The sequence below is a fragment of the Hippoglossus hippoglossus genome, chromosome 6 (assembly GCF_009819705.1).
Source record: "Hippoglossus hippoglossus isolate fHipHip1 chromosome 6, fHipHip1.pri, whole genome shotgun sequence".
Taxonomy (NCBI): Eukaryota; Metazoa; Chordata; class Actinopteri; order Pleuronectiformes; family Pleuronectidae; genus Hippoglossus; species Hippoglossus hippoglossus.
Genome location: NC_047156.1, coordinates 17,188,421 through 17,299,574, shown reverse-complemented (window position 1 = coordinate 17,299,574; position 111,154 = coordinate 17,188,421). Strand labels below are relative to the sequence as shown.

General features: G+C 42.0%; 7 protein-coding genes across 13 annotated transcripts; 4 read left to right on the top strand and 3 right to left on the bottom strand.

Annotated features, from left to right (window-relative positions):
- The first annotated feature begins 18,972 nt into the window (after positions 1 to 18,972).
- Positions 18,973 to 54,104, top strand: LOC117763332 (potassium voltage-gated channel subfamily D member 2-like). Of its 3 annotated transcripts, XM_034588359.1 has the most exons (7): positions 18,981 to 19,413; positions 19,697 to 20,883; positions 47,663 to 47,825; positions 48,281 to 48,379; positions 49,300 to 49,398; positions 50,400 to 50,620; positions 51,848 to 54,104. In XM_034588359.1, exons 2-7 carry the CDS (start codon positions 19,772 to 19,774, stop codon positions 52,023 to 52,025), a joined length of 1,872 nt encoding a protein of 623 aa, XP_034444250.1. In that variant the 5' UTR covers positions 18,981 to 19,413; positions 19,697 to 19,771; the 3' UTR covers positions 52,026 to 54,104. The 3 variants fall into 3 exon arrangements, with proteins under 3 accessions (XP_034444253.1, XP_034444250.1, XP_034444252.1); XM_034588362.1 differs by lacking the exons at positions 50,400 to 50,620; positions 51,848 to 54,104 and adding an exon at positions 49,992 to 50,370 and having other exon boundaries at positions 18,973 to 19,413; XM_034588361.1 differs by lacking the exon at positions 48,281 to 48,379 and having other exon boundaries at positions 18,984 to 19,413.
- Positions 53,865 to 55,823, bottom strand: LOC117763217 (dopamine D2-like receptor). Its single transcript, XM_034588178.1, has 2 exons — positions 54,282 to 55,823; positions 53,865 to 54,056 (listed from the first exon to the last, which is right to left on the bottom strand). The coding sequence occupies exons 1-2, from the start codon at positions 55,821 to 55,823 to the stop codon at positions 53,886 to 53,888; spliced, it is 1,713 nt and encodes a 570-aa protein (XP_034444069.1). The 3' UTR covers positions 53,865 to 53,885.
- Positions 55,824 to 58,578: 2,755 nt separating this feature from the next.
- Positions 58,579 to 61,297, bottom strand: parietopsin. The gene is made up of 4 exons (XM_034588374.1): positions 60,335 to 61,297; positions 59,441 to 59,769; positions 59,031 to 59,276; positions 58,579 to 58,877 (listed from the first exon to the last, which is right to left on the bottom strand). The coding sequence occupies exons 1-4, from the start codon at positions 60,684 to 60,686 to the stop codon at positions 58,722 to 58,724; spliced, it is 1,083 nt and encodes a 360-aa protein (XP_034444265.1). The 5' UTR covers positions 60,687 to 61,297; the 3' UTR covers positions 58,579 to 58,721.
- Positions 61,298 to 61,612: 315 nt separating this feature from the next.
- nt5dc3 (5'-nucleotidase domain containing 3) lies at positions 61,613 to 71,912 on the bottom strand. 5 transcript variants are annotated; one of them, XR_004614139.1, is made up of 15 exons: positions 71,615 to 71,912; positions 70,444 to 70,628; positions 70,239 to 70,313; positions 70,085 to 70,140; positions 69,754 to 69,844; positions 69,535 to 69,672; positions 68,715 to 68,775; positions 68,448 to 68,550; positions 65,593 to 65,694; positions 65,272 to 65,353; positions 65,064 to 65,150; positions 63,025 to 63,165; positions 62,873 to 62,937; positions 62,482 to 62,770; positions 61,613 to 62,446 (listed from the first exon to the last, which is right to left on the bottom strand). XR_004614139.1 is itself a non-coding variant. In XM_034588367.1 (14 exons), exons 1-14 carry the CDS (start codon positions 71,910 to 71,912, stop codon positions 62,551 to 62,553), a joined length of 1,704 nt encoding a protein of 567 aa, XP_034444258.1. In that variant the 3' UTR covers positions 61,613 to 62,550. The 5 variants fall into 5 exon arrangements, 1 of the variants encoding a protein (XP_034444258.1); XR_004614138.1 differs by having other exon boundaries at positions 61,613 to 62,440; XR_004614141.1 differs by having other exon boundaries at positions 61,613 to 62,396; positions 62,483 to 62,770.
- A 2,467-nt stretch (positions 71,913 to 74,379) lies between these two features.
- Positions 74,380 to 81,093, top strand: hsp90b1 (heat shock protein 90, beta (grp94), member 1). The gene is given in 19 exon segments (XM_034589197.1): positions 74,380 to 74,523; positions 75,046 to 75,148; positions 75,462 to 75,603; positions 75,708 to 75,824; positions 75,917 to 76,248; positions 76,524 to 76,635; positions 76,746 to 76,874; positions 76,989 to 77,105; positions 77,214 to 77,351; positions 77,655 to 77,704; positions 77,706 to 77,730; positions 77,842 to 77,907; positions 78,142 to 78,411; positions 78,511 to 78,756; positions 78,888 to 79,024; positions 79,157 to 79,235; positions 79,464 to 79,619; positions 79,864 to 79,962; positions 80,058 to 81,093. Coding segments are annotated over 19 exon segments (2,394 nt in total). The 5' UTR covers positions 74,380 to 74,474; the 3' UTR covers positions 80,085 to 81,093.
- Positions 81,094 to 84,308: 3,215 nt separating this feature from the next.
- Positions 84,309 to 92,233, top strand: LOC117763790 (cAMP-dependent protein kinase type II-beta regulatory subunit). Its single transcript, XM_034589200.1, has 11 exons — positions 84,309 to 84,917; positions 85,929 to 85,964; positions 87,667 to 87,722; positions 87,867 to 87,950; positions 88,173 to 88,279; positions 88,436 to 88,589; positions 90,021 to 90,122; positions 90,208 to 90,282; positions 90,381 to 90,449; positions 90,542 to 90,677; positions 90,784 to 92,233. The coding sequence occupies exons 1-11, from the start codon at positions 84,644 to 84,646 to the stop codon at positions 90,915 to 90,917; spliced, it is 1,227 nt and encodes a 408-aa protein (XP_034445091.1). The 5' UTR covers positions 84,309 to 84,643; the 3' UTR covers positions 90,918 to 92,233.
- A 1,774-nt stretch (positions 92,234 to 94,007) lies between these two features.
- On the top strand, positions 94,008 to 102,861 carry hbp1 (HMG-box transcription factor 1). Its single transcript, XM_034589198.1, has 11 exons — positions 94,008 to 94,102; positions 95,813 to 95,991; positions 96,101 to 96,281; positions 96,699 to 96,819; positions 96,974 to 97,088; positions 97,648 to 97,766; positions 98,147 to 98,303; positions 98,390 to 98,534; positions 99,432 to 99,719; positions 101,357 to 101,498; positions 101,595 to 102,861. The coding sequence occupies exons 2-11, from the start codon at positions 95,838 to 95,840 to the stop codon at positions 101,610 to 101,612; spliced, it is 1,440 nt and encodes a 479-aa protein (XP_034445089.1). The 5' UTR covers positions 94,008 to 94,102; positions 95,813 to 95,837; the 3' UTR covers positions 101,613 to 102,861.
- Positions 102,862 to 111,154: the final 8,293 nt, after the last annotated feature.

Genomic DNA, 111,154 nt, shown 5'->3' with positions numbered 1-111,154 from the left:
GATTAACTACATCATCCTCAACACAAGGGAGCCTGCAGAGCGTAGAAACCAGAGGCATCAGCTTCCTTTTGTGTGTGTAATTAATCCTGTTGGATCAGAGATGGAACACAAGTGGTTTCTGTTGTGGCAGCGTCATGGGGGGGGCAGGCCCTGCTGATGCACACATCAACCAGAAAGAAGGGAGGTTCTGCTTGTGCTGCCTTGCTTGTATGTGTGTGTAATCACTCGTGTCTCCGCCATGGCCTGTGTGTGTGTGTGTGTGTGTGTTCTGCCTGTCCTCTGCGTGGTCTGCAGGCCTCGGTCCCTCAGTGAGTCAACCACCCAGCCTCCACTCGCTGACACACACACACACACTAGTCAGCACCAGTACCATTCTTCACAGAGAGGAGCCTATAATTAGGTGCTAATTTTCTCTGGTTCCACTGTGACATGATGCTAGGGGCCATGGCGAGGCAAGACAGAGCGAGTGGGTGCGTTTGATTAACAGTGGCGAGAGCTCGACTCCGGACCATCTGGACAAGTGGCTGCCACACTGAAGTTGGGACCAGTGCAGGGCCCACCCACGTCAGTCTGTCCTCCCCGTCCTGCTCCTCCGGACCAGGACCCAGGCGTCTGTCCACCAAAACATGTTTATCTCAAGTGGTTGCCAAGTGAATCACAGAGATGCGGCTCCTTGCTATGCAGACAGCAGCGATCAAGCAAAAAGAAAGCGAGGGGGCGATGCACAATTGTGGTGATGGTGGTGATGGGGGGTGTGGATTAGAGGAAGAGAATGGGATTTAAAGATCCAGATGGAAGAAAGGGAGACAGACAGGAGCACAGACGCACAAAAAACACAGGAACAGACAAGCGTTTGAGACAACTTGAAAAAACAAACACAAACACACACATATACACACAGACACACACACGCTGCATATGAATCAATAGGTGCTCCAGATTCATTTAGGACATGCTAATGCAGTGTATTGCTTAACCTTCAAAGCCATCATAAATGTTGGACTTAGTGCAACGGGTGATGTGTTATTAATTCTCTTCTAAAGGGGGATCAATGAGGGGGTGTGGTTGCCACGGAGATGCTTCTCTCTTACATCTCTCTCATCCCTATCCTTTTTCTCACTCTCTCTCCCACACGTACACACACGTACACACACGCACACACACACACGTACACACACACACACACACACACACACATACTCTTCCTGTCAGAAATCTGGATTATTTTGAGGGTAAAATTTTGTAAAGGAATGCCCACAGAAGCTTTTGAAGTTAGTGCTCTCAGGGCAAAAATCTCATTCTCTGGCTCGGCCCTACATGCTGACTGCTGTTCCCTCTCGCTCTCTCTCCCTCAATCTGATCCAGCCTCTCACTCCCTCCCCCTCCCTCTCTTCCTCCACCCCTTCCCCCAATTTAATTTTTCCCTCCCTCTCTCTAAATTCCAATCAATCTAAGCCTCTGCAGATCCAGTGGTTTATTTCTCGTCTCACTTCTTCCCGTCACTGGGAGCCTTGTCCGTGGGGCCTGCTTCTTCTACCTCTGACCTTTATTTATCAGCGCGGCCACTCTCTCTCTCCAGCTCAGATGGAAATCTGTATAGATTGTGTCACAAGACATCTTGAGGCAGATGAAAAAAAAAAAAACCGGAGAAATCTTCCATGGCTGAGCGAACAGACAAACAAACAGCTAAACTAATGTTTGCACAAACAAATGGCTGCCTGGTTGGATTAATGAATGGACATGTAGAGTGAGCGGAGGGAGGGGATTGTTGTAGGAATTCATCCATTCGGTTTTCATCCAAGCCCCAAGGCCCTGGTATGTAATTGCTTCATGCATAGTTGATACACTGCATAATCAACCAAATACACTGGATTTCTCTGGGCTGCACTCACATTTGCAGGCCATCGATGAAGTTCAGATTCAATGGGAGGCGCCTTATAATGGAAAGACTAGTTTGTATCTGAGTGCTCATCCCTCTCCTCGCAGATACACACAGGAGGAGTGAAAGGTATGCAGCCCGGTGGTTGAATTGGGACCATGGTGTGTTTTATTCATATAGAACAAAAATGAAATATTCATACCGGAGTGTAGTTGTTATGCTTTCCTCTGTGTCTCCTACTTCTCATGTACACACATCCTGATTAAAAAATGGACGGACTTCCCTTCACATAGGAGCGTAAAAACAGTGCAATTGCATGGAGCGAGTTCCCACGGGGCGTCAGCAGATTGTGCAGCATGCAAATGCATGAAGCATGAAGCTGGTCCTGTATACCTACCTTCATCTCACTGCAGGAAATCTGAACATGCTGCACCATATAAAAGTATAGATTTCTGTTGACGGAAGCCTCAGACAAGAGATGCATGCCAAAGACCTCCACCCACCTCAGGATATCATTTTCACACACGCACACACACACAAGAGCACACACGATTTCTTCCATAGAAATATATAGGAGACAAATAAGCTTGACTAGTCATTCATGCTCACAGGCTCACACACCCAGGCTGCACCCTGCAGGAAAAGTAACAGCATGGTGGCTTCATGAGGTGAATGAACAGCAACAGCCCGAGGCAGGAGAAATGATAGGAAGGTAAGCCCTCCTTTTGTATGAGGAAGGTGTGCTCACACTTCCCTTTTGTGGAGCAGCAGGGACATGTCAGGGGCAAAGTCCCCATGTCTCCATCTCTAATTGGAGCGTATCCCTCTGCCCTGTCCCCATCGCACTACGGTGGAGGCAGGATGCTGTGCTAATGGTTAGTCCCCCTGCGGAGTGCATGTCCTTGTTGTGCCGGCTTGACTGTGGCCCACACTGAGGTTGGACTGAAGATTAGAGGCAAATCAGAAAATTTGTTTGTCCTCTCCAAGTGGGGCTGCAAAATTCAAGGAGAGAGACCAACCGTGGCTGTGATGGAGTGGATTGGATCGGTGCGACAGATGTGTGTTAGTGTGACTGATGTGTTCTGGGTGGGCAGGCTGCGCTGGGTCACCAACACCTGGAGAACCGACACAAGCACCAACCATAGGAATGCCTGTGTGTTAACTGACGCCGCCTTTTTTTCAATCAGTGTCCGAAAAGGGCGAGCAGCCGAGTCAAAGGCCACTTGGTGCGATGCGACTTTGGTGAAGATTTAGAAGAAGATAACAATGTTGTAATTACCTGGGCTAAATTGGAACTGTGGCTGCTCAATGGGCTGTAAACAAGGTTACTCTAGTCCCCTTGGGGTAATTGTTTCAAAAGCCTGCAACAGTCTGGTCCAGTGATGGCAAAATTTGAAAGGGGTGGTATCCTGTAATTTCTCAGACCGCTGAAGCATGCCCTGTGTGTAGGCTGAAACTCGGGCTGATTTGAAATGGAAGCATAACTTTTTGTTCCATTTTACTCTAAGTATTAAAGTCCCTGGTCTCAGTCAGCTTTTAACCCGGAGATGATAGGGTCCTGTGGGTCAATGGGCACCACCCGCATTGCTTTTTACATTTCAGCGAGTATGTCAATTCCTATTACAGCAAATTTCCTCAGCCGCGGCCACAGTGCTCCCGTAGAAATCATGTTGTATTAGAATATGTACACAGGTGGTTAAATCTATCTTCTGCTGGGAGGAAATAGCACGACTGAACAGAAATACATGCCCACTTGCAGATGGGCTCTCTGTTTAACAGTGGCATAATGGAATTCCGAGCACACTCGCAGAAATTCACTAATTCATCACAACATCTGGCCAAGCTAAATAATGCTGCGGCCCTTGAGCTTTGAAAGGGCGACATGTCTGCAAATATTAGAGCAGATTGACTGTTTACAGCCTAAACAAGCGGTTGACTTAATTGTTGAATCTTAATAGCAGCAGGCTGCGGCACCGCATGGTGTGATGTCGTGTCCGTCCTGCAGGCATGACCACAGGAAAGCTGCAAACAGACGAGTTATTCCTCTGATCTCGGTAGCCTACTCCTCAGCCCGCATCACACAGTGTAGCTGAAATTCACAGCCACGACCTCGCCGCTGTGATCCACCTCTGATTTCCAATCCTTCTCAGCATTTTGTCCTTTGTATCTCACTGACTGAGGCACGGCTCGATTTAATGCATGCATCTCAGGGAGAACCCCAGCTTGTTTTTATCAAAGTTTGATTATAACACAGTCGCCCCCCCCTTTGAATCTCGCAGCTGAACACTGGGCTGCGTGTGAGATTGAGAGATGAGAGGAATCACAATAAATGTGCCGCTGCAAACTGATGCGGGGAACGTCTTTTTCCACTGTTGCATGAGCAAATGTACTGTACTGCAATGCTGCTGTGTGCACAAACCACAAGGAGTACATACATTAAAACACCCACACACATGGACACACACGCATACATGCACAACACACCCACACAAGTTGTTTCATCACGATTGCTTCGAAATGCATGCGTTGCAGGTACTCTGTCTTCTCGACGTGCTCCCAGCCGTGATTAATAATGTGCTGCTTACATTATTTAGAATCTCTAAACTAGATGCCTCTTTATTAACATGCATTTTACATTATCATATAGGCTCAGGCCACATTAGTGTCATGTAGGCACATCATGGGCCCCCATGAATTTAATCAAGCATGTTGTCTTTGGTGTGTACAGGGGTGTGCTGCCGGCTGCTCATGAGGACATCATGCCCCACGAATGTCATTAAAATTTTACATACATCGGCCGTCTCACGTCGGGGGGTATATATATTCGACTTTAGAGGGAGGACAAATCTGTCGACAGAAATGATCATGACAGTGATTATCGCAGGAAATCAATCTGAGATAATTTAATGAAAGTAAGCGCTGCTCCATATCCAGGATACTGCAGCTGCTGCATTGATTATCACATGGTGACATTTACATAGAAGATGTGAAATGATGATGAGATTTCTTTTAACCGTATAAGGCACACAGGCCTTTTTTCGTTAGTCAATTCACAGTTTTTCATTTTGCTTGATTGCTGTCATTGCTTAAGAACGTCTTTATTGCTGTGTTTATGGACCTTGCTGATGTAAGCATTCAACCCTAACTTTGACCTTCAACCTCATCCATCAGTAAACACTGATTACATTGATTCAGCTGCGGTTTACAGCATCAAACGGCCTGTCGATCAATGTGGACGTCTTAAGAGGTTTCTATTCAGTGTTATATGATCAAAGCACTCCATTATATTTCTTGATAAGTTTGGATTATGGTGCATTTCTTTAAACCTGCAGTAATTAACAATAGGTCATTCGACTACAGTCGAACTGGAACAGCTTAGACAGACGAGAAAGAGAATCTGACTCTGCACTACCTCTATGTTATATGGACTGTTTTTACCCTCCAGCTCAGTTCATTGCTTGGATTTTATGGCCCCTGCTACTTGCTATCTGCCTTGCACCAAACAACAGGCCCATGCGGTGTGTGAATACGTAAATGCTAAAAATGTTCACCACATCTACTTTGTAAGGTGATAATAAGTAAAGGTTCTGTAAACAAATTGTTCTGCTGCCCCCAAATGCACCGAAAAGCATATTTAATCATACAGTTGCCAGTACATCCTGTTCATCCTTTTATAGTATCCAAACTTTGTAAGCAATGATGACACAAATAGACTAGAAAGGAAAGGGTGCATACATCCAACAGTCCCCTCCTGAAACCACACAAAAATTCACTAGATCCAGATTCTCATTTGGATCTGCACCAAATTGTACAGACTCATACGTTCTCATCAAGATCCATTAGTTATTCTCTGAGAAATCATATCTCACAGGGTTAGAGAAAGTACAAATATATTCCTGGATCCATCACCTGATCCAAAGCCACACCAAAATGAAATGTGTTTCTTTTCCCTGACCCAGGAGACATCTTTCCAACAAGTTTCACGATAATCTGTCCTCTAGTTTTTGTGTAATCCTGCTAAGAAACAAACAACAAACGACAACACAACCTCCTTGGCTGAGATAATAAGTAACGTGATGTGGATCAACCTTACACTTCATTTAACAGCATCAGAAGCCTCGTTGTCATGTGCACGTGTAACGCCTCTCTTCCACTCACCAACATTTAGAGGAACATTCACTTTGACTTGACAGAGCAGGGGTGAGGGAGAGCTTACAATTATGCTATTATTCCCAGTGTGTCCTGTGAGACTAAATACTTCAAATCCATTAGAAAAAAAAACGTGAATTAATCTGGTTCATTTGAAAGGGATAATAAACCCTGTGTAATAAGCATTATATGGACGTGAGTGGCAGCTCCTCTCGTGGCCTCTAGGTGCAAATTAGAGAAGGAAAGAGAGAGAGAGAGACATGTGTGTGTGTGTGTGTGTGTGTGTGTGTGTGTGTGTGTGTGTGTGTGTGTGTGTGTGTGTGTGTGTGTGTGTGTGTGTGTGTGTGTGTGTGTGTTGATGTGTACGCTCATTTGTGCATGTGTTGTCTGTTTATGTGTTCATGGATTTGTCACTCGAATGGGGGGGGGTAGATTGGAGATGTGTGTGTGTGAGTGTGTGTGCGTGTGTGTGAGATGATGTGTACGCTCATTTGTGCATGTGTTGTCTGTTTATGTGTATATGGATTTGTCACTCGAGTGGGTTGGGGGATGGATTGGAGATATGTGTGTGTGTGTGTGTGTGTGTGTGTGTGTGTGTGTGTGTGTGTGTGTGTGTGTGTGTGTGTGTGTGTGTGTGCGTGCGTGCGTGTGTGTGTGTATGTGTGTGTTCAATTTCCCCTGTTGTGATCCAGTCCCAGCTGTGTCTCATTAACCGCTGTCATTTTAATCCTCTTAGTCAAATCCCATAATTTCGTCCATCAACAAAAACATAAGCAACAGGGCAGCGATTAGGCTACCCTGTTCCAGCCATTCAAAATGGAGAAAGTCTAGATAGAGTTCAGTCACATCCGGCCCTGTGTTATGTAAAGCAATCAGGGGCCTTCCATTAAAATTGTCATCGACCGTACTTTGGTGCAAAACCACTGTTAATCTGGTTTGGACTGCGCAGAGTTCCAGGAGCTGAAAGGATTTGTTGATTGTTGCTTTACTCCCGCTCATCTGCAGCCTCTCTGGGGACGACGAGCGGTTTTTCGTTGTGTTGCGGAAAAAACTCTGGATTCCTGCAGTCAAATTCCAGTTTACCCTTGTGGATTTATTTGAAAATGTATGACTGATTCAGTCTCCCTGTGGCCCCGCCGTCCTCTCCCTGCCATCATGAAAGCTATTTTCTTCTCCTTCGCCGCAGTGACAGCTGGTGTGCGCTCCTCACCAGCAACACTTCAGCTCCGACCAGCTCTATGTATAGATCGCCTTCATTGAAAAAGCCTATTTCGGGGGCTCTTGCAGCTATGAATATAAGTGCAACATTCTGCCATGCTTTATCTCCAATGCAATCGCCTCTTCCCCTTCCAAATGAGTCCAATAATGCTGCAATGCGCAAGCTCTGCTGGGTACATAAAATCCAACTTCCTTTGTGAGGAGAAACTCCACATGATTGTCCAAATGTCAAGCTGTCCCCCGAGAGGCATTGTAATGTACACACAGCTCGTGGTTGGTTTTAATTGTGACATTTATGAGATGTGGGAGAGCAACGTTTGTGCTCCCTCTCTCCTGAGACAAAGCTACCCAGAGGATTTCTTTTTTTTCCCCACCAGAGTGAATTGTCCATTAATTGACGGTACGACTGGTGAATCGATCTGTCAGGTGGTATTTTCCCGAGCTGCAAATGAGTTTTCCTGGAAGTTGTTAGAGTAGCTATATGAGAGGGTTTGCAGCGTGTCTCTGTGCGGTGTATATGGTAATGCCCCACTGTGTTGCCATAGCTTCCCATGATGCCCATAAGTCCAAATCAACACATTGCAATTACCATCTATTCCTTAGTGTTGCGGCTGCCTGTAGAGTTAGGACAAGCTTCACTGCTTTATTCTCCCGTATGTCATTCCGGGCTGAAAAACAAGATTAAATTGGTTCTGCTCAACTATTTGCTGTCAGCTAAAAGTAGATGGTTCAGCCTCAGAGAAAAAAAGGTATCCTGTGAATCTGCGACCAAACACTCAGTCAAACAGACAATGGAGGCAAGCTCACACTCCAAGAAATTCGAAGGCAGATTCAGAAATGCCCCCGCGCACACGCTCATAATGCATGATGACACACACCCGCTAAACGCGCAAGCAGTAAAACACGCGGACCACACAGTCAAACATTAGTGGCGTGTCAGAAGTCTGTCATTTCTTGTTTGGAAGATGTGAAGGCGTAGGCCGGTTTTGTGACCTTTGTTGTGACTGCGAGGCGTGTTTCTCCCTCTTTGGAGAAGATGATTAATTTCTGTTATTTACATTACTGCCCTGAAGGCTCCTCAACAGGCTTCACACATTTGTCATTTCCACTGCACTGTTTTTCAAATGGAAATTAAATAGAACGCACAGCCTCCTGGGTCCACCTCGCCAAGACTCTTTAAAGCAGAGAAGGCGCGCAGGAAAAAAAACAAAACGTATTTGCTCATAATAAAAAAAAAGCCATGTCAACATGGCACTGCAGCAGTCACACAGTGCAGAGTCTTTTGGCTCCAGTAAACAATATAATCTTGGGGGCTATGAGATGCTACACTCTAACCATTCCCACACTGCTCCTGCTTAATTAGAGCTCTGATTGGATGGGCACAGTCCATAAAACAGCCATAACACTGGTTCAGTCCAGCTGCAGATCTGTACGGCTTTTTTAACATTGGTTTATAGCCGTCGGAAACCATGACATCCCCAGATGTCTGTCTGCGTATGCCTCCCCTAACACACACACACACACACACACACACACACACACACACACACACACACACACACACACACACACACACACACACACACACACACACACACACACACACACACACACACAACTTGGTGAAGAAAAGCCTCACGAATTTATGTTCACCCTGTTCTCACTTCCTCTTCCTCTCCTCTCTTCCAGCAGTTCAGGGCTGATTTCTCTCACCTCCTGGGAGTGTGGCAGCAGAGTAAAAGAAGTGAGAGGAGGAAACAGGGAGTTAAAGGGAAAGTGAGAAAAGACCTGAAGGTGTCCTGAGAGCGGTTTTCACTTTATGGAAAACGCTGCGACTAATCCTCTGAGTGTCACTGCACTCGCCGCATCCCAAATAAGAACTTTTCTTTGTGCGGTTAAGTACAGACAATTCCCTGCTTCCCAAGACGTGACTGTCTCCGTCCCTCCCCCCCTCTCCTCCCTTCCTCCCTTCATTGCTCACACAGCCTCGGAGAAACAAACAAAAAAACACTAACAATCAACCGTGCGCCTTGTTTTTTCATGACCATCATTAGCTTCCACCAACACAATTAGACTTTTTTATGCCGTTAAAAGAAAAACAGAAACAAAGTAGCTGTTCTCATTATTAGGGTCCGCTGAGTTTCACCGCAAACGGTCTGATTGGAAAACTGAAGCCTCTTATGAGCCGTAAATGAGTTACGGTCATTTATGCTAATCGAAGCTACATGCCACACATGCCTCGTCCTATGTCGAACAAACACTTTATATCCCAATGAGAGGCGCGGGCGTTTGCTCCCTGGGGTTGTATTACTACAGCTGGCCTGCAGCTATGATCATAACTTAACATCCCCCATAATGGGCTTGGCCTTCTAAGTAAGCTGACCTGTTAGACCTGGGACTGCTTGACGGTGGTAATTACACACGTGAGTCATTCAAATGAGCATGATTAGCCGGTAACAAGCTGGAAGAGTGAAAGGAGGTGATTAGACGACTGCGTGCTGATTCATCTTCCAGTGGGGGAAAAAGCAAACCCAAACCACTGCAGGTGAATATTTGTGTTGCTTTATGCAGTAATAGCCCTGACGATGTTTATACTCGTGGTGGTGAGCCCAACTATAATGAGAATCTTAAATTGTAATAAAATGTGGTTTTACTACTCTAATTCAGACAGAAGGCACACCACGCCACAGTGAAAATGGAAGTACTTTTATACTGTCGTGTCTGCTCAGGCACATCAGAAAGTCGTATTCTATTTAATATTAGCGGTTCAGTTTGGGTCGCTTACCTAGTGTTTATTTCAGTCTCTTGTTTAATTTAACCACACACTTGTGTTGTCAGCGTAGCCCCTGAGCTACGCTCAAAGCCACAGCGTTGCCCTCTGGCTTTTTTTCTCCCTTTGTAGATAAAGAAACCCATGGCTTAGCATATCAAAATGTTGCACTTTAATGTGGCAGGTTTATTTATAGAGCGGAGGATTTATAATTATTTTAGCATCACAAGACACACTGGATTGTGTCATTCTAAAGCTTGTATGCTCTACCTGCCGTCATAACATCTGACAAGCGACTCCAGGCACTTTGCTGTGCGGTGTGAGCCAGAGTCCAATTCTGACAGTGTGTTTTTGTGAGATTTCAATCACGCCCGCTGTCCAAACCTTTTCCATTTAGATATTCATGAGTGTAAACATATACCTTAGCAATCACTTACACAGCAACTGTGGACGCACAGCTCTTTGATTAGCCACCAAACATACATCAAAACGTTTAACAGCGTTCCTCTGATAGTTTTCTCTCTCTCACCCTCTCCCTCTTTTTCTGCAAGTAAGTCTGACTCCAGACCTGCTGGATCCTGGATCTGACTTACTCAGCAATTATTATTATTATTATTATTATTATTATTATTATAACTACTATTAACTGGTGCTGCTATCATTAATAACATCTCCTAGCGCAGTGCCAGTTCTAAACCTGCCTGTTTGGAATGGGCTGTGCTCTGGAGCTAGTTCAGAATTTTTCCTTGTCATCAGTGAGTCCTCCTCAAACAGTTTCAGTACAATAAAAAGTGACGGTATACTTTTTACTGTTTGTGTGCTGGAGGTTGTTTGCAGAGCTTTTTATAAACAGTCTTTGGTGCAGAGTGAAGTTTGTGATCATTCTACCTGGTTTATCTGCGATGATTTTATCGATTTTATAGTCAATGTTTTTCGTAAAAAACTCCTTCATGTAACTGAATGTGCTTCATTGCTTGTGGCCTATAAGTTTGAATTATTGAGTCAACTCGTGTTGTTTTTTTTTCCAACAATCGACCCAATCTCTCTGGAAACTGGACACATGACACTGTGAGTGTTCCGGGTGACCGTTCTGCAGTTGACATGGAGTGAATAACAGAGTGTGACTTTATTGTGCGTTGCCTATTTTGCAGGCCGCTCACAAACGCACACACCCATGCCCCAACACACATTTCATAATGATCTTTCACTCAACTTGAAAAACTTGCGGAGCGGCAAGACAGTTCCAGCAGCCAGCGCTATTAATAACATGTTAATGATGTATATCTGCTTTGAAATTCTAATATTTTTGTAGGGGCTCAATTTGAAATCCATCACTGGTGTATGTGTGTGTGTGTGTTGGGGTGGGGGAGGTGGGGGTTGGGGAGGTGGGCTCGTTATTAGTATGTAGCTGAGGAATTATCGGAACAAGGCCCTTCGCTGCCTGTCTGTCATTACAACACTGTCAGATGTGCTTTGGCTGGGGGGGCTGTTAAAGGGAGCACAGGGACTTATCTTCTCAGCTGTAAAATGATTTTCTGTCTCTTCAAGAGATACTGGGAGTGTGTATGTGTGTGTGTGTGTGGGGGGGGTGGGTATCAGTGATCTGAGAGTAATTAAGATAGGGGCTCACATCACACAAGGGCTTTGCACGTGGGAGACGAGCAGATAAAATTGAACGTGAAATAGTTGAGTTTAAAAGGAGGACTTTGATTAATTACAAAACTCTCAAAGGGCCGTCCACCCCCTCTTAAATTGAACCGCCGTCCAATAGCAGCTGCTCCAGAGCTGATGACCTCGACACCTTTCCTTTATCTTTAATAGGCAGGTTATCTCGTTATTCATTGCAGCTCACCCATTCATTTGCTATATAGCTCTTTCTGCAGGCCTGAAATATGTCATTATCTCTGTATCAAGCTGTTCCGTGTAAAGATTTCCTTTAGAGGGTAAGACAATCGCCTGCTCAGTGGCACTTCAATAGAGTTTATGACACATAGACTGCACATCTGCACTGGTCTCATCGTTTTGAATGGAGACTCTTGTTTCTGGAGATGCTGATTGCAAGTTTGCCTCATTAATAACTTTGCTCCCTTGCTCAGAAACCCTGACCCTAACCCACATATGTTCATTAGATATAATCCCGCAGCCTGAAGTGATTAAATCACAATGACTGGAAATGAGGAAACAACTTGCCTCGCCCCAAGTGAAGTAACCAAATCTGCCTAAACCTGCAGCTCCACAGAAACTTAATTAGAGGTAAATTACAATTCACCATTAAATGGGGTTGCTCTGTGCCGGACTAGGCTATTTCTACCTATTTCTGAGTAGTTGCCAGGCAACCAGCAGAGAGCCCTGGAAGGAACTGCTCAACGCCATAAATGATCGGTAACTCCAAAGCAATCGTAATAATTGCCATTTTCATGATTTGGATTAAACGGAAAGGTTTAAAATCTTGATTATGGCGTTTAGAGGTGCTCGTAGGTGGTTTGTGAACTTTGGAAAGAGTCAAGCTGTGTCCCTCTGTCACCTGCTTCTTTTCCAAAGCTAAGTGGAAGCTGCTGTAGCCTTGTCCTAAAAGGTGTATATTTATTTAGAGCTTTTCCAGTCTTGATGACCAGTCAAAGGGCTTCACAGGACAGATTTGTCCATTCACCCACACATTCATACAGTGCATCTATCTTCTCCCATCAGGGGCAATTTGGGCTTCAGTATCTTGCCCAAGGACACGTCAGCATGTGGAATGGGGGGGAGACTATGATCGAACCACCAACCGTGTTTTCAGTGGACGACCCTCTCCACCCCCAGAGCTGTGCCAAACATATTAAATGTGAGAATAGTATTTATTTTCTTATCTAAATCTCTGCCAGAGAGCAAATATGTGTATTTTCCAAAGTTTTGAGCTATTAATTTACTCGTCAGTGGCAGAAACATCAGCCTCGCTCTGTGTGATGCCCTGTGCATTCATTTGTCAAATTTGGGATTGTTTGGGTTCAATTCCCACAGAAATAATTGCATCTCGTTAAAAATCTGGTGATCACAACAAGAGCAGGAGGAAGTAAAAAACATGTTGTGAAAAGCAACTCGGGCTGGGATTTCTTAGGAATTGATTGTCATGGGAATTTGCTATCATCACCTCAGTGCCCCTGCTATTCCCTGCGTCAGTGGTTTGTGTGCTTTTTTTAGTAAAGTGCAAATGTTTTTACAAAAGCCGCTCAAAGGAGCTTTAGATTTATGCGCCGATGCTTATCACAGTTTACTGATATGATGTATTTAGTCTTCCTCCAAGCTGTGATGCTTATGATTGATAAAACTTTCAAAGGGATTAAATTGATTTGCCTCCTCCCAGCAAGGTTAATAGGCCACACTTATTTACAGCCCGCCAAAGTGTTCCGTTTGCGTTTCAACCCTTATCTCCCTGTTCCTGTGGACTATATCACTAGATATCTGCTTCAATGACAAATCTCTGTTCACTGGCTGTTCCCCTGAATACTATTCACAGCTGAGTGACAAGTCTTTCCTTGTGGGACTGAGAAGAAAAAACACAGAGGCCACGAGACAGAGAGCAGAAGAGAAAGAAATTTTGCAGCACAAATAAAGGGGAGGTGGAAGAGCCTTGTGCAGAGCCTCCTTTCATGATGATATTTCACCCTGAACAAACAAGCTGAGCCTCACAGAGAGAGGGGAGCATCGATCTACCCGGCTCCAATCATAATACATCCACTTTTACCCAAGTTTACTTTCTGGCATTCCATCAGGACTTTATAAATTATTTTGGGTGACAAATCGATCTGTTGCTTTGCTCCCCCGTTCTCTGCTGAGTGAAGGTAAACTTGATAGTGAGCACAGTGTGTGTCTATATATGTAAATGTGTGTCTGCATGTTTGTGTGTCGTCTGCTATGGAGGCATCATCTGCCATCTGGCCTCAAAGTACAGGGGCCACATGGTGGGGAAGCAAATGTCACCGGTCAGGCCGGCCAATGCCAAGTTCTGACAAATGACGTCAGGAAAAGCCCACACCGCCACTGCCCAAACAAACAACCCTGCCACCCAGTCCCATCCCCTCCTGACCCTTTCCCTCAGTCGCTTGCTTGTGCGGATGGTGATAGTAATCTAGGAATTAAATCTTATCCTTCGGTGACAGTCCCGGTGGGCAAGAGATGAATGACTAAATACAAGTAGAATTTATATGTAGGGATTAGCAACAAATTTAGGAAGTGTGGAGAAAACACTGAAAGCCTGAACTTGTGGATATTTATCACCACCAGTCAGATGATATAAAAGAAACAGACAACAGAAAAGATCCACGTCTGAGCCGGCCGTATTAAAGCAAGTGACATTTAAGTATCAATCAGCTGAAATGGCATAAATTTCTGAAAACGATCCCCTGAAACAGTGCTGCCAAACAAATATGATTTCAATGCCGCAGCAGATTAGATCATATTTTTCCTGTCTTGGATGCAGTCCCATGTGCCCCGGCTATAACGGTCAAGCAAATTTATGCACACCAATGATGAGCAATGAACTCTGAATGTGGTGGTTAATGTCTGCTCTGATCCTGAGCTGAACAAGACTGCTAACCTCTATCTTTCTCTCAGCCATTACTCCGCCGCACCAAGGCAGCTGCAACATGAAGGTTTCAACTCGGGGAAAAAAATAGAAGAAGAAAAAAAGCTTCATTTCAATTTGCTGCTGCGGCTGTACAGACAGTGTGAACCCGTTAACAACCTTGTGTTCAGATGTATACATAGCATCTGCTCTGCACCTCTGCAGCGAGCTTTGTGTTCAACAGATGAGGCGGGTAAACAGCGCAATGTCCTTGGAAAACAATTACTATTTCAATGAGGGTTTGCCAAGCGGGCATCACGCTGTCTTTGGTTTTTAATTACACACCGTGAGATAAACACACATCTGTATTTTTCTCTGCTGCAAGGCTGAGAGAAATACTACAAGGTTGAGCTGACAAGGCGAAGTATTGGAAGGCATGATTCAGTTTAGTTCCATGGCCTTGCTTTACATTATCCAGCTGATGTGCCCTTGTGCAGCGGTAGTTAATCGTGCAGCGGTGGTGCACTGGACTGGAGGAGCTCCGGGCACATGCTGCAATCTATGCGCGGTAGCTATAGGCAGAGGCTCTCGCAGTGACAGACACCTCCCTTTCTCTGCTAATCCCTTCCACACCTCCTCACAAGATGACAAAAGCTACTCACCCTATAGACACAGTGAGAAGGAGCTTGGTGAAAAACAATTAAAAAACGTGCCAGTGGGCGGAACACTTGTCCTTATCTTATTGTCTCCCATCCAGAATGTACTGTACTGTATGGATTCAATGAGTCAGATCATTTAACAACAAATTTGTGTTTGCCAGCTGCAACTGCATTAGTCACATATGCTACAACATATTTGGATGTCTCTCGTGGCAGTGAGGTTACAGACATGAATGTGCTTCAAGTGCTAAAATATACAGGTGGCATTACAAGTGCTGTGAACCATACACAGCCATATGTTCTATTTGTAGATTTCTGACAACAGGCAGTTGTAAAATTATAGATCACACTGACAGGGATAAGACTATAGTCACACAGTCCTCGAGCACCAACATCAGCCGGCAACCCCCCCCTCCCTGCATTACATCGCACACAGACATGAACACGTATAAATAGCTTCTCAAACGAGCGCGTCCTTTTGTACACACACACATGCACACGGACACAAACACACCAGCTGCCACATGCAATAAAGAACCAAGAAGACCTACTCTATTTTACACATCCACGGGGGGTCAATAACTCATTAGTGCTGAGGAAAAGGCAGAGGCGGCTGAGGGAGATGACGTGGTGGGAGATGGGCTGTGCCGCTGTGGGCCGTTCACCTGAGGATGTAAGCATGTCATTGTGTCCAGAGGTCATGAGCACGATTCATGACTTCATTAGAAGCATGTCATAAAACATGCCACGGTGTTTCCAGCCTTGAAATAGGCTACTATACGTGTAATTTGCCGGTTTTATTCGTCTCTAACCTTTTTTTTTTTTTTCTTTCTCTGATTTTTTACTGCTCATCCTATTGGATTTTTATTTATTATCCTTTTATCACTTGTCATGATCTTTGCATCTCGTTGAAATGCTCCATAAAAGTAAAGTTTATTATAAGGTTAAACTAGACCCCTGTTCCACTTCAACCACAGTGCAGAACAGTGGTCTATATGATTTTCTTTAAAAGGCATTGTAAGCATTGAGGCAAATATTTGCACTGTGGATGATTTGTTCTGCCCACTTGGTATTTCTGGTTTAAATTTAGAAAATCACTTTAACGGTTTCAAATATTTTGAGTTTCCCTATCAATGACCCGCATTAAATGGCTGCCCCCCCTTTACTTCTTCCTTAACAAGGCATGGCAAGTCTCTAGTGAAGGGGACTCATCTGTTAAATCATCTCAGTCACTGAGCAGACTAAATATAGAAATACAGAAAACAGGCTGTGGTGTGGGCGACATCAGGGTACGATTGTGGACAGACTGTTATAGTCAAAGGATCAAATGGGAAAAAAGAGATGGCTGTGTGTGTGTGTGTGTGTGTGTGTGTGAGAGAGAGCGAGAGCGAGAGCGCGCGCGAGAGAGAGAGCGAGAGCCAACATGAATGTCTTTGTTGGTTTATCAGAGTGACAGTGTGTGTGTTGGTTTTGCGTCCCTGCGTCACAACACAGAGCCCATTTAAGGATCTGTTTTCAAAATATATCCTGTTGCACAACCTAATCCCAAAGGCTTTGGCGACACTTTAAGTTCAAAATGTCAGCAGGCTCCATGTAACTGGAAGGGACAAGGGCCTGATCATGTTTTATTACGACTGCGAGACACGGAAAACCTTAATGTTAATGAGATTCATGCAACATCCAAACCTGTGACTTCCGTCTTTGAACTGATGTCCACGGGAAAAAAAACAACCAAGGATGAGTTGTTCAACCTTGTTAAGGACACATGCTAATTACTTGATGCAAAAAGTAAATCCATAAACACACAGACGATGTAATTAAATCTTCTGCACGGCTCTGCGTCAACATCAATCATCTGAAATGACCTTGGAACTTCTTGAAATATAGACAGTGTTCATAAAGTATTTCAGCATCTTGGATTATGTGTTTCTGACAGAGACAAACACCACAAAGCAATACCAGGAAGAATGACCAGTCTTTAATAAACCACATTTATCCTACACTTACATATTAATCAAATGCCCATTAAGGTCTATTTTAAGGGGATATAACACTGAATTTGACCCTGCATGGTCTTTGCCTTTGTTTTATGCCGATTCAGTGTTATATCCCCTTAAAATAGACTTATAGAACATTTGGTTCATATTTAAGTGAAGGACAGACGTAGTTAATCACAGTGTTAGGGTTAGTTGGTCTAAACAACACAGGATAGACAAAGGCAAATGGATATATAAGGAATTATAGATTAAAAAACCCTAATTTAATTTTGTCACATTGAATGTACAAAGCAAATATTACCAATAATTCCGAAGATTTTTCCAAATTGCTTTGCATAAATGAAATGATATTTAAATGACAAATAACCCCTGTGACTACCTTTTAAATAAAAACACTGTGGCTATCTGTGCTCTGACAAGCTTGCAGCTAGTCTGGCGTCGAGCTCAGCTGGGACGCCTGCGTTTGGTGCCATTTGGCAACCACTGGAATATTTAAATGCCCTAATGAATACATAGCCCCTGGGCCTGACTGCTCAAACTGAACACTGAGTGTGCTCTGACATGCTCAGCATACACTAATGGGACTTCTGACAGTCCTGTGCATTCATCCTACAAAAAACTCGGCGTTGCGCCAGAGGGGACCAGAGTTCTGGGTGCGAGTGTAGTGCACTGGCTGGGGATCCGGAAGCCAAAAGGCCACAGGTCTGGCTTGTGCAAAATCTGACGTGTCCATCAGCGGCCACTTATACTGTCGAGCTGTCCTTGAGCGAGACACCGATCCCCCTTCCTACTCACTTGTTGCAAATTACAGTACTTTGGATAAGCGCAACAGCTGCAGTAAATTTCCCGAAAGGGAGTGAGTCTGGGTTAATGGTCAGAGAGGCCATCTATTTCGCAGAAGCTCAGCAGCTGTATGTGCTGATACTGACTGAGGCGCCCGTGAAGCCCCGTGGCTGCATGAGAGCTCGGGTGCTGTCCGTGGTGCTGAAAAACAAGGGAATTCAAATGTGTGGGAACGTGCTCCGCGTGTCCCTGATGCGTGGATCCGCAGCCAAATATGGTGCCGCGGCGCGACACATGCTTTCACGGCGGACGCAGCTGTCTCGGGTCCCGCGGGAGACGCCAGCGTTGCGATATGGAACAACAAGAGACATTTCATTGATTATGGTTATTTTGGAAAATGTCAGTAGAGCGGTGCAGTCAGATAGTGTTGACCTTTGAGGCTGTGTAAGAGAGTGATGCAATTGGAAAGAACAATATCGATCAAGATTTGTTGCAGATCTGAAATCCTTACATTTATTTCTCCCACAGAAAAAAAAAAAAAAAAAAAATCTTATATTGCAATCAATACATGTTGCAGCATTTTAACACATAAATCAAACAAGGGCACCACTCTCAACTCTGCACACCGAGTGGACCACACGTGTTATTTCTCCTTTCAGGGACCACAGAGAAACTTCAATGCACTTCATGCGTTATTGTGTCAATGCGGACAAAAAAACAAACAAATTACGACCCCCACATGAAACAAGCCCCCCTATAGTTCGCGCCTTCATATTAACGACGTTAAGTGGAATAGTGAGGGTCCGTGGTGCGCAACGCAAACGCAAACCGTAACTCGGGGCTTTTTGCGAAGCCGCCTATTGACATTACTCTACCATTACGCATTGATTAGTTCCCCCACGGTGAAGCAGCAGAGGAATTTCTGGGTGCAGATATAGGACCACTCCTCTCTCTCGCTCTCTCTCTCTCTCTCTCTCTCGCTCTCTCTCTCTCTACTGCATATGATTTTCTCTCCTCTCTCCACAGCCTGGCTGATGCTTGGTGCTGAAAAAGAGGGGGGAGGGTGGTCTTGCAGTCGACGAGAGGAACAGGAGTTTATTGAGGAGTATAGCTGCAACGAGAGGGGAAAACGCATGCAACTGAGCGCCGCTGCCTTTTGCGGATGGTAACAAGAGGAAAAGGGGAAAAGAAAAGGGAAGAAAGGATCGCGCCTGGGCTGAACGGCCACTTTCTGCTGAGAAACTGCCGCTTGAATTGTTGAACTTGTTGATGCGACGCTATTGTACCGTTTTCCTCTATCGCCTGGCTGCAGTGACAGATAGATGGGAGGCGTAATCGCAAGTGTTCTCTACCGAGGATTGGTGTTTTTATTCCAACTCCCCGTGGATACAGTTTAAAGAGCAGCCTTTCCTGAGGTGGGTTTTCTTTCACTTCACTATTGGGGGCAGAGAAAAACACACATTCCTGCTTATTGATGGGTGACGGTCTCGAGATCCAATTCATATTCTGCCGCAAAGTAGGCTCTTCCATAGCTGAACAGTTCCACTGTGGGTATAAGGCTGGAGAGTGATAGGCTACTCAACAGAGCTATGCGCAATATCAGCACAAGTAAATGGGTCTGTGTGTTTTCCTATCAGCTCAGGTGCTTCTGCAGCCTATAACCACCGCTTGTCTCTGTATCTGCTGCTCTCCCTGCAGATGCAATTCATCTCCGAGTCGTAGCCCGGTGATCAGCGGAGCGGGGTCGTTTCTGAAACACTAGCACAGGTCAGCATGGCAGCAGGTGTAGCGGCTTGGCTCCCCTTCGCCCGAGCGGCGGCCATAGGATGGATGCCCGTGGCGAGCACCCCGATGCCCATCCCTCCCCAGGAGAGGAAGAAAGCCAAGGACGGACTCATCATCCTCAACGTGAGCGGCACCAAGTTCCAGACGTGGCGGAACACTTTGGAGCGCTACCCGGACACTTTGCTGGGGAGCACGGAGAGGGACTTCTTTTTCCACGAGGAGACGAAAGAGTACTTTTTCGACCGCGACCCGGACATCTTCAGACACATACTCAATTTCTACCGCACGGGGAAGCTACACTATCCGCGCCAGGAGTGCATATCTGCCTACGACGAGGAGCTCGCCTTCTTCGGCATCATCCCGGAGATCATCGGGGACTGCTGCTATGAGGAGTACAAGGACCGGAGGCGAGAAAACGCGGAGAGGCTCCAGGACGACGAGGACTTAGACAATAGCAATGACGTCACGCCGGTGAACCTGACGTACCGGGAGTTCCTGTGGCGGGCTTTTGAAAACCCCCACACCAGCACCTTAGCTCTGGTCTTCTACTATGTCACCGGCTTCTTCATCGCCATATCGGTCATGGCCAACGTGGTGGAGACGGTTCCGTGCGGGTCTCTGCCCAACAGGTCCAAGGAGCTTTCCTGCGGGGACCGGTACGCGCTGGCCTTCTTTTGTTTGGACACTGCTTGCGTCATGATATTCACCGTCGAGTATCTCCTCCGCCTGATCGCGGCCCCCAGCCGCTACAAGTTCATGAAGAGCGTGATGAGCGTCATTGACGTGGTGGCCATCATGCCTTACTACATCGGCCTGGTCATGACCGACAACGACCAGGTGAGCGGCGCCTTCGTCACCCTCAGAGTCTTCCGGGTCTTTCGGATTTTCAAGTTCTCCCGGCACTCCGCGGGGCTGCGCATCCTGGGCTACACGCTGAAGAGCTGCGCCTCCGAGCTGGGCTTCCTGCTCTTCTCCCTCACCATGGCCATCATCATCTTCGCCACGGTCATGTTTTATGCAGAGAAAGGCTCCTCAGCCACCAAGTTCACCAGCATCCCCGCTGCGTTCTGGTACACCATCGTCACCATGACAACACTGGGGTAAGCCTGTTAGCTGTTGGAGCTGAACACGCTCAACTCACCCTCTCAGTTTTCTCTTCACCTCCATGAAACACCCACTTTTCTCTCAAACACGAGTCCCCATGTTGCTTCATTACAATGACAACACCCAGTAATGAACCATTTGTATGCCTCTAATTCCTGAGCAGTGAAATTAGCATGCTGGGCGACACAGAGGCTAATTAGCACAAATTCTTCCGCCATTGTTTTAGCTGGTTGTGCAGAGGCCACAGGTGTGCGTTTATTGGGCCTATTATCTGCCCCGGTGGATGCTCAGCCAATCAGAGGACGGCATTGGTGTGCTTTGTGTGCGCCATTCACTGCCTTTCAATGAGGCTGCACCTCACCACCACCTCTCATCCGAAGGTTAACCCACTTCCCTGCTTGTTGTTATTGGATGAGCTTTTCTGGAAAGGTCAGCACAATGGGGAAAAAACACATTGTGGCCAAACAACAGACGGTGGAGAGGTTTGTGGTTGGGGAAAAAAAAGTCCAAATAACAGGAAGGAGAGGTCATTGGACGGAAGAAAGACAGAATGAGGCTCCTAACTGGTTAAGATCCTGCATACCGCAGGCCAGAGAGGCACAAGTGTACAGGCCACACACACACACACACACACACACACACACACACACACACACACACACACACACACACACACACACACACACACACACACACCGAGAGAGAAAGAGCTGTGTTTCCATGACAAATGTAATGTCAAAGAACATTACATTGCCTTCATTGATTTACTTGAGACTCACTCTAACCTTAATCATAGTTATTAAGGTCTAACCATAACCCTTAACCTAAATCAAAATTTAACCTAACCTTAATCTAATCGTAATGTAATCTTAAAACATTCTTCACCTTAAAATGTTATGAATGGGGACTAGATTTTAATCCCCATTAGGAAAACAAATCCCCATAATGTGACTTTGTAGATAGATTTGGGTCCCCACAACAAGAGTAACATCTGGAACACACACATACACTCAAACACACACAGTTTCACTTTTCACAGCTAACCATTGTAGGACTTTTCTTTGACTTCCATTCATTGTGGCGTGCCTAACCAAAACCTTATCCCTAACCAGGACCAATTCATACCTCAGCCTAACCTTAACCTAACCACCTCATTTGGACCATGGCTTTCGCCCCCATTAGGTCTACTGGTCCTGACAAGGTCAGTGTTTATGCTGGAAAAGGTCCCATAGAGGCAACCAAAACGAGTATAGAAGCACACACACACGTTTCTACATCTATGGTAGTTAGGAGACTCATTGGCATAATGCGTTCACTATAATAATAACAATAACTGTATTTGTATAGCACTTATCTAAATAAGGTTACAAAGTGCTTCACACAAAAAATCCATGGCAAATTTCATGCTCCCTAGTCCCTAACCCTAACCTTAACCATCAAAACTAAATACCTAAACCTTACCCTAACCTAAACCTATGTCTATTCCTAACCCTAAAACCAAGTCTTAACCCGGAAACAGTCCATTTAAAGTTGGTCAGACATTTTGGGAAAGTGAGGACATTTTGGGACAAGCCAAAATGTCCTCACTCTGTAGGTTGTGGGCTCAAATGGTCCTCACAAAGATATCTGAATAACACACACACACACACACACACACACACACACACACACACACACACACACACACACACACCTCCTCCTCTGTCTCTCCTTCATTCTCTCTCAGCTCCTGTCTCTTTCTCCTCCTTTCACCGAGGTACAGTAAATATTTGAATGCTAATTTCATGCTCATGAACAATGTCAGCTGTACTATGTGCTGATGTAGCATTAAATAATTAAACACTGTTAAGAAGATTACATCAAATTAATTTGTATTGATGAGTGCATCCAGCCGCTCAGCTGCGGGGCCTGAGTTATTATTATTACTACTATTATTATTATTATTGCCGTCATTCACCCCAGCTCAGCACCCATGGGGCGGTGCGCTTTCCAAGGTGCTGAAAAGTTGTGTCAGTGAGCCGAGCAGCTGCCATTTGGTTTTCATCAGTTCGGATTCATAAAACGAATGCAGCGTTTGGCTGCTTGAAGTGCGATTGCAAGCTATGCAGAGGGAAATAATGATCACACCATTTCTTATTTGTGCGTAAAAATATCCTGGTGTCTTCTTTACTCACTGCTGCATGTGCCAGTCTGTGCCCAGCCTCTCAGGCGATGTTAGTCCTCTTCACTGATGACACAGAAATGAGGTCCTGTTGAAATAATGTTGTCTTTTAATTTCAAAGTCATAACATCAAGGATCAAACATTGCAAAACAAATTGCCACTGGCTGTGTGTACTTGTGTGTCCTTGCTGTGTGTCTGTGGGTGTGTATATGTGTGTGTAAATGTGGCTTTGTGCGTATAACTACATGTTTGAGATGTGTCAGGCATAATTCTATGAATATAAGCTTTAAATAGACAGTTTTCTGTCTTATTTGTGTTAATGATGCATAATGTTTTGAATTGACATTCCATACATTAGATATGATGCTTCTTGTTTTTGTCTGTCCTTATATCTGCATTGTTGCAGCTACTCTGCACCTGGTTATGCTTCAGATCTGCAGGCAACATATATTTTTTTATCATTCAAACTATCGGTCACTAATATCTATGTGTCAGCTCTCATGCTGTGTTGACAATGCATTAGTGGATTTTCTTTCTTCTTAATTGCATACAAAGCTTCCCCTTGCACTCACTCAATACCAGTCAAACTACTACTCACCCTCGAAATGTCCATTGAGAGAATGATTAGTGATAAGCACGAGCTGATGATTGAAGCTGCCACCTCGAACGTAACGCTGCGTCGGCCACACTTTCCTTTCAGATTCAAAACGGAGATGAAAGACGAGTTGTGTAAGAGGGTGCATTATTTATCTTTGGGGAGCAACAAAGATTTTGCTGCATTCAGCCAGGAATCCCCTTTGTGTTGCTTAAGATGGATTTGAAAAAGATGTTCTGCCGTGTGAAAATAAAACTGAAATGTCCTTGGTAATGGGGACGTTTTCTGTCACTCCATTGTGAGCCATGACAGCCCGGCTGACAGATTTGCAACCTAAAACTGAAGCCTTGCAGTGGCGCAAAAATGCTGCATAGTGGACCACCGGTGGAGAGGCTGAATGCTTATCACTGAAAGACAAAGTCGGCTTCTTCTCATGATCCATCATTGTCTTAAAGAGTGCTTTTAAAAAACACATCTCACGCAACGCCTGTAGAATTTAATTGCGGTTGTCGTTGTCTCCGGTTTACACTGAAGTGGGGGAAATGTCTGCTGTTGTGCTCTCCTCCACTAACCTGCAAATGCTCAAGTGATCAGGGATAGGTCAGGTGTTTCAGAGCTCAGCATGCAGAAAAAGAGATCCATGTCAAGCAAATAGTTATCTATGTGAATGGGGTAGTCTTTTCATTGGCTGACAAATAAGCTCTGTAAAGACCAGCGATGGTGCTACTGGCTGCATCCTCCATCTGTGGCCTCTGAAAGCATTTGATTTCATTCTGATTGTCAATGGTGTTTTATGCCATCATCATAGTATCATGATGCCTTTCCACTACATATATTTTCAATTTCCCTGACTTGCACCCTGAAGTAAAGACAGTGGTGTGCGTTCTCTCCGCTGCTGATGGCCCATTGATTGTGCTTAAGCAGACGTGCAGATATTGTGAGAGCAGGGGCTCCTGTTCAGAGGCACTTGGCAGGCAGCCTGAATGGTGCCTGGAGACCATTGGAGAATCAATAGCACTGTGCAGCTGTGTGTCACGCCTCTGTGTCTACTGCTCTATGGCACCAAACACAGGAAAAGAACCACTTATCCCACCTTATTTATTGAGCTTAATCTCTGTGGCTGCTTTCAGACACCCTACAAAGTAGAATCTGCCTCTGTGAGAATGCGGCTGCCAAGATCTTCAAGAACTGAGAGACTGGGTGTAAAATATGCGATTGTTATCTGCGCTACTGTGTTCTCCAATATCTGTGAAAACCGCACTGGTCTCAGAGTATAATTTTGTGACTTGATTTAATATTGTCCATTTAAGGCAGCGATAGATTCCAATATAGAGATAGCGTTGCACTTTATTAGGCCTGAATCCGGTGTTTTCGTGTGCTCTTGTTTTCTCTGGATGATCCACACAGTCAGACTGAATTAGCTGCTAAGGGAATTTTTGGTGCTTCAGATCTTTTAAGTGATTTAAGGTGTAATGGAGTGCACTGTTGAGAGCAGCTGTGAAAACAGTGGAAGTCAAGCGCAACCCACAAGGGAAGAGGATAACGGAGGACAGGGTTTTGTCTGGCACAGAGGCACACACGTTCCTCCGGACACAGACATTACCTTTGATAGACCTAACTGGCCTCAGCTTCTGACACAAATGTTATTTTCAAACACACACACTAAACTCGCAATCCTCGTATCAGCACCTTTCTTTTGGCCTATGCCTCTGGATAATGCAGAGAATAGTGATCATTCTAATTACTGATTTGTTGTGACATTTACTCTGTGCACTGTCCTACGGCACAACACATATGGCTGTGCATTGCATTGAGTCTCAACAGATACAGAATTTATCACAGTGTAGTTTGTCTGTGCTACAGCTCCATCCACCAAATACGACATGGAAAGGCTTGACAAGTGAGCCCTATAAACCTCTCAGGGTAGGATTTATAAGACAGAGGAGGCAAGGTTAACAGACACAAGGGTCACCATAGGGCCCATAAACCACCAGATGTATAACCATTATCATGCTTGCCAGTTTTGACACCTTAGCCCCATGGCAATCAAAGCCTACAATGCAAAGCATTAACTTCAGGATTCAATATGGTGCAGAGCAAAGCTTTTTGAAGTCCAAACCCCTCGCTGCATGTCAAATGTAACTGAAGTCTACAGGAACAGTCTGGGGGGGGGGCTTTTACTGTATCTGTAACCAAGAGATAACGAATGCAGTCTTAATGATATAGTATTCATGTGGTTGGCTAAGTTTCCATGAAGAGGATTTTCACTTTTTTTTTTCAACTGAGCTCGACAGTCAGTGAGAACATTTGGTGCCTTTGATTATGTGCTGCAATCAGTGTAATTTCTGTGTTCAGTACAATACATTACACCACTTGCCATTGTGTATGTTGTGCACATTATGAAAATCAGCAATTCAATCAGCATTCTGAACGACGTGATGTATAACCACGTAAACTAGAAGTGGCTGATGTGCGATGTGTAGGCTGCCATTAGCCTATAGGCTCAGTACTCCTCCAGGTGCTTTATTGGAGAGGAGAGGTGATGCTAATGTGAGGCTGGTTATAATGGTCCTGATGTGACAGGTGACTTAATGAGGGGAACCTGGCACTGAAATGTGTTTTGTGCGGGCTTGATTCTGCCCATGCAAATTACTGCAAAATGGAGGAGTGAGAGCGAGGGGCGGGAACAGGCAGCCTTCTTCAGAGAGGATTAAGATTATTCAGAAAGACAGAAGCGTCGTAGAAAAAAAACTCAAATCCTCAATTGAAAATACGTAAATTGAAAATTGAAAATTCAGAATTAATAAAAAAAAATCTGCCTTATTCTACTTGATTGTGGATATGCTGTTTCACATATACAGTGTGTGTGTATATATATATATATATATATATATATATATATCATTTGAAATACAATGTCAAAAGGAAAATGTATTTGTGGTCAGTCAACCCTGAACCGAAAAACTGATTATGGCCAGCTGGCAGGTTGATGTGAGGATACTGTGTGTGTGAACTGACTCTAAAAGCAGGCATGCGTCACTGCGGATGGTCAGATTGATAAATAATCTATATGGCAAGGACAAAATGGCTGTCCTTCCATTTGATTCGATTTCTTTGACAACCCGTCTTCGAGGCAGCACCAATAACACTCATTCCACGCGGGGGGTTTTCATTAATTCACTTTGAATGTGCTGCATTAAGTAGGGAAATAGACTAGCACGTTCTGCACTCGGGCCTGGGTAACGTAGTGTGAGGACATAAAATACGGCATCAGTATTTTTTCCCACTGCTCAGCATTTTTATCTTATTCTTTGTCTTGCAAGCAACATCGGAGATTAATGTAATTTTACGGCTTTAAGTTGCTCAGGATGAATGCGGCGTGGCTGCATTAGGAAATAAGGTGATATTTGAGAAAACGCATCACCTCAATTTCATTGTTGTTGGTAGGCATTTGCTCTGCCTTGTTCCACTTCCATCCAATCTAACAGAAACCCAGAAACCCTGACCCAGCCTGAGTGAGTGAATGAAATGAGGAAACTTTTCCCATTATGTGTCTGTGCCCTATCTGGAAAGTTGATATGTTCTAAAAGACATCAGATGTTAAGTGTGTGTCGTGCGATCAGTGGATCAAATATTGTAGCGTGCAAATTTATCTTCTGCACCAAGCCCAACAGTTATCTCTTCCTCCGGTGCTGCATGGCTTATTTACATAGTCAGCATTAACATACAGATGAAAATGGCGTGTCTGGTCATGGAGATTGGTATGCAGACACACACAATGCCTCCTCATCACTTTGTTGAAATGTACAACCGTATTCTAAGTGGATTCTCTTTTCGTTTAGTCTTCTAGTTTACCCTCTGCTTAACATTAGATCCATGCAATTATCAGGATCGCAATAAATGTGCTCTAAAAGGAAATATACAAAGTGTTGGGATTGCCAGTCTAAATATAGAGCCTTATATTCTTAACACTGATTCTTATTGTTACTGTTACTCTTCTTACAAAGCTTATATTGAGATTGTTTTAGTTGTTTCTTTTTACCATTACACAGAGTATTGTGATATTATGTGGGGGAGAGCCGTGTGTCATGTTTTATAAGGGGAACATTTTCATCATTAATATCATTGATAGGCTATTTCTAAATTTATTTTCATCAGCACCAACATTTCTTTTGTAATTTTATACAAACACAAAAACATGCAGCAGATGGTTCCTATTGCTGAAGTCAACCACTCGTGTATGATGTTGGAAAATGCTCTAACAATGACAGCTGTCGTATTGTCAACCTAGGGTTCCAACAATATGGTCATATTTGATTCAGTAATATCCTTTTTTTTCCTAATGTTTTTTTCATTAGTTTTTAGTGTCTGTAACTGTCATGTTGTGAAGGACATGCAACATCTCTATTTGCTTTTGTATTTCCTTTATGTCAAATTGGTGATTTATGTTTCTCAATTTGATCATCCTTTGTTTTCTTAATGTCACCCATGTGTTCGCAAAAGGGTGAAAATCTTTTCTTCTTTTACTTATTTTTTCCTCCTATTGTCCTGTTGTCACTTTTTCAGGCAAAGAAACCACATTGAGTCATTCTCTTGGTGTTATGGATTGGATTAACAAATAAGATTCATCGTGTTGATTTGTGAGCTTTCGAGGTGATTACAGAGACAGGCCTGCTACTTCTCCCTGTTTCTAGTTTGCAGGCTAAAGGCTCAGCCAACCAGCTCCAGGCTGAACTGTAGCTTCATATTTATGGTAAAGCAAAGACAGTGGTCATCTGAGACTGTCCTCTCAGGCAGAATGGCAACATCAGTCGTCTGAGCAAGTTCCTTACAAACAACCTATGTTTACATTCAAGTGATTAAACCCTCAAGTGGTCAAAGTAATCATGACAGGAGCCGAGGAGAAAGTCAGGGGACATTATTTTCAATCGACACAGTCTGCATAGAGTCCACATGGGGAGGAAGCTGAAGTGGATAGATGAGTCAACAAAACACTGGACTTTAACGTGGAGAAAAATGTTGTTCATTTCCTGTTTCAAACTGACTCTCACAGTTGTGTTTCAAAGTATGACTACAATTGTTCCTTATAAAAAATAATCCTTCCAATCTAAATCACAATTTTCCCTAAACCTTAACAAACCTATTGCGCCTTCATCGCAGACAGGCCATTTCATGTCTTTTAGTTGGATCTCTAATTCAATACCTTCCATGTACTGTGTAACAAATGGTTTATAAGTCAAGAACAGCCGCTGAATGTTTCCTTAGAGAGTAATTCATAATTAAGTATTTAAATTTTCATGGTCAGCGTTTTACTGTGAGGTCAGAAAACAAATTATCAACTCCACATAGTGTTGAACAGAGGAATTAATTGATCTGAGTAAGTCCCACACGGGAACATTAGCATTAAGAGAATAAAATCACTGTAATAAATTGTAGTGTTTAACATATAAAGTCACCGGCCTTGCCCTTGTTCTTTTTTGTGTCGCTCTTAAACCTATCAGCTTTGAAAGAACAAGCTGCCCTTTGTTTTCATTGACAGCTGTAACACAAAGTCTGCTCTGGCTGTCTGAACATTCAACGGTTTCCTGTGATGGCATGTAATGAGTGCTGGTTTCAAGGGAAACAGTTGTTCTGTTATTTATAGACGCCACTGTCACTATGGTAAACATGGGACTAGTATTCATTATACTCAATTTCCCCGAGTCGAACCAGCCTCCTGACCCCGAAATCCAGCTTTGCGGCACAGATGTAAGAGCGAAAAGTTGCGAGGAAGGTGATGATCCTCCCTCCTGTCACTGAGAAGACTGTGGGATGTATTGCTCCTTGCACCGATTATTTCTCGGGCGAATGGGACAGCATAGCAAACACGGCATCTTGAAACAGTGCCAGCGTTTATAATGCCAGAGAGGGAGAATGTGAGAATCCCCCCCACCACCACCACCACCCGCTCCCCCTCCTCCCCCTCGACATTTGTCTCTTTATCAAAAAACGCCCAGCAGCCAACAAGCCAACATCTGTGATCAGCAGAGATTCAGAGATTGTAGCTAACAGCAATAATCAGTCTGCCGCGAGAATTAAACAGAGAAGAGCTCGAACACTAATGCAACTTCCGCCTCGTCTGAAGAGCGATAGGACATCACCTTAGATAAGGTTTTTAAAAAAAGACACTTATACTCTTTTTTAATGCCTCTCGGCAAAACACTAACTGGGGTGAAATGAGAGAAATCCATTACCTTGACAGTTACCCTAGTTTTTCCACCTACCTACACTTAAATGCTGCGGAGCACATATTCATTTCATGGTGACACACTTATATCGTGTAGCGATGTGTAATGTTAACACCGGTTACTTTCTTGTATTCGGTGAGAGTGTTGAAATCAATATGAACTTTCATGTATCAGCGACAAACAGAAGGCCTTTCTTGTCATCAGACTCCCGGAGAAACGCAAAAACTTTGATACGAGTACATTAATTGAAACTTGGTTCCCATCCCACTCCGAACACCTGAACGTGAGCGGCATCATGGCAAAGTCATGAATATTGATTGAGCTTGTTTGTCAGCTCAAAGCTCTGTCTCACCGCTCATGAACCATTTCCTTTTTGCCAGTAGCGGAGGAATCTCGTGCCAGTTTACAGCAGCCAGGATGCAATAAAAGCTCCTCGTGATCAATACTGATCCCACTTGAATGAAATACACAGTGTTTGCTGTAAAGGCAGAGTACAGATCTCTGTAAGGCGCACAAGTGTGGCTTTGAATCAAGCTGTCCATAGTAGCCACTCTTAACCCAGTTTCATTGTTGAGTCTTTGCCACAGGCTCCATAGACTATTAGTTTCTGTATGTGGTATGAATGATAAGAGGCTATGTCCCATTTCAGTTTAGGTATAAAGAGCTTCCTCCTGTCGGCCTGCCAGGGAGGTCCTGCTGAGATGAGGGATGTCAGCCTGTCACCCTGACGCATGGCAGCTGTTTCCTGCCTGCCCCGGCTCCTATAAATAGCTAAATATATCACCTAATGTAGGCCATTTGGTCAAACAGAAACTAAACAGGGCATGTGCTGCAGGGCGACATTTTCCTCTTTCACCTCTAACTAATTTCCAATATACAGGTGTGTCGGTGACCGCACCGCAGTCTCAATATTTCCTTCTTCGTTAGCCGTCTCCATGCGGCCTCAGATGGATTGATGACATATTAAGTGGTGATCATATAGCTCCATTATTTTATGTCAGGTTCAGACCTTCAGATCCATCAACTGATCATTTCAGCTTATCTAATGCAAGTGTGATGGATTTTTTAAATATAATATAAATACATCAGTTATTATTAAGCAGTCTATAATACCTGATGAGATACTGCCAGATGCTATTATAGTTACTATTATAAGCCACTTTATGTTGGGGATGGGCACAATAAAGCCAGCACATTATAGACTGTTCCAATAAACTGGCTCTGCAGTAACTGCCACTCTAAAAAATTGCATTATTTCTTTTAGTTCTCTGTTTTGTGTGCATCCGAAATTTATTCAAAGGTGGTAAAAATTTCAATCGCACATAACAATACGATGCAGTTGAATTACCACAAGCTGACTTTTAAAAAATAACCCCAGCAGGAAATGGTGATGATGCTTTTATTGGAGCCACCCACTGTAAATTCAGAGTAGTCACATGACAGATGGAAGGCAGCACATGCCAGTGTCTATCTACTGCCTGTATTTCATGATAATTTATTATCCCACAGAGCGGTGGTGTGTGCCGACTTTTACACATAGCCACAGAATGCCCCCCCTCCCCCCCCCTGCCCCAACAAAGCACCAGCTAATCGTGTGATTCAGTTGTTTACTACACCAACCACACTAAAAAATACCATTTCATGATTTAGTGATGCCTGTTTTTTCTGAGAGTATTTCTCCCGCATCCCGCTGCACTCTGCCTGGACATCTTCAGGTTTCTGCACTGCTTCCTGGCAGAAGAAATGTTCCTTTTGATAGTACCTGTATTAAATATGTGTAGTAATCACTTCTATATATATTTACCAGTAACAATTACACTCTCCAGAGATGATGCAGAATCTGTATTTTCCTGTGTCTGACACACACCTCGTGAGCTTACTGTAGATCTCACACAGAGAACACTTCACCTTGATTAGCAGTGAGGAAAAGATTAATATGATAACAAAGCAGAATTAGAATGCTTGGGAATCGTAAACTCAATAATTATGAAACAGTAGGGTGGTGTGATTAAGTCTAAAAATACCAGGTTATCTTATAATTGTAAGGTAATCAGGGCAGAGTAAAGAGAAGACCAGGGCATAAGAGTCTCATAGACGTTTTATTAACTTTTCTTCTACCACCGATATCATCTGTACTTCGTGCTTAGTGTGAATAAGCAAATTGTTAGCATGCTAAAACAACAAACTAAGATGTTAGAATTGTCGTTGCATGTTGCATGTTTTTTTGCAAGCTCTAACGTCACATTGTTAATCTTTAACATTTTAAAGTGCTGTTTCTTTGTAATTTCGATGGTTATTTTTTAGTCATTCTGCTGAATTTTATTAAGTGTCCCCATGCAGGATGCCTGTGTTCCCTTGCTAATGTGTCACCTGTGACACTCATCATGTTCCCGCTGGGGGGGGGGCGGCAGGTTAGGACACTTTGCTGTAATTGTATTTTAGCTTCACGTGAGGTTATGTTTCATTAAGCAGAACACTGTGGTGGAAAGTATGGAAAATATGAAGTACAGTAGGCTAGTAGTTATTTTTGAGATTCAGATTTTAAATACAACCTAAATTATTGGCAAAAAAGATATAATGTTCGCTAATGTTTTGGATTAAACTGCATTGGAGTCTGTGTGTGTGTGTGTGTGTGTGTGTGTGTGTGTGTGTGTGTGTGTGTGTGTGTATTCACACACTTCACTTATGCATTAATAATTTTAATCCAATGATGGAATACATATTTAACTGGAATTGCACTTAGCAGAGAACATACGTCCATGTACTTACCAAAGCCAACAACCTAAAATATGGGTGATATTTTAATACTTTATCAATAGATAATTCATTTCAAATGTTACTGTCACTATCTCAAGGTGTAAATATGTACAGAAATAATGGAATGATTAAAAAAAAAGCTGCAACAATGACATCTGAAAGAGACGGGTCACTAAAAACAAAAAGAACAAAATCCAACTAATTAAAAATACAAATTGAAGTTATTGAGGGTGCATCTGATTTGGCATCTCTTTGTACCTTTCACATGTAAAGTTTAGGTCTGGGCATGTTCATATAAGTTTGTCATCAGAGAGGTGGAGCCGATGAAGCCTTTTGAATTGTATCACATTATGTCTTGAGCATATAGAAGAGGGAAGGATCAAAGGAAGAGCCATAACCCATTTCTCATCTGACAGCAGACCCTTAGATCATCTCCCTATTGTTCTTGAATATGAGATGTTCATGATCTGAGAATAAATCATTGAGACTCTACACTTATTTAACACATCGACCTTTAACAAAAAGTCCAGGCAAGATAGTTGGGGTAGGGGTTGTAGGAAAATAAGCAATTTTTCAACGAGCCTTGTCCCTGATTTGAAAGTACCGGAAGAAATGAAAAATAGGCAGTCAGAATTTTTTTGATAATTGTTCAAACCTAGCAAAAGTTTTATCAAAGTTTTTATAAATGTACAGATCCGCAATGCTACCTTTGTCATTTACCACATTTAGAAGCATTTCTCTGATAAAGATGGTTGGGAAAGTTCATTATTGGATATAAGTGAGTGAATAGAAATGTTAAACTGCTATACAGTGCATTGTGATTTGGTTACAGCCAAGTTTATATAAATATCATTAACCAGTGTTGGCAATTATGAGTGGCGCAAAGCGGGAAGTGAGTGTGGATTGCTTGTGGTTATTTCAGTCTGTAGTCATGCAGCAGCCATACCATAAAAATCCTTTAACCACAGGGAGACGGCTTTAAAATATGCACGTCGAGAAGCGAGAGGCCACCTGAGTCCTTTTGTTTCTCCATAAATATTTTACTGGGGATCATCTGGTTGAATGCAGTAAAAAAACTATAGTGGTATGAAACTGGATTATGCTTGGAACAAATATAGACATTTGGATCTGATTTCCCACTGTACTTTAACTGTTATTGGTGATTTTTACACCCAACTAACTGAATGTTTAAATGGCAGATTGGGATGTTCTTCATCATTCTTGCAAATGGACTGATCCTGAACTCTTAGAACTGTAGGTATGGTTGTGTCAGGGTTGGTGACATATAATAATGAATCATCTACATAAAGTGAGATACTATCAAGCCACTGGATCTGATACCTTGGACAAAACGTTCTGGACTGAATGAGTGACTGTTTGATCCCTCTGTGAAGAGGACAATAATAGAAGAGAATCAGTATGAAGGACAATCAGGTGGGTCATATTTTCGTTAATAGCCATAAAGTATATGTCTAGCAGAGAGTGACTGAGTGGATGCTTTTTCCCAGTGCATTTGGATAAATAGGGACTAGTTTATTTTTATTCCTATTATTTTGAATGAAAATTCAGAACACATCTGGACATGGGTTTTTTTCCACTCTGAAGAGACATAATTGCCGCGACAATTCTCCTCACTGTGAGATTCCATTATAATTCTGTTTTTCAGTCGGAGTCAATTGTAGGAATGTTCAAATTAGAAAATTAATTGTTTGATGTCTACTGCTGAGGAGCCATCAGATGATGTAATGCGTGAGATGCTGCTTTTTGTGATCAATTTGGATGGTTTGTTCCCCTTTTTGTAAAATCTATGATATCGGTGTCTCTGCTTGGTTTTACGTCCCTAGTTTGATGCTCCAGTGCATTTTTCTGATAATACTTTCTTGTTTGTTTTTACTTCAGTAAAACATGCAGAGCTCTTACTTGTTACATAGTATTTCTTCATTGAATTATGCTAATTTTACTAAAGAGATCATCAGTTAGGGACCAGGGGCCTCATTTATAAAATAGTGCGTATGATTCCTACTAAAAGTGTACGTGCGCACAAAAGCCAAAAATAGCATATGCAAAAAAATAATCTGATATATAAAACCGCAATGCTCCCGTTATAAATCACAGTCCGCCTGGAAACGTTCGTGCATGGATCTGCCTCACGTGCCGCCCTCTACCCGCCAGCATTCAACCATAAATGGTCAATGCAAAGCACCTCATGATTCATGAATACTAAATTATCCTGCTGACCAATGGGTTTCCACAGTGAATCATGGCATCAAGCGATGAAAAGAAGAAGAGCAACTCCCACACTGACATCGGGGTGGAGGTGAAGAGCGATTTTATGGGACAGCAGTCATATCATTAATAAAGAAAATACACTGGTACTCTGCTGCTGCTGCTGATAATACAGTGAGTGAGAGTGAGTACGATAGAGAGAACAGAGCCTGAAATAAAAAGATCTAAGGCAAAAAAAGAATCGCTTCACACTTTGAGAATGTGACGGAGCTTGCTGTATCGACGTATTTTAATCATCCAAAACAGCAGGATTATTACATTCAGAGACAACTGTGATGTCCCATATCTATACAATTTAACACAATTATTTATTTAAATGATTAAAAGAGGCTCTACATAGAAAGGTCAATATTATACAGTGTTGATCATACCACACACAGACCTGTCCGCTAATAAACCAGAGTGGTGAGTTTTGTGTTTGTACTGGGATGGTTCGCTTCGGTCGGGTCAATCCGTGTAATACTTGACTCAGTTCAAAGATCCAAGGTCACAGATGTCATCATCATGGGACACAACAATATGTATGTAAGTTGTTGTACATATTTTCAATTGAAGGTTCTTATGGAACAGATATGTCGCGCGAGCTCAAATAACGCTGTTGGTTTTAATGTTAATATGAAGTGGATCAACAATCTGGCTTCAGTTCACCTCCCGTCTCCAAAATGTTGGTACGCATGGGTCGGAGTTAGCATGGAAGTGCGCACATCCTCCCCTCAAGTTTGTTTTTTGTTGTATGTAATGGTTATAAATGAGGCCCCAGATCCTTCTGAGCCATAGCTGTGAAAATGTTAAAATACCAAAACACTTAATCAATTTAGGTTATTTCTTTTCAAAGGTTACATGGTGGTAGTGAATACAGATTGCAGGGGGTATGTTAGGTGACCAGGGCTCCGCAGATAAGCATATTAAAGTTAAATGTTAAAATAAATAAATGACAAATTCTCTCCTGTCAACACCCTCTGTTATTGTACTGGTTGGATCCCACTGACTTAAAAACTGCAACAATTTAAAAGCTTTATGTAGAGTGGGATTGATGATTACTACGTAGATAGTTATGTTTGTCTCGGCGTTGTTGAAGTGTGAGCTCAGCTCCCACCTAAGGGATTTCCTGTCTGTTTGTCTCCCTGCAGGCGCCCTATGCAGGAATATCTCCCCTGAAATGATTGCATTTCCATGTGGGGATTTTAGCTTTTTTTCAAAGTATTACAGCAAAACCATAAACAGGTGATTATTTGTTTTTTTCCTCTTAGCCAATTGTCTATAATCCCTGTGGAGGAGCTTAAGAGTTGGATTTCTGGCATCCATGGCCCTATCTTTACATAATAGCCACAGACAAATGGAGTGTGTCCTGTTTTTACCGAGCCAGGACAACTGAGTTGGGCAGAGAGGAAAACCGACCCAGACAGTCAGCATTAATAAAGCCAGACAATACAATTAATTTCAGATGCAGCTCAGTCTCCTTTTGCTTGCACGTACAGTCTCAGTGTCACATGCTGGGAAACACACATGACAGGCACACCATTTACATTCCAGATGTATCTGCTGGTGGTGATGCTGGATGCTCCGGTCCTCGCTGTCTTCTGGAAGTCACAGGGGAATCACAACCGAGCATCCAGGGAGATAGATCCCGGCAACTGCCTCTCTAATGTGACATTCAATTACCTCCAAAGGTGAGGTTGTCTCATTTGGATCCAGAAATCAATTCTGTGTGGACTTTGCCGCAGTTTACTCCTCCGAGCTCTTCCCCCCACGATTTTGTGTACACATGTTTGTGTCAGAAAACAAGCTGCGCTGCTACCGTTCCCAGCTCCCATTGTCTTTTCTATGAAATGGCAACCATCAAAGTTAATGGGCTGTGATCATTACCACAAACACATCGTCCTACTCCTCGATCCTGAGCGTTCAACTCCTATTCAATAGGATGTAAAGAGTGACAAGCTTGAGCAGCACAATCTCCCATATCATTAACAAGTCCAAGAGGGAATTGGAAGAGACTCCAAAGACGTTGCCATTTTTTTCGAACTGTAAAAAAACCTTTTCTGTTTCCTCGACATCTTTGGGGACTGCAGAGGAAAAAGATTTAGTTTATGTGGGTTTGGCATTCAGTCAATAATACTGACACTGTGTTTTCCGGCATCTGTCAACATCGTCATCTGGTGAAATAATTCTTATTAAAGTATGTCACTCGCCACCAACAGATCTGCTGTGTGCTGATAGATTAATTTTCCAAGTAGCCAATCCTGCCAGCTTTATATCTGGGTGCCGCGTATTCTTTATATCTACTTATCTCCATGCTGTATGCTGCTGGTCTTCTGATTATACATCACACACACACACACACACCCTCTGCTACGACAGACTGCCAACAAGGCTGTCCCAGATGCATTTGTGTGTTTGATAGGATGTTTTAGCCATAGCATCCCCAGAAGACAATGTGTAGGCCTCAACAGATGGAGAAGACCAATTAGAAAGCGGGAGAATGAATGGGAGAAATGGGAGACAAACATTACTAAACTCCCCCTCTCTCCCCGAGGACAGACAGCTACTCTTATAGTGCAGGTACAAAACCAACACCCCTTCTGTTTCTGTATCTGAAGGGGAAACAACAAAAGAGGGAAATAAAAGCAAAAAAGTGGGCAGTAAAAAAAAGCCAATGATTTGATTTCCTACCACTGCGCAGTCAAAGAGGAAGGTGGCGAATCTGATGCAGCTTGCTCTCGCTCCACATCTACAGTATGTATAAATATCTCCTTCTGTTGTCTGATTCTTCAAGGGCAGACATCCCACAAAGCAATTGCCTTGCCATCAGCCAAGACCAAAAAAAGAAGAAGAAATGAAAAAAGTGCTTAAATATAGCAACCCCCTGGGACAGTGGGAGGGAGAGAGGGGTGTGCTGTAGTGTGATTAAAATGAATAACCTTCATTCAGTCACAACTCTTTAACGGTACATTTGAATGCGCTGTCCGGGTGGAGCCAGCGCTTTGCCCCAGCACCTGCCTCCCGAGTGTTAACATCGTTATTCATCGGGAGGCCTGTCCTCTGCAGTGACAAACATACTGGGGTTATAAATAATGGGAGTTGTGTCATTAAGTACACATGCTTTCTCCCAGCGGCCCAGGGTCAGTTCAATTCAGGCCTCGGCCACCCCCTGCTGTGAAAGCAGACGCAGCAATAACCCCACTGATGACGGACAGATTGTGTGGATGCAAGACCAATTTCCATCTGCAAAACAGCCTTTTGGTGTTGGAGCTGTTGTTCTGCCATGGCCCTGAGTTATTATTTTTCATGTCATTTTTTTTGATTTGACAGGAGAAGTCCCATGGAGTGAAATGGAAAAAGTAATGATGTCCCCATGCACATGAAGTGGCGTGGTGCAGATGGGGAGATGGTGGATATGGCTGCAGCAAGCAGCTCTGCTCTGCCCCAAGGGCCAGTCAGCAGCTGTTAGAATAGATGCAGCTCTTCCCAATACTTCCCCACAGGTTCTCGCTGGTTCCTGGTACTCACTGACTCACTGTTATCTGGGCTCACTCCTGTCGCCGGGCTGGCTGCTGTCCAAATTCTCAGCGAGAGCGCTCGCTACATTTTTATGCTTCAGCACTCTTTCTGTCTCATCCCAGCCTCCACTAGTCTCCCCAGTTTCACTGTGGGGTTTTTGAAGTGTTTCTTTTGAACTTCTTTTAAACGGCAGGAATTTGTACCTTGACGTTTGTTTCAAAGACACTCTGAGGAACAGACCGAGGCCATTTCTGTATTGAGGTCTACTTTCAATATACTGTTCAAGGCGATACCTTTCTATCCTGAATGTGTGTGTAGATTTGTTTGAGAAGCAAACCTGAAAATGAGCAGTTGCAGCTGTTTGGTGCAAAAAGCTGATATAGACAATTTAAAGTTGCAACTCAAACAGAATCAAGAAGTTTACTGGTGTTGAGCACAAAGAAAATCAATCCCTTTCCCCCCAACCTTTAATTATCCTGAGACTTTTCTTCTCCTCCAAATTCTAGGACTATATTTGGTCGACTGGATATTTACTTTTTAAAAATCTTTTGATGTGACATTAATCTTTCAGATGTTGCCCATAAGATTAATCACAAAATAGAAACTGTACCTTGACACAACAATCACAATGTAAGGTCCACTCTTTCATTCCTATCACGCAGTCTTCATCAGCATAGTTTGCACATTTGTCATGAAGATGATTTAATAACATGTGAGGCTCAGAGGTTTTGATATCAAAGCATTCACCACTTTTAGCTGCTTTTCTTTGTCTTTTATAGTTGTATATTAAATAAAATCTGGGGTTTTGTTCGAGACATCACCTTCCCTTCAGGTCTGGAGACAGTGATGGGTATTTTCAATTATTTCTTTTACATTTACACTTAATGGTTTTTAACAGTTGATCATTTAAATGGGTGCACTGGCAATTAAGTATTGTGTTTTCATACAAAACATTATGCACATTTTATGGGCTGAGTAGCACTGATCCTCAAAGGATTTTTGTGTGTAAATTTTTAATCAAAAAAGCAATTAATTCATTAATGGATGCTGAAAACAATATGTGCCATGATGGCTAATGGATAAAACTGGAACATTTAAGCCAGAAATCATCCCATGTTTCTTTATGGTGGATACAATACTACCAAGACAATAAATCCATTTAGGTCAAAACCTGGTGAAACTGTTCTCTACCATTAAAAGCAGATTTTTAGATACTGTAGCTCATGAATGCACACGCTGCAAACCCAGAGTTAAGGGGCCATTTGGTGGAGGGAGCTGATATCCAGCGGCTGCTCTGTGCGGAATCGCACATCAAAGTTAATCTTGCACCGTCTGCTCTGGCGCTGCAGAGCACTAATCTGCTGTCAATGTGATGAGGCTCCTGGACCAGTTCCTCTTTTCAGCACAGCGGCACAAGACCTTTCACGTTTCTTCGTTCTCCTACAGCACCTGATCACACTGCAAAGGTTACAGGGGTCACTTTGAAATCTTATCTGCTCAATACCAGTTGACCTATAGCATAGTTTCTAATGTACAGTATGTTTCAGTAAGAGGTCTGTCTGATGTGGTGTTGTCGTATCATCCAGATTCTGCTTTTGCAAGTGCATTTTTCAAACTTCTGGGACTAGGATTTCACATTGTCCAACGCGATAAAAATAACAATACAGCTACAACAACTTCTACTAGCTGCTGCTGTAACGACTGCTTTCCTTTCTCAAATTGACTCTCTAAATTGGTAATTGTTTTGCGTTTTCACCGTTAACCCCACCTCAGTCCTCCACGTGTCATAGGTGATGTACTGTAACTCAGCCCCTTATCAATCTAAGCCTTTGGTGTTAAAGAAAATGCTTCCGCACTTCCGTCCGCATGCAGATTAAACAGTGATGAATACGGAATGTGTTCATTAGCATAATCGCTTGAGTGTCTGATGATTTCATTTCATTATCAACTTCTCTCATAATCCATAGCTCCGGCACCCCTTCGTGCTCCCGAACCCACTTTCATGTTCCTTTGCCCTCCCTATTCAGCCACGAAGCAGTGTAATTGCATTATCAAAGTATTATACTGACGTTGTGGGAATATATTTTTAGCCCCTGGCTTTCTAAAGTAATATAAGGAGGACGGGCAGAAATCTACACATGGAATGACAAATCAGACTTTAAACAATGTTTGACGGAGTTTACTCTGGTTTCATCTCGCCCCTGACCGATTCAAGACTCGCCCCATCCACATCTCCCACTGCACAGATTATTTTTTTCACATTTGTGTGTTTGCAGGAAGGCGTGCTATTTTATGGGTCCATGTAGAAACTTAACCCCTGTAAAACTTACTGTTGTACTGATAGGCCATTCATCCAGCAGTTAAAAGAAATTGCCCCAAGGAATTGGTTGTAATCATGACAATGAAAAGCCAAAGTGGATGTGACTTCGCATATAAGAGCACTGAAATAGGGGTACTTTTTTGCATAGGACAGCAGTTGTTTTTCAAGAGTCAGCAGGTGTAGACTGAGACAGTAGAAGAGCAGAAGAAAAGAGAAATGTCAAGCAGGGCGGCTCTAGCGCTGCATGATAATAGAAAAGGAGGAGAAAAAGAAAGGGAATGAAGCGTTTCATCTCCAACTCATAGTTAGAGGCGGGCAGGTCCAGGCAGAGGAAGGGTGAGTCAAAGTCAGGAATGGAAGAGCAGTAGAGAGGAAAGCTTTTTATCATCCCTGACTCTTAAGAAGATCTCCCAAATGAGAGAGGGCATGCATGCTAATGTCAAAGCCGCGGTGATAACTAGCTGCCTGGTTTTCGTAGGGTGAGGGTTAAGCTGGGATTTGGAGTGCTGAGGGAATACATGTTTGATATGTGAGCGAGAGAGAGAGAGAGAGAGCTGAGGTGCCTTTGCTCGAGCTATACGTGGGGGATTATTCTATATGGTTTATCTGTATCTGCATAGCTAAATGAAAGGAATTTCACTGTCCGTCATTGGTTGGGTGCAGTTGTCGAGATTCCTGGGTGAACGTTCAAATGGTAGATCAAAACCACGTTGACATCGCTGCACCACGAAGTCTTCATTTACAATGTTTTAACACCGACTGGCATGTAACGTCTGTCACGTTCTAACCTTCAGCTCTGTCCGGTGCCTTTCGCAAATCCGCAGAGATGAAATCTCCATTGGATTGTGGAAAGCATAAAAAAATGAAATCTCCCATCTGCGCCACACTTCATCTTATTACATTTCAACATCCAGTCAGAACAATGCACCCCATGTTTTTTTTTTCTTTTCCCAGAGTTGGTGAAGTTCCCCTATCTCGAAGTTGTCCTTCCCTGTAGCTATTGTTCGCAGTTACTCATGCTCAAGCGCTCTGTGTTTCCTACCACACGCATTACACCAGGCAGTGCGGTCCGCTGGCTCCCCTCCTATCTCTGCTTTCCCATCTCCCCATTATGTTGTGTAGTTCTGCCAGCCTCTCCTTCTCTCCCTTATCACCTGCAGTGAAAGTCTAGCGGGCTAATCCCAGCGCCTGTGGGATTCCCCCATCTATAATGATGTATATCTGAGGGATAGCATCGGAGCAGAGTCCTATCAGCCCACACACTCTTAATCCCATCAGTCCTTGGTGTCCAAACCCAAGAGGGGCTGCATTTTGGATGTTGTGCTCCCGGGCCTGGAGCCAGAGATGCAGTGCCAAACATCAGGAATGATACTTGGTGTTTAGGGATCATGTTGGAGATCATGTTCATTTATTGTGCTCCTGATTCAGAAAGCTTCTGGTATACCTCCCTGAGGATTGCATTGCAGTGGTTCGTACAGTCGTCGTGCCACTGCATTGGAAAAAATTTTGCAGGGTGTTCGACACCGGTGAAGCTGCCAGTCTCCCCGGCATAACAAAAATGTCTTTTCTCTGTTTTACAGTGTGTTCACGGTGGAGAATGTACTTAATATTTGAACATGCCGACCATAACACGAAACAGATTTACAGTTGGTTCATCAATAATATAAATACAGTATATAGCACACGATGAGTGTTTTCCTTTTTTCAACTAAGCGTCACTTACTCTTGTTTATGTGTAAATGCAGTGTTCTCTGTTTGCAGCATTTCTCTTTTTGTTCTTGGTGGTCAGATTCACAAATCATCCTGGCACAGAAAAGAATGATCATATAGCCCTTCTTGTTTTTATGAACTAAATTTTTTATGAAGGCTCTTAATATGACATAGCCCCCCTCAAGACCTCTCCTGCAGTACTCTATAAATCTTGTGGTCCTCACAAATGCACCCCAGAAAAATGTATATCATCTTGTCACTCATATTAGTATGCCCCTATGACATGCAGGCAGTATAATCCATTTTCTTGAGATTCTAAATTCATAGTTGTACGAGCATGATGGAGTTCAGGAGGAAAATTACATTTTTGTGGTACATCTATTATTTAACTGTCAGCAAGGATGAATACTGTGTTCTCTCAGCCTTGTGGAGAAGGTACAGAGAATCGTATTGTCGAGGAGCATTGCTCCATTTGCTCCTTGTCATGGCTTGTAATAAATGGAGCCTTTCTCGGTTGGTCAGCGTAAGGCTTCATCGCCTCTTTGTCAAGTCTGTATCTAGATAAGATTTTAATGTGGTGTCCACTCTGACACTCTTTGCTGCTTTGCAGTAGCTTTAAGTTTCACATCACGCCCGACTCAGGTGTCACCTCTGCTGATATAGTATCTGATACTTCCCGACCTTTCCTTCGTCCCGTGTCCCGGCACGATTTTAATGCCCCTCTGTGTCATTATCAACTTTTGATTGGTACAGTCAGTGACGGTATCAGAGTTTCAGGATAATTGACAGTTTTCAGTCTCGTAGGTTTTGAGGAATTGTCTGTGCGGTGGAAGTCATTGAACTGTGAAACTGAACGAGTGAATTACCTCAGAAAGCCCTGATGGGAGCTTTGTGTGTTTGGTGAAGGTCAAACAGAAAACCATGCATTCACAGAATGATCAAAGACAAGCTGTGGATACTTGAAGCTGCAAGCAGGTTTGAATTCATTATCTTTTTGATAAAAAATAAATAAATAATGCTTTGTCAGATTTAAATGTGTTGACCTTGACATTTTTTTCTTGATTAATTGCTTTTTCAAATGAATGTCTCGTTTTACTATCTCAATGAGCATTGCCTTGTTAGTTCACCGTGACCCAACAGTGGCCAGCTAGTCCAACGAATGTGTCTCAGGACAAATCCACAGATAATAAGAGACAAACGCTGAACGGGATGTGAAAGTAAACCAGTCTCATGGAACAAGGTGAGATTGAAATTAATTTGAGATTCAGATTATGAGATTGAAGGCCCCTCAGTAATTACAGCCATGAAACAAGGCGTGTAGATGGTGCATTGAGATAGGACAGTGCGCTTAATTCATCTCCATCCCAATCAGCTGATGAGTCAAAATGCTTAATGTATTAATCAAATTAGTTTCTTTCCATTGCTTCTCATTGAAACATCAGAGGAGTATATCAAAGTGAAGTTTGATGAAATAGAGATTGAATGTCTTTCCAATGATGAATTAAATGGGACGGTTCATTGCAGCCTGGCAGCTTTAGCTCCTTCATCACAGGATTTGTCTTTATTTGAACACCTTGACCTTGATCGCTTGCATCAGTGGATTGAACACTGCCAGCATCTCTCTTTCCCTTTGCCTTTGTAAATGCACTTTACTAGAGATATTTCCGCAAGAGGCGATTTCACGGTAAAACCCAGGAAGAGGAAGCTAGAAGTCCCCATGACAGAGGTGCCAGTGGATGATTGGATTTGAACGCTGTTGACAAAGCCCTCTCAGCTGAAAGATCTGCCACAATCCTTCTTGGATCCTAATTGTCAGCACTGCTAAGCTGTTGGCGATGATCTCAACTGGCAGGCGAGTGAGTTGGTGGCACAGCGGGACTTACTTCAGACCTCTATGATTACATCAAAAACTGGAGCTTGTTCTCACTTTAGAGAGGTTTGTCTCCCGCCAACCTCCAAACACTTCAGTAGGCTGGTTTGTCTGTGTGCAGTAGGTGTAGCAGCTCTGGTGACCACGAAAAGGTCAGGTTTTTACAATTTATTCCCATACTGCCTGAAAACATTTTGTTTGATTGGAGAAAAAAAAGAGATTTGTCCTTTCTCTAAGAAAAGAAATAAAACAAATTAAACATACGTAAAGTCATCCAGATATGTGTTTTTTTTTCTTGTCCGTTCCCTCGAACCAGATGGCTGATCAGATTTCAGACTCAGGCTTCTGGAAGACAATTAGGGAACAAGATTGCTTTTTTGGGAAGAGGGTTTGGTTTAAGTAGATGTCAAATTAAAGGCACACAAAGTCACACATTACACAAGCACACATTACACAGCCACACACACACACACACACAAACACACACACACACAACCCCATCACATATAAATGCACACACACAAACATATATGCCCATGTACACACACGCACATTCACACATGGCTTTAACGCCTATTAACACACACCAACACACACACACACACAAGACACACACATTACATGAGCACACATTACACATACACAATACACACACGCACATGCACACGGGCACATTCACGCACACACACACTATATGACTGTCTATGTGTGTGTCCATGTGTGGGTCTTGGGCGTGTCCATGTCTTTTGGTGTCGGTGCTCGCTGTGAGGCGGTGAGGTCATGTACAGAAATCTGTCTCCGACCACCTCCTGATGGAACACCGCACCGCTTTTAAGGTCAGCTGCACAAACTCTGCCACGCAGGTTGATACAGGGACTCATTAATGTTTTATTGGTCTATTATCCAAGCCGGACGGGGGACATTCATTTCCCGTTTCTGGAATTCAAATATTCTTTAGTCTTGACATTTCTCCTACAATGTCTGAGGCGAACCCCCACTCTCTCTCTCTCTCATTCTCCCTCTCTCTCTCTCTCTCTCTCTCTCACTGCGCTGGGCTTCATCTGCAATGCTGTCATCGCACCGTATTCCACACAGGATGCGCTGTTTTTAAGAGTGGCAAGAGTGCGAGCACAGTATGGTTTCAGGTGGGTGGAACTGGGGAATTGATACTCAGTCATTCCGACACCCCTCTTCCTCCTCTGCAGGGTGGATAAAGATCTGGCCATCCATCTTTGTGTCTCTCCCATGTCAGCTCAGGGTAGCGAACGTGGGTACCTGGTAGTCGGAGACAACAAGAACAAAGCAGGAACATTACTTTAATCTCTCAGTGCTGTTAATTCCTACCTCTGCCATCATCCAGGAGGCAGAGCTTTGTGTATCTCAGCTTCCCCCTTATGAACAATCCATCACTGTTAGTGCCCCTCTCCAGAGTGCGCTTGCTCCTTTTTTTTTCACCTGCTCACCACTATGCTTTGCTTTCAAAAGACGATGCTTGCCGGAAGAACCGCAATACATTGTATTCCACAGTTGACTGTTCAGACTTATTTCCTCAACCAGCAGCAGCATCTCGCCGCTCCTCCCATTGGAATGAAGCACATGTGAGCAGTCACATTTAAATGATGCAATGCAGCCCTGCATTTTTATGTGGATCTCTTAATAGCCATCAACAGTACTTTCAGAATTTATAATTGACACCTGGCGTTCGGCTTCGTCTGTGATTTCGCAGGAAAACGACTTGACCTGTAATGAACTGTAAAACTAATGACATCCGTGTGAGATTACTCAACTTGAAAGCAAACTGTTGTACATGAGGTCCCATCAAGCGTGATATTAAAATGTCCACTTTTACATCTTCACGCCCAAGCTCTGTAAAAACCCAGGCTGTTTGGGCCCGACGTGATAGGAACCGGAGGCTAATGACTCAGGCAGACGGCCGTGGGCATTAGACAACTTCATTTATGAAATAGTCAACCTCCCGTGTAGCGATACATTCACATTACCCTGCCTCACTTGAGAGATCTGCTGTCACAGCCACTGAGCAATGCTGATGTCCTTTCCTACCTGCATTCATCTTACTCTCCGGAGGTAATGGTCTTCTCAGGTCATTTGCGCATTAGGGTCTCGATCATTCATCTCACACACCTGCAATCCTGAGGACTGCATGGTCCTCTCCGGCACGTACCGGGATGTTTAGAAGAAAGAGAAAATACACATGCTCAATCATTCCTTTCCACCTGTTTTGAAAACCCAGTGCGGCCTAGCCAGTAGAGGGCTATCCGTGAACATGCAGGATATCTTCGCATGATTTGTGTGTATAATTTGCCGGCTTGTGCCTCAGAGAAATCAGGACTTGCTGCCTTGTGTTTTTTTCTTTTATGATTTTATGGTGTTGAGTGATAATTATCTTTCTGTGTATGAGTTTAAGTGTTTGTGGGTGAATGTTTACCGTGTTAGTCAAGGTTGTAATACCTGGTAAGTGTCTCTGGAGATGTCTTCTAATGTAAAGAACGTAAGATCGTGAAGACAGTTTGATTTTAGCTTTAGCTCAAGCACAGACGGGTCTGAACGCCCGAGAGGAGACGGGCGAATTAATCCCGTTAATGGAGATGATTCAGTCACATATGACACATACAACCATTAATCTTTTCATGCTGAATGTAGCCTGTTCAACATTTGCCATGATTGTGCTTAGGTACACCATCGGATCAGTGTCGTGCAAACATTTCCAAAGAGCTTTTTATCTTTCAACGTGAATTGTTCAAATGTGGTTTCGTTGCAATTCTGCATTCAATATTCAAGGTCCATTATGATGAGAGAAGAACAAAACACAAAAGTGGCTGTTGCTGAGGCCCACAAACCTAAATGATCCCTTCAGGGTTCAGCACTACACTGTTCTCTTCCCCTTTCTTGCTTTTACTCGACGTGATACTGCTCCGTGTATCTTTCACAAGCTGTTTGGCTAACGGAGGGTCACGGGGGACGTGTACCACGTTCGGTCACAACGTGAAAGCGTTAGCCAGTGCCAGCAGGTGTGTAATTATATATGAAACAGGCTTTTGAAAAAAAAAAGGATCATCACGATGGCATCAAGAAAGTAGGCCAGGTAGAAGAGACTTCACAGAAGTCCTATTTATTCCTCACCCACTTCAAATGTGCAACTTTGTATTTGAAGTTGTGAAATAATCCAAGGTCAGTGTAACTATTTCAAGACTTATTAAAAATAACTTTAGACACACAACAACTTAACATGATAAAATAAGCCTCCGGAGCGGTTTCTTTAAAAAGAATGTGTCCTCTTCTTGTTTTTTCTAGCTGCTGTGCTCACTGTGTGTCTATTTTCTGTGTTTCAGGTACGGTGACATGGTGCCAAAAACAATCGTGGGGAAGGTGTTTGGGTCCATATGCTCTCTGAGTGGGGTGCTGGTCATCGCCTTGCCTGTCCCTGTCATAGTGTCAAACTTCAGCCGCATCTACCACCAAAGCCAGCGGTCGGAGAAGCGACGAGCCCAAAGGGTACTGACTCTCGCCCTTCCTCTGCCGCTCTCTTCCTGTTTCTCTCTATCTCTCCTTATTTTGCTTCTATCTGCCCCTCTCTTCTGTCTCTGTCTTATCCACACGCAACAGAATGACAGGGCAAACGCTATCGCCCAGAATAATAATCTTTTATTGTGCTTCTGTGTATGTCTGTAGTGGGTGAGCTAGACTTGCTTTGGGTATATTTCAGTGGGGAAGAAATAAGAAAGGAGTGACAATGACTAAACAAATGATCTTCAGAGTTTTGTGTCAGCAGCTTTTCACTGGCAATATGTGCATTTCTCTGAAAGTGTTTGTTAATGCAGAATTTCCTAATCGTAGATTTCAGAAAAGCCTCTCCCTACTAAATACTGTGGCAGCCGGGGGGAGACAGAGCCAATTAGTGTGACAGCAAAGCGTCAGAGGCTAAAACAGAGGTCTGTTTGTTTAAACAGAAAACGCGGCTTGCTAGAATCTGTGCTGCGAAGAGTCGAGGCACTAATGCCTATATGCGCTACAAACAAAATGGGCTCCTGATCAACTCACTGAAGGAGGTAACGGGGCCAAGCAGCGGCTTGGGGGCTGACTGACCGGGGCCTCGCTGACATCTGCATGCTGCTCTGCTCGGGGGTCCATGCCACCACACACAGGGGGAGGGGGTGCTTATCATGCTGTAACCCAGGGGGGCTGCTGTCATTCCAGTGCTTCAGTGTGATCGTCCTCTCTTTTACATCACACCTCTCAGCCGCAGCATCGACATCCTTCGTCAACACCCTCTCTCTCTGTCCATACAGCAGGAGGGCCAGGCAGGCATACTCGCCTTCTGGTGGAGCACAGCCATTACAGTCACACTGACTCATGACCTAGCTCTGCATGTCTGTCCAACAGGGTTTGGAGGGGAAGGAGGGAACCAAAGGCTTCCTGGACAGTAGGTCGCCCATGGAGGCTGTCGGCTCGGCCTGCATCTCCTCTAAACTCTGTTTCTGATCTGCTGTGTGTTCCGTGTGTTATTTCTAGAGCATCCAGGTTGTAGTGCAGACTAACACAACATACCTTCCATCCCGGAGCCGTGCAGAGCTTCATCAAATTGTGTGGTGTGATCGTGTTCCGGAATCTGTGCTGTGTTTGGTGCAGTCTGTTCGATCTGTGTCTAGGTGTGCCACTGCTGTTGCACTGAAATGAGTTCAGTTTTAAGTGGACTTTTCTGGTCCTTCTCACCTAAATCAGCGAAAGAATGAAAAAACCAAGTCCATCCGTGAAACATGTTGTAATCGGTCAGTGTATCTATGCAGCTCTAAAACGTCCCCATCTCACTAGGTTCTCAGTAGATTGGCTGCCGTGCTACAGATCAGCATTTCAACCCTCTGCTTTTCGTACTCTCCACTACATCACCTAGCCGTTGCCTGACACTCTTTCCATGAAGAGTCTGAGCCTGCTCACTTAATTTTTTCTTTTTCCCTTTGTGTGTTCCAAGGCCTCCAAGGAGGCAGGAAAAGCCCTGGTGGCGAAGGCCACAGGCCCTCCCTTTGAGATCCAGCACCATCATCTGCTGCACTGCCTGGAGAAAACCACGGTAAAATCCCCTCTCTTCTAATTTTTGTTTTATTTCATGAATTAAAACCTTTCTACTATCGTGCTATGGCTCACTGTAAAAAGTAGCTCCTCTTATGTAGTGTTCCATTACCGTGACAGTTTGTGCTGTATCACCAGCAGTGTCAGCCTGTTACCATGTTTTGCAAATAGAAACAAAGTAAGTTCCTTCATTCATGCACAAACTGCAGAATCTATTTCATGCGAGTTAAAAATAGCACTAAATGGGGCTGGGAAATGTTGAGTCCCCTCGCCAGCAACATGCTAGAGATAACATGACTGCCAGTCAGTAACATTATTTCCTCCAAACAAACCAGCACACTTCATTTTACACTATCCATAATTTAGAGAAGTAAGAGTCTCTTTAATGCTCGGCCGTGACTCAAGTTTTACACTTCCAGCTCTAAACCCTGTGCGGAGACATGGGCAGACAGTAAATCAGTGTTCCTCATCACAGATCATCCTCCCCCAAGTAAAAGTCTTTCCTGTTGTCTGGGAAAAGCTCCATAAAGGCTTCATGCCATTCAGATGGCAGCGCTCATGTGTACATCAGGCCTCTCATGACGTGCATTATAGATGGCAGAGAGGAGAGCAGACGTGACAGAGGGAAGGTGTAAGAAAAAGGAGGCACGATTCAGGGCATGGCATCGGCTTCTACGCGGTGTCACTCTGCCACCTGCCGGCTGAGTCGGAGACATCCTTGGAGGCTGACCTTCAAGTCACGCTCATTTGTCACAGGGATAACAGTTGTGAATGTTTTCACAGATGGCACTTAATATGGACATCTGGGCCAATATTTTCATATTCCCTTGATGATTCATTTTCCAATTATTAAACAATTTCGCTGTGGATTCTGCTTAGTCTGCTTCGTCTCTGCTGTGAAACGTCTTTACTCATTATTTAACGGAGCCAATCGTTGATTTAATAGAGTGATTCATGAGCATCATCAAATCCAGATTTTCCCTCACTGCCTTCCCTCCGCAGAACCACGAGTTTGTGGACGAGCAGACGTTCCAGGCCAACTGCATGGAGATCTCCACGATGAACAAGTCAGGGTCCCGCAACTCCTCGTTGTCGTCGTCGCCGCACCGGCTCAGCTCGTGCTGCTCGCGACGAAACAGGAAGAAGAGCAGCTTCAGCCTGCCCAGCACAAACAACCAGGAACTCAGCACCATACAGATTAGAGAGAGGCCAGTGGTCAACAGGTGGGCTGTCTCTTACTTCTTTTTCCTCTCACTACATCTACGTCTGTTCTCTCTCATATTAATGTCTCATGCACATCACTGATCCTGTAACATAAGACAAGCTAAACTTTGTTGATTCCATGCAGGGACAGTAAAGGCAAAAACAAACCAGCATTTCATCTCTGTGATAGTCTTAAATGGCCAGTTCCTCAAAGTAGCTCTGCAGATAAACCGACTGGTGTATCGGCGGAAAGTTTTGTTTTTATTATAGCCTCTGTATCTTGCCTCTGAGATTTTTGTTGACGATGATTGATGTAAAAGTGATGAACAACACATCCTTCCAGGGACAGTGTTCCCGTCACTCTGGACCATCCACAGAACTGTGAATAATTTTCATTAGAACGACTTTCTACTGAAGTTATAGTCCCTAATCTCTGTGAAAACTGTTGACAGCTTTTTCTGTGGATTATTCAGTGCAACGAGGACACTGTAGCTACGAAGAGGGCTCGCTGCCGTGTTCAATTTTTTTCAGATGTTAGCAGCACAGATGAAATTCCCCTCAATTTTATCAGGCTGCAGAATAATCAAAGCTGAATATAAAAAAAATATGGACAAATAAAACATAAAGTAGCCGTGTTTCTAAATATCACAAGGGGTAAGTAAGTAAATGTGGTTATTATTATTATTATTTTTATGAATTATTTTTAGCACATTACACATTCACATTACAAAAATGTCATTTCATAATTTGGTTGAGAACTCGACTCCTTTAACTGGAACTTGTGTGTGTGCGCAGATTTTCTCATTTCAAAACAATTTTGTGATGTTTTGTGGATCCAGCACCCATCAAAAGATTTTCTTCCTGGCTGTGCGTGTTGTTGCTATTTTTTATTCCTAACCATTAAACCTTATAATTTCCTTTGATTTAACATGCAATAAAAAATAAACATATAATTAAATGTGTTTTTATGCAACAAAAAACACTTTTATTATGTCAGTTTTTACTGCCTCTATAGAGAAATTACTTTAAAGAGAAATAACTGCAGTCCACATTGAAAACTGAAATATACCTTAATGAGCAACAAGAGCTACTTTTCCTTTCCCTCTTTGTGGAGAATGCCTGTTTGCTAAGTGTGGCTTTGTTAGAATATAGACGCTATGAAAGGACTCTGTGTGATGCAGGCTTTGTGTAACACATTCACAAGGTCAGGCCTCTCACCCTCTTTCATCCTGTGTTCTCTCCTGCAGCCGCTCCTGCCTGAATGCCAAACTCGACGGTACTGTGCCCTTGAAATGTGACGAAGCTTACATCACTCCCTCCATGGTCCGCCTGTCCGCCCCGGTGATGACCTCATCGGACGGGGACGGCTCCACAACCGCCATCGCGTACTCTCAGAGCAACATTGTCCGAGTATCTGCCTTGTAGATGTCACGCTTATCTTATCAGCTAACTGGTCTCGAGGAGAACCAGATGCTGAGGAGAGGGACCACCGAGCATCAACCTGCCATAATCTAGAGGGATTATAAGATTAGCAGAGGGGGGAGGGGGGTGTTTTTGAAGTAGTGATCTCATCTGATGTCAAACTCTGCATGGTATTAAAATGATGTGGACGGCTGCCTTGGAATAAAAGCGACCAGCAGATCTTGCTACATTAAGCACAGAAGAGCGAGGAAGGGTTTTGAGGATTGCGTGTTTTTTTTTGTTGTTGCCTAAACATACTGAGAAAAAAAACTTTATTTTTGAATATGTAATGTTGGTGTATTTGTTGTCTTCTGATTCAGAGGAGGAAAAGATGTTGTTTCAAGGTCATGCTTGGTGACCTTAATTGACAAAGCACATATTCATTACCCGGGGGCCATATTTGTGAATATTCAAACAATCTATGTGCACATTCACTTCAGTCAGCACCCAGTTATATAGATTGTTTTTTTAAAAACCCTAATTAACTGGTTTCTAATCGTCCCCTCCCTGTTGTAAATGCAGAAATCATGAATCCACAGGAATGAATAACTGTTATGAATATTCATTATCTGACTCATTAACATGTCCACGTCATCGCTTGATGAGTAAAATATACTACGCATCCTGACATGTCTGTGAAATGTGCAAGTGAAAGTCAAAACCACAAAATATGTGTTAGATTACATATATGACATTCTGATATGGATCTATATGTCGAAGCCATTGTCATCAATGAAAAAAACAGGGTACATATTAGTTAGGTTCCAAGGTAGAGATGTAAGTGAATGTTCTTTGCAACACTTAACTAATACTAACCCTAATGTGGACACACATAGTATTGACCTGGGAATCCAAACGAAAGAGGGTTGAGCATCAATTCCACTGATTTCCTGTTATATCACCACATTCAAAGGCAAGGTCGCACTGTGTCAAAGGGCCATTTTGTACATTTTTCATATTGTAAATATCTCAGAACTTTATCAACTGCATTTAGAGTTGGCTCCTCTAATTTCTAGATTTAGTTGACAGTTGTTGGCATTCTCTTTCTGTCTGTTACCTGGTTGAATTAAGGATTTGCATGCTGTCATTGCAGAATTCTGTTTTATTAAAAGTATGTCTCTTCTTCTTGTCGGGGGTTTGTCAGTAAAAATTGGAAAATTGAGAAAGGAAATCACAATGAGGCTGGTATGTTATGTAAATTCTGCAACACTTTGCTTTTAATGAAATACAAATCTTGTCATGGGGTTCATATATAAAGGGGTAAGGAAGGATGAATAAATCACACATTGTGCATTTGGTTGAGTGGATAGAATAAATACTGTAGCTCTACTGAAACATCCACTTAATGAGCCATGTCTTTTCTTTTTTTTTAAACTAAAACACAATTAGGTTGATTTCATAACGTTTGTCTCCTGATTGCTCAAACAGCATCACTAATGGCGGAGATGGGATGATAATTAGGTGATGCTGGAGGACATGTGAGGACCTGACTGGCCCAGTGGTGGGTCCAGGCTGTAGGGTCTCTGGAGACGGACGCACAGGCCTCACTGGGTTGTTTGACAAAAAAACTCGGCAGCCTCCTCCCCGCTGAGCTGATTGCATTGGTCCAGGCTGCTTCTCACAGCATGCAGCGCCTCAGCTCTGCAGTGTTAAGTAATTGCTGAGAAGTCAGCCTGCAGAAAATCTGAGATAACACAGCGGCATATAACATAATAAACCTCCTATGTACCTAAATACAAATCACACTTTGGATGCGTGTGATTTAATTTAGTTAAGATTTGAATGCAATGAATAGAACAATTTTAAGTAATGACTATTGACTGGTCATTTGTTCTGGTGCCACTCAAAGGTGAGCGCGGATTTAACCTTATTTCTTATTCTGTCAAATTCGGTGCGAAACTGTGGGTTCACTGCGGCGTATATTATGGGGTCGGTCAGTGACGTTACACAGGAAAGAGACACTGACAGGATCTCCACATCCTGCATGATGTTTTTCTGGAGAAATAGAGGATTAAAAAGAAAATGTTACAGATCATTCAGAAAGACTGTAAAGGCTGTCAGTCATTAAACACACACACACACACACACACGCAAACACAAAATACTTCACACTTCACATCTCTACTTCACACTTGCTTGTTTTTTTTGGTCCTAAATGTGATGTCACAGCTTTTCACTAAATGCTTGTAAAGTTGCATCCTTGCTTCTGTGATAACTCACCGGTGTATTCTTGTTTTTGTGAACGACAAAATTCACCAGGATAGTTGTGATCAGCGGCAGCCAGAACAAGAGGAAGGTTATAATTATGTAACCGGCACGCTTCGCCATTTTGCTTTCCTTCTTTTTGTTCGCTCTCTCTTTACTTGCTTTTGAAGGCATCATGCAAACGGCACCTTCTACCTCCAAGTTGTCTTTGGGAGCCTCTGTTTCTGGAGCGTTACCTGAGACTGGAGGTAATGACGACACTTGATCTACTGTGACAGCCGGGGTTAGTTCTCCACTTCTGTCCTCGCCCTGTTTCGGTTTAATCTGTAAAACAGCAACAGATTCAGGATCTTCTGAGCAGGGAACACGGGGGCTGGTTCCTGTCATTTCAGTGGGTGCCTTGTCAGTATTCACTTTCTCTTTGGTTTGGTCTTCTGTGTTAAATTTGCTTGACACCTTCTGTGGCTCTGCAGTTGAGCTCTTAACACTGCCAGTGGCACTTGTATTTGATGGTTTTGCTTCCACTCTCGTGGCACAGGGGTTGGACTGCTCGGTTTTAAATGGTTTCTCTTCAGTCTGCAGTCGCACTGCAACCTGCTTTGCAGGAGGGCGCGGCTGTTCTGTTTCCAAGTCTGTTATCTCCACAGTGTTCTTCAATTCTTTCTCTGAACCAGACACACATTGTGCAGGTTTTATTGGGGTCAGTGGAGCAGTTGAAGAATCTTTCTTTGATGAACACACCTCAGCTGTAGTCACCGGGTCGACCTGGGTAGCAGGTGGAGAGGTCTGCTTTTGCTCAGATTTTCCATTTTCCACAATCGTGGTTTCTTCTGTCTTTTGTTTATCCTCTGTTTTTTCTTTCTTAGGGAGTGGAAAAGTACCTTTGTCGAATACTTTGCGATTGTGTGACCTCACAATGGCAAATATGCCAGCATAGAATCCAATGATAAGACCGAAGCAGGCGGCCCACAGTGGGAACAGCATGTAAAGTCCAAAGGTGTCATAGGAGGCTAACATTTCCCTCTGTAATCCTTTGCACCTTACGTGCACGGGTGAGTCCTTTATAAATATGAAACAAAAAACAGACACCAGAATCGATAAGGTCCACGTGAGAGGAATCAGCACTTTGATCCGTTTTCCTCGTTGGCGTATTTTGAATGGTTGTGCAATGGCCTGGTACCTTTCTGCACTGATGCATGCCAGTGTCAACAGCTGGATACAGCAGCAGAAAGAGAAAGAGGCCACTTGAGCATCACAGAGCATCTCGTCCACATGTCCGTACTGATGCACAGCCACAATGATGGTCAAGAGAAAGGGGCAGTCCATTACACACCGCAGGATGTCTATGATCGCCAGATTCACCACCAGCGCATTGTTCGAAGTTTGCAGTGACCTTTGGTGATAAACTGCCAGGATCACAAAAATGTTCGCAGCAATTCCAACAACAGAGGTCATCAGCAGCACCAAGCTGTTTGCCACCACAAAGGTGATGTCAATGTATTCCTCCCAAATGGTGTTGTTCCCAAAGTCCCGTGCAGGCGCAGGTTTAGCTCTCATCTCCGAGCTCAGAGAGTCGACATGTTTGGTTCTGTATCTTCACACGCAGACCAAAGTTACACTAAACTGTGTGATTCTCCGCTGAGCGACTGAGATTAATGAGTGAACCCTGAGCCTGGACAAGTTACGCCGAAGTATCCGCCCTTTTCATTATCACCCTGCAGCACCAGCGGCCACCTGGGAGTCCTCGCTGTTCACATTCATTAAAAACTGTGCTGTGTATTCACAGCAGAGACGAATGGAAAGAACGGATGGCTGATCAAGGAAAAGCTGTAATGTCACTATTTTCTCGATCCTGATATCCAACTTTTTGAAATGCAGTAATGATGATGGGATGATACTATAGTTTATTTCTCTGTGTGTGTGTGTGTGTGTGTGTTTGTACAGCTATCCATTTCATTTAATACAGCACCACACAAAGGTTAAAAGCTTCGCATTAGCTATGCCAGATGGATGACTTGGGAGTTCTTGAATTGGCTCAGGAAATAAGGGGAGCCATGCTGCTGGATTATAGCATGACATTGTGTAATCCTGTTTGGAGATAAAGTGTGAAATGCTCTTTGCTTCAGATCTGAAAGCTTATGGACTATGCCAAATCTGGGATTAGATCAACACAATGCATCTTTCTCCTGACCAGCCTACATATTAGACTGATCAAATGTCTCTCAAACGACATAAACAGGAAGCTCTGGAGAAGAAAACGGCGGTAAGGTCGTCGATCTTCTCAGCGGCAGCAAATAACTGTGGATATTTGAGGACGTTGTAAACTGAGAAAACACATCAAGCGACTTGTTGAAACAGAAATAATGAGACAAAGGGGGAGTTGCAAATGAAAAATGCTTTATTTAGAATTTGATTCTCATTTACAATATTTACATCAAGCAGGTGAAACAAGATGGAGGGAAGAGGACAAAATAAAAATGTAAACAAAATTCAACCAGACATGTTTTATTGTACAAACCCTAATGAATCCAAAAACTTGATATATCTACATAATGACTTTACTCCATCATGGGCACCGATTGCAATCCTACTACATAGCCACAACAAAGTCATGAGAATTAAGTCTCTAGTTACCAATTGTATTGTAATGTAAAGTGAGAGATGTGTGGAGCAACCAAGTGACATTTTGATATGTTAAAATGTTTTGGTCATTTTAATAAAAGAATACTAAAATTGTCAGATTCAATGACGTTATCGCAAATGTTTATTCTCTTATTGTCAAAAGTAAGATCATGGCTGAAACATGGTTGATTAAATTTGCCATCTAAAATCATAGCAATACAATAAAGTAAATCACAATATAATAAACAATCATTCAAAAAATATGAATCCTAGTTGCTAAATAAACAGTTCAGATTCTCTTTAATTGCATCCTGTCTCTTCCTCTTTCTCCACTGATGCGTGTAAGTCTTGGCTGTGGTGACTCAGTGCGGGCCGTTGCGTGTGCCATGTGACACTCGACGTGACGGGTTTGATTCAGGTCCACAGACTGTGTCATTATGTCATCATTCCCCGAACTGTTTAATCCCCCTCTGAACTGTCGACAAAGATTGAAAAACACAGAATATAATACCGACACAGGCTCACCAGGCAGAGCACAGAGCAGGATACCGAGAAAAATCTTTAGCTGTCCCACTGAATCAACATTGTTAAAATACATGTTGCTTAACAAGTGCACGCTAATATCCTGTTTTTCTAATCTGATTTTGTGTGACACACAATAGCATATTGTTGCTTCTCTGCGACTGAAAATTATATTTTTAGGCGTAACTCCTGCATTCATACATCTGTTTATAAGCTAAATGAAACCTATGTACAGTTCACCGCAGTGATGACATTTTGTGTTTTGTGCAGCAGAAGTCTGGAAATGTTGGTAAAAGACTTAAATAAGTCAAATGATGTGGCGGAGCTGCCAGTGTTGATTGGATGATGGAGCTGGTTACTGTTTACATAAATTTTTAAATCTTTGCATAATAATGTTACATAGAAGGAGGCGCTGTGCTGCATTTCTTACAATAAAATCCCAGCACTCGCTCCCAGAAACACTCCTTGTGATATAAAAATGGTTGCACACTCCTCTATACGTGTGAATCAATATTTCATTACCCAACTCCCTGAAACTGTTAATCACCCAAGTGGCTTTCTGAGAGTCGGAACTCTCTTCACTCACGCTACACTAAAACAGGTCCAGTGCATTTTATTTACGAACAACAAGTCAAAGGTGTGACTCCCTTGTGTGCAGGCTTCTTAAAAAAATTCACAGAGATGGAAGAAATACAAACATTAATTTCAGTCGGAGCTTCCTCACTCCCTTCTTTTTTCCACATGCACAAAGATCTGCAAACATCAATATGAAAAAGTTTATAGTTTATTGATCGACGCAAATCACAGAAATAAAACCATCTTAATGATCATTCTGATTGGTCTAGAAAAAAAGCAATGGACAATAAATACTGGAACACCCTGCAGTTTAATGCAGTTCAATACATCTATCTATCTTTCTATTTATCTACTGGCCGTCTGTCTGTCCACCTATCTGTCCATCCGTCCGTCCCTCTGTTGTCTGTCTATCTATATGTCACTCCGTAAGTCCATCTATCTATCTATCTATCTATCTATCTATCTATCTATGGTCCATCCCTCCATCTATCATCTATATCAGTCTGTTCGCCCTTCCGTCTGTCTGTCTGTCCATGTGGCCTTCTATGTATCAATCTATCTATCTATTTAATATTGTATTGAATTGTATTCTCTCCACCTCGTGAACAGCAGCTGTTAGTCTCTGAGCTGACTCTGTGCTCGTTGACACAGTGAAGACGTCTGTGTGAGACACGAGCCTGTGGATGTGCAGGTCTGTGTCCACGGTGAGGCACCGACATTCGACAGCGGAGACAGTCACAGAGGCAAAACCCTGCATTGCATGCTGATGTTCCTGTTTAAGGGGATCACATGGCTCCTCCTGTTCAAGGTATGCATGTTGATGCTGACACTAGTGGGTCCATGGGGAATGTATCGTCCACACGACAGCACCTCCAGGGTGGAATCGCGGAACTGTGGGACATAAAAAAAACATAATCACCCTGTCAGGAAACATATGAGCAGTCGTTTCACAGGCATGACAGGCAAATAGGCCTCTGTATTTCTTGTGCGAATCTTGGTTCACACTCTGCCTTTGCATCTCAGCTCCACACTTTAGCTGCTTACCTGTTTGTTGGAGAGGAAGTAGATGATGGGATTATAGACAGGGCTGGTCTTGGCAAAGTACATGGGCATGGTTGCAAGCAGCGGAGGGATGTAGAGCTCAGGGTCCACAACCACGACCACTGACAGCGCCGTGTAGGGCAGCCAGCAAACAAAAAAGGATACAATCATGGCCAGGATCATATTGATGGCGTGATCGTTCTCCAAGTGGCGGGAACGCCCACCCTGGAGCTCCACACTCCTGTTCAGCTGCATGAGTGGAAAAACACATTTGACCCCTATTAAAAGTTCATAAACTGTTTTTGTCTGTGGGTGGTAGATTGCAATCAGATGAGAATGGAGGTGTGAGTTTTAAAATACTGTTTTAATGGTGTAAATGTGTGATAAATATGCAGACGCCGCACTGAACGCACCTTATCCATGGATTTGAGCACTTTGGAGTAACAGTAGATGATGACTGTGACGGGGAAAATGAAGCAGAGGAGGGTGTAGAGGATGAGATAGCTGTAGTTGCTCCACGATCTTTCCTCCCAGGCCAGAGAGCAGGAGGTCTGGACTCCCTCGGGTCCGTAGGAGCTCCAGCCAAACAGCGGAGCTACGGCCCAAAACAAGCAGTAGACCCACACGCATACGAGTCCGTTGACACTTCTCCGCATGCTCAGCTTAAAACCAGCTCTTGGTTTACACACCACGATGTAGCGCTCGTAGGCGAGCAGGGTCAGAGTGCAGAGAGAAACCAAACCTATGGGGGAAAAACAAAAAGAGAATCTCAGCTCAAGGGGAAGTTAAAGCTTTTTTTGGGCATTCAAATGCATGTTTTTAAGTCTGTCTTAGAAAATGTAGTTTGTGGTGCAGAAATTTCCCAAGACAACTAGGGCAAACGTCTCATGAGAAGACGGCTGCTGTTAAAAGCTCTGGGAAAAACTATGTGTTTACTCGAAATCAACATTTGATCAGTCCCAAAATCATGAATTAAATCCTCAAAAATCTAATAATTTCAAAGCTGTGATGTGAACAGAAAGACTCCTCTCCCACTTTTCCCACAGTGTTATGCAGAGCTGATGTCTTTATCTCTAAACCTCATCCATTGTCTGGTAAATACATCTTCTTTCCCTCTCAATCGATAAGTAAACCTTTCCATCACACAAATATCTGGTTTGATTTCTTCAAAAAGCAACAAACAAAAGCCCCAGAACATAAATGTTTTAGTAAAGCGACAATGAATTCAGGGGTAAAGCATTTTATCTTTTGATCCTTCCTTTACTATATCATATATCACAAGCATTGTCAAACACATCTCCACTCACCAAAGTAATTGACTGCAAATCCTTGAAACACACAGGCCGTGTGGCCAATGAAGAAATGGCCTTTGTAGTTGGTGATGGTGACGACCAAGGAGCCGCACAGGCCTATCATGAGGTCAGACACGGCCAGGCTGAGGATGAAGACGTTCATCGGGTGGAGCAGAGACGGGTTCCTCAGCATCACGGTGATGACGAGGCCGTTGTTGAAAACTGTCAACACTGTATTGATGAACATGAGGAAGGAAAGTATGCTGAAACCAACCCGAGGGAAGATGGTGGGAGCCACCGTCGCCATCTCGGCGTGGTTGTACGGAGGATGAGAGCTAGAGCTCCACGCGGTGCTGTTGCTGTCCATGACGCCCTAAATGAAGTCCAGGTGAAACCGCTGTGAGGCCAGAGGACTAAACCCTGAGACTCTGTGCTCAGATCAGGACACGGCGTCACAGATCTTATCATTTCTGATCCCTCAGCTTTTCTTATTTCCAAGATCTCAGACTCTGCACCTGTCTGATAGAAAAGGCATCAAATGCAATATGAGAAATTGGTCCGTAACGAGATTTAGAGGTTTAATCCCATCAAACCAGCTGCTGTAATGGTAATTGGATGAGTTATTAACACAGGATAAATTAGTGCTCGAAATCAATTTTCTAAATACGAAACGTTTCTTCTCCTTTTGTTGTTCACAGAGCAAATAACAAAGTAAATGGAGCCGCACACAGTGGACTGCACACTCACTAAACACATACCTGCAAATTAAATCTGATTACAGTACAATTATCCAATCACATCAAGCTGTTCCACATTAATGACACAAGCACTAGGCTACAATCATTAAGCCATTTCCATTTTAATAAATAATGAAATAAAAATACACATCAGGACAAACACAACACAATCAAATGAATAAAATAAACCATGAGGTCTTGTGTGGTCACTGGTGGAGATGTTTATAAATTCCCTTTTTAACTTCTTACATATGAAATATTAACTTCTCTATAGCCGACAGTAGATTCTAGCATGGGTGAGAGCATTTAACATATTTTCTGAAAAAAAAAAAAAGGAGACAAATCCTCGAAACTCTGCACAGATCAAATAGCAACACACGTGCTAAATATAGCAACGGCACTCTATTTTCTCCTGACAAATATTAACATCTCTCATTTGCTTCGGAGAGACATACAGGCGGTGCCAAATATTATCAAAACAAGAGAAAAAAAGACATCACAAGATCTCAACTCAAGGTGAAATGAACTTAAACGGTTGACAGAAATAATATCAGGCTGTAACAAAAATATATACATGGCAGTAACGTGAGCGTGAGATTAAGGCAACAGAGTTTGTAATTCAAATGTCATATCTCAGTTTTAAACTTGCAGTTAGGATAAAAAAGGCAAAGACAATGTTTACAGATGGTGAAGAATTCACAGCGTGACAGACTTGATGTATGACTGCCCCCTATTGTTTAAACTGTTGCATTATATTCGTATAATCTTGCACCAAAATCGCTCTCTCCCATACACAACACACTCACAGATTTGCACAGCTATCCTTATGAGGACTTTGCATTGACTTCCATTCTTTGTGTGGACAGCCAAACCAGAACCTTATCCCTAACCTTAACCATGACCAATTCATGCCTAACCCAAACCTTAACCAACCACAATTCACATGTGACCACTGACCTTCACCAGGAGCTCAGAAAAGACATTTTGCCTCATTAGGACCAGGTATATGTCCCCATGAGGACTACTTGTCCTGACAAGGTCAATGCACCCCCCCCCCCCCCCACACACACACACACACACACACACACACGTAAACCAAAAACAATCAGTGCCTTCAAAATAGAGACTATGCATATTTAAAGTGAAACTTTACATTCTGTGTTGTGTCATTTGGCTTATAATCGACTAAATTCGGTGAAAATAAAAACAACTAACTAGTTCTAACGTAATAAACATCAACACTTAATGTGATTGTAAGCAATTATGCATGACCTAAAATGCGGCATGCATCTTCTACAATACCTTATTTCAAGTTGTTTAAAATCAGCAATAAAAATCCTTCATTCCTGTTCATTTTTTTTAAACAATCTCTTCATCTCTCTCTCTCTGTCTCTCTCTCTCTCTCTCTCTCTCTCTCTCTCTCTCGCTCTCTCTCTCTCTCTCTCTCTCTCTCATCAGACTCTGCTTTGGTCCTGTGGTGCTGCGCGGAGACGCTCAGACCTTCAGGATGTCCTCAGGCCAGAAGGGGGACTCGTGCTGCAGAGGATTACGGCGGGGGAAGAAGGTGTGCTGGAAGTCGTAGTTGAGCAGGCAGCTGATGGAGGCCATGTAGATGTCGGCAAAGCGCGACAGTCGGCGTGAGAAGTACGTGGGGTTGTGGTAAGTGCGGAAAAGACTCCCAAACTGGGGGTTGAAGCTGTCCTTCGTCTGTGGCCTGCCATTAAAATACATGCATAAGCATTTGGTTTAATCAGTTCTACAAGAGCTCAGTGAATTATTGACCTGCTCATGAATGCCGAGTAATTATCTCTATTACCTCATGGCCTCTCTTTCTCTGATCCACTCCTCAACGACAGCTTGAGACGCGGGATCCCTGTGCACCTGTCCGGGAGAAGTGCGAAGAAGTTAAGCACATGAAGTTGAGATAAATAAATCCAGCAAGGAAGACTGACACACAAGTCTCCTAACCTGCATCTGCTCAATGAGTCCAGTCAGTGCCTGTAACCAGGTCATCATGTGCACATACTGCTCCGTGTTCATTATCTTGATCTCTTTCCTCAGCTCAGGGATGATGGCACCTGTTCTCCAGCCGTGTTTCAGTGTTAGGTCCTGCAGTGAAAAAGACCATGAAATCAGTGTTGAACATACAGCATGATTTGTTTTTATTTGTTTGGCTGGTGTCAAGTAAAAATAATTAAGCAACAAAAGTAGAATTACTGCCATATATTCCTCCACATGCCAGTGCAGTTCCAGTGTAAATACATTTTTCCTGTCATCGTGACCTTTGACCATTAATCACTGAAATGTTGTTGTCACTTGAGTCAAAATGTGAAGACCAAAACATGTTGTGTTAGGTCACCGTGACCTTGGCCTTTGACCATCCAAATCTAATCAGTTAATCTATGAGCCTAAGTGAACATTTGTGCCACATTTGAAAGGAATCTCTCGAGGTGTTCCTGAGAAATTGTGTTCAAAAGGTAAAAGAATGTGCTTGTGAGGTCATTCGTACAGGTGGACAGCCTGAAAACATGCCCCCTTCGGTCACTGGCTGTCTCCGGCACAGAGTCATAAAAACAGGGGCCTTTATAAATCATTCAATCGAGTGTCAGGCTCAAGATATATACATACAGTCACAGGACTATTGTATACTGCAGCACACAGCGCTCACAGTTCAACATACAGCCAATGCAGCTGAACACATCAGATCAAAGAAAATAGACTTCAAGCCCTAATCCCCCTGGTTGCAATTAAGTGCCTAAATCCATGGTGAAGAGTAGCCTGTTAGGTGGCCAGGGCAAACAGAATCAGCATCATTAAAACCGAAGCACATCTGTTCCATCAGACAAACCTGAGATTGAAAAACTACGTTGAAATGGATCAGCGGAATGAGAATATTCTTTTCAATTGTTCCCTCGATCCCTCCCCCCTGAGATGCCTCTACTCTGTTTCGACTTACAGTAATGATCTCATCCCACAGCCACTGAGGCCGACTGTAAACTGTGGCGAGAGTGAACTTCACATGCCGTGCTCCATCTCAATAAATAAGCAAGATGATATGTTTGACACCTGGCTGCCTGCCAACAGCGAGGGCATTATGCCAGAGACGTAAAACTCTGCCGTTCATTATCGCCATTTATAGCTGATCAGACACATGTATAAATATCCACGTTGTTGGAGTGAATTGTGATGCAGTTAAAAAAACAACACGATGCTGGTTTGTTTAATGCAGATGTGGAGCAGCTGTTTACAAAAGGTAAAGGGGATGCCACTCTACAAGTGATGTCTGTCATTCTATGAACAGCTACGGCAACTGAGGTTTAATGCATGAAGAATTTTCATTAAAATATCCAGAGGGGCTGTATGTTACTCCAAACATATTCTGGAACTTTTCGTTTTGTCATTTTACGGCAGGTCGCCAAACACTGCAAATAAATCTCTGCAAATAAGACAATGTGCCAAGGTCTGGTCCACTTATTTCTCTCTGAAGCACCTGTCAGTCAATAGATGGACAAAGGATTTTTCCTTTGTGAATCAAGGCTGGAATATTTTCCTACCGCCCACCTAGAAAATGTCTGAGTGAGCCCAGGTGAGAACACACGAGGAAAATGTTCCGAAAATCCGTGAGCGGGTGAGTGTGTTTCTAACGTTTCTAACATGCAAAACTGAAAAATCTAATTAAAAGGAACACTACATACACATGGTGTTAACTTGGAAAGACGAGATTCGAGAGCTTTTGCTGATAAGGGCCAACACCAGTGTCGATGTTAACAAAAACACGTGCTTTCCACAGCGGACTTTGTGCGTCATGTCCTGCTCCCTGCATGCTCTACACTGACGTCACTCCTCACCTGAATGTTCCTGATATTGTCCTGTTGTTCTGTACACATCTGACCAGGAAAATCTCCTGCTGTGTTCTTCATCAGTGAAAGGCAAACTCGGCAAACACTACAGAGTACTGTGAGGTTATATTTATCCCTTTACTCTACATATGTGTGGATGCTGCTTACTGCCAAGTCGCTGTAGATGTGATCACCAAAGTACAGCACTTTGGATCCTCTCCAGCCGGTGAGTCTCAGGAACTCATAAAGGTTTCCCTACCGTGATCAAACGACAAATAACAAAAGTCAACAACGGTGCTTTTCATCGATGTTCATGCTGCATTAATATGTCAGAAATGTTTAACTAGCATGACGTGGTAATTTGCTAACGCCACACCTGTTTGTAGATCTGCCCTTTTTCCAGTTTGTGAATCCTGTCCCACAGCAACGCGCCTTGGTCTGTCACTCGCCTGAAAGGTCTACGCAGAGAAATAAACAAAGACAGATCTTAAACACACTATATATATATATATATATATATATAAAAATAATATGAGCTAATATATATATATTAAGAGCTCCAAAGAACACGTACACCTTTAACGTTTACACCATTGGTTTACACACAGTGTTTAGGTCTACTAGTGACTGCTGATCGTGTGGTCCAGTGAGACCCCTAGTGGGCTTGAAGAGGCATAACATGGACATACAGACTTACTTTCTCCTGTCGTTGAAGAAACTGGGTTTGTCGGCCTGAACAATAACAACATCAAACAGGTCCCTCCAGTCCTTCCCTACAATGAAGCTCATTCCTCGGTCCCTAAGGAAGACAAAGAATCCAGATATCACCTCGTCAGCAGCATCTTGAAGCTCATCATGTGGGTACAAACACAAACACAAACAATCGACCTGATTCAGCACCAAGCAATGATGATGCAAACATCAGCAATAATATGTCCATCTGCTACTGTGTTAGTGTGAAACTCAATGAAACGGCATTGCTGTTTTAAATCTGGCAATCACATGTTTTGTTGCTGTGATGACTCAATGTGACTGATAATTAAATCCAGGACATTAAGGAAGTGGTTTAAGGTTTGATTGACAGACCTGGGGCCTCACATATAACCATTGCGTACCCACAAAGCAGGGCCTGAAAGACCAACAGCGTTATTTGTGACTTTAGTTTTCATACAGTGTGTGTGTGTGTGTCGTACGTGATGATACAAGCAGTGTTAGAAGATATTATTATAAACTATTAATGGCTTGGCTCTGCAACTGTGCTGGTTAATGGAATCTGATCGTAATTTGCTCCAAGTTGTCTTATATCTTTTCCAATTGAAGGTTCTTATGGAACAGTTATGTCCCGCGAGTAGGGTTGCAAAATTCCGGGAATATTCAAAGTTGGAAACTTTCCATGGGAATTAACGGGAATATACGGGAATTAACTGGAAATTTTGTGGGTAATTTATACTAACTGTATTTACCTTGTCATATACAGACATAAATATAAACATTTTGTTTTGTCATAAGCTGACATGCATGCAAACATTTCAAATACAAATTTTAAAAATTAAATTTTTTGTGAGTAGAACTTTAATGGATTCTTTCATTGAACAACAAAAAACATGAATGTTGAATAAAATAAATGTATTCCCTATGATCCCCCCCCCAATAAAGTCCCATTCTAAATGTAAAATGAAAGCATTTAGTCAAGCTTCTCAAGCCTCTGGTTTTAGCGTTTTTCCTCTGAATCCTTTCAGGTCTCAATGCTTTCTTCCTGGACCTCATCAACGTCCACTTCCTCGACATCTGACTCGTCGTCATCTTCGGTGTCACTGTCCAACCTTGTAGAGGATGGCTCTGTGTCAGGCTCAAAGAGCCTTAAGTTTGCCCGGATGGCCACCAGTTTTTCTACCCTTGCATTGGTGAGCCTGTTGCGAACCTTTGTGTGTGTGTGCCCAAACAGTGACCAGTTGCGCTCAGAGGCGGCTGATGTTGGTGGGATTTGGAGGATGATGGAGGCTACAGGTGCAAGGGCCTCAGATCCACAAAGTCCCTTCCACCAGGTGGATGCAGATATGTACTGGCATATCCCATCCCCTTCCCAAAGGCCTTGCTTGGTACGGAACTTTGCCAGACTGCCGAGAACTTTGCCTTCATCAAGACCCAGGTGGTGAGACATGGTAGTAATAACAGTGTAAGCTCTGTTGATCTCTTCACCAGAGAGTATGCTTTTCTCATACTTCTTTGGGTCCAGCGCGTATGCTGCTGCGTGTATTGGCTTCATGCAGAACTCTTGGCGCTTCTCCATCGATTTGACCACTGCGGTTTCCTCTGCTTGGAGCAGCAGGGAAGTGGGCAAGGCAGTTTGGATTTCTTCTTTGATCTCAGCAAACAGACATTGAACATCTGACAAGATGGCATCATCACCTTCTATCTGGGCAATAGCTGCTGCTATTGGTTTGAGGATTCTCAGGCTGCTAGTCAGTCTTTCCCAAAACACATCATCCAGCAGGATTCTCTTGATGGCACTTTCCATGGCTGCAGACTGGGATATGGCCGCGAATGTTTTTTCTCCAAAATTCCCAAAATTCCCGAGCTTAACTTCCCATGGAAAGTTTGCGGAAATTTACCGGAAATTTTCCGCCCCTTTGCAACCCTACCCGCGAGCACAAAATCGTTGTTGGTTTTAATGTTAAGGATGAAGTGGATCAATAATCTGGCTTCAATTCACCACCTCATGTCTGCATCATCATTTTCCTGTCTCCACAATGTTTGTACGCATGGGTAAGAGTTAACGTGGAAGTGAGCACATTCTCCAGTCAAGTTTGTTTTTATAGACCCCAGTGTTTGCATGAGAAGTGGCGTACGCAATTTCCTGCCCCGTTATGTGCGTACGCAACGGTTATAAATGAGGCCCCAGGCCATTTTGTGCAATCACAAGATCATCAATCAGACCCAGCAGAGGATCAGAGTCAGTAAGTGTGTCTCAATTCAGGGGCTGCATCCTTCGGAGGCTGCATTTGAAAACCGATTGCGTCACAGTCTAAGACTCTTTCAAATGCAGCCGACAAATGCGTTCTTTCACACCCTAGAAACCAAAGCCCCCACGGATCCTTCCCGGCCGATGCTATCCCAGAATTCATTGCGCTTGAGTGACAAACCGTTTTTCAATAAGGTAATGGCGCTTGATTATCATGCTTTAATTCAACCAAACAGCTAACGGTACACCAAAGGCACTTAAAACGTTCTTGTCGTGTCTAACTGCAGCTTTGTTGCCAGGCGACAGCAATAAGGGGGGGGGGGGGAACAGGCTGGTGACGCCGATCACTGAAATCCTCTGTAGACCAGACACTTATTTCGGTTCAGTCTTCGGGGCTTACGCAGCCCACGTAGACCACGTCCTCTTCGGCCAATAACTTATAATGAACTACGAATTTATTTCTAAGTCCTTTGATGTGTGTGTGTCTTTATGCCTGTCCATAAAAGTGAGAGCACCAGTTAAATATTTGTACACCTATAAATTAATTAACCGCGACGACAAGCGCTTGCACCCTGTTTGTTCATACTTACACAAAGTCAAAAGGACTGTTGGTGATGAGGAACATTTTCTTTCCACTCTCTGACAGCTTCTTCAGCACAGCATGGCTTTGCTCACCATAGCAAATGTATTTATCTGGAAAACCAGAAAACAGTGAGACAGAGAAAAAACAAATATATATATAATATATACATACGTCACAGCTTCACTATTCAAATTCATTTTTTAACGTCATGGCAACAACTCATATTTTTTTTTACATTAGTTCAAACAAAGTAATACAAATCAAAAAGCATTACCAATATCTGCCTCCACAGCTCGGTACATAATGCCCTTGACGTGAACATCTCTAATGGCTTCCTGTGAAGAGGAAAAAAGTAAATGGCCCTCAGCGAGGAAGTCTTGACTTCAGCTACACAAAGTTGGCATTCAGCTCTCGTAGCAACACTTTGCTCTGTGTATAAACGCTTGAATTGGAAGCATAAAGAAAGTGCATCGCTGAATACAAATGAAAACATGAAGAAAACAGACCCTGGAGTTAAGTTTTAAGTCAGTGAATTGAGATGGAGATTTAAAGGCAAACTTTAAAAGTTAAAGGATAATTTATTGAAATAATTAAGCAAAAGAAAAGGTTAATACCGAGTAGTAAATCAGTTTCAGTAAGAAAAAAAAAAGATTAAGGAGTGTGTCCTTGAAAAGACAAGAGAGACACTTGTGAGAGAGAGTGTGTGTGTGAGGGCTTTTTAATGACAGCGATCTGTCAAACACGCTACAGTGTCACACAGAATAGATCGGACCGGCGTGACAGCTGCTCTCAGAGGAAGAACACACACACCGCTGATTTCTCGCCACTCTCCCACTGAAGCACCCAAGCCACCAGAGAATAGACACAGATGGCCAAAGGCTCGACTAAAATTAGACGCTGGTTTTCGGAGCTAAAATTAAGATGCCATTGAATAGGCTGACGTGTCACGGCACACCGCAAATAAGTAAATACATTGTCTGGCACTTGTGGCTGGATTTTAGGTATTTACACACACAGGCTGCTAAGAGACTCAATCACAGAAAAGGAGAGCCATGCCGAGTGCTGAACACTTGTAAACAAAAGGTAGATCCCACCTTCACGTCTTTGTAGAGATGGACTGGCTCATAGTCGATGTTGTGCCTCATGAAGAAGTCATTGACGCAGGACAGGAGGGTCATCTCAGGCAGGGAGAAGATGTCCATGAACTGTTTCATGGTTTGGCCGTGGGAGCTCTGCAGGACAGTCATTCACTTCATAAATATGATGTCGTTTTTACTTGTGTTGATACAGACAAATTTTGAAGGGCTCTTCACCTTTCCATAGAAGTCGCTCATGATCTCTAGAGGTACGTGACAACCTTCGTACATGGCAATTACTTCCTCATCAGAAACTGGATGAAGACCCCTGTAGGAGAAACATGAAATATGAAAAACCAAAAGAAACGTAGCCACTGTATTTGCAGTCTGTGCAACCTCCTGAGAACATCCATAAAGAAAGAAAGCTATAAGATTCTTAGTTTTAACATTGAATGATTGCATTGACTATATATTGAACATGATTATCAGTTGCCTTATGAGAAAAAACATGTTATATAAAATGTACATTTTATCCCACTGCCCCTGGTATAAAACATAACACAGATACCTGTATACAGTTCCCTGCTGGATGTAGTGAAAAGCATCTATCTTCATCAGCAGCGCCTGTTGCAAAAGGGTTTTCATAAAAATATGCAAAATATTTTTTAAACACGTTTCAGTTTTTTTTTAGTTGGACAAAAAAAAAAAGAAGACCTTCTTACCTTTTGCACATCATAGTGAAGTCCTCTCACTGCAAAATTTGGAATATACTCATACTTCCGCAGAGCCTCTGGATACTAATGCACAGAGGGAAAAAGTCAAAAGTTGAAAAACATACAGGAATGTATCGTCCTCCTGTATTTACTGCATGTGGTAGAAGAATGTGTTTGAAGTTACAGGTTGCAAAGAGTCAAACACTGCACCCACCCTGTGGTTAGTGATTAGAATGTCCCGGGCTATGTTGAAAATCAGGGTGTGGAGGTGGCTGGAGTAGAAGGCGAGGGTATAGTCATAGTCGAAGCCGTAGATCTCGATGTCTCGCAGGCTCATCTCGTTGTTTGCAAAAATGGTGTTGGGGTTGACGGAGTTGGCGCAAATGGCTGGGATCATATCTGAAAAGAGAGAAACGATACAGGTTACTTGGCAGTTTTGCAGGATTTGTACATATCTTAATTAACAGGAAGGAAGTTCATCTGATAACGATGTTTGTTGATGGAGATGGAAATGTTCAGAGCAGAAACACAACTTTCTAAAGATTATACGCACTCATGGATTAGTTGGTTGTAAACTTTGGGCAAGAGAAAGTAAAACTGTGGAGGTGTGTGAGGTGCAAATTGTGATGTTGTCCATTTTTGTTCTCAAGAAAAAAAAAATCATAACACTTACTAATAAGCGTTTTATACCGGCTGCTCATTTTAGGTGCAAGCACATTTTTTAATTCCAATTCACACACTCTCCCAGGAGAGACAAAATAATAGTTATTTCAACAGATACGGGACATTATAAAGGTATGTTTCACTATACAAGGTTTGTTGTGTTTTTGTGATCACCTTTCATGCAAAATACTTTTAATAATATTTGGGTAAGTTCTTGTTTTGTCTCTCTATTTTGAATTCCTTGCATATACAAATTTACATTTCCATAATTGTATCCTATTTTACTGTGTTTTGTTAGTCCATCGTAGCCAAATAATTGATATGACAATATATCTGATTCATGAGATAGTATCCTGCTATTCCCCCCCCTACTGCAGAATATATAGCTGCAGCAACTACTGAGTAGAGCAACGTAACAACCTGCAGACACATCAGCAGACTTGAATCAACTAAATGTGCTTGTTGCAGGATTCCCAAAGGCAGATCTGTTTACATGGCTGCTGCATTATGTTTACAGGTTGCTGCAGATCTGCCCATCCCACCTAAAGCATCGTAGTCTGTAGCTACAGTGTGTGGCATGTGGGTTTGTTGTTCGAAAGGCTGCTGACATGAAGTCTGTGGAATTAGGTGGTGCATTAGTGAGCTGGAAACATGAGTCATGACAAAGTTATAAGACAACAACAGTGCTGTGTCTACATGAGGTTTCTTATCAGAGTTCCCACCTTGCGTCTGCTTCTTGGTCTGATTGTAAACAGACCACAGTCTCTCCGTCATGTCCTGCCCGTTTGAAGAGGAGCTGCTGCGACACACTGAGGCTCCGTGCAGCTGCTGCTGCTGCAGCCGTGACAGGAGCCGACCGACTCCGAGCGGGACCGAACCGAAACTCCGTCTCCATGAGCGGGAGCTGGAGGAGCAGGGCCGCTGGTGTGAGCCCTGCAGGACGCTACAGAAGACGGCGGTCCTGTGGAGACACTCCCCGTGTCTGAGGAGGGACGACAGGGACAGGGACAGGGGCGCCATGTCGGTGAGCTGCGAGAGGGGGCCCGGGGAGAGAGTCACTGTGAAATCCCGGGAGAATGCATGTGGCTCTGAGCTCCTATGTTACCAAAGTGTCACTGCACTACGTCACGTCCGTGTGTGGCAACGTCACAGCCAATCAGCGTCTCAGAAACTGATGCGCAGACAGAAACGCTTCCTGCTTTTCCACTAATCAGCTGAGGCGGTTGTAATAATAATAATAATAATGATAATAATAATAATAATAATAATAATAATAATAATAATAATAATAGGATGTTCCAGAGCCTCTGATGATCTTATTTCAAAAGCTTAGTCCCACTTTGTCTTTAGCTGGGAAACTGGAAAAGATTCATACATTTTAATATAATATAGTAATATTTTTAATGAAGCCCCCTAAACTCAAAAATGTGCCTTATCCAGTAAAGAATTTTATTCAATTTTGTATTAGTATTATTTTTCAGGTACTATTTAGAATATGTATTTTTCACTGTAAATTGCTGTATTCACATCCTTTAGGTATATATTTGTATTTACTAAAAGTTATTGGTAATCATACTTATCATTGATTACTTGTTTAAACCGATTTTAAGCAAATATTGAGTGGAAAACAATATTTTACTTCAAACTCATATTAGCTTAAAATATAAAATAAAATGAATAGAAAACTAAATACAGAACAAAAATATTGAAATACAATCCTCACACTTCAGTCCACAGGGATTTGAACATAACCAGACTTTTTTCCCCAGTGTTTCCAAAAACAACATGAGTACCAGGTGTCCTAGTTAAAGTCCTTATGATCATATTTTTTGAGTCAGTTAATGGAAACATTAATTTATACATAAAATTCCTCAGTAAAGCCTGAAAGGTGGGGACATTGCTATAGCGATAAACATGTGACTTGTACTTGTCCATCTTGGAAGCTTGAGCAAAATGCTGAATGCATCATCATGCGCAGTACGAATACTTTTTCCCCTGATTGTAAACTCACTATTTTTTTAGTTTTAACCGGTGGTCAGGGGGAAAAAAATCGACATTGATACCTACATTTATTTTTGAGGGAACAATCTGCAGCATATATAACTATTCTCTGACATTTTAATCACCAAAAATCAGTTATTACAAAAAACAGTCAGATGTATTGATAGTATAGATAATTGATGGTTGCAGCATACAGTCCTGCTACGATAGAATAACAGAGATGAACAGGATCTTGATTAAAAAAATAAAACTTTACAGCAAACGAGCTCCAGAAAAACTAAAAAGTTGAAGGCCTAACTAAATTTTGATAATGCACTTCAGCTGTGTTTATGTAGATCAAAATTTTTCTCCAACGCAGTTCTCTTTTTCAATAAACTGGAGAATTTAAAACACACACACACACGCACACACACACACGCACACACACACACACACACACACACACACACACAGAGTTGTATTTCTGTGACTTCAGAGGACATTACATTGATATACTGGAGACTCTAACCTCAACCATGGTTACTACTTGCTTAACCCTAACCCTGACCTTACTTCCAACCCAAACCCAAACCTCAAACTTAACCTAACCTTACATGTCTTCACCTTCATGTTTAATGATTTGCATTTCTTTTTGTGTCCATAAGGAAGTCAAATTTAGGTCCCCACAACTCGAGTAATACCTGGACCACACACACATGCACACACGCACACCCAGAAGTGTAACAATAGCGGCTACTCGACACCTGTGTCCTGGATCTCCTGAGACAGGTTGAGCAAACAGTATGTGCACATTTGATGATAGTATGTCCTTATCTATTCACATGTGACTCTACTATGCCATAATCTCAGATGGATCGTACGCTGTTTGCTTTTTAATCCGACTAAATGAGCAGTGTCTCCCTGAGAGGTGGAGCTGATGTGTGATCATATCCTCATATACTATGACTTGTAATATAAAAAAAAGAAAAAACAATACTTTATTTACAGAGCACTTTTCAAAACCCACAGTACAGTGGCAGCAAAAAAGGCTAAACATAAAATGGTTATCAAAATGAATCCACATTTATAGAGCATAGACTGTATATAAAGAGGTATAGAGCAATATATATATGACTATATGTATGTCTCAATAAGGGCTACAGGAAAGATAATAGAGACAGAAGAATGGTGGAGTCAAAGCCACAACACAAACATCCTCATGTCACTTTGCTGTGACCCCGCAGAAGAAAATCAAAGTTCAACCAACGTGTTGACCAAGATCTGTATCACCACGATGAGAGGTAAATTTTCGGGAAGTGATGTGCTGATCAGTCATTCTTAGCCAATGGTGTCGGGCCACGATTTTCGGGTCTCGACTTATGTTGAAGACGGCGATTGGGCGACGCGTGCCGTGTGCTGCGCTCTGATTGGCGGGAGGTTGTGCGTGGTGCGCAGCCATTGGTCGGCCGCCCCGGGTCTGACGGAGTGGGCCGCTGCTGTGGGAGAGGCAGCCTGTCAGTCTCCGAGCTAAAGGCTGAGCTGCGTGCGCTGCTCCCCGGCTTTTGTCTCACAGCAGCTCCACGCTCACGTCGTCAGTCAAAAATGAAACGAGTCTGGCTCCCAGCGCTGCTCTTCGCCCTCTTAGCCTTCGGTGAGTAGCGGAAACGTTCTTATCTCCCGTTTATCTTTCTATTACCCCAGAACTGCAGCTAGCGGGGTTAGCTAGCGAGCTAACTTACATTTCTTCGTCTCTGCTCTGCTTCTCTTTGTGACTCGTGACTGCAGCTTTTAAATATGTCCACTTCCCGAGCTCAATGTCGTCCGTTTGTCAACTATATTTCTCAATTATTCGTCTACCACTCATTTCACAGAGCAACGCCAGTATCTGTTCTTCATTAGTGCCTTACCAGAAGTTTCTAGCTGCAACACCATGAATGTAAAAGCGGTCTGAAGCTAGCTAATATGCTGTTACATCCATACACATCCATATTTTAGCCTATAAAAGCCAGCCTTCCTAACATCCCGTCTTACTTATGGAGTGATTTTCAACGTGTCTTTGTAGCGTTTCAGTCTCATTGAGAAAAACCTGACATCCTGGACATTTCTCCAGCCATATCTGCAAATATTAGTGTGTCTTTCTTATATTTCTAACAACTGTCTTGTCCCTCTGCAGCTGCTGTGAAGGCAGAGGATGAACTCGACGTAGATGGCATAGTAGAGGAGGACCTGGGTAAAAGCAGGGATGGCTCCAGGACCGATGATGAGGTGGTGCAGAGGTGGGTGGTACTTGTTTTGGAATATTTGTTTTTCATAATGTGCCTATTGAATGCACTGCCGGTGTCTTTATCAGAGAAGGTCGACTAAACCTTAAGTTAACAGCACAAGGTCGGCGTGACCATGCTTGTGCACACAAACGCTCAGAGCAAACCTTGGAATTGTTTGTGGCGGCCAAGCTTTGCAGGATTTAATACACACCCCTTGTTAAGACCAGGGAACCATGTGTCTGGCCTTTAACTTGGTTACTGATTCCTAGAGCGGGGACTTCTTGTGCACTATGATTTTAACCTGTGTGTACATTTGTGTCCTCAGAGAGGAGGAGGCTATCCAGCTGGATGGGCTGAATGCAGCTCAGATTAAGGATATAAGAGAAAAGTCAGAAAAACATGTCTTCCAGGCGGAAGTCAACCGTATGATGAAGCTGATTATCAACTCCCTCTACAAGAACAAGGAGGTGAGCAGGAATAAACAATTGGAACTGTTGGAAATATTGCAAAATAACCTCTTTTCTATTATGTCTGACAGTAAAGACTAAATTATGTGTTTTATCTGTTGCAGATTTTCCTTAGGGAGCTGATTTCAAATGCTTCAGATGCTCTAGATAAGATTCGCCTGATGTCTCTCACCAATGAAGATGCAATGGCCTCCAATGAAGAGCTGACCATCAAAATAAAAGTGTGTACATTTACTGTATGATGCAGCCTATAGTATTGATGTAAACAGCCCTTGCATTGTTGGTAATTTGTCTGTCTTCTTCCCATCTCCAGTCTGATAAAGAGAAGAACATGCTACACATCACTGACACTGGTATTGGAATGACCAAAGAAGAGCTGGTGAAGAACTTGGGCACCATCGCCAAGTCCGGCACCAGCGAGTTCCTCAGCAAGATGACAGATGTGCAGACTGAGGCAGAGTCCAGCTCAGAGCTGATTGGCCAGTTTGGTGTGGGTTTCTACTCCGCTTTCCTTGTTGCTGACAAGGTCATTGTGACAACAAAGCACAACAATGGCACTCAGCACATCTGGGAGTCTGACTCCAATGAGTTTTCCGTCGTCGAGGACCCCCGCGGGGACACGCTCGGCAGAGGAACCACTATCACGTACGTTAACAACTTGTTTTTCCTTTTGCTAAAGGTTTTTTTAGCCGGTCATTATCAACTGCTGTTCCTCCAGTCTAATAGCAGATTGCACGTCCCCCTTTCTGTTCCCAAATCTAATCTATGTACTCTCTAAATGTCCATTCATTACAATTTACATGGAACCATTATACTTACTCAAACCTTCAATGCTATTCTCATGTTACTACTCTAGTCTCAAATGTGAGATTACTATTGACTGTGAAATTGAATCTTGCTCATCTTCTTTCTGACCGCAGGCTCGTCCTGAAAGAGGAGGCCTCAGACTATCTGGAGCTTGAGACCATCAAGAACCTCATCAAGAAATACTCTCAGTTCATCAACTTCCCCATCTACCTTTGGGCCAGCAAGGTAAGACATTTCCTTCCACACTTTGACTCAGACTTGATCCCAGGTATAGCTCTATCAGGAAACTTGCAAATATGGAAGTGGCATTTCATCTCTACCTCTCTACATGCCAGACTGAGACAGTTGAGGAGCCCATCGAGGAAGATGCCGAGGCAACAGAGGAACCAGAGAAAGAGACACCTGAAGAGGAGGCTGAGGTAGAAGAGGAGGAAGAGAACAAAGACAAACCAAAGACAAAGAAGGTAGGATGTTCATTAAGTAGTTGTTGATGTAAATTGGTAAATAAATTGATCTTATTGTTTGAAAATGCATATTTGTGGGCTATTTTTGAAAATGTTTTATCGTGTTTTTTGTAGGTTGAGAAGACCGTGTGGGACTGGGAGCTGATGAATGATATCAAGCCCATCTGGCAGAGACAAGCTAAGGAGGTTGAGGAGGATGAATACAACGCTTTCTACAAGACCTTCTCTAAGGTAAATACCTCATCATTAACTCTTATGTTGTACCTCAGTGTAGATTGAGCATTGAAGACTCAAGTGTTAAATTTAAGTTACTCAAACAAATGTTTTGTTTTCCAACAGGACAGCGATGACCCTCTGGCTCACATCCACTTCACAGCTGAGGGTGAGGTCACCTTTAAGTCGATCCTCTTTGTGCCCACTTCAGCTCCCCGCGGCCTGTTTGACGAGTACGGCTCCAAGAAGAACGACTACATCAAGGTATGTGTCACTCGTACAGTATTCAGTCTTCATTTTAAGGGATCTTATGTGCTTAAAGGATGGTATTAAGGACTTTCCATACAAACATGAAGCCCAAACTCATTCACATAGCAGGATTAAAACACACTCAAACGATTTAGCAAGATTCAAATTTACAATAACAATACAAATATGAATAAAACTCAAGTCAAAACAACAGATTTAACAGCAATGAGTTATAATTAAGACTGAAGCAAAAGCTTCCAACATTACTCCAAATTATTTATCAGCTCCATTTGTAAATAAATGTCTCTTCTGTCACAGCTATTTGTCAGAAGAGTTTTCATCACAGACGACTTCAACGACTGATGCCCAAGTACCTGACTTCGTCAAGGGAGTGGTAAGTGATTTCTAATGCTAATGTTATGGCAGAGTAGTGTACTATTATGACCTGGACAGACATTGATGTAATGGCGCCAGCATTGTGATAAATGTATATTTATTTTGCTAGGTTGACTCTGATGACCTCCCCCTGAATGTGTCCAGAGAGACTCTGCAGCAGCACAAACTGCTCAAGGTGAGCCTCACAGCTAAAATGAATACATCTCAATTCCACATTTTGTATTTATCTGGTCTTTTAATCATGGAAACACAAACATTTATTTAGCATATTTCAAATTAGAAGTCTGGGAAAAGAAGGGGACCAAAGTAAAAGTTCTAAATTAAAGTAAAATGTTAATATCACAAACCATTACATTTATTATAAGTGGAAACTGTCAAATAATTAATTGCTTATCTTGTCTGGGTTCAGGTGATTCGTAAGAAACTGGTGCGTAAGACTTTGGACATGATCAAGAAGATCGCAGAGGCGACGTACAACGATAAGTTCTGGAAGGAGTTTGGAACCAACATCAAGCTGGGTGTCATTGAGGATCACTCCAACAGGACCCGACTGGCCAAACTGCTGCGTTTCCAGACCTCCAACAGTGAGACAGTCCTGGCCAGCCTGGAGGAATATGTGGAGCGCATGAAGGAGAAGCAGGACAAGATCTACTTCATGGCTGGAACCAGCAGGAAAGAGGTGAGAAGGGAGTTGGAATGATGATAAAAACAATTCAAAACTAAATATTGTAAATTCCAAGAAGGAATCACACCACTGATGAACTGTTTTCCTCTTCAGGCTGAGGCTTCTCCTTTCGTCGAGAGGCTGCTGAAAAAGGGCTACGAGGTTATCTACCTGACTGAGCCTGTGGATGAGTACTGCGTTCAGGCGTTGCCCGAGTTTGATGGAAAACGTTTCCAGAACGTGGCAAAGGAGGGCATCAAATTCGACGAGAGCGACATGGCCAAGGAAAAGAGGGAGACCCTGGAGAAGAACTTTGAGCCTCTTACCACTTGGCTGAAGGACAAGGCCCTGAAGGACAAGGTAGAGATTCAGTTATTCAAATTCAGACCATGGGTAAATGAGTTGCAGCCGCTGAAGTGATAGTTTGGTTGCAGTTGCTTGGTTACGTCTGTTCAGCCTCATTATTTCATATCCTGGCGTCTTTCCCACAGATTGAGAAGGCCATCCTCTCTCAGAGGCTGACCAACTCACCCTGCGCTCTGGTTGCCAGTCAGTACGGCTGGTCAGGAAACATGGAGAGGATCATGAAGGCACAAGCTTACCAGACAGGAAAAGACATTTCCACAAAGTTAGTATTGATGATATTTGCTTTCAAACACTATATGCTCATTGTCACAGTTGTGAAATCTAAATCTAGGAGATGTTTTTGGTCAGCTTGACTTTTTAAGTTTGTATAGTAATTCCTCTCTCTCTTCCTCAGCTATTATGCCAGCCAGAAGAAAACATTAGAAATCAACCCTAAACACCCTCTCATCAAGCAGATGCTCAACAGAGTCAATGTAAGTTTTACCACTATAATTTAACTATTTTAATTGTGCCATATAATGTGATTTAGAAAATAATGTGTTGCTTTTAGAAAAGCATAGTCATGTTTCTCATCAAGCAATACAATACAATAAAATACACTGCACATCTCATATGGGAACATGGTAGTTGAATTAATAATCTGAATAAAAATCTTCCTATCCATGCAGAGAATCAATAATGTATTTCCCTTTGTCCCTCAGGATGACGCTGAGGACCAGACTGCATCAGATCTGGCCATGGTTCTGTTTGAGACGGCCACGCTGCGCTCAGGCTACCAGCTGGTGGACACTAAGTCTTACGGAGACAGGATAGAGCGCATGCTTCGACTCAGCTTGAATGTACCTCTGGATGAACAGGCAAGTCAATGCCAGCTGCCACACACTGGGTTACTTTGCATATGCATAGCAAATGGTTTCTAGTTTCAGTTTCAAGTCATCTCCTCCAGAGCCAGTGAACCGCTTGTGTCTGATTTTTATTAAGCAGTGTCTACTTTCCCTTTGTCTTATGCAAACCCCATCTACTTCATTTTGCCCAGTAGTGTAAAAATAGGTTTGTCTGTTTAGTGATACTTGTGTTTAAAATCATGTCACTGTTCTACAGGTTGAAGAAGAACCAGAGGAGGAGCCAGAGGAGGAGCCAGCCGAGGACGACTCTGAAGACAAAGATGACATCGTAGATGACGATGACGATGAAGAAACGGTGAGAGCACTTAAATAGAATTGTGGCATGTGGACGATGTAAAGAATTCATATTCTGGAATATTTACTCATCACTTTGATTTTGTTCCTCTGCAGACAAAATCTAACAAAGAAGAACTGTGAAGCACTGAATGGAAGAGCGCGTGAACAATGGAGCTGGACAGTTTTTCCAGTGCCATTGTGGTCGTTATCCTGGGAGGGGTCCTCGGGGTTTGGGTTTTTTAAGGGCGGGCGTTGTTTGTTTGTTTGTTTATTTTTTTATTTTACATTCCTCATGACTGTAAATTTGTTAATATTTAACTGACTTGTTTATGGAAAGATGCGATCCTGTCTCTTGATCGAATAAATATCTCCTGGAAAAAAGGAGCAACAGTTTTTTCTTTTTTTTTTTTTGTGAAATGCACTGTAGGTGAACGACCTGACTTGGAAGTGTAGATGACATGTTTTCAGAAGTAAAGACAGAGCAAGCAACATTGCTGTCAATCAAAAGCAACATAAGATGATCACAAACCCTAGAGACCTAATCATTGTTTTCAGATTGCAAAATCAATACAATGCTGAGGGTAATACTGTCAAATCTTACACAGGAAGGAAGCTGTTTCTTGGTTATGAGTCTTGGTTTATTCTGTGGAAATTATTGCTATGAAATATTCTCTAATATTTTAATCATTGCACATCCTACACGTCTTTTTTGCCAGGGGTTATTGTATATAAAAAACATTTATCAACAAGCGATTGACATTACATCTAAATCTGCTGCGATACTTCCTCAAACTTCAATTATCATTTGTCACAATCATCATCGCTAAGTTAGGATAGAAATGTTTGCACCACGTCAGTCCACCACTACATGCACCTTGTGTTACCCTGACAACGAACACATTCAGCCTTGATGTTGGGTTCACGTGGTTCATTATTTCTGATGGTACTATGGGCTGTCCAGCCAGGCAGCTGGACCACTGCTGTACGCGTATCTGCGGCTGCTACGTATCTACACAAGAGCAGGAAGAGAAAAGCTGTAATTGTGGAAGAAACCGAGGACGAATTATTATTTTATATTTTACTGTGGTATGTTTTCTTGTTGCACTTCAGTTTCACACCTTTGCAGATTCAGATATATTGTGTTAACAGAAAGATCATGTTTACTTGCCATCACTTTCAAAAATGATAAAAGAAAACTATCATCAAAACTAACCCTATTTACATCTGGGAATTGTTAGGGTCATTGTTGTCACAGGTAATCGTCATGAATACAATGTGTACTGCATGGTTGATGCATCAACCGCATCAGCAGCATCTATGTGGCTTGGTATCACCTCTGAAATCTGATATATTATATCGACTTAGTATCTACTGTTCAGTGGGAGTTACTGCTGTTAAACTTAGAATGTTTGCAAAGGTTTTTGCAACAAAGTATAATATTTTTGTACTATTTAAAATGTCCAAAATGTGTGATACAGGCATCTTAAAATATACCTATAACTGTTTTTAATTCAAGTCATTCTATGGTTGCATAGTTCACAGAATAATAAAAATTGCCACCAGCCAAAGTGAGGTTTCACATTACATTTCTTGTGTAATATTACATATTTATGCCACAGGGTAAAACTGTTAAGATTGGTTGGTATGTCCTGATGACTGATGTGCACCTTCTCTCACATTGATCTAATGCATGTTTCCTTATAGAGCAACACTTTGGTAAGGTTGTAGGTGTTTATCAATCTGGTGTATATGAAGACCAGACATTAATCAGAACTGATCATGTAAAGACAAAATATAATGTAATGTAACAAGGTTGTACAATACCATGCCATGTCCAGCAGGTGGCACAGTCACTCTCTTCTTGAAAATATGAATGGCAGAAAAAGATTAGTGTCAGTGTGTCACTTTTTAGAATCTGAATTGGCAGACTAGTTCAAATATGCAGTAGAAGTTTAGTGGCACAATTGATTTTAAAATATCAGATTTCTTACTTTTTGGTGCAATACTGGTTTTATTTATTTCAGAGTAGTGACAATATTCAGCCATGTGGCTTCACATTGTCCCAAAACCAAACAAAGTGAGGCAATAACTCTTTGTTCTCAGTTAGCTCACCACAATTTTAGAAATATAATCGAAATATTCATGTTCACTTTATCTTTAAGGACAGTATTTTTTTACAAGTCATCGTGTAAGTGAGGAGGTTTTATTCCTCACTTATGATTTGAGTTTAAAACGTGTGAATTATTGACACCAGGATTAAAAAAACAACACCCTGATCATAATCAGCTCTGTCTAAATACATTTATAATGAACACACTACATGTGCACTTCATACCAGAGACAATTGAGAAAGGAGATGTCCAGACGTATCAGAAGCTGCCTCTGTAGCAGGTATCAGCTGCTGAGAATAAGCAAACACACAGGATGATGAATTGTATTGTATTATTCTGCAGGAAGCTTTACAAACAGAAGAAAGAAATTTAAATGATTTATTTGACTGTTGTGTTAGATAACATTAAACTGAGTGTATCTAATAAATGCTGTCATCAACATGTCAAATACAGCAAATTGAATATGTCCTGTTGTAATATATAAATACTGAGCCTTATTCCAAATGTTAACGGAGAGCATTACTTAACCACATCAAGTGACCGATCCAGTGTTCTTGCAGCCTAAAGATGATTCACTTTATTTTGAAGTGTAGTAATTGCACAGCTTAAAGCTCCAATGGTCTGTTGAGAAGCACAAAGCAGAAACAATCTTCGGGATCTACGGTTCACTGAGCACGACTGATGCACTGTGTTTGTTCTCCAATCACAACTGTCTCTAATGTCTTCTTACACTCGATGCCCGGACGGGGTTGTAGCTTACTGTACATGTCCAGATAAAGTCCCTGTGTTGGATTGTTCACAGAGGAAATCTGCAGTTTTGAATGGAGAGTTTGAGAAATATTAGCAAAAGTCACTCCGTGGACGTGGCATACGTTTGCCTGAATGAGAGAATGTTGTGCCTTCTTAATAAAGGGGGACAGATATGGGACACAGCGGGGGGAGGGGTCTCATAGTTGAGCCACAGAGGCACAGAGGATTGATATAAACAGTAGATATAAAAAATTTAATAATAGCAAGTTTCTTCTCAACAAGGTTATAATAAGCATATAATAACCATGTGGCCCACATACAATAAGGTTGTTGCACATTTAGCAGTGTAGTTTATTTTTTTGGTATACATTACCAGTTGCACCAGTGTCCCAAACAACTCACAAACTTCAGATCCACGGATTCTCTCTATCCTACAATTCAGGATTAAAAGCTCTGGTGATGTCATGTGGGCTTCTTTCACTTTAAATCACTTTTTCATACAGGCTTTTGAATGAATCTCATTAAAATCTGATCCACTATTTCTTCTGGGTTATACGTTATTGCTCACTTTTGCACTTCGGATCAACTGTGATTTGTTTAAGGGGACATTATATATACATAAGCTGTTTTGTGTAACATGAGAACTTTAAAGTTACAGTTTAGAGCCGGAGAGAGTTACTGGTTTTACAGGTTTAAGGCCACACATGAAGATGGAGAGGTTTTCTGCTACTGTAAGAAAGTCTAAATGTCAATGTGTAATTGAGAGGTTGTCAATATTTTCTCAGTCAAGGACCCCCTATAAATATACTCAGGGACCGCCTCATGTCCCTTTGAATAACTTGACTCAACCTATATTTTCATGATCATTTTAATGGATGAATCTGGAAACTTTCACGGATCCAGTGGCAGTGTGCTGTGGAACCCCATTTATATATATATATATATATATGTGTTTACCATCACATTTAAAAAAAGTCAAAAATAGTATTTTCACTAAATTTCCTTTCTAATGTCCTGCAGCATCCACTTTTTTCTCTCTGGAATAAGAAATGAGTTATAATGTCCTGACACTATTATAAAGGGATTGTCCCTTTATAATAACCCCTTGTCCTCAGGCTATTATGAATAAAATGAATAATAATTGCTTTAGTTACAGAGTCAGTGCAAAGCTGTTTATTCATTAGTTATAATTTGTACCAGTCTGATCTTTTTTTATAAATGATTAATAATATACACGTCACACTATATATGCTATATATTTTAATGTACATTGTCACCACATTTTCTATTCTTAAGTAGATTTTTTAGGACATATGTAAGACATTTTCTGCCTGTGCGAATAAACATTATCATGGCCCCAAAACAAGACATATGCAACTCACATAATATGGACACCCGCTCTGTCCTCTCGGTCTCATCTCTCTTAGTGAAAATCGGTGTGTGACTGATGAAAGCCGAGGGTTTCTCTCATTTGTATTTTGCGACTGGCTGCCGATTCCGCTGCTGCTCATACGCAATCCCTGGATAGGTGGTTGCCATGGTTTCCTGGGTCACATGCGTGGGTTTCCTGTAGCCAGAAGCAGCAGCAGCAGAAGATGATGCTTGGACCAAAAACCCACAGCCATTTTCATTGAAGGAAAAAGCGAGGATCCGCCGCTGATGCTGATGGCCTGCTGCTGACTGACTGGGTGGTCTGACTACACCCGTCTGCTACGATCCGCTGGCTTTGATTTTTTTTTCATCCGATCTTTGCGTGCATGCTTGTGTGCCTTTGATTTAACTCACAAACGGAGATCGCAGCAAACCGGTTTAGTCCACATCCATAGACTGAGAACAGGAATGAGTATAGAAATTCCTGAAGGACTGACGGAGCTGCTACAGAGCTTTACCGTGGAAGTGTTGAGGAGCCAGCCCAGGGATTTGCTCGAGTTCGCGCTGCAGTACTTCACCCAGCTGAAGGACCGGGAGACCAAAGAGGCCTCGTGTGGCAATGACCAGAATTCGGCCCCGAGACCTGGGAAAGCGGTCAACTTCATTGACGAAGCCATGCAGATCGACTCGGAGAACGGAGAGGAGGAGGAGGAGGAGGACGACGATGACGAGGAATTCATAGGTAGGAGACTAGATTTCGAGAAGATGGCGAATGGGAAGGTGGATGATCTTGCTTTGATTCGTATTGTGAGCATGTATCGCTGGGGATGATGTGGGACACATTGAGCGCAGTGATGCTCCAGCTCTTCTCCACCTTGCATCCACCACCACCACGGCGCTGTCATTTTCCATATATGGTCACAGAGGCTGAATGATGCCGAGTGAACATGTCTTGCCCTCCATCTGTGCAGACACGTTTTTAAAAGAGGGACAGCCTTTAAAATAGCTGCAAGATCAAAGGCAACCGGAGATTTCTTCCCTATTTAAAGTAACACCTTGCACCATTTGTTATTTTTCAGTTGCAGGCCGGATGGGCCTATACCCCGATTATACATCCCAAAATAAGACAAATCGCAGACAAAGACATGGACCTAAACCTCTAATGGGATGTCATGATGTTATGTGATGTGATGTTTTCATAAACTGCTCATTTTCATCACAATAGCCAGTGAAGGTGCAGCAAGTAGCATAGCAACCCAGAGCTCTGACACAGCATCCCAATGAGCGGTGGGGTCCTCAAGGCTGGCTACAATGATTACATAAGGCGTCTTTATTCTCTCATCAAATTATATATTTTAGTATTTTTGGAGTCACAGTTGTGTACCAATCAAAACTCCAGTGTCTTGTCATGATGATATTTTCAATGAGTGTTCCCGGACAACGCTGGCTGGCACACCATTAATGAATGACACCTCCTGTCTTATGTATATTTCATAGGTTTGGACTTGTTTTACATCTAAATGTGTTATTCTAATTCAAATTAGATTCAAAGTGGCAGGCAAGCTTCAAAGCAACCATCCTTATTCTGGGTTTACCCAAATGAAGATGGATCCTTAAGGGCTTGGCACTCTCTGCTGCACATGTGCCCCTGTAGATGCAGCAATAAACTGATAATTACCAGTAATAATTAAGTTACTGGAAGAAACAGTAACTTAATGGTGAAATTTAACTGTATATTTCTATGCTTTTGCAGCCCCAGTCATAAACCGGTTCATCAGAAGAGCATCAGGTGAGTTGTCATTTGCTTCCTGTCTGAGCAGCCAGTTAAAAGCCTTCTCTGTCAAGAGGAGAACTCTGGACTGTGTGAGTGTTGGAAACGTACTGTATAAAACTTGTTTGACACATGAGCATGAAGGCTGCGTCAGATTTGATCCAGTATGAGCTGGACTGAAGTATTTTTCCATCTGTCTTGTCTCACTGTCTTTGGTTTATTCTAACAGTGTTGATTAATTAGAGTTTGTAAAACCGCTTTGTATCAATTCTTGTTTATAATATCACTGCGTGAAAACGACGGGGAGATACGGAAATGTACGACTTCTAATAATCTCTTCGTCATGGTTATAGTAAGGTTGTAGCATAAAAACAACTTTGTTGAATTAGGGCTCATGGTTGTCTCAGACACACACTCACACACAAAAGAAAGCTCTGACTTACACACACAAATATAATACATTTGCATTCCTTTTATTTATTTTGTATTTACCTTATTCTGCCACATTGTATATTATATTATATGCGATGTTGGCCCCCTTTTGGTTAATTCTGTCTCCTCACACATTGTAGTAAAGTGTCTAATCAAGGGTAACATGTTATGTTGCATTTCACTAAATAAAAAGTGGGAAGATGAATTGATGGTTGCACGTTAGAAAGGATAAGGAGGTGAAAATATTCAGTTGCACTTGAATCATGATTATTTCTTACCTTTTGTCATTTCAGATGGGAAATTAATATCCTCTGCAAAAGACAAATAGCCAGCAGACTCTGGCCAAAAAAAATTGGCCAGAGAAAGAATGGTTGAAATGTTGGTGTTAGACAGAGCAGGGTATTCCATGCAGCAAGGTTTGCCTGGCTATGAGTCCAACTGTGACCATCACGGTTATGTGATAAACACCTTGCTACTGCAGTGCCCATACACACTGTCTTATTTACCCAAAGATGGTCAGTGTAAAGTTTATTACAATAGCAAAGACCTCACAGACCTTTGACAGGCATTGAAATTGCAATATGAGCAACAGGCTACTGCAACTACCGGTCAATAAAGGTTTCAAATCACACACATTGAAACAATTACACTGATAATAACTGATAAAATAATGACAATAAAAATAGATATTGATCAGTAACAATAAGACTAATGTATAAGAGGGCACAGACATTTTAAGTACTGGTTCGATCTAAAGTGTGGTAGTATTTTTTTTTTTTTTTACAAAACAGCAGACATGTTCTCTTTACAGATAGGTAGATGCAAAATTGAATTTAAATAAATTAAAAAAAACATAGTATTACATAGACAACGACAATAGAGGACAGAAGACAAATCAAAACAAAAATAGATAAAAAGAAAAGGAAATATAAATCTCACATTATTCCTCCATAAAGAGATTATTAAATATTCTTACAGTCATGTTATTTTTTTTCTTATCAATAAATCTAAGCGTCTCGTAATGATTTTTAAACCCGTGCAAAAAGCCAGTGAAGTTGGGGATAAGTTTGGTTATCCTCCATATGTGATTTACCATACAAGATCAGCAAGTTAACAACAAAATCAAAGACATTATTGTCTGAAATATAATAAATAAGACCAACAGGAGTTTAAATATGTGCAATGATTAAATAATGTCTTACATATTCAGGGTCTGACACTTCTGAGAAGTATAAGTTGGTTAAACATGTATTGTCTAACTGAACACTCATTTGTTTATGTCATGCAGTGTGTGCTGAAGCATTCAATCCTGATGATGATGATGATGAGGATAAAGAGCCATGGGTAGGCTGCGTTCCACCTCACAACTTTTTACTGTCAATTTTCTCTTGAATGTGGCAGGATCCTGATTTGTAGCTCTGGATTTGAATAATTATTCTGTATAAGTTCCCTCAGGCCAACAACACAGGTGTGTGTTTTGTTGTGCAGGTCACCCACCCAAAAACCGATGAGCAGAGACAGAGACTACAGGACGCATGTAGGGACATTCTTCTGTTCAAGAATTTGGATGAAGTGAGTGGATTATTTCATGTGCTCCAGTTGGTCCTCTGCCGTCTCTTAAATGACACAAAGGAGAGCGTGCCCTGAGGCCAGCAGCTTTTTGCCACAGCTCAGTGCACCATGCATGATTTTTGAAATCATTTTTAAGTAGCTAAAACAGCATGCTGAGTTCATTCCGTGCGATTGTTTCATTGTGATTTTGTTCAACTCTGTTGCTCTGTAACCACCACACAGGAACAGATGTCTCAGGTGCTGGATGCCATGTTTGAGAAGTTCTGCACAGAAGAGGAGCACATTATTGATCAACATGATGACGGGGACAACTTTTATGTTCTTGAAAGGTACATTTTGACCGGAAAGCCCTTTCTCTTGAATCAGATCATTGGTTGTGAGAAACATAGTTTTGAAAATGAATATATTGTTAAAATATTCTGTAAAATCAATGTTTCTTGCTGACTGGACTTGATTTATTATGTTGCTTTTGTATTTTCTTTCAGTGGGAAGTTTAACATATTCGTGAAGGTTGATGGTATGGATAAGCTGGTCGGCTGCTATGACAACAGAGGCAGCTTTGGAGAACTAGCACTGATGTACAACACCCCCAGGGCAGCCACCATAGTCGCTGTCTCGCCTGGAGCCCTTTGGTGCCTAGTGAGTTAAATCCTCACACAGGAGCACAGTTTGCTCCGTGCTCAGCTTTTTGTTACATGCTGTGCTGTCATCAGGATTTACAGTAAACACCCAGGTCGTCTTTAGCAGCGTTGGTACCTGGCATCATGAGTGAGATCATATCATCTTAGTGACACATACTACTACATACTGAATAAAACCCACTGAAGTCCCCTGTATATAACTACAGACCTTTTAAAATCATGTTGTGGTGCAATTAGAGAGCTCAGCTTTCAGATGAAGAATCTGTAAGTGTCTTTTTTAGTGAGCATACACCTCTGATGAATTTAGGTTGATGATTTAAGTTGTTAGAAATTACCAATATGTAAAGAAGTGGAGCTGCCAGCACCATCATGAAGCTTGATGATGATGTTTGGGGTGAAACCTCTATTCAAAAGCTTTTTCCTTGAACAAATTCAAACTACTGTAAGAACTGTGGCCAGGACAGTTGTTTTGAATATTCAGTTGCTACTGAATCCCAGCTTGTTTATTAATGACTCAGTGAAGGTTGTGTCCTTTTAAAATGTGACTAACCTCTTTGTAATGTCGTGTCTGTGCAGACTGGGCAGGTTGCAGCTGAATCCCCTGCATGGTAACTTGTACTGTGTGTGTTTACAAGAATCCAGCCCTGTTAAACTAACACTCCCCTCAGGTTGATGAGGGATGGCACTGCTGAGGAGCTTCTGAACGAATAGTACTATCACTATGGTAGTCTGATTTAAAATGCTCTGTAATTTAGGGGCAGCCTGCTCAGATAGGACTGACTCTGACTACTTTACCACAAGGTTAGAGCTGTGTTGGCTTGTTTGGATGGGATTGTTTTTGTAATGTCAGCTAGAACCTCTGCTGTGTTGCTGGTTATAACTTGTGTCTAAATTGCTAAATAATCTCGCAGAAGTTACTTAAAACCTGAAGAGTTCTGAATATTTAATATTGAAACAGTCAGAATGACACATGGTTGAAATGTCCAGAGTGGTGTCTTGTTTGCAGGAGATTCTCTGCTTATTTAACATCTTTACAGTGACCCCTACTGCAAAATGTGGATTTATTTCAGTTATATGGTGAAAGGCTTCCAGAGAATCATTGCTCAGTCATCCTTAATTTTAGAAAGTCAAGGAAAACAAGTGCAATATTGAAAAAGATGATGGTGCCTGACTTAATAGAGCTTCTGGATTGTTTTTCCATTCCATTAGGTGTATTTTTTTGTATTATTCTGTTATGTTCAGTAGTTCAAGAGGAGTTATCAAAAATGAGCTTTTGATTGGAAAACAAGATTTTTTACATATGTCCATCCATCCATCAAGTCAAACATATGTACATAACATATCATTAACCTAGTACCACAGGATTAAATAAAGTAAAATATATTCCTTTTTACATTGTCTTCAAATCGTCTTTAAATTTCTGTTGCAGGATCGTCTGACATTCAGGAGGATCATAGTGAAGAATAACGCCAAGAAGAGAAAGCTGTATGAGGCGTTCATCGAAACGCTACCACTGCTCACATCATTAGAGGTTAGAAGATTTGCTTTCTGTAAGGAAACTGCTTAATGCATTTACAGTGAATCCACTGATAACCAAATGTGTGTCCCGTTCACAGCTCTCGGAGAGAATGAAGGTTGTAGATGTTCTGTCCACCAAGGTGTTCAATGATTCACAGCAGATTATTGCACAGGTGAAGAGTCTCTCTCCCTTTTGATTTTATATTCTAATGGAGCATTTATAAAACCCATAGCCACTCATTTAACATTACATTAATGCCTTGTGTTACAGGGGGATTTAGCGGTTTCCTTCTACATTGTCGAGTCTGGCCAAGTTAGAATCACCATGAAAAGAAGCAGGGTATGTTTGCACAGTCTCCCTTTCATTTTTTGGTGCAAAAAAAAACTGTGGTGTTTTCTAGTATGTTATTGTGTCTTTTTTTCCCCTACCAGACGAAAAAAGACCAGGAGGAAGAGGAGATGGACATTGCCACATGTTCAAGGGGCCAGTATTTTGGGGAGTTGGCACTTGTCACAAACAAGCCCAGAGCTGCATCGGCGTATGCTGTGGGGAGCGTGAAATGCTTGGGTACTTTATGATCATTTATATATTGAATCCAGCACGCAAATGTTCCACTGTACCACCTAAGATTTGATGTAACTCTCTTTGAGCTATGTCTTGTTTTGTTTTTCAGTCATGGATGTCAAAGCCTTTGAGAGATTGCTGGGCCCGTGCATGGACATCATGAAGAGAAACATTGCTAACTATGAGGAGCAGCTGGTCACCCTGTTTGGAAGTAGCCCTGAGATTGAGCAACACAGTGCATAAGATGGCTCCAATGGACCATGAATCAGTGGATGAAAAAACAGAAGGCTTATATGGAGGTTCTCCCCCCCGTAGTCACTTAAACGGCTTTTCTTACAAGAAATGCGAATACCCATGATGCTATTTGTGTATGAGATAAATAGAACAAACAGCTTCAGATTCCCAGATGAGACGAGGTTCATTTCAGCAGAGTTTGCCACAGAGTGTTACGACTACAAGTGAGCCAAAGCAGAGTTGCTTACAGCTTCTTTAAATTTCGATTTGTCACGACTCACTCACCTAAAAGACGTACGTGTACATTTTACTCGTCAGTGTCAGATGCATTATTCATTTGTATTCCGAACACTTTTGTTAACTCTCACCTTATATCCCACAGTGTTATCGTTACACCCACAGTATTATATTGTTTGTAAATTTTTTTATATTGTTTGTTAAAACCAGATGCCAAAGCAAATTTCTTACTGGATAATTGTGAGTAAAACACGTCATATTCTCTTTTTTTGGCAAGAGAACGAACACTCACAGCACGAGGCAACGCAACACGAGAACGGATAAACAATTTATAAAGGGAGTGGATTTGATCCTGTGTTTAAATAGCATCTTTCACATATTTGATCACAAGAGAATGTAGACTTGGCAGTACTTTTACAAAACACATTTTGTTTATCATGAGATTTTAATCCCTTCAATACGTGTTCATAAGATGTACATCATTGTTGGACAGTGTTTGTGGCTGTTAGCCTTTTGAAAATAAACAAAAAAACAAAAAGAATCGTCAGAGAGATAGCTGATAGTTTTGTAAGAATATACAACACATTGCTATACAATTTGAAACTGAGTATTTACTGTTGATGTACAGACCCACCTTTAATTTGATAAGTTACCCCACTAGACTGCAGCCATTATGGGCAATGTCTTGAGACAATTGATTTTCCTGTGTTTTAATGTCAAATTTAAGTCTGTTTTTGTGTCGGTGAAACATATATTTATAATTATGACATTCATTATTGCTGTCTACCTCTGCCAACAGCTTCTTCTTTATGGAAACACATATTCTGATGTTCCCTTTCAACAGGAATCTAAGTCGCTCTGACTCTCCCTCTCTCTTCTTCTAAAATGAATAATTAGTCTGTATTTTGTCTGTGCTTTCCTGCAGCTTCAACTGTTTGAAGCTGCTTTAACATTTAAACATTATAAATTGATTTCCCCCCTTTGTGCAGGTTGTAGGCTACTGGTCATTTCTGAGGGCAGAACCCATAATACTGGATGAAAGTACTGTATGTTTCACTTTTCATGACAATAAAGGACATTTTTATATAGTTTTCGTGTCATATTAGTGTTACAATATTAATAATTTGCCTACTAATTGCACAAATGTCTGTCTGTCTGCGGCTCACATATCTTGAGAAACTTTCATCTTTTCAGCCTAATACTATGAGTAGCGGGTTCACTCTTGCCTCTTTAAGAGAGTTAGGGAATCAGCCAGTTGACCAGGAATTGCTAATTAGATGGGTGAGAAAAAGAGGAAGGTCAGGAGCAATAGATTGGAGAATGTGAGAAGGGATGGGGTCAAGGGAGCAGGTGGTTGGGTGGGCGGGGGTTACGAGGGTAAGAACTTGATTGGGAGACGGGGTTGAAAGAGGATAGAGTGGGGGATGAAGATGTGGTTGATATTGTTAAGGGCCCAAGGAAGTGCAGTGGAGATTGTGACACATGATACGTTCAATATTGATAAAAATTGAATAAGCAGTTGGCCAGCGCTCTGTAGCAGTCAGTGGGGGCGGGGCAATGTGCTAAATGTCAATCTGTGGACCGAGTTGAATCAGATCAAAACAGCTGTCAAAATGCAGGTCAAAATCACCACCAGATTATTCTGATAATTCTATCATTATTAATTTCACCACATCAGACTGACACAGACATTCATGGATGCTGATCGCCATCATGGCAGCAACATTCACTTCCTCTTTAGAAAGTTGTCTTCATCGCAAAAGCTGTAACGCTTTATATCGAGCAGAATTACAGAGATTTTATTTTGAAAAGTTGCTAACTGGGGTCTGAAAATTGTGCCACTTGCTTAACAGACCTCTGAAATAGCCAACATGCAATAGTACATCATTCCAACGTATATATAAGCAATGCATATGAACAGTAATAAAGCAAATTCTGCTTCATTTTATGAAAGATAACTACAACATCTTCATCGCAGATAAACCAGGTAGGATGAACATAAGGTTAGTATAGGGCCCTACTGGAGGATCTCAGGGTCAGATCTCAGGTCAGATCGCAGGTATAGGCATTAGCCTGACCGTTCAGTGCTTTAAAGACAAGCTGTAAAATCTTACAATCAATTCTAAAACGTGTTTTGCACAAGTTGTAATCTTTGTAGGTTTCTCTTGCAGTAATCAAGTCTGGATGACAAGTCTGTAAAAGAAAGGGATGATCTCATTTTAGTTAAGCTGTTGGGCAAAGCAGGATTGCACCACTTGGCCACTTGAGCATCAAATCACAGCTCAGAATCATAAATAACTCCTGGGTTACAGGCCTCTTTACAGACATTGGTTAATAGGGCACTCAGACTAGAGGAGAGATTGTTAATACTGCTAGTACTGCGGCCAGGGGGTGTAATTATAATCACGTCTGAATTCCAATCATTCATGTGCAGAGAGGTTTTGGGCCATGCAGCTTTTAATTTCATCCCGGCAGGACGTAAAATAGGAAATATAACAAAGGAAATACCACCAGTTCACAGATGTCCATTCACTCACTTCTTCACCATTCATTCATTTTTCATTCATCGCCATTCTTTTGTCCACGCACTAGATCTTGTACTTCGACAGCTGAAGCGATTGAATCACAACAGAAAACAAGCATTAGAATCTAGAGAGACATTTGTCCAAGTTCTTTTTGCTTTAGTTGCAACATTGCAGACGAAAAATAACATGTATTGTTCCTGTTATTGCCAATCAGCTGTTACTGGGCAATAACAGGCACGCACTTTCATCCAATGACGTGATGAGCAACAAACGTGGCGCCGCCTTCTGTGTTTTTCTCAACAGCGTCAACCAATAGAATACCAGAATGTTCTGTATTGACGTTCTTGCCCACCAATAGTATTCGTCCTCTGGAGACATTCATTCCCACCCATCGACTGAATGCCAGAGAGTTTTTTGATGGCGACAGGTCTGGTAAGTGGGAACTTCTTGACTTTTTCCCCAAGAAATAATCCGTCGAAAGTCGCTTTTAACGTTAGCATCGTGTCATCCACGTCTCCCCGAGCCTAGCGCTGTATTTTAACCGGGCTGTCACGCCTTTTATTCCACGTAGAATCACAGGTTGGGCTCGACACTGGGTTTTTTTTCTCTCTCTCTCTCTCTCTCTCTCGCTGTGACGCTTGTTGTTTTGGTGATAGCAAACCCACCCGACAGCAGTTCTGTGGACTGGAACCAGCGAGCCCAGCGCGGCAGAGCCACTGGGATCCGTGTGGTCGTGTCGATGAAGAAAAGCTCAGGGAGGCTTCGGTGTCATTCATTTCCGAACGGAGCTCGGAGGTTGCGTCATGCCTCAACTTGTTGACATTCTTTTGTTTACAGTGTTAGAGCCACGGCCTGTGGGTCTGAGCCGAGGACTCTGCTGCTGTGGAGGAGGACAGGGGGGGGAAACAGCAGGCCCCGACTTTAAACTACCACGCACTTTAAACCACCATTATGCTTTTAGCACATTTTACACACGACGCCTTTCAAGTGAATCCGCCTTTACGAATTAGAAGCGACGGGTTTGTCCGTCCCCGCAGCGACTGTGGTTCGCTTGTCAGATCGCTGATAAACATTAGTTCTTCTCTTAAAAGACAATATAGCGCAAGGCCCACCGCTTATTTTATACTTTACACTGTTTATTTCACTTTGCATGTCTTCAAACATGAGGTAATTTCCATATAAACACACAAATTGTCTCCTTCCGTCGTTGATGTCCCTTCGTAGTTTTCTCCCCTCGCTGTTTCTGAACGAACACTCGACACTTTTCAGGGCGAATTCCTTAAATTCAGCACTTTTGCTACGCAGCCATGAATGAATGAGCTCTGCTGCGCATGCGCGACATCCCCTCAAGTTTATAAACAAGGCCTCCACGCAGGGGGGTCACGTGACCAGCCCACAGCGCTGCACTGTGTGGATTCACAGACAAAGGAGTCCCCACAGACCGCCCGTCTTTCTCATCATGTCCATACAATACATGGACTCCATTGTAGCGATCGGACCCGTTATTATTTAACTGGGAGTCGTCACATATCTTTGACAGTTAATGTTTATTGTGTTAGTGTTTTCATTCCATGGATCGTTTCCTCGTGTCTCAATGAAACCTCAATTTTACTACCAAAAAAAAAAAAATCTACATATTAACGCTTAGTTATGTATGCAATTACAATTTGTAAAAAAAAAAACTGTGCTGCAGTGTCACTTTGTATGTATTCGGGCCATATCTTTTTTTTTTCTCGAGAATAGTTTGCTAACATTGTGACGTTGTCCTCCAGTAAAGAGGCAACTTCCTCCGAGTCTGTGTTTCTTTCTTTGAAATAGACACAATCTTTTCAAGGTCCTGATACCTATGATGATTTGGTTCTGATGTGATGATAGATTACATATTTTCTTATTTGTGAAACATACAGTAAAGTATAACTGAACAAGGCTCTCCACGTGTCTCATTTTAAAACAGGCAAAAGGCTGATCTGATATTTCCCCTCTATAATGACACAAAACCCAAAACTATCACCTAATTCTCGTAAATTTGCAAGTGTATTCTCCTAATATTACCTATATTTCCTTTTAAATGGCTTTAGTACGCCGTCCAACACTTTGTCTGTGAAAGCTCTAATTTTGTCTTTCTGTTTTGTCTAAAACCAGCCGACGTGGCAGAACAAGATGATGGATGCTTAGTAAACGGACCCGTGCCCAAGTTTTTTTAAAAAATAGGCAAAGAGAAAAGAGGAAACGAAAGGACATTGTGGGAATGGACGAGTCTTTTGATCCACTCAAGTGTAACGAAGACCTGCCTTCCTCACCTGGGTGCCACATGGATTACGGTAAAACGCTGCAGCAGCAACAAGTCACATTCTATATTTTAGTCTCCCCCCCCCCCCCCCCCCCCCCCCCCCATGTTTATTATGAATATTACTGTTGACCTCTTTTTAGATGACATGCCAGAGCTGCAGGAGGTGGAGGAGGACCGGAGGGCTCCTGGGTTATTTCAGGTCAGAGCAGGAGTGTCTCACCAGGAGCTCAGCTGCTCCCCCAGCACCAACTGGCTCACTGAACTGGCCAACATTGCCACCAGTCCTCAGAGCCCTTTGCTGAAGGATGCCCTACATAAGAGGTTTGTACAAATATGTGGCAGTATGAAGATCAGTTATGTCTAACGGTTGTCTACATGTGACATAAACACAAAGAGACGTTGTCATCGCACAGAATAACAAGTGCCCACTAGTATACCTGGGGGATATTCCAGAAAGCAGGATTAGCCACATAACTGAAATCTAAAATCTAAAATCAAATTACAATAACCAAGTATTTTTCAGGATTACGTTCAGCTACAAATATGTTATACGCAGTATCATTAATATGTTCACTTATGATCAATTTCTTTGTTTCTATGTAATGTTAGAAATGTATGCTCATGTCTTACAAATGTATCCCCCCTGCAACAGTATTTTTGGTTATCTTGTAAGTATATGTCTGGTGTATGACACTATAACTAACTAATTATATATATTTATTTATTCAATTTTTACAGATCATCTCCAGTCCACATCTTTGGCAGCAGTAATAGTTTACATTCCTATGCACGGCCACCATTAGCCAGCAGCGCACCCAACCCGTCCAGAGGCCACCTCAGGGAGCGCAGGCGTGTCAGGGTAACCTTTCTCTTCCAGCTTCTGAAACTCTAAAAAAATCACCTATTCCTAAAAATCATAATTATCCATAAACATTAAATTCTGCATGACATTCAAACTGAAATTCTTTATTTTACTCGTGTCATTGCAAGATGTTTTCTATCATCTATGACAGGCTAGTAGTGAATCAGAGTCGGGTGTTTTCTCAATGTCCTCGTCCTTCTCTGATGATGAAGACATGGCCTGGTCTCACTCCTGGCCCTCTACAGCCTGGTATTGCTTCCTGAAAGGTACACACTCACAGCATATGCTTCTACTACAGTACATTCACACCAGCTGAAGTGACTGTCAACCTTTCTTGAAAAGACAAAAACATGTTCTTGAAAAGTATGCCGTTATAGCTTAAAGGCACAATCCAGTCTAGTGAAGACATGTACCCGCCCATGAGAGGACAGTAAAGTCATTCATTGATGTTTTCATGAATCTCTAAATGTATGCCTCTGCCATTTTTAAGTTTTTATAAACATGATCAGGAGAAAAAACACACAATTTTATTTTTGTCTAAAGTCAAGTTTTTCATTCATGTTTATCAGTAATGGAGTAATGGTATAAAAAAGTACAGATTATTCCTGTATCTGCTCTGGCCTTAAAACGCTGATGACAAGGAGCGGTGGAGGTGAATTTTTTGTTTCACTTTTTTGAATGAATCCTCCCTTTTACAAGTATCTGAACAAGGATAAACATGACTTTAACGACCTCTGGTGTCTGAACAGCAGCATTGCACTCATTTCCCAACATCCTCTTATCAATACCAACACACATCTGCTCTTTCATCATGTTATTATTCAGGAACTCGCCTGCGCTTCCATCGCGGCCCTAATGTAGAGTGGCAGGAAGCCGATGAACTCAGGGATTCAGATGATGACTCAGAGGATGAAACCATGATGCCATCCTCCTCATCTCTCAAGGTTAGACAAAGATAAATAACTTCTGTATGTCTTGAAAATATTTCATAACAATTTGTAATGCTGTGGAAAACTCCTCCAGGTGTGTAGACCTTATGTTCATTATTTCTGCATTGTTAATCGACTCAGTTTGTCTGTGAACTTTACATTATTATGGCTTGTAATGGCCACAAGGTGACAGACAGGCTGAATGAGTCATAAAACACGTTCTTGGTGATTTTCAGTGGTGATGTGATTTTTCATTCTAGTAAATTTCTTAACCTTTCAGTTAATCAGGCACCAAATTTAAGTTACTTCAGAATTTCTTGAGTGTTGGGTTCATTTATAGTTTAACTTGCGTGTGGGTAAATCCTTGTCTGATTGGCCTTTTGCTTCCTTCACAGAGATATGGTTCAGGGGGACTGAAGCTGGTGAGCCACGAGGAGACAGTATCTTTTGGCCAGGCGGCTCTTAAACTGACCTTTGACCCCGGCTCACCTGATGAGAGCTTTTTAACAGCGGAATGCCGACTAGATCACCCATTTTTTGTCAGAAATAAAGGTAAAATAACTTCATATTTCCTGTTAAGCTATATATAGAAAGCTTTTAGATTAAGGTTATCTTTAATTTTCCATCTTTGTATTTAGGTTGGTCTTCCTTTTATCCAAGCCTAACTGTGGTGCACCATGGGATCCCTTGCTATGAGATGCAGCTCGGTGACTTGTGCCTGCCACCAAACCACCCAGATGCCATTAACTGTGATGACTCAGTCGTTTTTGACACTTTCAGAAGGTACACACTTCTAAATAATCGGTTCTTCCCTTGTGTAAGTAACAGAGTTGTGGGGACGAGTTATCCACCAGAAGAGCAAACAGGGTTTTGTATTCACCTGTTTGAAGAACTGTTTTATACTTGTATTGAGTTCTGTCTGACGCACACATATAAACACACTTTTGGGGACTTTACACAGACTTGCATGTATTTCCTGGGTACTTCCCTGAACCCTAAATATAGCCACTACTTACTTAACCTCAACCACTGACTCAAAAACAATCTGATTTTTCCTGATTGGAGACAGAGCATCTGTCCCCAATTAGATAAGCCATCCCCAATGGATTAGTTTTTGCCAGACAGAAACACACACGCATGCACACACATTAGACTTTTTATTTTTAAAGTTAAAAAAGTAACTGCATGATCTCCATTTGTTTTACGCCTGGATCGTGGGATTTCAACGACTCCTAAAACAAACTAGAAGGGCACTCTGAGAAAATGAAAACAAAAATCCTGCATCTGCCCCTCTAATCGAATCCGTTCTAGAAGTTGATGTGTTTTTCCTTGGTTCATTCCTCACCCTTATACCAACTTTCGTTAAAATCGGTTCAGTAGTTTTTGAGTAATCCTGGTGTCTGTAAACAGACAGACACCAAATAAAAGCAGAACCTCCTTGGGGAAGGTAAATATTTGGCTTATAAATATTTGACTATATAACACATCTACAATGGTTTACATGACGATTTAAGACTTTATTTGAAACATTTTTTAAAGAAAGACTAATGAACATTTTTTGATACTTATGGGAACAAACAGCAGATGTACACACTACAAAAAGCTAAATGCTAAAAAACGTGTGAGATTAGAGACTCATAATATTTACAAATGTCTCTGTTTTCCTTCCTTATCCTGCAGTTACGACTTCACCCCACTAGATTCCTCAGCAGTGTATGTCCTCAGCAGCATGGCTCGTCAGCGCAGGACCTCCCTGTCCAGTGGAGGCGCTGTGAGTCCAGACTGTGACAAGCTCGAGCGCTCCAGCTCCCCGCAATCCTCAAGTAGCAAATCAAACCGGAGCCACACCTCAGGGACCGCCATCGCTGCCACGCCCACAAAATGCAAGCGGCCAATGAATGCCTTCATGCTCTTTGCCAAGAAGTACAGAGTGGAGTACACACAGATGTATCCTGGGAAGGACAACAGGTAAACAAAGGACACTCACATCTATCATAAGTATGAAATTAGAACTAATTTGGGTTAGTGTTTCTATCAAAGTGTCACACGACCTTTGTTTTACAAATTATCTCTGTCCAGTTAAGAAGACAAAAACGACCTACGAACGCTCAAGCGAGCACGCCGGCCCAGTACGGGGTGGAAAAGTCTAGAAAGAGAAAGAGTTTACAGAAACCAGGTTTAAAATCTACACTTTGGAAATCGTGAGGACGAGAGGCCCAGATGCAGAGGGAAATATTTGTTTTGCAAAATACACACATTAGTGGGGTCAAGGCATTAAGGTATGGTCATATTACATTTCCAGTATATGAATATGTCCTCCATCTCCTGTCCACTTCTATTGAAGCCTGACTCATGGATGAATTGAAGCACGTGTTTCGCTCCAGCAGACTGACTGGAAGTTTTCAGCTTCACTGCTGAACTTTGTTTCTAAATGGAGAAGTGACCCACCAGACCACACACTGTAGCATCGCTCTTACATCCTGATGCTCTGATCCACGTTTATTTCTTACCAACATCAGAAATGTAATGACATTTCCTTTTTTCAGTGCCAGGACGTTTCTTTCGAAACAGGACGTGATATCATGGTTCCAAAACAGCTGAACATTGAACAGAGCGATCACAAATTCTAAACAGACTATGAGAGCACTGCTACAGTTTGTGGTGTGGCCGTGTAACGTTGTAATATCCAGTATGAAGGCACAGAGCATGTTTCTTTGACCAAAGGCCACCTCTGACCTGTAAGTTTAGTGGAGCCCAGCTGGAGATTGTAACAGCGCTTGACTCTGTCCATCACATGGGTCCTAATTGAAGTGAATGAGAAAGTAGTATAATTTGTAGAGCTGGAGTGTAGTATGACCTTTACAGTAGAGACGCCACAGTGTGGAAATGTTCCCTCTGGGTAAAGAACTCACGACAACATCAGTGTTACTCAATACAAAGGACATTTTACCAGAGAAGACGTGTCGCTTCAATCTCCTCAGAGTGCTTACTTCACTTACACTTGACAATGTGGAGATTAAGTGTTGCCTCTAGTGTTTCTACCACTTCAGCAGATTGTAGTTTGCATATTGGCTCATTTTACGTAATGTAATTGCCCTTTTGGTTTTGGGTTTATATCCAAAGTAATACTATAATAAGTGGACACCTTTGTTTTCATCAAATCCTCCGCTTTTGGTCAACTCTGCTCTCAACTTGTGATAGGGCTCTGCCGCTCTGTGATGCAACTCTCACTCTGTTATAATTGTTGTATCCAACTTATTATTGATAATTTAGATTTACAACTTGTAGTTTTTTATGTAGAGAAAAAAGAGAAGTCCTGCCTTTCCACATCTAGCGAATATGTTATTAAGTGTTATTTTCATTTCAGTTTAGTAGTATCATGAGCCAGCATTGTGTTTTCTTTTTTGACCATTTACACTCTGTGTGTTCCAAGTTATCTTAGTAACGTTGGTCTGAGATGTGTTAAACATATTTTCATTGTATAGAGATTTACAATGAAACAGGAATAGAAAATGATCAAGTAAAAGGAAGTAGGACAGATCCTGTTGAGGCAAACGAATGAAAAGGTAAATCCTTCATCGTCCATCTCTTACTTTTCACCCCAGAGCCATTAGTGTCATCCTGGGAGACAAGTGGAAGAAGATGAAGACTGAGGAGAGGAGGATGTACACGATGGAGGCCAAAGCTCTGGCTGAGGAGCAGAAGAGACTCAATCCAGACTGCTGGAAACGCAAAAGAACCAACTCAGTAAGAACCAAAGTCACACAACCATGACCTGTAGTAACAACACACAGATTGTACTCCGACATTTCCTGACACTATGATGTTCACGTCTTTTAACAGGGTTCCCAGCAGACCTAGTTAATCCCCCAGAATCCCTGGCTGCTGGTGTTTTTTTGGCGTGGAGAGGTGCTGGACAGAGTCTGATGGACCGCTTGATGCCTCTTTGCTCTCCTGTATTCTTGATACTCAACTGTGATGCTGACTTCACTTCCCTTTTCTTTTAACCTTGAAACATTTATAGAGTCAAACCAGATTATGAACTATAAACAAAGCATGTAATCTAGTCACTAACAGTGCGTATATTTTCTTATATCTTTAACGTCCAAGATGTCTTATTCCCCTGAAATAAGGAAGAATGAATCCTCGGGCGAATTTCAGGTTATTTCATATTCAAGGTTGAAAATAAAGATGACATCATGTGGTGCTATGCTTCAATGTAGAAGGAGCAGGAAAACAACAAGTGTCTATTTATAATAATTAAAAAAGGGGAATTTTAGGTAACTTTTCACAACTGTTCATATGGATTATATTTGTAAGATTCAATCTATTGCACAGATTGGTAACCCTTTCATACATTTTGTATTACAGTCTATATTCTGCAGCTGAACTATATGGCCAACAGTTTGCGATACTGTCCTGCCAAGTCTGTAGATGGGTTTTCTTTTGCTCAGCCACCCGGCCATGTGATGTGAAGGCATCGAGCATGTGGTGGTGGGTTTACACTCAGCACTTCAGGCCTTCACTGCAAGTGCTCGTTTCTTTTGCACTTTATATAAATATGTAATCTAATCATATACAGCCATTGTATACAGGTGGAAAACATTTGTATAAAACAGTATCTCGGTAGTTAGCTGTTCGACACAGTCCCGGCTCAGTGGCCATGGCCTGCAGTCAGGTTGCTAAATGAGTTTTAAGTGCTTTGTTCATAATGTACAGGTTTTCATAGCCCCAAACACCCTCTTGCACAAAATATCCTTGTATCATATTATAAATAATTGTTTTTTAAAACTTGCATCTTATCCAAGTGTTGGGTTCTTTTTCATAAACTGTAATCACAACCTGTGGGGATGCTTGGGTCCGTGTTTTGTCACATGTTTTTGTCTGTCCCTTTAGCTTCCTCCCATGAATGAGCGCGTGTCCTTCTCTGACACTCTGAACCAGGCAGGTCTGAAGCTTTAAGAGCTCTTGATGTCCACTGATCTAAATGTCCAACCAGTAAAGCTTGATGTTTCCAGGTCACAACACAGTTAAAGAGTTTTTTATTCTTTCCTGCCACATCAAAATGATCGGGCACAGATGCTAATAAAGCCTCCAAAAGTAGCAATTGTATTGTTGTAAGATTATTTACTCCTGGACTGAATGAGTTCAATATTGAACGTTTTATTTGAATCTTATATTCACTGGTTCCCAGAATCAGATTATAAGCTTTTCCAAGGATTACTTTTATTATAAAAAAAACAGCTGGTGATGTAGTTAGAAGTGAAAGATTTGCTTAATTTCCCCTCGCTGGTCGATGTCGGTGCAATCATTAAAAATCTGAAAAACAACTGCTGCTAACATGCAGCATTTGAACCCATTTCAATACATTTAAAAATAACACAGCCAGGGGGCGCTGTCACACAACTTTTGCTCAGAGGTGCATGATGACAATGATCCATCTATAGGGGTCATGATCAAAACATAGAATGAAGGAGTATCTCGTTGGAAGAGTCCAACCACATGTCAAATCAATGTCAGTGTGCACTGAAGCCGATCTGGCAGCTTGTGGTGGACCAACACCTTCAGAAACATTATGTTGAGTCATGAATACTGTATCTGCTTTAGGAAACGAACACGCTGCAGCTGCACAAAAATAAAATTCTTCTTACTATAAGTGTAACAAAAAAACATGCCTCAAATGATTTATTGCCATTATGAAGTTATTCTTTTCATATTTATGAATATCTCGAGGGCCTTGCTTGTCTGGAAGTGGAAACTGGTTGGTCTGAGATGCATAGCACCGCATGCCTCATGAAATAACAATGATCAACACCCTGCAAGCCTTTCAAGCACAGGCAATCTAATTATAGCTCCGTAACAGGCAACTCCGAAATGATCCGACGTGAATACTTTATGCAGTGTTTATACAGGCTAAATGGAAAGTTTTGTCTGATGATGTGCTTCTGGCTCAAGGTTTGGAGTTTAAACGGGAGAACTAACGGAGCCGTGCAGCAGCTTTGTGATCGGAAATTAAAAGCATTTTTCAAATCTTGTCACAGTTTTGCGAATTAAAACCATGTGTCACTGTCATGAGGGGCGGATCAACGTCCACTGTCTATAAACATATTATAAAAGCACACACATCATCGGTGTCCTCTCACATGGGATTTTCAGAGGCTGATGTTCTGAGCTTCCAAACAATGCTTCCACAGCTAACATCAGTAAAAGACGTATATAATGACATTATATATGAAGCGAGGCTCCATCTTAGCTGTGACAAATGGGTTGTATTTATGCATCAGGTCTTTCAAGAGGAACAATTAAAGAACCAACTCATATTGAAATGAAGTTCTATAGTGAAATTCAGACGGGGCTCATCACTGCTGGTTTCCTCTTAAATCAGAAGCTGAACCCTAATCAAGCTTCCTAATTAGGGGCAATTAACTTTAGTCATTCACTGAGAGACAGCAGACTCTCTGTGTTAGAGCCGTGTTTGTGGCTGGGTCTGGCTCATCTATAATTGGCACTTTGTTACAGACACATGTCTTCATTTCTTTTACACGGCTTCTTATAATTATTGCACGTTTTTAGGCTTAAAACAAAAGCAGGGGTGTGATTTATGCAGTGCCTGTTTTTGGCTTGAAGGGTTCACCAAGACGTTTTGAAACATTCAAGAGCCATTAAACATCATAAATGATGTAATTGAATACATTTTATGGTCCTTTTGGGCAAAATACGAAAGCAAAAGGACGGATAAATAAATTAAGACAATATGGCCAAGACTTATTTTGTCATGATGAAACCCAAATAAGCAGCATGATATTAATTGATGCATCCACAGATTAAAAAAATATATATTATTTTTAGATATGCATTGATAAGACAATTAAAAGAAATTTAATTGCCAAGTTTTTTGATAATTCATTAAATATTTGGTAACTTCTCAATAAAAACTGCCAAATATCTGCTGCTGTTTTTCTTCTGAAATGTTACACTCAATGAAATCTGAAACAAATTCAATTCAATTTCATTTGTATCGCACAAAATCATGACATTATCTCAAGGCACTTTAAATACTAAGGTCAAGACCTCACAGTATTACATTCATGAAATCAAGCATTTTGTAGATGTCACCTTAGCTTGTGGGACATTTTCACGAGCTTTCTTTCAATACATTATGACGTTTTAACTGAATAAACAAATATCATTTTAAGGAAAAAAGGGCAAATAAACCAATGAGGTAAACTAATCTTCAGCTGCATCCCAAATTGTTTGAAGTTTGCATTGTTGTTTTTGACACTTGGCCTTTGTGTGGCGAGCTCCTGTAACAGCAGAGGTGACAGTGGTGGCTTCAGACTGCAACTTCAACAAAAAGGAGGATGAAACAACCTCCTGTGGCAGCGTCCACTGCGTCCACAACGATCACACGTTTCCTTTCCGAGGTGTGTAACATCTCCTGACTGCAGCCTGCAAACATACAGACACACTCACTGTCATGGCAGACATGAGAGAATATGACTTTGAATACGGCCTTTTTTATGAGGGACAGACTTTCTATGAACTCTAGATATCATCTCTATCATTAGATTATCGATCACTTGTTGCACTAATCCTTCGAGATCCTTTTTCATGTTCATTTTTTATTTGTCACACTTGATACTGTGTCAATTTAAAAAAAAAAAGAATATGACATTTGGAGAAAGACTGCAGGTAAAAAAGATAAGTGGATTTCTCCTCTCTCTTAGCTATCAGTGGCAGCTCGCTGATACTGTGACATTTTGTGAAGTTCAAATCTCACAGATGAAGCAGCAGCAGCAGCACAGATTCCAATGCAGTGAAGAAAACCCTTTGATCTGATTGGACCAAACCAGCATAATTCCTGTCGGAGATATGAATCTTGAGCTATAGGAAATTCACATGTTACTGGACATAAATAGCACATTTACATTCAGTGTCCAGCAGCTGAACTCATTTGACAAGATACAGTCTAATCAGATGATATTACACAATACAAATATAAGCAAATTGTACATACACACATTTTTTCTTTCACATACAAACATTTTTGAATCCCTTAAATTTGTGGCCTCAAACGCATCTTTGGCATTTTACACTAGAGTTTCTTGTTACTCATTGTCCAGCCTATACACACACTGTCCATCTACAGTGGAGCTGAGGCAAAAGTTAAACAAGACGAATGAGAAAACACAACGGCAAATAAGAAAACAAGATAAAAGGCAAAACATAACAGCAAATCACAAAACACCACAACAAATCCATTGTTTTGACGTGTTTTCTTATTCGTTGGTGTTTTCTCATAAGCTGTAGTATTTTGTCATTTGCCGTTGTGTTGTCTGATTTGCTGCTGTGTTTTTGTGATTTGTAGTAGTTTGTCGTAGTGATTTGCACTTCAGGGCCACCGTGTATATCTTGAATAAACCACAACTATTAGTGTAGAACACCTTTTGAGAAAAGCAGTGGTTAGAGCAGCAGTACATGAATTTCCAATGCACACACTGTATATAAGAGAGTCTGATGGTTTTCACAGGCACCGTGTTCCTCTGCTCTTTTGTCTCTTTCCTTCTTTCATACTGCCCACATCTCTGTCTGCCCATTACTCCCTCCCTTGTGTTTCAGAGCCCTAATTGGATGGTGTGTGAACACTGCGAAAGGGGGAAAATCATTCCATTTTCTTGGTCCACAGGTTTCAGGCAGCAGAGAACTGAATTGAATAAACCCCTGCTGATAGAATTTGCACTTTGGTCTGGCGGCTGAACAACAGCACGGCTGAGAGGACAGAAATCACATAAGAGTCTAACAAAGCTCCAGAGGAGTTGGGGACACAACCGCTGCATGGCAAACTAATCCACACTAATACTCATACTGTAGCTGCTGCCCTGGATTACACAGTTGTTAACACACACACACACACACATGCACACGCACACACACACACACACACACCCATAAATCGGGCCGTGTTGCCTCCAGGTGACTGGTTTTGTAGATCAACAGAGAATGCTCTGTCACCACTGTGTGATATAACTTTTTAATACCACTTTAAATAGTAATTAATCAACATTAATCAATCAATTGATCAACAGAAAATGTATCATGTACGTATAGAATTTTCAACATGACAGTGCTAACATGCTGATGTTAAGCAGTTAAAATATTTAGTACAGCCCATAGGTACAGCCCCAAGTGATGGAAATATTCAAATTTTGACCTGATGATGGCGCCAGATAAAAAAATCGGGATATTAAAGGGATTAAAATTCATCCCGAGGGGAACTTGAATGTTTGCAGCAAATTTTCTTGGCAATCCATCCAACAGCTGTGGAGACTTTTTGTTCGAAACCACACGGCAACCTCATGGTGACCCTGGGAGAAAGGTCTGGGATCAACTAAGTGTTTAGAAAACAGCGTCTGGGAAGTAGGAGAATGTTGGTGCCAATCCAGCCGATAGTTGGCAAACTATTTCCCTACAAGCCAAACAATGTCAACCTGCAGGTGGCGCTACAGAAAAAACTGTTAAAATACACGAGTCAGTAATACCTCTTTCACACAAAAATTGTGTGTATGTGTAAACGTGCTAAAAAAGTGATTAACTCCTTTCCCATTGACAGTAGAGGAGTTTCCTATTTCTATTCCCCTCTGTGTCACGTTGGAAGTCACAAACGCACCAGAAACTGAGAAGCTCTCTCACTTGCTGTCTTTCCACATTAGCACGTCCACCCAGGTGTCATGTTTGCAGACAAAATGAAGGTGTTAGTGGATGTTGGTAGGATTTTCTGCCCAGTGGAAAAGGCGATTAAGATTCATCCTCCGTGGACCAGGGATGTCTGTACAAAATTTCCAGGGAATTGAATCAACAGCTGGATAGATTTCTGATCAACTGACAAACTGATGTATTCATCCATTGAGAGTTTTACATGTTCCAACTTCTCAAATGTGATTATTTGCTGTTTTTTCCCCTGTTTTATATCTTTGGAAATTGAATATTGATCTGATAAACTGTTAGGGAAGCACTGACCTTATTATCTGGATCCGGTATCAGCCCAGAGTCATCAATCCACATTAAATGTAGTTCATGTTTGGTCAAACAAGATGAACAAGTTGACGGCCCTCAGGTCAGGATTTTACTTATTTTACAATCTAGTAAAAATGAAGGGGGGCAGAAGGTTTGCTATCAGGGCCTCAAGGCTCTGGAATGAATTGCCTGAAGAAATAATTATGACTGAGACAGTGTCTGTCTTTAAGTCTCTGCTAAAATCATACTTTTTTCAGAAGGCATATTTGCTGAATTTACTTGAGGTGCCAGGTTATTATTGGTCTTGTATCTCTATTATTACTATTACCCTTATAATTGATGTACTTTCATTTAATTTAAAACATTTGGTTTCTTGTTGTGCAGCAACCTGTTGAAAAGTGCTGTATTTTATTCTTTATTATCATTATACATTTTTTCAAACCTAAAAAGAATGATGATGCATGTACGACCTCATTTATAACTAAGGAACTATAAAAGGTTTTTGTGTTATGTCCCTAAATAAGAACAATTCCATTCAGTTCCTCACTTAGATGTTTACAGTTTATTTTATGTATCAGATACAAAGGTACATATTGTTTTGGGTGTTAAGATCAGACAGAGAAAGACATAGTTGGATAAGTGCATCCTTAGAAACTGTGATAAGCATAAATTAAATGATTAATTGAAGAAATAATCATTGCATTGATCGATAACGAAGATAATTGAGTTGCTCTCCTGAAACCCTGGAAATATGAGAGGGAGTTAAAAAAAGAAAAAGCTTTACCTCTTGTGAAAATGGTCATAAAATAAAGCAGTGAACCGTTATGACTTCCAGTACATTAATTGGTTAATATTTTCCCAGAAAATATACCCTGTTTCGACAGAGGCTCATGACTGAAAACAGTAAACACAATCAGCCTCGGATCCTCATTTCCTGCGTCTACGATATCGAAAGATAAAACTCAAGCTTTGATAATGTAATCAACGTCTCCCGGAGATCAATAACCCTACGGTAAACAGCTAATGAGACATCAGGACATGACAGAGAGAGACAGAGCGATGAGAAAGAGAGACAGTCAGATACTCCACTCACATCATGCTCTGATGATTAACTGGGAGAATGGGAGCTTAATAAGTATATGTTGTGTGTTGTACAGTCCTGGTTTGGAGGAACACAACAGGAACTTATATCGATTGTTGACATATTTTACATACATTTGAATTAAAAGATGATTAAATTCTTGCCATTGACTCGCCATTGTTTGCACATCTGATATTATTGGCTTCTTATTCAGAGCCTTGGTTAATAGTGTGATTAGATTGTCTGAAGTAAGCTGCAGTGGTATCAGGGGACCAATAAACGTGTTTCTAATTCATCAAAGCCGAGACGCCAACAGGTCTGACATGTCATCCACGGCAGCATCACAGCCACGACATGCTGATATCATTACATCCCAGAAAGCCTACGGATGTGGGCCACTTCGGGCAATGATGCCGCACTTCTTGTGGCCCGGGCAAAACGGATTGTGAGACGTAAGTGGCCCAAATATCCCAAAACAAATGTGGGCCTTTTTTGGCAAACATGCGGCACTCTAGGCAAGGCGTATTCTGGATGTGACCCATGTGGTGAAACGTGACTATGGCCACAAAACAGATTTGTGCCACCTTTGGCACGTTTGGTTGACATGTGGTATTGCTATGGCTTACTTGTGGCCCAGATCTGGCAAACAGGAGCTGACTGCCCAAGTGCCATCATTCCACATGGTATGATGGCTGGATGACAGGCAGTCCGGTCCAAATCTTTGCCAAAGCAATTTTACTATGTGGGTTGGGGGATGTAGTTTTTTCATTTGAGAGCTATAAACAATGCAGAGAGGAAAACAGCGAATGGACTCAAAAGTATACTGCAGAACTTTTGTGCAGGGGCAGTGAGAAATTATTTCAGTACTGTATGTGTATTACAGTGTTAAATTACCCAAACAAAAGAGCAGGGAAACACAAAGTTTAAATAATGCAGATTAAAAGAAAGTTTCTGCTTTGGCCCACCCAGACATTCGTGGTAACAAAGTCCCTCAGGTGTCTGACGTACTCCTCCCAAAACCTATTACCATTTCTGATCGTTCGCTTTTTAATTTCATTATTTTAATCCTGACTTAATCAGGCTTGACCAATTTACATATGAATTAGAAAGAGGCCGTCAGTGGTTATCACTGTGTGTGTGTGTGTGTGTACTGTAGTTGCAGCTGGCACTCACTTTTATAGACATGCAATCTTTTGCACTATGTAACTTTAAATTGAAAGATCTATGTATTGTGCTGTTTTGATTAGACTTTATATCAAAACACATTTAAAATTAAAATAAAAAATACATGCAAGTAAGAAAAAGGCACAGGAAACAAGTGAACTTTAGCAACAAATGTTCACAATCAATAAATCATGTCCGAAATCGAGTAGGAAGAAGTGACTACTTATCGAGCCCTATACCCCTTTTTTTATATTTCATCAAAACATTTTGTGAAATGCCGCTTCTGGATAATTATTTACAAAATGATAGATAACCATATGAAAGGTCCTTGGCTAAATCAGGGAATTAAACACAAATAAATTTACATCATGACATTGCTTCCGTTTGTGATCAGTTTGTTAACATTTGCTAATAAGCACTAAATACAAGTGCAACTGAGACTGACTGGAAATTCATGACCTTTTGGGTATTTGGTAATAAACAGAGAGATTGAATAAATAAACATTGACCTGACGATGGCACTTGAGGAAATGTAAGAGGATCAACAAAGTTATTACAGTTCATTCTGAGGGGAACTTGAAACTGCAACGTCTGTACAGACCCTGTCAGGCTATAGAGAGGAAGACAAGGTATTTTTCACTGAATATGCAAAAATAACCTGCTTGTGGCATTAGATAAAAAGTAATGGGATCGCCAAAGGCATTAAGAATCATCCTCTGGGGACATGAATGTTAAAACAGAACTCTACAGCAATCCATCCAGTTAGAGGATGGGTTACTCTTACTAAACTTATACCTTGAATATTAAATTAAATATTAAGATATCTAAGTCTATACTCAAATAATATCTAAGATATTAGTCTGAACCAAGTCTTTACCAAGTGGGAGACCAACTGATGCTTCCATTCTTAGAGCCGTACGACCAGAAGGTCCCAATATCCTGTATCATCTTAATGAAATCCTGCTTCTTGTTTTTAACATCACCCCCAATGACCTAATAAACCCACTGAGTCCAACCAGTGTGTTAACAGTCTCTGACAGCTGATACATTTATATAATGTCATGAAATTTACTGTCCAATCATCCAACCATAGAACATCGAGCTGTTTGAACTTTGTTCTGCTTGGATTCCGGCTGCACGTCGT

Coding starts and splice junctions, on each gene's coding strand:
- nt5dc3 (XM_034588367.1), bottom strand. CDS start 71,912: ATGGCGCCCCTGTCCCTGTCCCTGTCGTCCCTCCTCAGACACGGGGAG. Junction 70,141..70,238: donor TTCACTATGATGTGCAAAAG/GTAAGAAGGTCT, acceptor CTTTTGCAACAG/GCGCTGCTGATGAAGATAGA. Junction 62,771..62,872: donor AGAGAAAGAGAGGCCATGAG/GTAATAGAGATA, acceptor TTTTAATGGCAG/GCCACAGACGAAGGACAGCT.
- LOC117763332 (XM_034588359.1), top strand. CDS start 19,772: ATGGCAGCAGGTGTAGCGGCTTGGCTCCCCTTCGCCCGAGCGGCGGCC. Junction 48,380..49,299: donor TGATCAACTCACTGAAGGAG/GTAACGGGGCCA, acceptor GTGTGTTCCAAG/GCCTCCAAGGAGGCAGGAAA. Junction 50,621..51,847: donor GAGAGGCCAGTGGTCAACAG/GTGGGCTGTCTC, acceptor TCTCTCCTGCAG/CCGCTCCTGCCTGAATGCCA.
- LOC117763217 (XM_034588178.1), bottom strand. CDS start 55,823: ATGAGAGCTAAACCTGCGCCTGCACGGGACTTTGGGAACAACACCATT. Junction 54,057..54,281: donor ACAAAAACAAGAATACACCG/GTGAGTTATCAC, acceptor CTATTTCTCCAG/AAAAACATCATGCAGGATGT.
- LOC117763790 (XM_034589200.1), top strand. CDS start 84,644: ATGAGTATAGAAATTCCTGAAGGACTGACGGAGCTGCTACAGAGCTTT. Junction 87,723..87,866: donor ATGAGGATAAAGAGCCATGG/GTAGGCTGCGTT, acceptor TTTGTTGTGCAG/GTCACCCACCCAAAAACCGA. Junction 88,590..90,020: donor CTGGAGCCCTTTGGTGCCTA/GTGAGTTAAATC, acceptor TTTCTGTTGCAG/GATCGTCTGACATTCAGGAG.
- hbp1 (XM_034589198.1), top strand. CDS start 95,838: ATGCTTAGTAAACGGACCCGTGCCCAAGTTTTTTTAAAAAATAGGCAA. Junction 97,089..97,647: donor CTGGTATTGCTTCCTGAAAG/GTACACACTCAC, acceptor GTTATTATTCAG/GAACTCGCCTGCGCTTCCAT. Junction 99,720..101,356: donor TATCCTGGGAAGGACAACAG/GTAAACAAAGGA, acceptor TTTTCACCCCAG/AGCCATTAGTGTCATCCTGG.
- parietopsin (XM_034588374.1), bottom strand. CDS start 60,686: ATGGACAGCAACAGCACCGCGTGGAGCTCTAGCTCTCATCCTCCGTAC. Junction 59,770..60,334: donor ATTTGCAGTCAATTACTTTG/GTGAGTGGAGAT, acceptor TTTCCCCCATAG/GTTTGGTTTCTCTCTGCACT. Junction 58,878..59,030: donor ACTTCCTCTCCAACAAACAG/GTAAGCAGCTAA, acceptor TATGTCCCACAG/TTCCGCGATTCCACCCTGGA.